The 107,675-nt window shown below is 38.3% G+C and overlaps 3 protein-coding genes across 3 annotated transcripts; all 3 read left to right on the top strand.

Annotated features, from left to right (window-relative positions):
• The first annotated feature begins 19,298 nt into the window (after positions 1–19,298).
• On the top strand, positions 19,299–64,150 carry LOC145768179 (dnaJ homolog subfamily C member 13-like). Its single transcript, XM_082579655.1, has 54 exons — positions 19,299–19,416; positions 19,668–19,743; positions 21,217–21,366; positions 26,031–26,129; positions 28,038–28,127; positions 29,282–29,332; positions 30,380–30,586; positions 30,800–30,895; positions 31,392–31,550; positions 31,831–31,982; positions 32,258–32,352; positions 32,692–32,797; positions 33,253–33,352; positions 33,851–33,958; positions 34,107–34,262; positions 34,639–34,746; positions 35,545–35,691; positions 35,883–35,978; positions 36,146–36,199; positions 36,586–36,746; positions 37,218–37,263; positions 37,346–37,453; positions 37,802–37,902; positions 37,973–38,132; positions 38,937–38,999; positions 39,858–40,067; positions 40,597–40,799; positions 41,141–41,225; positions 41,583–41,682; positions 42,509–42,609; positions 42,803–42,954; positions 43,620–43,821; positions 44,370–44,485; positions 44,595–44,673; positions 45,142–45,277; positions 45,792–45,976; positions 46,375–46,566; positions 47,070–47,249; positions 47,555–47,713; positions 48,179–48,292; positions 52,295–52,411; positions 52,995–53,048; positions 54,347–54,509; positions 55,198–55,289; positions 55,550–55,724; positions 56,039–56,151; positions 57,905–58,074; positions 58,548–58,644; positions 58,915–59,037; positions 59,619–59,798; positions 60,300–60,443; positions 61,004–61,147; positions 61,469–61,568; positions 62,365–64,150. Exons 1-54 carry the CDS (start codon positions 19,346–19,348, stop codon positions 62,445–62,447), a joined length of 6,729 nt encoding a protein of 2,242 aa, XP_082435781.1. The 5' UTR covers positions 19,299–19,345; the 3' UTR covers positions 62,448–64,150.
• A 1,560-nt stretch (positions 64,151–65,710) lies between these two features.
• LOC145768181 (peroxisomal bifunctional enzyme-like) lies at positions 65,711–79,011 on the top strand. Its single transcript, XM_082579657.1, has 15 exons — positions 65,711–65,845; positions 66,966–67,070; positions 67,434–67,534; positions 68,450–68,577; positions 70,671–70,837; positions 71,109–71,271; positions 72,270–72,425; positions 72,971–73,137; positions 73,767–73,928; positions 74,640–74,768; positions 75,253–75,354; positions 76,004–76,140; positions 76,437–76,623; positions 76,906–77,065; positions 77,709–79,011. Exons 1-15 carry the CDS (start codon positions 65,717–65,719, stop codon positions 77,873–77,875), a joined length of 2,160 nt encoding a protein of 719 aa, XP_082435783.1. The 5' UTR covers positions 65,711–65,716; the 3' UTR covers positions 77,876–79,011.
• Positions 79,012–79,035: 24 nt separating this feature from the next.
• On the top strand, positions 79,036–92,279 carry LOC145768180 (peroxisomal bifunctional enzyme-like). Its single transcript, XM_082579656.1, has 15 exons — positions 79,036–79,206; positions 79,532–79,636; positions 79,910–80,010; positions 80,563–80,690; positions 81,141–81,304; positions 81,530–81,692; positions 82,235–82,408; positions 82,729–82,898; positions 83,721–83,882; positions 84,381–84,509; positions 84,806–84,907; positions 84,995–85,140; positions 86,443–86,635; positions 87,039–87,198; positions 91,355–92,279. The coding sequence occupies exons 1-15, from the start codon at positions 79,078–79,080 to the stop codon at positions 91,525–91,527; spliced, it is 2,199 nt and encodes a 732-aa protein (XP_082435782.1). The 5' UTR covers positions 79,036–79,077; the 3' UTR covers positions 91,528–92,279.
• Positions 92,280–107,675: the final 15,396 nt, after the last annotated feature.

The following is a 107,675-nucleotide window of genomic DNA, read 5'->3' as shown; positions in this document are numbered from 1 at the left end:
CTGATGTTAGTTATCATTTTTCGACTCTCATCCTTTAATTTTGAGATTCAAGGATTAAGCGCTCATGTAATAATAATGTTATGGTTTTATTTATTGTCGCTCTACAACAGCTAAGGTCTGTTAGCGACAGGGCTCATTTTTAATTTCTATCAGGTTTACGATGTTATCACATTATTACCCGACTCATTCTCACTGCGCTATGCAGGATAGAACACAATCGGTACCGTTTTTAAAGTCTTTGGTTTGACCCGACCTGGAATCGATCTCAGATCTACCAGCACCAGAGCCGAAGGCGAAACCACTCGGCCACTGAGCTGGTTGAGCGCTCATGTGTAGTTCTTTCCAGTTATCCCGCTATTTAACTGTAGCCTATTAAAAATTGTTGCTGTTGGTACGTCAAGATGATCCTTGGGGTAATTGAGAACAGTGAGGCGCTGTTTTCCACAAGCTTGTTTGTCTTTGATCTTTCCACAAAAAGCAGTGACATGATCGAAAAAAGCTTGTTTTTCGCTTGGTGATGTTTTTCAAGAGGGTTCTGATTTGATTGGTTTGAGATTGCACGTCTTCATTTGTTTTGTGGCTGATCCTGACGTAGGCTACGATATTCGTTGCATTTAAAAAAAAAAAAAGAAAACATTTCAGCGGCTTTTAAATATTTCTGTGTTTCTTTGCTTAACGTCCAGGTTTCACATCCATGCAGCAAAATAGGTAACATTGGCCAACGTCCCGTTAATACACGTCTACTTGTTGCGAACTGCAAATTTTTGTTTTGAAGAATGTAGCCTATGTAGGCTAATGTTTTGGAAAACCTGTTTCGCTTGAGCAATTCTTTTTTTAATCTCTTTTTTGCATTTACCATCATTTATAACGGAATTTACAACAGTTCACTTATTTAATTGGTTTGTTTGAAATCAGTACCCAGCCAGCAAGCCCATATGGGCCCCATATACTATTTTAATGGGCTTGTGGGCATGTGGGTTTTATGTGGGTTTTTTTGTTTTTGCCATATGCGCCCAATATGGGCTTTCTTGCAGAATGTGTTGCTAAATGACAAGGTGGAATATAAAACTTCCAATCTTCAAATGCGTGATCATATAAATGCATTTTAAGAAATTTAGCCACATAAAATTATTGATCATGGGCTAAGCATGAAATATTGATGGGCTTCCCACTTTGTTTATGGGCAGACCATGGGCTGCCCACTTTGTTTATGGGCAGACCATGGGCTGCCCACATTTTTTATGGGCAGAACATGGGCAGCCCACATTTTTTATGGGCAGATTATGGGCTACCCACATTTTTCATGGGCAGGCCATGGGCTGCCCACATTTTTTATGGGCAGACCATGGGCTGCCCACATTTTTTATGGGCAGACCATGGGCTACCCACATTTTTCATGAGCAGGCCATGGGCTGCCCACATTTTTTATGCGCAGACCATGCACTGCCCACATTTTTTATGGGCAGACCATGGGCTACCCACACAATGATTCAAAGGTTTGTGGGCAACCCATACTAATATGATATACACCTCGATCAGCATTTGTCTAGACTTTGAGATTTTTTAGTTGTCTCAAACGACTTTTGTTGATCTTTTAAACAAACACAAAATGAAATTGAACAAGCAAAATTACTGGAGGCACCTTGCTATGCATTGCGCAAAGCTCACTGCTTGCAGTTGGAGCACTTTGGCAAGGTTAGCAGTAGTACTATTTTTTGTGCTTACGTACCACAAATAGGAAAATGTCACATGGAGCTATATACCTACTCGTGCGTTGTTGATCAAAATAAACATCGTGTGCACTGTCTGCAGTTGACGTTCTTGGCTTACGCCGATTGAGCACTTTACTGGGGGCAATTGCATTTGCATTGCGCAAAGTTCACTGCTTGCAGTTTGGCATCTGTCTGCAGTTATATACCTGATATACATATGGGCAGCCTGTATTAGATTTATGTTTTACATATGGGCAGCCCATATTAGATTTGTGGGTTGAGTGTGAGCAACCCATAAATGAATATGGGCAGCCTATATGGGGGCAATGTGATGCCCGCGGACACAATGTGTATGGGCCCCATATGGGCATCTCACATGGGGCCCGTACATCAGCCCATATGGGTCCCCATGTGGGGCCCATATAGGCTTGCTGGCTGGGTAGCTATATTGCAAGTTAGAGCACAGTTAGTTTTCTTGGTAACAATCATGCTTTCAGTCTTTTTAGTGTTGAAAGTCATGCCAAAATTTTTACAAATCGTTAGTAGAAATATTGCATTGCATGTTCTTTTATCAGGAACAAAACCATCAAGCTGTTCCGAAATTTCAGAATGATTTTTTCTTTCGTTCTGAGTAAAATTACTTTTAAAATTTCTTTCGTAACATGACTCATGTGGCTGACGGTGCAAAAGTTTTCGCATTCATTGGTTCCTGGTTTCTTGGGAAGAGTAATAAAAACTGATTGTCGTAACTCTTCTGGATTTTCACCGCTGTTGTAGATCGAGTTAGCGAGTTTTTGGAGAAGATCACTAGGCTACCAAGATTTTTAAGAGCTTTTATTGTTTCGACTGCTCTGTTGTCGGGCCCGAGCTATTTGCCACTCTTGATATTGCTTATTGCGTTTCTGATTTCGCTTTTGGTTATGGTTAGTCCATGGACTTCTAAATACTAGAATCATTCTAGTATTTAGAAATCCATGGTTGGTCCAGTCAGAGGTTCTGAAAATCATAAAAGTTTCTGGTCTCTATCTTCATCGTTATAAGGTACCTATATAGCAATAAGGCCCTGCTGGTAATAATGCCCACTTGACGTATCTGCTAAATTTAAACAGCACAAAATTTCATTGTACCGTAGCTAATTGTTTTAGAAAGTTTGACTAAGGTAAAATCGATTGGTGATGTAGAGTTGACTGGTATATAGATACCGTGTGAATGTTTGGCACCTAGCAAACAAAATTAGTTTACGCTAGTGTATGCTCTAACGCTGACGCCGCCAACATTTTTTACAAGTTACGTTGACGCATACGGCGTATGGTTTTTCGAACGTTTGCGTTTACGCTGACGGCGTCAATATTTTTTGTATGCGCGTAGCCTATATTACTGCCAGCACTATATATTCCCACCAAGTATGAACCAAAATTATCTAAGCTGTTTATGAAATATGTGAACTGTGCAGTCAAAGTTAGGTGCATTGTAGCAATTATTCTTGCCAGCGACTTAGTATTTCTGTCTTTTCAAAAAGTAATTTGTTGTCTTTAGGCTACTCTGCATCCAACTGTGGCTGCAAATTTTTTCTTGTTGCTAATTTTTCTGAATTTTTGGTGACAACCAGATAAATTTACTGAGGGTCCTTCACACATGTTTTCAATTTTTTTACATTTCTTAATAAGAAACTCTTCTTTTGCTTCAATACATTTTAGTTTTATTAATTAATCACTTTTCTCAAATTCAGCTTTAATTGATTTGTTTTCTCTTTTTTTTTGAAGAGATCTAAAATCTGATCTGTCATCTATTCATTTGCTTTTTGTCTTTTGTAACGGACGCGGCAGTTAACACACGCGCTCATATGCAGCCGTCCATGCTGACGGCGACATTCCTGGGCAGAGCCGGGGTCAGAACTGGCGAGGAATGACCAGGACACGATAGTCTTCTTCACTGCCTTATTTATCGACTGGTTGGACAGAATAGTAGCCTACTTGACCACTAGAATCCTTTAAGGCTGCGTTATTTATTAGCTTGACTTCTAGCTTCAGACGAACAGAATCCGCACACATCAAAATGAGAACACCGAACCACTGACAATCCCACTACCAAAACACTAGCATGCTGGCGTATTACATTATAAACTCCATCACAACAAAAAGAAAATTCTACATATTACCTTTTACAAATTACATTCTAGAAGCCGCAGAAATCAACCAACCAGCTTGATTACAAATGGATAGTAGCCTGAATAGTCTTATTCAAATAATAATAATGTTATGGTTTTATTTATTGTCGCTCTACAACAACTAAGGTCTTTTAGCGACAGGGCTCATTTTTAATTTATATCAGGTTTACGATGTTATCACATTATTACCCGACTCATTCTCACTGCGCTATGCAGGATAGAACACAATCGGTACCGTTTTTAAAGTCTTCGGTTTGACCCGACCTGGAATCGATCTCAGATCTACCAGCACCAGAGCCGAAGGCGAAACCACTCGTCCACTGAGCTGGTCTCTTATTCAAATAGAATAGGATCATAGTTGCAGTTTCTTAAAAAGAACTCTAGCTTTAATTGGAGAGGCGCATCCACAGGCATTGCCAATTCTACATGCGACCATCTAACGTAATATAAGGGTAGATTTACGTGTCGATGAATTACAGTGGGACTGCGATTCAGGCACAATGCAAAAATTGATTACAAGACTGCATTTCTAGAGCACGCGGTATTTGTTAATTGGAAAGGAATGTTCTAGAATTCGACATGACGTCATGGAAATGACGCGCACTACGTCAGAGAAAATGCTTCTCGGGCGCCACATCTTTCCATCTTACGTGTTTTTCAAGGGACACATTGATTGCTTCCTTTGTAGTCTAAAGCATTTTTTTCAGTGGAATAATCATTTATACGGCAACTTTTTCAGCCAAATTTAACTGCACTTCTTGCTGACTTCTTGTTGTAGTTAAAACTTGATAGCCTAGTCGGTTGTTGATAGCTTTCATAATCGTATTTTCTTTTGGTCGATCCTTTAGCTCATTTTTTTTAGTTTTATGGTACTCTTATCTTTGCAACTACTCGGTTGTAATTTTACGTTATGAGTTTACAATAGTAGGGACAATGTTTTACGTTATAAGTTTTGTCAAAAATTTATGTTGAACTGTGTAGGGCTACATTTTAAATAAAATGTCGAAAAAAGCTGTAAATTTACAAAGCGGCAAGAAAAATCCAAGTGAAATCGAACGAAACGGAAAATCATTGCGGATGCTGAAGTGCAGGATGGTAGATTTGCGCCTTTCCGATGAAAACTTTAACATGGTTATAGATTTAAGACACAAAATGAGGAGCAATTAAAAAAATACTGTAGGTAACGAAAAGGAGACAATAAAATAAACACTTTTTTAAATGTTAACTTCTCTTTTCATTCTCTTGTTTTCGCAAAACATGTTAGAGCAATTTTCCTTCCTGTCATCTTTTTTTTTGTTAAATCCGAGACCATGTTAAAGCTTTCATCTGTCTTGCTGCTGAGCCTCCAGCCGACGGAAAAACCTAGAACATCACACAACTAAGGCGAAAAAGAAAATTGAATTGAGTCATGTCTTTGTCATGAGTTACCAAGGGGGGTAGGGGGACTTATATACCAGTCCCAGGTATACAAGCCCCCTACCCCCCTTGGTAACTCATGACAAAGACAGGACTCAATGGACATGGCTCTTTCGCCTTAGTTGTGTGATGTTCTATGCGTTACCCCAGCCGGCAGTCACCAAACAAAACTCGGACTGAAAGTAAAATCCATTTTTTCCCTGGTTCCCCATTCCAGTCCAGCATTACAGACCACCGTCATTCTGGCAGAATAATTTTTCCTCTTTCCGCCTAAAAAAGATATCCGTGAATAAGTGCGAGGCATAAAGTGCGACATGACATACCTTCGAAATATCTTAAATAAAACTATATTCCGCAACATATGCCACTTAAATTTTGCATGCATCGGATTCAGTATTAAATTACCTTTCCAGGGATGTGCATTAATAGGTGGGCATTTGGGAGGAACGTCCAGCAGAACGGTTCAAAGGTGGAGGATATTTTTACGATATTCAAGAAAATAATACGATTTTACATAAAAAATACCTCTCCAAACATCTTCAAATAAAACTATATTCCGCAACATATGCCACTTAAATTTTGCATGCATCGGATTCAGTATTAAATTACCTTTCCAGGGATGTGCATCACTAGGTGGGCATTTGGGAGGAACGTCCAGCAGAACGGTTCAAAGATGGAGGATATTTTTACAATATTCAAGAAAATAATACGACTTTTTGCATAAAAACCACCTCTCCAAACATCTTCAAATAAAACTATATTCCGCAACATATGCCACTTAAATTTTGCATGCATCGGATTCAGTATTAAATTACCTTTCCAGGGATGTGCATCAATAGGTGGGCATTTGGGAGGAACGTCCAGCAGAACGGTTCAAAGATGGGGGATAGTTTCACGATATTCAAGAAAATAATAATACGACTTTTTGCATAAAAAACACATCTCCAAACATCTTCGAATAAAACTATATTTCGCAAAACATGCCACTTAAATTTTGCATGCATCAGATTCAGTATTAAATTACCTTTCCAGGGATGTGCATCAATAGGTGGGCATTTGGGAGGAACGTCCAGCAGAACGGTTCAAAGATGGGAGATATTTTCACGACATTCAAGAAAATAATACGACTTTTTGCATAATAAACACATCTCCAAACATCTTCGAATAAAACTATATTCCGCAACATATGCTACTTAAATTTTGCATGCATCGGATTCAGTATTAAATTACCTTTCCAGGGATGTGCATCAATAGGTGGGAATTTGGGAGGAACGTCCAGCAGAACGGTTTAAAAATGGAGGATATTTTTACGATATTCAAGAAAATAATACGATTTTACATAAAAAACACATCTCCAAACATCTTCGAATAAAATTATATTCCGCAACATATGCCACTTAAATTTTGCATGCATCGGATTCAGTATTAAATTACCTTTCCAGGGATGTGCATCAATAGGTGGGCATTTGGGAGGAACGTCCAGCAGAACGGTTCAAAAATGGAAGATACATTTACGATATTCAAGAAAATAATACGATTTTGCATAAAAAACACATCTCCAAACATCTTCAAATAATACTATATTTCACAACACGAGCGACTTAAATTTTGCATGCATCAGATTCAGTATTAAATTACCTTTCCAAGGATGTGCATCAATAGGTGGGCATTTGGGAGGAACGTCCAGCAGAACGGTTCAAAAATGGAAGATACAATTACGATATTCAAGAAAATAATACGATTTTGCATAAAAAACACATCTCCAAACATCTTCGAATAAAACTATATTCCGCAACACGTGCCACTTAAATTTTGCATGCATCGGATTCAGTATTAAATTACCTTTCCAGGGATGTGCATCAATAGGTGGGCATTTGGGAGGAACGTCCAGCAGAACGGTTCAAAAATGGAAGATACATTTACGACAATCAAGAAAATAATACGACTTTTTGCATAAAGAATACCTCTCCAAACATCTTCGAATAAAATTATATTTCGCAACATATGCCACTTAAATTTTGCATGCATCGGATTCAGTATTAAATTACCTTTCCAGGGATGTGCATCAATAGGTGGGCATTTGGGAGGAACGTCCAGCAGAACGGTTCAAAGATGGAGGATTTTTTTACGATATTCAAGAAAATAATACGATTTTGCATAAAAAATACCTCTCCAAACATCTTCGATTAAAACTATATTCCGCAACATATGCCACTTAAATTTTGCATGCATCGGATTTAGTATTAAATTACCTTTCCAGGGATGTGCATCAATAGGTGGGCATTTGGGAGGAACGTCCAGCAGAACGGTTCAAAGATGGAGGATATTTTTACGATATTCAAGAAAATAATACGATTTTACATAAAAAATACCTCTCCAAACATCTTCGAATAAAACTATATTCCGCAACATATGCCACTTAAATTTTGCATGCATCGGATTTAGTATTAAATTACCTTTCCAGGGATGTGCATCAATAGGTGGGCATTTGGGAGGAACGTCCAGCAGAACGGTTCAAAAATGCACATTTACGACATTCAAGAAAATAATACAACTTTTTGCATAAAGAATACCTCTCCAAACATCTTCGAATAAAACTATATTCCGCAACATATGCCACTTAAATTTTGCATGCATCGGATTCAGTATTAAATTACCTTTCCAGGGATTTGCATCAATAGGTGGGCATTTGGGAGGAACGTCCAGCAGAACGGTTCAAAGATGGAGGATTTTTTTGCGACAATCAAGAAAATAATACGATTTTACATAAAAAATACCTCTCCAAACATCTTCGATTAAAACTATATTCCGCAACATATGCCACTTAAATTTTGCATGCATCAGATTTAGTATTAAATTACCTTTCCAGGGATGTGCATCAATAGGTGGGCATTTGGGAGGAACGTACAGCAGAACGGTTCAAAAATGAAGGATATTTTTACGATATTCAAGAAAATAATACGATTTTACATAAAAAATACCTCTCCAAACATCTTCGAATAAAACTATATTCCGCAACATATGCCACTTAAATTTTGCATGCATCGGATTTAGTATTAAATTACCTTTCCAGGGATGTGCATCAATAGGTGGGCATTTGGGAGGAACGTCCAGCAGAACGGTTCAAAGATGGAGGATATATTTACGATATTCAAGAAAATAATCCAACTTTTTGCATAAAAAACACATCTCCAAACATCTTCGAATAAAACTATATTCCGCAACATATGCCACTTAAATTTTGCATGCATCGGATTCAGTATTAAATTACCTTTCCAGGGATTTGCATCAATAGGTGGGCATTTGGGAGGAACGTCCAGCAGAACGGTTCAAAAATGGAAGATGTATTTACGATATTCAAGAAAATAATACGATTTTGCATAAAAAACACATCTCCAAACATCTTCGAATAAAACTATATTCCGCAACACGTGCCACTTAAATTTTGCATGCATCGGATTCAGTATTAAATTACCTTTCCAGGGATGTGCATCAATAGGTGGGCATTTGGGAGGAACGTCCAGCAGAACGGTTCAAAAATGGAAGATACATTTACGATATTCAAGAAAATAATACGATTTTGCATAAAAAACACATCTCCAAACATCTTCGAATAAAATTATATTCCGCAACACGTGCCACTTAAATTTTGCATGCATCGGATTCAGTATTAAATTACCTTTCCAGGGATGTGCATCAATAGGTGGGCATTTGGGAGGAACGTCCAGCAGAACGGTTCAAAAATGGAAGATACATTTATTATATTCAAGAAAATAATACGATTGTGCATAAAAAACACATCTCCAAACATCTTCAAATAAAACTATATTCCGCAACACGTGCCACTTAAATTTTGCATGCATCGGATTCAGTATTAAATTACCTTCCCAGGGATGTGCATCAATAGGTGGGCATTTGGGAGGAACGTCCAGCAGAACGGTTCAAAAATGGAAGATACAATTACGATATTCAAGAAAATAATACGATTTTGCATAAAAAACACATCTCCAAACATCTTCGAATAAAACTATATTCCGCAACACGTGTCTTAATTTTTTTTAGTCGTGCAAGGTGAATTGGTATGATTAATGTGGGTCTGGGGGCAAAAATAACACCATGTGAAAGAACAGGCGCGGACATAGAAAAACTTATCGCGGCCGAAGTTTGAACACCCCAGGCCTAAGTTGTTGTAAAAACTGCAAATGAGAGCGATATAGGATCATTAGTAGAAACTACACTTGCATACAACCTCGCCAACATCAAGTTTAATGCAAATCCTGACACAACTATGGTTGTCGTCATTGTTCTGTCAAAGATTCACTCCGGGCAGGTAGAATAGGGCTACTGGCGATAGGTCCTGCCTCAACAAAAAACCTAACGACCGCATGAGGTTGCCTCAATGGCGCGGTAGGAAAACCTTGTACATCACATCGATAATATATTTTTATTCGAGATGTATTGCATGGAGAGGTGTCAATTATGCAAAATCGTATTATTTTCTTGAATATCGTAAATATATCTTCCTTTTTTGAACCGTTCTGCTGGACGTTCCTCCCAAATGCCCACCTATTGATGCACATCCCTGGAAAGGTAATTTAATACTGAATCCGATGCATGCAAAATTTAAGTGGCACGTGTTGCGGAATATAGTTTTATTCGAAGATGTTTGGAGATGTGTTTTTTATGCAAAATCGTATTATTTTCTTGAATATCGTAAATATATCCTCCATCTTTGAACCGTTCTGCTGGACGTTCCTCCCAAATGCCCACCTATTGATGCACATCCCTGGGAAGATAATTTAATACTGAATCCGATGCATGCAAAATTTGAGTGGCACGTGTTGCGGAATATAGTTTTATTCGAAGATGTTTGGAGATGTGTTTTTATGCAAAAATCGTATTATTTTCTTGAATATCGTAAATATATCCTCAATTTTTGAACCGTTCTGCTGTACGTTCCTCCCAAATGCCCACCTATTGATGCACATCCCTGGAAAGGTAATTTAATACTGAATCCGATGCATGCAAAATTTAAGTGGCACGTGTTGCGGAATATAGTTTTATTCGAAGATGTTTGGAGATGTGTTTTTTATGTAAAATCGTATTATTTTCTTGAATATCGTAAATGTATCTTCCATTTTTGAACCGTTCTGCTGGACGTTCCTCCCAAATGCCCACCTATTGATGCACATCTCTGGAAAGGTAATTTAATACTGAATCCGATGCATGCAAAATTTAAGTGGCACGTGTTGCGGAATAAAATTTTAGTTAAGATTTTGCGAAAGTATGTCATGTCGCAGTGTATGCCTCGCACTTATTCACGGATAACTTTTTTAGGCGGAAAGCGGAAAAACTATTCTGCCAGAATGACGGTGGTCAAGTCCAGTTGGTTTTGTTGCCGACCATCTCAGCGAGAACAATAAGCGTCAACACAGCGAAGGTCGAGAAAAGGGTAGAAGCGGCAAAAGGCAAACGTGCTTGAGGTACCGTGTGAATGATTAAGTTACCTGTATGTTTCAATAGGCTTACCTAGACCAGTGGTTCTCAAACTTTTCAGGCTTACAGCATCTTACAGCTAAGAGAAAAAGATTTTGTGGCATCCAAGCCTGTACTAAGCTATGTGCGACCACCCTGGTCATGGCAGTCAATAAGTTGTTAAATGGCCTCTGAAACTATCGTGCCAGAAGGCCATGTTTTATTGCCGGCTTTCACAAGCCACAATGGCCTCTTCCTCCTCCTGTGAATGTGGTGCCGAGGAACAGACTGCAGACCACATCATCAATGACTGTTCCATCTTCAAGCCACCTAACGGAGTGGAAGGTCTGTGTGTCAGGGATAATGAAACCAAAGACTGGCTGCTCTTTAGCAGCCTTCCAGTGTAATCCGGGTACATTGTGAATCTGGGGTGGTAAAAAGATAGACCCTCAGCCCCAGAGGCTCACACGACGACGACAAGCCAAGATTCTTCCACTCTGTATTTTAAACTTTCTTCTCTCTTGCATTTGTAACATTTTTTACAAACCGGGCAGAGTGTCTCACATGCCAATGAGAAATATTGCTGATAAAAGTTTCGCAAAAAGTCTGAGTCTTCACCTATAAAAGCTCGAAGACTACTGGTAGGTGCAAGCATACTTTGAAAGCTGTGCATTTACGGTACGGTAAGTAGGGTACCGTACCGTAGGCTGCAACTGCTAATATGTTTCAGTGCCTGATTTGCGTTGTTTTTATCAGGCTATAATTAATAAATTAACCCTTTCTGCCCTAATAGGACATATACGCCCTGTTTCGTTTAAATGGATGTCACAGGAACGCTTTACCAGCTACAGTTTAATTAGAAATTGATTTCAGTAATTATGCCTTCTTCAATCTCGCAACCACATGGACTTGACATAGTGAGACTGAAGATATCGTAACAAAATCGACTTCTAGTGATTGAAATGAGGTGGCCTACTGTAGGACGTAGGTAAACTATTGCTTGCGTAATTAACAAAGGCATCTTATGCCAGTGAAACTAACATAGGGTTTAGGACTGTTTGAAATGATTTGTGTTAGTCAAAACAATATTTTTCACATAGCATTTTATGACATTTGATTAGTGTTTGCTTCACAGTAAGTAGGCTATAGTTTTTGTAATTCAAACTTTTTCAATGACGCTTGTTTCACATATGGCTGCATTATGCTGTTCATCATGCCCTTGTTTTGTCATGTCATTTATGTCAAGTAACTTTCATTAATTTGTATATATGTTGTGGCATTATGCACTAGCATTTGTTTGTTTTTAAGTGTGGTTATAACTTGCCACTCGGGCATGAGATTTCCCTTTTTCCTTTACTGGTTCTTCAACAACAAATAAGAGCTGGCTTAATATAGGCCCTAGTCTCGAAATTTTTCATTTTCTGCATGAACTTATATGGAATCTCCGTAGAACCACTCATGGTTCGACACAGTTCTGAAGTACTTTTTTTGGTAGTGATTTTAGTTGAAAGAGTTTCATTTTATAATTGTGTTTTTTTGCTACGTTCAGCTGTCTTTTGTTCTGCATTTTTAATTGTACTTTATGCTGTCATAACAAGCACTAACTAAAATTATCTAGGTAATAGGTATATACTATTAATGCTTTATTCTACAGTACTTTTTCTCAATTGAGGTTGTTTTCAATGCTTTTTCAATTATATGCAATAAAGTTCAATTGTCTTTTTTAACAGTAGCATAGTTACAACATTCATCTGATAAAAACGTTTCAGTAATCAGTATTCTCAGTTCAATTGTGTTGGAACCTAACAATTAATTCCGGTTTTTAAGGAATCTATTTTATTAATGTATACACGGCATATCTTTAAATTTTTGTTTTGTTTTTCATTATTGCCAGAATCTTGTGTTTGTGGTGCATGCATCACTTTATGTATTCATCCTCGAGTAATGTGGAGATCATAGCTTTAGCGACAATGTTGCTTTAGAGCAAGGGTGGGCAACTGGGTACCCTACAGCCTGTACTCGACTCGCGTGCAGATTTTGTGTTGCCCGCGACAACATTCAAAACTTGAAGTAAAGTTCTCCTTATTGAATAAGCATCGTTACAGCCGCCTTTGCATTATCACTATTTTATTTGATCCGCACATGTAAATTGGTTACCCAATGCCCATCAAAGCCTTTCAGTGTCTGTTACCTCAGAGGTTACTAGTAATGATTTCAAATATGGTAACTATTAATGAGTAACAAAATTTATACCCTAAAAAGATTGAGACAAAAAATAGTACAATGCTGAAGTTGCTGATCAAAGTTTTTCTTAAACAGGCCTCGAAACAACTTTTTTTTTTCGGCGGCCAAACGTGTCCGACTGAAGCAAGCTGTTCGGCGGCCAATCACAAGCACATGGCGGCCATCGGAACTTTGACACGCATCAACATACAGTCTTCAAAATTAGCGCATTTTTACTTCGGCAGAAACGAAAAATATACTAGAGTAGTCTATCACGACCGCACTGTTTGATTTGTTATGATGTAATAATACCAAAAGTAGCGATAAAGCGAGCAACAAGATACGCACATCGCACGCTGTTACAGTAATTCACGTTAAATAACTCATGGGGAGAAAGTAAGTTAATTTTGGGTTGATTCAACGTTCGAGTCAGCACAAATCGATTTAATTTTCCCGGCGGGTTGTATTGCGTAACAACAATGCCCAATAAGAAAGTTACGTTTGTTTTACATTAATTCGACATCCAGCAACATTGAATTATCATAAAATAACGTCAATTGCTCAACCAGGTACCGCCAACAAATTAATAGCTCCCTGCGAGAAGATTGCCTCGATTTACGTATACACTAACATAATTTCGGCACAATTGGGATACTGCGAACAACACAAAGTCTGTTTGATGAAGAACTAGCTGTCAGAATCGGAATCATCAGATGCTGTATCGGAGGATGAGGTTGTCGCGTCATCACTGGAATCAGACACATCAAGAGGCTCATCACTTGGCTGTAAATCTACACCGTCTATGGCTTTGCCGTTCGCAATGAAGCGTCCACGTTTTGCGGCTTTCGGGCTTTGATACTAATCCACGCGCCTCTTTCTTTTTCATAGAGATCCATCAGCGTGTTGACTAAGGAACATATCTATGGCTGTGCAATAACGACTGGGAGGAATGTCTAACCCTAACCTTACAAGCGCTCGTGTGGCCTCAGCATTTTTATTGCCGACGCTAATGCGCCATTTGCCGACGCAAATTTTGAAGACTGAATATATCGCATCAATAAAGTGTATTGTGATGTCACTTGCAGTCTGCTTATGTCAGACATCAGCTGCTTGGTCAATCAATAATGTTAACAATTCAAGCATAGACAGGGTGTATTGTGATTTATCGGGTGCTTTGACTGCTTTCTAATCCTTTGTGATTATAAGTGGCAAAGTACTTTATTCACAAGGCCGCTTGCGTAAAATTTTCTCAGAACTTCATGGCGGACAAATGCGGCCGACGGAAGGGCGAGACTCGGCGGACAAAATGTCGGTTTTTGAAAGTTAATCCTTCAGTTTCGAGGCCTGTTAAACTTTATAATAACCTGCGCAAGCCATGCAACAAATATGATGTGCAAGTGTTCACAGTTTGATTGGTATCGTAGTTGCTGGTTTCAGTTTTTTTTTTTCGGCAGAGTTGTGATAGTCTTGTTCAAGAGTTGCAAGGATATGCAATAGGGTGGCTCTTAATTTTGAAAGTTGGAAATGTTTCGCTCTCACCCTCTGAGTTGGATCCAATCACTGAAAAAACCCACCATGCCAAATTTTAGGCCATTTTGATAATGTTTAGAGGTAGTCCTCGCATAGGCCTACTCAAAGTTTAGGTCACTAGCAGGGCCATTCCATGTCAATTTGAACACACAGTCAAGAAATTCAACCTCTCCGATTTCCCTTAAATTTACATACCTTTCACTATCCTATATGATGAACAACTACAAAATTTGAGGAAATTTTATTGAGAAACACGAGAGTTATGAAGCATTTAGTTTGGGGGGGTCTGCCGAGGGGGCACAATTTTTTATTTTTGGCTATTTTTGAGGCCCTATTACTGCTAAACTAAATTAGGTAACAACCCAAATTTTTTACAGGTGATAGAACTTCTGCCAAATATTGAAAGCATAACATCGTTCACACTGTCACACTAAAAGGTTATAGACATCCAAAGTTGGCCATTTCCAGCTCTCGACTACAATTTTCCAAAATTTTGAAACCTTGCCAATACCCTATTTTTGATTGGTTTTGGCTGAAATTTGGTAGAAATATTGTTTACAGGATTCTCTATGAACTGAGAAAATTTCGGTACCGGTACAAAATATTAAAGGGGTTGGGAGGTATTTAATGTAAAACATGGGGCAAAATGAAAAAAAGCACAAAGTGGGGTCCCTTTAAAATCTAGGTTACCCATTACCCCAGTGAAAATTTGCACTGAAATGTTTTTTCAATATTTGGAAGAAGTAATCACTTGTAAAAAGTTTAGGTTGTTAAACTAATTTAGTTTAGCAGTAAGTTACTAGGGCCTCAATCATGGCACTAGCCTGGAAAGATCGCTCATACGCCATCATCATCATCACCGACTGTTGACAAAAGATGAAGAGCAGCTGCAGTTTCTATTGCAAGTGGTTACTGAGCATCGACACATCTTTCCAGATGCACGTAAAGAAACTCTCATCCAGCCCAAACAATGAACAGAGCAGCATCTGTTAACTTTGATACGCTCATACTACCACTGATACATTTCTATATTAACGTTCATATGCAATGAGCAAACGAATTAACTTTGAGCAGATTATGCCCATTGTGGAGTCCCTTTTGCAACAACTTTGTTGGACTGTTTATTTGTATCATTTATGTTTCATTTTTTTAAATTAATTTTAAACCGAGGTTTTGAGCATCATAAGTTAGTGTGAAATAAGTCGTTTTAAACTTATAATGTAAGATGACATTGAAATGATGAAGACATGATATTACTGATAAAACAATGCTTATAAGTTTGCTTATGTTGGAAATGGGCTTTTTTTGCTGAAATTTGATAGCCGTTTATCTTTATCTGCAATTAAACCTGAACACGATTTTACAAAAGCTACACCCCTCTGGACTACCTGTAAAGATCAATCAAAATGCTTCAAATTTTGGCTGCAGTATTTTTATACCAATTGTATCCAATTGACACCCTGAGAGCTGCAAAAAACTCAGTTTAAATTTTCACCTCCATATAAGAGCCACCCTAATATGCAATTGTATTTAACAAGATTCAAAATTGAGCAGCTGACTGTCAAACTTGACATTTTTGACATGTAAGTTTTTTTCAAAATTGTGGTTTTAGACTTGGTTTCAGGTGAAGATTTGTTGTAATTGAATGTGATTAGTAAAGCCATCACCAAACATTGAAATATCTGATATTTGTTTGCGACTCTGGACTGAGGGGCTCTCACTTCCCATACTAGGTACCGTACATTGCTGGTACTGTACACTGTACAGGGTTGTCGGTATTTTACCCGACCCAAGAAAACCGGGTGTTTTTTTTCAAAACACCCACTTATAAAAACCAAAAAAAACATAAAAAACCCAGAGCATCATATTTGTCCAATTTTTATCAGAAATTTGAAAAAAATGAACCAAAGTACTACAATGCACTTAAAACAAACTTCAAATTAGGACTAAAGGATGTGATTGTGAAGGAAATTTTCAAGGATAAATTGAAAACACAGTGGATATTTCTGTACACAAAAATCAAGTAATGCCACTTTGTACTACCGGTACACTAAAACTCATTTATGCAAGTAGGCCTCATACTTAAACAGCCCTAGTGCATTATTTTGTTGAGTTATGCCAGCATGTACTGTGAGTGAGAGGCACTTCATTGGTAAAAAGTAGTATTTGAGGTGAAATAAGCATGAATCTACATTTTTTGCATCTTATGTAAATAAAACCCAAAAAAACCCGGGTTTTTTTAAAAAAAAAACCATGCGGGTTGGGCTTTTTTAAAAAAACCCGGGTTTTTCTCAACCCTGGTACTGTACCCTACATTCCAGGTGATGCGAATTGCACAGTTATGGCTATGTATTGCACATGGGAAAAAGTTTTTCTGGTGGCAAAAAGTGAAGGCATTGTCCATAATATGCACTACTAGGTAAAAAAAGCTTTCTGTGTGACACCATGTTAACATTCCTGTATGTGCATTGTGCAATGTGCATGTGCATAAACCTGCAATCAAGCTTTACTTCTGATTTTATTCCATGGAGAGAATATTTATTCAAGCTCATATGTTACATGTTATTCATCCATTGCAGTTGTTAGCAGGATTGCTCTTATTTATTGTGTGACATCAACCAATGTCAAAACTACACAGAAAACATGATGTAGTCCAACCAGACATTAACAATTGAAATTTTGAGTCTGCTAATGATTAACTAGGCTAATGCTTACTGAGTTAAGTGTAGCAGTTATTCTGTGGTACAGGGACTATTTATTTGAGCTCTGGCTAAAATTTGACAACTGTGCAGTTGTAGGAAAATATCATTAAAGCTTATTAAAAATATAATAATACTGTTTACAACCTACATGATTGTAAGCAACAAATTGTTTATTTATGCTCAGCATTAGCCTACCACAACAAGTGCACTATCTTTATTTGCCACATTGTCATTTACATATTGCTTTCGACTCGCGTAGGATACTGGTTCATACTAATGATGGTTTACAAGCATCATTGATCCTTCTAGAGTACATTTTGTCAACCAGACCAGAGTGACTTCTTCTAGTGGTTGGTTCAGGAAATAATTGCCTATTGAGCATATGGCAAAGCACACAACCATTTTGCTGAAGACAACTACATGTGGGAAATGAAAATATTGTGTAAAATTGCCAAAAAAATATTGTTAACACAGGTCAACACAAATTTTGGTGAAACAAAGATAAGAAGGGTTTTGGGGAGTTTTCAAGGTGGGAAATCCAAAATTGAGGTCTGATTTTCTGCATCAAATCTTTTTCTGCCACCATTGCACAACCCTTTAGCTGCCACACTTTTTTGATGCATTTTTCAGAATTTACCTTGAGCAAGGTTATGATTTTGAACTGCTGTATTTTGAGAACGGTAACTGCAAGAAAAAAAATTATAACATGAAAGTTGTTGCATTTTCAATCAGTCTTTTACAATATGTTTACAAATTCTGTGTATTTTTTTTTTAAAAAATGCCTTAAATGATTAAAATTTCTGACAAACTACAAAAATGTTGTGTTTTTTTTTACTTTTTTTGTTTCCGTTTAGATTATCTGAAAAAAAAAACAACTTCAAACCGCGGTAAACGGCACCGCTAGACGTCAGGCAAGTGTCAAGGTTTCCACGCAGCGTTGTCACGGTAATGTTTATGCTTTATGCGAAGAAAGAGCCTGATAAACTTCACTTTGCACCAAAAATAAAAATTCTCTGTAAATAATTGAAAATTGCAGAAAAAGTTACGAGCCTAGTAATTTTTTTTCAACTTTTAGACAATACAAGTCTTCCTCTTCTAAAAAAGTAAGACCCATGCAGTTTGGCAAACAAAGACCAGAGTTATGGTGATTGCAAAAAGTGTGTAATTTTTTAGGGCTTGGGCTCTTTAAAGTGCCAATGGCAGTTAAAGGGTTAAACTCGTACCATACTACAGATTGGACCAGTTTAAAATTAAATACATTTAGAGTTTTTAGCCTTTCACATTGATTCTGGTGGTTTTGACTATGAAAAATTCAAAAATGACAACCATTTTACTCTCAGATGATGAAATACCCTGCCTCAAGAGCCTTAAATATTTCTTGCTAAAATCACCCATTTTTGACCTGTTAAATTATTACCCTGGTGGTAGAACTTTATATTTCAACAGAAAACACTTTTATCTAATGTCCTTCTGATAACTTACCACTCACCAGTGCAACATCAATTTCTGGATGTTGGCATGAATTTGGGAAGTGGAGAAGGAGTTAAAGGCCAGCACTTTCACTATTGGCGAAAAGGCACTTTGCTTATTTCCAGCAACCTATACTCTTCTTTTGAAATTTCTCAATGGGTCTAGTGACTAGTTTAACAGAAAAATTCCTGAAATATAATCTCTGGTATTTTTTTGTTTTATTTCTTTCATTTCGGAAATGGGTACTATGGTCATACTCTGGCTCTCTGGGCATATGTTGCATGCCTCTGATTTATAACTAATGCAAGGACAAAGACGTTCATTTTAAATGGTATGTTTAGTTAAACTATTTAACCATATATTAAGAAAACTAGTTCTAATAGCCGCTTATAAGGAAATAAGCATTTATACAAATGACTGTGAAATGATTTGACATGATTTACAATACGCATGATTTGAAAGATGCAACATTCTCCATAGCAAAACAATTGCTAGGAAAGTGCCTAAGACTCCAACTTGTTGGTGGGCAAGCAACATGTGATCTAACTACTAGTCTTGATGCATTAACTGAGTTTTTTATGTTATGCAATGCTTTTACTTTTTAGATGACTGTAGTGTATAAAGTGTTTAGTTATTAGCTTTCCATTAGAATGTCTCAAATAATTGCTGATAATAGAGATGTGGCATGCTTCTACACAACAAAGCACTCTTGGAGAGGAAAGTATGTTTATATTGTTTAATACCTGTCATATACAGTATATGTGGGTGTCAAGTATCTTGCAATTCTCCTATCCTGGTAATTGTACAAAAATGATGCAAGTTTGTACATGTGTACATTGTCATACTGGTGAATCAACAAGTGGAAAATTGACTGATAGAACATTCAGTAATATTATACCGGTAATGTAATATTGTATTATGGTTATATTTATCAATTCTTGACTGGCATTTCTGCAATATTTTTTGCTTCAGGTACAAGAGACTTTTTGCAATCGGCACAAAAGGTATAACAACTTACAACCCAAATACACTGGAGGTCACTAATCAGGTAATTATGATTGTTGCTGTTTTATCCGATTCAAATTGGGATGTCGCCAATTGTCGTGTTGTTGTGTAAGTAATGTCGGAATGACCCGTTTCGGTGAGTCCGATTCGGTGAGTCTGATCCCTTAACGGGGGATTTTTTCAATTTTGTTTTAAAATTATCGGGTACCGTAGCCTAATTATCATTGCCGTTTTAGGGTTAGGAGTTAGGGTTAGGGGTTAGAGGTTAGGAACTCACCGAATCAGACTCACCGAATCGGACTCACCGAATCGGACTCACCGAATAGTAGCAGACCCAAGTAATGTACAGCATACAGGCCTCGAAATTCGTTTTTGTTGACGGCGGACAAACGTGTCCGGTCTGAGCAGCTATCTCGGCGGACAAATTAAGTCTCACGGCGGACACACCAGTTTTAGCGTCGATCGTCATGCTTAATCACTTTATCTTGATAATTCTTCACCATTTGGGAACTATAGCTACGGTTTAGAAGGGTTGTTAAAATTGCAGTGAAGTCACTCTGAAAGGCTTTTATCAGACCAACGACTTGCGCTTGAAGAGTCAAAGCGCCCTGTAGCTGCTTAATACGCCGCATAACTGATTAACTTCCACCGAACGAGGTCGTGTGGCTTCTTGCGTCACAATGCTCTGGGGCCTGGGCACGAATCGGAAAACTTCTACACTAACGCTACTATTTTCTGCTGTGCAAAGTTTCACTAGGCTTTTTATTTAGGTTTATTTTTGCGTGTCATGTGAGCGAAAGTGAATTTTCCCTAGGCCTTTTCTTTCTTACTGTAATATCAAAGCTTAAAAAATTTTGTAACCAACCTTGCCTTATCAATATTACTCGGAGATCAAAGCCAGAGATTGTGACGTAAGACGTGAACAAAGTTACGCGTGAATAGTGTAGAAGTACCGTACTCCCATCGATTCTTGGCGAAGAATTCACCTTTGTTACGCTGATTCAATGTCATCAATCGTTGAAGCAACGTAAAAATCGAAAGTTTTCCTGATTGAATGGAAACTAAGGGTTACGATACAATATTCACATTTTCTAGATGCGTGCTAGAATGCGAGGGAAATTATATTCTCGCACCAATTGTTCGTGGTATGCAATGACGATTTGTATCGCTAGTTCCTGTGTTCTTTCTCGGCGGACAAATATGACCGATCTAGATGGTACTTCCCGCGGACATCACATGCTGTGACGGCGGACATGACCGCCGTGTCCGCCGTGAATTTCGAGGCCTGAGCATATCAGTTGTTTCAATTTAACTGTGTTATTTTATATAATATTTTTTTACCTAGAGCTTATGCATAAATGGACTCATATCATGCAGCTTCAAAAATGTGAACATTAACTTCAAGGCATTCTTCTTTATATATACAGTATGATATTGTTGACATATTTCACATTTTCTTTATAACTTTTCCTTTGCCTTGTTGAGAATGTATAATTGTATATATGATTGTTTTCAGTGGACGTATAATGATTTTGCTGGGATTATTGCCGACACAAAGTCAAAGAACAACAATGAATTTATAATTTCACTGCGGAAACCTGGAAAGAAGAATGACACAATGCGGTTTTCAAGTGACCACAGGGATGATGTCATCACTGAAACCTTGGTTGGTGGGCGGTGGCATTTCTTCACTGGGTTTATTCCTGTGATTGATTTTAAAATGCATAGGCTAGGGCCTAGCTTCTGAAAGGTTGCCCAGTACCGGATCTGGTGCATTTTAGCTGATTTTTCGCCAATACAGTACCGGTATGTAAGTTTATTTGTGGTCAAAATCAAAACTCCAAGTAAGCTCTCGGGTCTTGTCCTTTGAAGCTTAGAGGTTTTAGAGTAGTCGCAGCATGTTTTATCTCGTCTGGAACTACTTACTAGAGATAGGGGTCAGAAGTTCCAGCTGAAATTTGTCCTCGTTTAGTGGTATAGCAATTGTTTCAGTATATGTTTCGATTTTCCTTGATACAATTTCCAAATAGTACTTTCATAATCAGAATAGTAGTACTCACCAAATAGTAAGTTACACTTTCATAATCACAAGAAAAGTTTACATATAATTTTTGAATTGTTTAGCGTATTATTATGCATCATACAATTGTATTGTTTCTTATGGTTACTTGTTTTGTTTATTTGAAATGGTACACTGGTAACATTAATATCATTCAGTATTCAGCAACATAATTTAACCAAGTTTGCTTATTGTGTAAGTGCTTTGCATCCATTAAAATCGAGATCGAGAATGATTACTTATATATAATATATATATTAGGGTGCGGCTGATGCCCCGACCTGAATCAAAACACCCTAACTTTTTTTTATAGGTGACACTTGATACAAAAACAATATTTATGAAGTTTAAGACCAATCTATAAATGTTTAGGGGGTCCAGATTTGAATTGAAAATTGAGAAATTGGGTACTTATTTGCCATAATCGGGTAGTTTTACACTGCTACATAGTCCTTCATTTATCATGGTAAATTCTGTATTTAAGGTCATCCATTATTATGTTCCATACTATTTTTTAACAAGTAAGGTTTTGCAAGCAGACAGCCAAACTGAGAAGTACGTAATGTGACAACCTATTGCAAAATATGCTTGATGTATTTGCTGGAGAATGCAAGTATTAAATAGTAGAACAACATAGTCTGTGTATTAACCAGTACAACACACAACTTTTATTAAATGTGAGTGACTGAAATCTTCCTGGTCACTACTTGTCAGCTTTACCTTGAGAATCGCTAAAAGTGGAAACATGCCTATGTGATGTCATAATACCTTCAAAATGACTTCCACTGTTTAGCTCAGTCAAATACCTCCAGTTTCAGTCTAGTAAGTGCAGATCATTTCTAGGGCATTGTTCCCAAGTTCAGAAAAAGTTAAATGTAAGGAGTCGTTGCAGAGTCAGACTTAAATTATTGGTTGAACTAGAGCACTTCTCCTATATCAAGACAAAGCTCCTAACCATTTTAATTGTGATAACTTAGGAATGGTGAATTACCTTAGACATTTAGTATGCTATGTGGTGAAATATTCATAGAATCATATTTATCAATTGCAGAATACAGTCCAGAATCAATACGTGTAGTTTGTATTCAGTTGATAGGCTATTTAATCGAAAAAAGTTTGCTAGGCTACTGGTATGTCTTCTCATGCACAACATGACCCTCGGTATGTTCTACTCGCTACGGTTACCACAAAAGCAGATCAAGGTATCAAACGTAGCAAGTTACCAACCTACAAGCAAGTGATATTCAAATTAATTCAAAAATTTTTTTCAGGAAGGCAGGTAATTACAGTAAAGTTGAACAAGTTTTTACGTTTTACTTGTGAGCTAACGTTTCTACAGTTGCAAAGAAAAAAATGTCAGAAAAAATAATTTCTTTTTACAAGCAAGAATTTCAAATGAAGATTAAGAGAGACAAAGGCAAACCACTAAAATATATACAGGAATTTCAGAAAAAGCTTAGCAAAACCTTTCCTTTCTGGCCACGCAATGTAATGAAAAAAATAGCAATGAAGAAGACATGCTATTCCTTATCAGTATGCATTATACAAGACAACCGGGAAGCAAGTATAGCTGGAAAAGATAGAGTGGTAGAAGCAAAAGTTAAAAAGATCAGTACCAGGCGACAACAGCAAGGGGTCCACGTCTTGTAGGCGCAGACAGTGAGGCGCCGGTCAAATAGGCGCGCACACTGTGGCGTCAGGACATTTAGGTGCGGAGCACTGTGGCGCCCGTTCATTTAGGTGCTATTTCTAGTAAAGTCTGCAGATTTTATCAGCTTGGAAGGTAAGGCAATGCTTTTCACACAAAATGTTGTATTGAACAGAAAAATATGTTGTTTTGTTAATGTGCGTGTGGAGGTGAGGTGCGAGACAGCGCTCTACTACTCTTGATATAAGCACATCTCCACAGGACATTTGCTATGCATCCTGAACACAGGTTGCAGCCAGATGGAACCTTACTTAATCTGTTATCTTTCGCAATTACTTCTAGGGATGGATTGGTCGTGTGGCGAGTACGTATGAGACAACGCTATACCACATGAATACATTTCTATAGGGTATCTGAAGCCTGGCTACAAGTTGCAAGCATAATGGTGCGACTTTGCTCGTTATTAAACCTAGTCGGGTTTTGACGGAAAATTAAGTTACTCTTCACGTCTCAAGCCTACCACCCGCTTAAATATAGGCTACGGTATATTTTTTACTGATGCTTAGTGTAGTTATTATTTGGCTCACTAAAAGTGAACTCAATCATGTTCGGAAATTGAAACCTGGACTAACAACAAATAAATGCCGCCCACGCGCATTAAAATACAATATATTTTTCTGTTCAATATAACATTTTGTGCGAAAAGCATTGACGGTTTAAGCAGCTTCACTCACGGAAGCCATGACATATTTTTCTGTTCAATACAAAATTTTATGTGAAAAGTATTGCCCTACCTGCCAAGCTGATACAATCTGCTGAGTTTACTAGGAATAGCACCTAAATGAACGGGCGCCACAATGCTCCGCACCTAAATATCCAGACGCCACAGTGTGCGCGCCTATTTGACCGGCGTCTAACTGTCTGCGCCTAAAAGACTTGCTCCCACAGCAAGATAGATGAGTAGCAAAGGAGGAGACCCGAGTTGATGGAATAAATAATGCTATTGATTTAGAAGCTGAGGATGACGTGGACAACGAGCCATGCACAATGTGCATTGCACATCTTCAATGATTTGTGAGATAGAGGAAAAACGCTCTCATGAAAGAAGATCAAAAACAGGAACAGCCATGTTCTTTCCTCATGACATAATGAAATCTCCAGGATTAGTTTCTGCAGAAACAGCATTACACCAACTGCCTTATCTCTTACTCTCCATTTTATGGTTCAAGGCTGTTCTGGAGATGCTTTAAAGCTAAATCTCCATCCATCTCAGTCACCCAGATACAGAGTTGAAACAGCGCAACATATTTCAGAAAAAATTCTCTCCGCGTGGTCACCACCTGCTGTTGGTGCTTTACATTGGGATGGAATACTTCTGGAGACTTTAACCAGCAAGTAAAAGCAAGATGAAAGGCTCCGAGTTTTGATATCTGGCATCGGTGGCATTAAATTGTTGCGTGTTCCAGTAATTATTTTAACCCATTCAAGAGAAACAGCTGGAGTACTTGTGTCCAAAGTTACTATGCAGTTGCTTGAAGATTAGCATTGCAAAGATTTTGTTACATCTCTTGTTTTTGACACAACAAGCTGTAATACAGGGCATTAAAACTGGTGCTTGTATACAACTTCAAGAAGATATAGGTCGCCCCTTACTTTAGGCTGCATGTAGGCGCCATGTGGGTGAAGTAATTCTTTTTAAGGTGAAAACCTGTGGTGAAATGATATGCAATTATGTATCATAGAGTACTGAAACACAAATGTTAGAATGTCACTTCGTAATATCTAAATTTTAACTCAAAAGCAACAAAGGAGTGCTTATATTAAATTAAATTATGGTTAAAGCCTACACAGCGCTGTGGTAAATGGCATTAAAAGTATAAAACACTGATTTTCTAGTGTCAGTTATGGTTTGTTCTGAACAGAGTATTCATTCAAAGAATTTGCAATCCAAAGACACCATTTTTGAAAGTTTTTGCAAAGTATGCTTCACAAATTTTGCCTAAACTTAGAAAGTTTGCCAAAATTCTGCAAAAATTTCAGAAATTCCATTGCACGAAGTATGTAAAATTACCCCTAAATTGACACACTGGTCTAAGTGAAATCTAAGCTGCAGTTTACAGCATAAAAACTATAATTTGCAATAATTTACAAAAATTAGCTGGTATCACATGAACAATGAACATATAAAAATCACTCAAATTTTTTTTTAAACATAAATCGCTCAATTTAATGTCAAAATTGAAATTTGGGAAAATTGATAATCCTATAAAAGTTTGATTGCAATCTGGACCCCCTAGACTTTATTTAATTTTGCTGAAACTTCATATTTAAGCTTTGTACACCAAGCCTCACTTCCAAAACAAAGTTAGGGTTGCTACAATCAAGTTTTAAATTTTACGGGGCATCAGCCGCACCCTAATATATATCCATCTTTTCGACCTTTAATCGGTTATAATGTTAAAGTGTGTTTCCTCACAGCAGCTTAAATGACTTGACAAATAGTATTGATGCTTGTTTTTATTTCAAAACTTTTCGTTTACGAGTGAGAGAAAAGTTTCTTTTTGCTTTGACGTTGGTTCAGTTTCAACTCGTTATGCACTAATCTTCACTTTGTTTTCGACAGAGATATTGCAATCAATTTTCTGAAAATTACCACAAAACTTCCCGATTCAACGCCAGAAAGCATCATTGGAGCGACTCTAATGTTCCTGTTTTGTTGGAGGTAAACTATTTTGCAGCTTTTTTTACCTTGGTCAAGTTATACATGGGATACAAAAGTTTTAAAAATTAGCCTACAAATGTAAATTTCTAACTATCACTATCAGATATCGATGCTGTTAGTCATTAAGCTGTTTTGTTTTTCAGCAGTTAATTTAAAAATTGTTGCTAGTTGCTAACTACTAATTAGTAAAGAAGAAACAAGACTTAAGCAATGGAAACAACAATTCGAAAATGACCCATCATGCACTGATATGAAGGTCCCACCATCAGAGTCCCTCCCCCCAGGAGCAAACGCTTCTTGGGCAAAGTGGAAAACATTAAATCGACTCCGAACCGGTGTTGGACGTACTAAGTCTGCAATGATGGAGTGGGGCTACAGCACGGGCCCAGTTACATGTATCTGTTGCACCCAGCCCCAAACAGCGGACCACCTTGTTTGCCCTCGGCTTACCACCCGGTGCAGTAGGTGGGACCTGTCAGTGTATAACTCCGTTGCGGAAGAATGTGTCAATCTGTGGTGTATCAACAAACTTTAGAATACACGATAGAAGAAGAATTAGCAATTATTATATTCTCGGTGTGGCCTGTAAAACTGACCTACCTCAGCTGCTTGCTTGGTTTGGGTGTGATGTATCAATTGCATTTGCATTTCAATCAATGGATTACACTGGTCTACAAAAAAAGAATTTTTTTTTGCTCCATGAACTTTGAAGACTGATTTAGAGTAATTTTGGGGTGCTGAATCTGAATCTGACCTCAGATTTATCCTATCACGTCAGGTTTGTGAAATATGATAACAACAAATTGTTACTTTTGTCAAAAGTGAAAGATTTGGCGTTGCTTTTACCACCAACTTATGCAGTGCTGTAACGAAAGGTTAGTGTTAGACAGGCCTAAATATGGTTACTGAACAAGCATTGCCATAGGCCTGCTTAAATCTTTGTGGTTTCATGCAAAACATTGACGGGGGAGGGGGTCAGTTACACTTATAGCCTCCCTTTTAGCTTGTTATTACTGCCTTGTTAATAATGTTACTTGGAAAACAAATTGGTATCAAAATTATAATTGGTAGGTGTATTTCAGCTGCTTATGCACCACATGGCCTGGATTTCTGGATTTTGCACAATGTGTATGTGCAATAAACGCAACGTCAAATCTTCCACTTTTGACAAAAGTAACAATATGCTGTTATCATATCTCACAAACCTGACGTGATAGCATAAATCTGAGGTCAGATTCGGATTCAGCACCCCAAAATTATTCTAAATCAGTTTTCAAAGTTTATAAAGCAAAAATTGTGTAGACCAGTGTTATAAATCTATTGTATTTTGTAATGCCTCGCATACCAAGTTTCAATTCCTTACAGAATATTGTAGTTTCAGGCGTTGTTGTGTGTCCCGTATTTACGTTTTAATTCAGTTAAATAAAAAGAACTGTTATCAATTTCACTATGACTACATACATGCCACACGTGCTTTCCCAATCATGACGAACAGAAGTTGTCATGCTGTAGTTGCTGCTTTAGTTTGCGACAGAAGGGGAAATCCGATTTCCGCTCCACAATTGTTATTGAAGAACTTTTCTGGTATGAGTAATGACCATTAAATCGCAGCTTTGAAGATTGAAGGAATTAGCATTTTGATAACCTGAGATGTGTGTTATGACGGACGGAATCATCATATCTTCCAGCACTGCTGGATTCCAGAAAACTATAGTATATACATCATTCTTTTATTTCCAGACCGAAGAAGTGTCTTGTTGAAGTAGTAATTTTTAGAAGCATTTTAATTTTACCACCAAGTTAAATAGGATTTTTTCACTGAGAATTTTTTGGAGCCGCGACCTCTGATCTTGTCCAAGGCTGGCGATAGATACATCGACGTTGTGTTCGTAATCTTTATTTGTTTAGGTCGGAGCAGGAGCATTACACCAGCTCAATTCTTCGGCTACTTCAGTACTTTCGTCGTACGATTACAAGAACATAGAAGGCTTCACTGAGGTACGTATTGTTTTGGATTCATAAACAGCAAAATTAAGGAATAACTCATGCGGTTTTTTCAATTACGGTAGCAAGTTTTTTCTATTAGGTTTAGACCTTGATCTTTTTGTGGAGGAGTTTTAGACCTTGATCTTTTTGTGGAGAAGTTGTTGTTTCTAATTGTTGTTTAGGACTCACCACGATAAAGTAGACAACTTGAGTCTTAGACATTGACCATGGCATTTTTGATTCCGAAATGTATTTGGACAACTTGTGTAGTTTGTCTTATGTTAAGTGCAAAATTCTCCCGTAGTTTTTGGCACCTAATAACATATATGCATGGCGTTATGCTTACATTTTTTTTACCAGCACACATCTCAGCACCAGCCAACAGTTGTTATTTCTTTATACACTAGCCCCCACTTTTTAAACCTACGGTTAATAGGCCCACCCGCTAATTAAGACCAATTTGGTCAGGTCCGGAATTACCCCCATTTACTCTTGTAATGGAAAAAAAAACATTTTATAAGCCCAAAACCCCGTTTAATAAACCCAAAACCCAGATTAATAAGGCTAATTTTTGACTACATTTGCTTGAATTAAAAAGTCACAGTTTACTATTTTTTGTCTTGTTTTCGACAATTTTACGATTTACGACGCTGCTTAGTCGGTTTTTAATAACTGTTGCTGACACAACTTGCAAAAAATGTAATTTTCTGAAGGAACCTATTGCTGTGTACAGTGAACAGATTTACCAACTTTTAGCCATAGTAGTATCGGCCATAGTCAATTATAAGCATAGGAATGATAGAAACTCGTCTCCTGCTTAATAGGTCCAGCCGCTTATTAAGCCTAAAGTTGTCCGGTCCTGAGGTGGGCTTGATAAGCGGGAACTACTTGTAATTTGTACTCGATTTATGCTCGATAAGATTCCGGTATTAAACTTTCAAAGAGATTTTAAAAACGCTTAGTCCACATTAGACTATTCAAAATGCAACTTTTTACTGTGTAAAAACGTTTCTCAGTTGTCATGTCTTGGCACTTGAAGTCTGTTTATAAAATATCGCCGACGAAGTACATGTAGTTGGCTTGTGATGGTAGCTTGTAACGTTCCAGATTTTGACGTTAAAATAAAGCCGCTTGCAAATTTAACTTGCAACTTCCTCCATCTTTAGGTAACTGGATTTCCTGGTGGTGTTGCTGTCATTTACACCTTTAGTCGCTTGGTATGTTGTTCAATGTTCATTCTTATGTATGCTTCCTTCTTAAGCAGCTCATAGATAAACAGCGGTAATATGATTCAGGCTCAGGCACCAGATTGAGACCCCTGTGCTGTTGCATTACAATTTTGAAATCTAGTAGGCTACTGCTCTATTAGAAACTTTTAATTCACTTGTGTACAGCTACCTATTGTACTTGTACTGCAGAGTGTGTTCAATACGTTGCTGAAAAATAGTATTTTTGACTTTGCTTTGTTTTTGAACAAGAAACAGTGTTTATTTTAATCCTAGACGCAGGCCTGATCAGCAAGGTTGACAGCTTTTAAAGTTTCCGCTTGTAGTTAAAGTGCTGTTGTTCGTAACTGTCCTATTGACAAACTTCCACTTACTGGAGACCCTTGAAGTGCTTTTGCTCAACTGCACAAGACTTGAATCAAATCGCTTCATTTCATTTGATGCTTCGTTTACTGAGAATTGACTTACTGTGTTCACGACAGGTGTAACGAAGTTTGTGATCATCCAACTGTATCGTAGTTTATCTTAGTAAACTACCTTATTTTAGCTCTTTTTGTTGCATATACATGTGATTGTGATATGCATATTATATATGGACTGTAGAGAGGGGAGGAGAAAATTACAAAAAAAGAGAAAAGGTTGTGTTTCAATTTCTAATCCACTATCTCGTAGTACATGTTTGGTAACGAAGCTTACCTTTTATTATGGTAATTAAGCCACTTTGCTGGGCGGTTACTGTTGCGCTCAACTTGTAGTTGTGTATGCAAATTCTAGCTTCATCTGTTCTGTTCTGTTCAGCTAAAATAAAACTTTAAAACAGAGAAAGCTTCCTGACTCTTACTTACACTTTAAAGCGCCGCTGTCTGTAAGCTATTGTATTTACCACGAGCCACTGATTGGAGAACAGTCTCGAGTTGCTGTGTTCAACTGCGCAGTGAGCGTTGAGCCACACTTGCTAGACTTCACCATGTTTTATGCCAACAACGTATGCATTGATTTTACCATCGAGGCAGACGTTCACATTATCTTTGTCTTCAGCATCTCTTTTCGTGTTCACAACCGAACGATCTCATAAAGGCTTGCGTGGATGCTGCTTCCAGAAACCTTGGCATTGCCTTGAAGAAACGAAAACAGGCCATCACATTTGAACAATGCTTGAATTATCGCTTCGGGGATTTCACCGCCGACGACCACATAACTTCTATAACGGAATTTCAAGTTCAGAAAATAACCCATCGAGCTCCGGTAAATTAAATATATCGAAACACTTTTTCTATTTCTGTCAGCAAACGTTAAATCAATGTAATATAAATTGATAATTGGATGCTTGAAGCGTGGAGTCCGTTTATGGATGGCAAAACGCAATAGAGTGGCTACTGGCTAAGCTTAGTTATTTTAACTTGTTTTTGTGTTTGCCGTAGGCCTACATGTTTTCATACAAGGACATGTTTTTTATAGGAACCTGTGCGACGAATTCTGTGCCTTAGCGAGTCGTGCATATTAGAAAGAGATCCATCCACTTATTCAATTGTTACATTGCGTCCTTTGTCTGAAGTGAGTGCAAGACTGGAAGTTAAAAAGTATTACCGTCAAGTAACACTACCTAATTAGAATAATACGCTCTTGTATTTTTTAGTCAAACTAGCATAAGATTTTGTGACCAATTACGCAGTTTGTAATCTTTGAAACATTTGCATATGATGTGTAATTTGTGTATACTGTATTTTATAGTATAATACAGCAAAAAACTGGCATAAAAAGTTAAACGCTACTCTGACCTGCTTGTGGGAACATCTATTAGGCGCAAACTTAATTAAATAGAATAATACGTCTTTGCACGTCTTGAGTAAATAGAATAATACGTCTTTGCACATGACAGCAGTTTGTAAATGAAACTAAAGCAGCAATTAAAAGGTTAATATTTTTTACGAATCGTATCTAACTTCAATCGAAGTTTTTAACAAACTTCTGTTGACAATGAAGTTTTTATCCTGAACGCATTGTTTGGTTGCTGTAAATATTAATTGCAAATTTGAATGTTATTCTTCAGATATTTCTCTTGGTCAGAAGTCCGACTAACCCTCAGTTGTTCATTGTTGAATATTGTCGAGGACAGAGCAGGCAATATTTGTCAACCGATCGTGATTCGTTGCTGGCAACCCTGCTCGACGGTGTCCGAGCATCCGGGAACCGAGACGTTTGCATCAAGGTCGGTTCTTGTGGACGATTGTTCTTGTAAACGTCAAAAAATATTGTGTTGCGTTGTGTTCTTTTCGCAGACTTGCAGAGCTTCTCTGAGGTGCGAAGCTTTATTTTGCTTTCAAAATTTCGTAGCATGTTTGTTGTTGTCTTAATTTTGAGTTTTTCTTTAGAAGAGGAAATTAAGATTTGGATATCTTACTAAAAGGTCGTATAAGAAACACTGACTGATGGTTTCTTTACCCTTGTAATTTGTGATGAAACTTATACTTCTGTAATTACTTGAGCAGATGAGACCGACAGATTTAGGACTCCGGATAGGTGCACAATACATCCCTGTGGAGGAGGATGTTGAGAGCATGCACTTGAAATTCCTCATGCAACCTCCCACAGGCAATTTCTATGATGCAATATGCCGCTTCAACAGTTGCATCCAGTACAGGTAACCTTGTTGCCGGATATTGGAAATAACTTGCTCGCTTGTAAAAGTAACAAAATTTGTACATTGTAGTGCGGTTGGAATGGAGATGCATCGGCTTTGAATGATCTCTCGCTTTTACATCTAAAGGTTGAACTGAAATTTTGTGCATTTGCCTCATATTTCAAATTTCCTAGTTTTAGAAGTGGAAGTACTTTAGTTGAGGTGATCTTGCACGTTTTTTAACAGCGCATGTAACCCTATGATTTAATCACTTTTTTTAAATGTTTGTATTTCAGCGGACTGCAATGGTCCGTCAAACAAGACGGATTTTTTACGGAAAACAAAGAAAAAATGATCAATGGAGCTCTTACTGCTCTTATTGAAAAGCAAGGTAAATCATTGAGCCGTATTGAAAATCTTCTAAGGATAATTAGTGTCTTTATGGCTTTAAGCTATGTTCGTGATGTTCGATGATTTATTTGAGGTTTCATGAATGGTGTCAATGTTCATTGTTCAACTATGAGAGCCAACAAATCAACAAAAAATCTTGATATTCAAACCCTAATCTCTTGATCTTTCTGTGTTCTTGTCTACAGAGCCAATCCTATATCAAAAATTCTGTAAACTAAAAAGAGGACTGAGACGTTTTTGTTGTCAAAATTTGTGCCTATTTTTTCTTCGAATCGTTGGCTCCATGGCGACATTTGGTTTACTCTTACTTCTGATTCAGGTGATCAAGCCACAATACCTGAAGTTGAACTTCAAGAACAGTTTCATGCTCTTCGAAGACTCGTTGCTTCCAAAGCTGGCTTCATTGCATTCACACAACTACCAAAGTATGTTTCTTCATTTTTTTTCGCATTCCTATCAATGGCTTGCCATTATTTTAGAAATAAGGTTTGATTTGAAACTTTTTAAACACTGACGCTTATGACCGAAAGAGTTTATATCAGAATGTTGCATGGCTTGTTTAGATGCAGTTGATCATTTTTGTTACGAGAGATTATTATCTGATATAGCCGTTTCTTCAATCAAATTCGGACTTTTGATAGCATAAAATGCAGTATGTCAAAACCCCAGTCATGCAGAGCAGCATCATATTATAGAAGCAGTCGATGAAAGCCCTGTTTTTGCTCTATATTATGTGGATATATCATTATATTACTAATAACCATTACACTACTATCCAATAACGGTAAAGTTTTGCTTGCTTGTTTATTTAGGCTTCCAGTTTTACAGCTGTGTGCTGAAAGTGATTCTCTTCAAACGTGTTGCCTATTTTGTTTTTCAGAATGCGCGAAAGTTTAGGATTGAAAGTGATCAAAGCCTTACAGAGGGACAGTGATGCAGTGACGCATGCCGCGTTGGACATGCTCGTCACCCTGCTCTGTGTAAGTTGCTGGCTGTGAAAAACTTGTTATTATGTGGCCAGGCTTTGCATGACATTGAAACTTTGGAAGCCAATTTTCATGCTCATTTTAAGCTTGTCATTGAGTGCCTTGTTTAAGACAGCCATGTGTTCATGACGGGGATCGAACCTAGACCGTTTAGATTTTTGGCCAGATACCTCACCATTCAGTCACGTTGCTAACATTCATCAAGTTGAAAAAGTATTATTGGAATATACAGAGCTACTTTAAAAAAATTTAAATTTTTATTTATGTATCATTTGTTAGTTTCATTGGAAGCGAAACTTGTATGTTTTTGTATAAAGTGTTTAGAACTTCAGCTAGCGACAGTATTTCTCGTAGGAGAGGTGTGAATTGTACATGCAAAGATTTGCTTACTCAAAGTAGCGGCCGATATTATTTGAAGTTATATCTTTGTCCGATTGATGTGGAAATGCTTTTACAAAGACACTTAGTTTAAAGTTTTTATCTTCGCCGCAGCCTATGCATGACAACTACGACCTGCGACAAGAGCAACTGAATAAAGGATCCTTGCTTTCTTCAAAGACGTTTCTAGAAGCTTTGCTGAAGAAGTTTGAAGAGCGTGTGGTAAGGATGACGTCATGTTTACATTGTCATCGCAAATGTGCAATCTGCAAAGCTAGAACTGTTTACTGAATGTTTTCCGTACAGAATGAAATTTTTATAAATGCGTTTTTATTTTGTTCTGTAAATATTTTTTTAATCTTTGTTTTAGATGAAGGGTCATGGAGCTTTGGTGATAAGCGCCATGTTGGATTTTCTTACATTTTCTCTCTGTGCCCCGCACAGCGAGACAACTGAAGGAAAGTGCTTTGATCAACTGCTCCAGCTAGTGGCTGATATGGGGCGGTGCATATTCCGCCTTTTTCAGGTTTGAATGTTTTGTTTTATACGCTTTTCGGACTTTTAAAACATTATCGAAAATCTAACATCTTCAATTAACGAGTATTTCAAGTATCAAGCATTTCATTTATCCAAAAACTATGTTTTAACGTGTTTAAAATTCACCTTCAAGCAGCAAACCCATGAGAAAGTTAAAGTGACATGACTGTCTTTTATCCCCAGGAAAACTTTTTTTGCTAATTTTTGTTCTGTTAAAGTTTTGCAGCTTTAGCTGCTTTGGTAGCATGAGCTCGTAATTAGTTTAAATAATTTCATCTTAGTGTTCTTTATCAATAAAAAAATAAAAGACAATTTTAAGCAGTATGATATAAAAAAAAGTAATATAAAAGAAAATTTCTTTTCAGCATCCTTCCATGGCGATCGTTAAAGGCGCTGGTCTGGTCATGAAAGCCATCATCGAAGAGGGAGACTCAGAAACTGCTGCCCGCATGCAAGAGCTTGCTTTGGCAGAGGTGAGCTTTAAATCGTTAATTCCAGTGAAACTTAACGGTATTGTGTGTCCTCTGGGATACCGCAGCGGATGCGCTCGCTTTTCAATCATGCAATCCTGCTTCGACTCCCGGCTTAAGCTGGTTGTTGAAAAACACCGTTTATCTCTACCTAATATGTAATAAATTGGGTGGGCGTAGTTGCTGAAGGAAAGGAGGCCCAGAGAAAAAAAAGTGGTCACCCTACTTTTGTTAGGGCCGAAAGCTTAATATGATGAGAACCTTATCTTCTCATCCTCCGATGCTTGGATTCAAATATGAGACTCACCTTTACCTTTTATGTCCTCTTCCAGACCTAAGGCTTCTCGAAAACTTGATGTATTTACTGCAACACTTGTTAAATACTGAAAAGTTTAGATGTTCATCAGGATTATTATCTTTCTAGCAGTAGTTGCAACGTTGAATGAATGACTGAATACGAAAATAAAAGCAGAAACATGCAAGTTGTTTGCTTCACTGACTTTTTTTTAAACTTGTTTTAACACTTGTTGGATGATTAGAAAAAGCCAGTAGTTTGACATATTGGTTACGGTATGAAATCAGTCAAAAGGATAAAAAATTGCTATTTTAACATGATTCATAGAGCTTCGGTAGAGAGTTTGTTTTGTTGAACCATAGGCATACGTATGCCTATGGTTTAACATGATTCACTTCAAAGAAAATCCTATTTCAATAGAAAAAAAAACAAGTTAAAAAGCAATAATTAAAATCAATATATTTTTTTGTTTTTGCTCGCATTACGGTTTAAACATTACCACACAGGGTGCCCTGCCTCGCCACCTACACACTTCCATGTTCACCGCATCGGTAGACACGCGCATGCTGACCAATCGGCAGTTGAGCCAACACCTGATCGGCTTGTGGGTGACAGGCCACCCTCCAGCTATGTCGCTACTGAGAAGAATACTGGTGAACTTCCTTTCCTGTTCTTTTTATAATTAGTTTATCGCAAAGTTCTTGCCTGACACGGAAATACTGAAGCTCCGCATTCAGTATTTCCACGATGTTGAAAATTTTTGTATGTTGGAAAACTGTTTTTGATATTGTTTGATTTTGTATTGTGCATCACGAGCTTTAATGAGCAGCTTAAATACTTACAGCCTGCCGGTCTGTTGATATATTTGGAGTCCGAAGATGAAGTTCCGGAAAACGAGCGCGATCTTCTGCATATTCGCGATAATTTAAAATCAGCCATTGTGAGTATTATAATATAATAAGATATACATTAGCCATTAAGCGTTGTCATTTTTACATCCTTTCAACATTGTCAGACGTTGAAGCGATATAAAACCGGCGGCCTTTGTCTTGAAAGTCGTTGAAGACTTTTTTAAAGGCGTTAATTACAGTTCGGTCTTTTACGCAGGACCAAACAAAAAATCAAACGAAATGGAAGCAACTGGACAAGCAAATGAAGCAGGTACGTCTGTAAACGTTGAATCAAGTTTGGAGTCAGCGCCTGTGTTAAACAGTTTATTGCTCTATTGGCGTAACGTTGATCTTTCACAAGAGTATAACTTGCAATAAGCTGTAAATAATCTTGCTTGGCACCGTCTTGCCAGCGTGGTGTTGGTGGCTCAGTGTGCTATGACCGCTGACTGCCAACATGCATCCTAGCTCTAGTTTATTTAAGTTATTTTGTTGTGAACAATCCTTTCAAAATATATTTCCTTTTGTCAATGCAGCAAGGGCTATGTTCTAGTCATGTAGTAAATTGGTCAGTATTTGTAGTTCTTGGCAGCATGTCTCAAGGACGCGTGTGCTGTGGCTGTGATTTTCATTCAACGATGTTTCCACAATACACAGGTTGAACGTGTGGTCAAGAAGCAAGCTAGTCAACTCATGGTACACTGGAGAGACAAAATGGGTCTCAAGCAAATTGAACAAAACCAACAAAAACCAATAGTATTGAGAAAACGACGCCAGCAGATCAAAAGCGAAGCAAATTGGTCTCTGTTTTACTACCAGTGAGTGTCATGAACACATCACATTGGAGGTCGCGGTTTACTTTTGGTATACCGTAAACTAAAATCGTGATAGTTTTGACTTTTGAAAAATTTGTTTTTGCTTTGATATAAACACAAAATGTAGTTCGAATAATATAATAATCATTCGCTATCTCTGCTTGCAGCAGATTGCGCATCAACATGGGTTACTTGACTGGGTTCCATGTGATTTTATAAGCCGTACTGCTTCCATGCTGGCTCAAGGCAGATTGGAAGAGAGTGATATGTCACCTGATTATAACCCGATTTATCCTCACTGCGTTATGCAAGAAAGGACACAATCGGTACCCGAATACAATCGAATAATATATTAGGCATTAATTCATCACCAGCATGTTTCTGTTGAGTGACACATGTTGACAAACATAACAAATTTAATGCAAAACATCAGAAATAGAATATTTAACATCTTGAAACTGTAATTTTTTTCAGGTTTGGTTTGGACCATTCGAAGCCCAACCTACTCTGGAATCACAAGGTACGCCTGTTGTAATTTTGATGTGATCTCTGCTATTCCTTTTATTTTTGCCAAGTTTTCACGTATTTTTTTTTTACTGCAGACAAGAGAGGAGTTGAGAGACGCATTAGAAAACGAAATGAGAGCGTTCCAGCTCGACAAAGATCTTGGCCATAAAACAGAAATTTCATGGAATTACACGGAATTTGAGGTAATGACTTTCCAGCCGCAGAAAATCAAGGTCGTTGTAACCGAAAGCAAAACTTTCAGACGTTATTAGCCAATTGTTTTTTTGCTTGCCAAGAAGTTAGAGCGCCCAAGCAACACTCGAAAGAACGTCGGTTTGACATCTATCGAGGGCACAGCTGTGAAGCGTCTGAGAGAGATGCAAGCTTTTCCTCTCACAAGTGCTATCTGTTTGAAAATAGACAATTTTCCGTTTGCCACACTTACGTAAGGCTTGCGTACGTAAAATGCACATCAGGTGTGAATCACTTTCCGTTAAACGTACCTTACGCAGGACGTAACGTGCGTAACAATCTAATTATTTTCCACTCAGTTGCAATACGAATGCTTGTCAGAAGAGATTAAGATTGGAGATTACTATCTACGGTTGCTTCTGGAGGAAGAATTCGAGGATAGCCTCTATATAAAACGACCGTATGTATTGCTTTCATTTGTGTCTCACTTCAACATTATTCCGGATTTTTCATTTGGTTCCCTTCCACAGGTATGAATTCTATAACGACCTCTACCACCGATTCCTTCTGACACCGAAGACGGCGATGAAATGCATGTGCTTGCAAGCCATGACAATCGTCTATGGCAAGTACTGGGAAACCATCGGACCTTTTCACGACACAAGATACATCATTGGGATGCTTGAAAGGGTACTATCATATGCAAAAACTGCTGGCTTAACATTGTACGTCTGCTTTGTGTACGTTGAACGTGGTGTTGTAGTTAGATCAACACTCTTAATCTATCAAATACGATAACGATTAACGATATTAGTATAAGAAAAAAAACGTCATATGTGTGTAGCAGGTTTGTGTGGTTTTCACAATTTTCCTTCCCAACAACCCTTACCCCTGCTACATGTGTCTGATGTCACTCTCAGAATGATCGTATTGGCTCTGTGCTACTCCACGGCAGAATATGCAACATGCATGCCCTGCTAGAAAAAGGTCCTGTCTCTCAACGAAACTCAACTCGGCACTCAACCATTTTTGTCGCCTTATTACTAAATGTCTGAACCCCACACATACCAACAAACTTTACTGCTTGCTGGTATTGCACCACAACATATAAGAAGAGATGTTAACACTCAAGCTGACAGGCTAAAACAAGCATGTGATAAAAGACACCTTCTCTATGGAAAAACTGCTATACAGAGCAGGTTGAAACAAGAAAAAGTTTCCTGACACAGGTTTAGCCACTAATCTCAACAAAAAAAGAACAGCAGACCATCTTTTTGTCTGTCCTCTGGTTACCACCCAATGCAGCAAGTGGAACCTTTTAATATACATTACAACTCTGTCGCACAAGAATGTGTCGATCTGTGGTGTATCAACCAAATTTAGAAGACTCGATGGAAGATCTATAATCACAATGGGCGTGTGTTTATTGTTTGATGTATTTTTCGCTAACTTTGACTGCAGTTATTTTGTCAATGTCATTTTTCAATCTTTCAGTGCTCGGATCGCATGGAAAGAGATCGCCTTGTTCTTTTTGTCGAAAAGCTCATCAAGTTAAAGGTGGGTTCGGTAGCATTAGTCGACAAAGATTACCTGTCAACATATTATAATCTGAATGTGACTAAACTAAATACGTTGCTTTTACCAATAAAAGAGCTACATATATTGTTCATTGTATTTCGGGATTCTACTTGTAATTGTCTTCTACTGTTTTTGGCGTTTCAATTTTCTGCACACTCATGTTTAGCTACTTTCAACCGAAGTGTTACATTTGCATTGTCGATTGGCTGGATTGCTTTCTAACCAAGAAAGGGAAACTAAAATTACTTTTATTTTTTAAAGAAACTGAAGTCTTAAGCTTAGTAGTGAAGTTGCAAGAACAGGTGGACTGGAAAAAAGTGTCCTTTGTGTCTGTCTCCAAGCGTGCCATGAAGTGCATTGCCAAGGCACACTCCTGTCTTATCATCTTATCATCCTTTCAAGCATCTCTCAACACTTCAGCGCCTCGGGTTTGACAGTAACTTCCAGTTAACGAAGAATCGATCGTATATTGAAACCATCAGCGACTTCTACAGTAGAAGATTCTGTGATCTCACATGCTCTGTTAAGACCAAGCACAAAGGAGATGAAATATTAAGTTTAAACTGTCGGCTGTATAATCGAGTGGTGAGAGCCATGGCACGGCACTCGAAAGCTTGCCGGTTCGACACCGCTCAAGATCATGCGTCTGTTTCTGTGGCAAAATACTTAAAGGCATGTCTAAAGGTGGACACGAAGATTGGCTTCCTTGCCTTCCCGTTCACTTAATCTAAATCTTCGACTATTGGGTTTAAGACCATTCGAAGTGGTGTAAGACCATGTAAGCCTGGATACAAAACAAAAAGTTTAAACTTTATATATTCACGTTTATTGCAACAGAGCAACGCTAAAGAGATTCTCGATGCCAATGGTGTGAAGGTGATGATAGATTTCCTCAGCCTCGCCCACCTCCACACCAGCAGAGCCCACGTCCCCACGCAACGTAACGTCATCGAAGCTACCCCTGAGATGATGTCTGGGGCTGGGGAGAAAGAATGGTACTTTGGCAATAAGGAAAAGGAACGTCTTGGGCCATTTAGCTTTCAAGAAGTAAGTTTGAGTACATGTAAGCATTTGTTACATCACTTAGTTAGGTTTAAACGATTTGCAGCAAATTGTTGTAAATGTATAACGAGCATGACATTTGACCTTTTTTAATGCTGGATGAATGTTTTAATTAGTCTTTTGAAATATTGAAATAATGTCAAGCTCTATGCGGCGGTGCTTGTATTTCGATGTTGTTTCATCACGTTCAGCCACCACTTAATCAACGATGTATCGTGAAATATTGATATACGTTTTTGCAATTTCATCATTATCTTTTTTTTTTATATCCCTTGAGCGTCCTATTTGACGCAATTTGCGAATCACAAGGACAATAAATCAATAGTAAGATTGGTGTGTATCGTACAGCATTGAGCTTCACATGCATTGTCTTTGGAATTGTTATCAGGCGTAATTGTACTTTTATGTGAGGTTTGAATCGTTTCCAAGCTCCCACAAGTGATGGGTTTATTTAAGCAGCACGTCGTTGGTTGTGAGGAGAATCCATGTTTAAACTATGCTCACCTTTTTCAAGATGAAAGATTTTTGGGAGGATGGGACTCTTACCGTCAAGAGCCGATGCTGGGCTCAGGGCATGGATGGATGGCGGCCTCTTCATCTTGTGACTCAGCTCAAGTGGTGTGTCATGGCATCCGGACAGGCTGTGATGAATGAGACTGATCTTGCCATCACCATTCTCAACATCCTCATCTCCATCTGCAGGGATTACCCGAGCAGGTAGACGATAAAGAAATTACATTTTCTGACTCAAGCATACGCTTCATATTATTCAATAACAATGAACCAACTTATTGAAGATAATGCCAGCACTGAATAGATCCCATTTTGGCTAATTTATATTATTTTGTGTTCTTGTGGCTATTTAAGTTTAGCACTTTTCCATTGTCCATTTTATAGCTATGACCCGGTCCCTATTCAAATAACGGTGAATACTAGGGTAAGGTGGTAACTCAACCACACCCGGGTGTGCATGCTTGCATGCGATTAAAATTAATTATTACTGGTTCTCTTTACATAACGTCAAGTGTAGATGCCTATCGAAGTACTTTTGTCTCCAGGGACGCTAACAACTCCGTCATTCGGCCTCTTCCAAGAATCAGACGTTTACTCGGCGAGTCCATTTGCTTTCCTCATTGTGTTCAGGTGAGTTGCATGTGACATTATATCATTTTTGTCCACTGTATGACCTATATCACAGTCGTAAGCGAACGAAAAACCTTTTTGCAAAGCTAAAAGCTTTCTTGTGAAAAGAGTACATACCATTGTTTCGTATCATTTGTGTACACGAGTTGGTAAAAATGACAAGAAAATAATTCCCTGTTGTCATTTACTTGCGATTTCATTATTTGGGAAAATTAATAAAATGTTTAAACCGGCTTCTAGCACTTTAATCCGTGTATCTGTTTAAAACTTTCATGTAGTAAGGTAAATTGAAATTGCATGTAATAAATCAAGGATTATTTTGAAACAGGATAAAATTTTAATTCTTTTTTAATTCAGCTCCTCCTGACTTTTGACCCGATCCTGGTGGAAAAAATATCAATCCTTGCTCTTCACGTCATGGAGGATAATCCTGTTCTTTCCAGAGCCTACTTGACAGGTATGGTGATGATGTGTTGTATTGTATAAAAGTAGTCCTTTCTTTAATTTAGAATTTGTATCTGCATCTTTACAAAGAAGACAACTCGTAGTGTTTTTAAAATACTAATAGGACTTTCTTGCCTGTGGCAAAATCCAAAAAATTCTAATTATCTGCTCTCATATGTTAACAGAAGGTAAAGTATCTCGCCATATCAAAATGATGTCAAAACAAAGGTTAAAAAAAGGTTAAAGAAATTTGTAGGTCTTAATTAAACAGCGCTCTGCAAGGGCAACTTTCAGTCTTTCCAAACGAGTAGGTGGAATAGTTGATTGACAGTAACAAGCTGATCATGAGAGAGATTGCCATGCTTGTGCTTTCGAAGGGGAGCCGAAATTAAGTAATTAAACAATTGCTCAATTTATGTCAAAAATGTGTATTTTATTGATAGCACAAACGAATTTATTTTCACACGAATCAGTTTAATTATAAACAGCGAAAAATCGATTGAACTGACTCGCGTGAAGATAAATTCGTTTGTATTGCAAGACATGTACCGAGTCGTTCATATCAAGCATTGTTGTGGGTTTGACACCTGGCAGAAGATATTTCATTTTCTTGTTGGTCGTTTTGAGATAAATTTTAAAATTCACTTTTCTCTTTACGAATTGCGTGTACGGTAGCTACGATAGCTTTGTAAATTCAAGCAGCCAAAAGCATTGTCTATGTGGTTGATTTATTGTGTTGTCTACTGTTGTGAATGGCTTGCCACGTAACTACCGTCCTTGCGAGTTGTGAAGGAATTTCTATGACGAGCTGCTGCTAAAGGAAACTGCTTTTTTTCTAGGTGTGTTTTTCTTCATTCTTATGTACACCGGATCAAACGTCTTGCCCATAGTCAAATTCCTGCAATATCTTCATCTCAAACAGGCATTCAAGTCGGAACAGGTTAGAATCAGTTTGATTGCGTTTCAAATCAAAACCTAAGTGCTATCTTGTATTTGGTCTACACTTATTAAGCTGAACTGTTATCGTACAAAGATAGAGGCAGCAAATTTTAACGTCAGTTAAACGTCTTTTAACCATCAACTGCATCGTTGTATACAAATGAATACCGTATAACGAGTGTTAACTTTGACAGCACACGTCCGACATTTTGAATCGCAGTATCCTTGGAGCCATTCTACCGGAAGCCATGATCCATTATCTTGAAAACTATGGAGCGAGCAAATTTTCCGAGATATTTCTCGGTGAATTTGACACCCCAGAGGCCATATGGAACAACGAAATGAGGTACTCATTTTCATGAACGTTTTAAGTTACTCCTTGCAATATCTTGCTTCCTTTCCATTTTCATTGCCGTGCTGCATTATAGTGATTACTAGTGTTCCCTCTAAGGTGCGCAATTACGCAGTCACTCTAGGTCATTTGCGCACTTTCAACGCAATAAATTAAAAAAAAGTTCATTCGCCACTTTGCAAACGCACCTTTAAAATCATAATGCGCACAAAACATTACTTTGCACAGTGTAAATTTTCTTGGAGGGAACATTGGTGATTACTCACTTTTTATCACGGACATGGTAACGATACAAATAAAACGTCATAAGCTTCAAAAGTTTACTTGAATTGCTGCAGCATTTGCATATACGATTTTACAATATGAAGGATTGAAGGGTGATCAAACCAAGCGTAGACAAATATTTATTGAAATTTGTTACATTTGTAAAATTTATTAATTTCTTACACTTTGGATAGAGCTGAGCGGTGTTTTTTTCAACAGCAAACTTTTTCAACAACTAAGCCTGGTGTCGAACCAGGATCGTATAATTTGAAAGAGAGCCCTTCATTCGCTAAGCCATCACAATAATTAACATATACGACGGAGAATTTATTAAAAATAGTACAAAAAGTTTGCATAAAAGTTATATTTGTTAAAAACTTGTCAATTTCTTTCAGGCGATACATGATCGAGAAACTGGCCGTCCACATCGCCGACTTTTCTCCCCGTCTCACCAGCAACATCCGCGCTTTGTACCAATACGTGCCCATCCCGTCGATCACATACCCTCAACTAGAGGACGAGATGTTTTGCAATATCTACTACTTGCGTCATTTGTGCGATGAGGTCAAGTTTCCAGAATGGCCAATCAAGAAACCGGTAAAATAACGTTGTTTTTTCGTTGTGTGTTTTTTTGAAATGTTGTCCTCGAAGAAGTTTGCCACTGAACGGGAGTTGTCACACTAAAATCGGTTTCATTCTTTCCGTGAAAGGATCGTTTTATAATTTTAGTGTCGCCATTGCCTGCACGGTGTCTTGATCGGAAAACAGTATGAGTTTGACTGAGCTTTTTAAAAAGGTTTTTAAGTTAAAAATGGATATATTAACATACTAACTTAAAGTAACAATTCTACCTTTTCCGAACTATTCCGAAAGCATCCGAATTGTTTCAAAATGATGCGCGTGGCTGCGTCATGCATTAGGTATCCAACATGTCCAATTATCCATATTGTTCAAGGATGTCACCAATATCCATCAGTGATCGTTTCTAAATTGCAAACCAAGCTGCTTTTAAATTGCAACTTATAAAAACCGAGATTACTCAGCCACAAAGGCCTTATAAAACCTTCTAATCGGAGCGACTTAAGACAGGAAACGTTTTTCGTACATCCAATGATCGGCTGTTAAAACCGGTTTGCTCTTGCTAGGTCGAGTTTCTAAAGGATGTGCTTGAAACCTGGAAGAAGGAAGTCGAGAAGAAGGCTCCGAGGATGTCTTACGATGAAGCGTATGACGTACTGAGGTTGCCCAAAGAAAAAGCACCGTGAGCTATTTCGTTGATATCGTTTATGTAAACAAAGAACTTTGCACATCTGAACTATTTTCTGTTTTTTCGTTCCTGATTTTCTCTACATTATTCACGATATTTTCAGGTTTCAAGAAGGCCAAATCCGAAAGGCTTATTTCCGCATGGCGCAAAAGTACCATCCTGACAAGAATCCTGAAGGAAGGGTAGGTTCATCTACTACAATCTCACAGTTGATATAAAGCTAAGCCGTAAAATACACTCCAAGCTTCGTCGTCTCTCACAGTCATATTTTTTGTTGTTGAGCGTGAAGTTTCAGCACAACTAGCATAATTTCAATAGCAAAAGAATATTCCATATGCCTATTACTGAGCAGATAGTTGATTAGTGGTATTTTTATATGGCCTTGTGCACAGGAAAAGATAGTTTATTGTGCAGGCCAGTGAGTGCAAAAGTAATTGCCAACGTTAGAAAGCATCAACCATGCTACGTAGTTTTTTGTTTTTTTGTTAAATACTTCTACTTCAGTCAAACACTGCTCTTTGCTCTTAATAAAAAAAATCAAATTTTGTTCGACTTAGTTCTTGTTATTCATGTATCTTTTCAGAAACATCGTTGATATTCTAAGATGCTTCTTTTCTGTCAACTCTTACCAAAACAATTCCATATTTCAGGACATTTTCGAGATGGTTAACAAGGCTTACGAATTCCTCTGCAGCAAGAAGAAACGTATCATCGATGGACCTGATCCTCGCAACGTGCTCCTTGTGCTCAAGACCCAGAGCATCTTGTTCAGGAGATACAAAGAAGGTACAGATTGCGACTCTATTATTATCGATATGAATGGGGTCAGGAATTAGTTGTTTCTGCTCCACGCCTTTCTTTCGATTTTATTTTGTATTTTTGCAAACACTGGTTTAAAGGTAAAAAATCTCTGCCATTTCGGCAGTTTTGAAACTAAGATTGATAAGATTAACAACGCACAAGAAACAGCAAAAGGCTTCTCAATCTGTATGTTTTTGATTGAGTCGACTGTCTCCCGCATGGTGCGTTTTTTTCTCAATTCAGTACGAATCGAACTTTAGAAGGATGAATTAAATATTTTTTCTTGAGCATATGCTTGCAAGTGCCCTGTCAAGTGTCAATCTGTCGTGTTAATTTTTGCTTATCAAAAACGTTTCTACAACGTTAATTCATACAAAATGTATGCAAAGTTGAGCTGTTATTGCTAAACCGGTACCGACAGGTATCACGATTAAGTATCGTGAGAGGTTTTTACTTCCGACGAAAACTCTATGTAACTTAACGTCTCTTGCACGTTCAGAGCTTTCCCCGTACAAGTACGCCGGCTACCCAGCTCTCATCAAGACAATCGTCATGGAAAAGGATGACGTTGAGTTGTTCAGAAAGCCCGAGCCACTCCTTGCAGAAGCAACGGAACTTGCTTACCATACTGTCAATTGCTCGGCTCTTAATGCTGAGGAGCTACGACGTGAAGATGGTATTGAAGTGAGTGGTTTCGTAGGTGATTTTTTAGATGCTAAATGCCTAGAATCGTTTCTGGCTGTATTTAAACAATGTCATATTGTGTACCTCAGCAGTTTCAACCTTTTTTCTTTCCCCTTACCCTATTCCAACTTTCAAAGATAAATCCTTTAAAAACTGTTTCCGGATTATAGTTTAAGTGTTAGGCATTTATCATGCAACGTATCGTTTCTGCTTCTCATGTCTCAAGAGGGTAAATTTAATCCGGTTTGAGAACCTTTGGTATTGACTCGCATTCAGAAATTCTAATCTACTTAAAAATTACTTGAGTTAAAGAAAAAACCGTTTCTGTGTTATATGTTGGTTGCTGTGTAACCCACTGTTTTGTCAGCTCTTTTATTCTTTCACACAATGTTGTCTAGATTTTACAATCAGCTTTTGCTCGCTGCGTGTCCATGCTGTCACAGTCGTCAAAGCAGGACGACTTGGCCGTGAAGGTGTGTGGCCACGTGTGCCGATGCTACGCAGTGTCAGCACAATTTGAAGAGTGCCGTGAAAAGTTCATGAACGACTCCACGATCATACAGGACGTGTGCCGCATGCTATATTACAAAGTGAGTAGCAATACAGTCACAATGATAGTAATCTATGTAAAAGGCAAGGTGGTTTCACCCAAGCTCTTATGAAACATGTTCATTGTTCATCCGTATTTCACTTCTCAACTATAGGGAATCAAATGATCACTAAGATATGAAATTAAGCCACAACAGAATATTGAACATTGTTTGCGAAAGCGACAATCACAAAGGTCTTTCGAACGTTTTCGGATTCTAGCTAGCCCTCATCATGAAATCTACTGAGGACATGAAATATTTAAATGAAAGTTGCGAGCTTCGTTTTTGCTGCACTAAAACCGCAAACAATCCTTGTAAACATAAATAACTTGAATGACTTTTTGTTTTAAACTGGATACACTTTATTGATTGTTCAAGTTGCTGCTCTGCAATTTTTACCCACCCCAGAGCACATTTGCACTTCGAAGTTTAACATCTTTTGAAACGTAACGAGTCAGTTAAGTGTTAGTTTTGCATTGCGTAACATCGTTTTAACGTCGCAGAATCTTCCCCAACTATGCATCGTTGCCGCCGAATGTGTCAGTGCCTTCGCCATAGACATGGCTCTTCAAACCCAGCTCTTCAAAACCGGTGTCTTGTGGCATTTATTGATCTTCCTCTTCAATTATGACTTCACACTGGAGGAAGGAGGAGTCGAAAAAAGTGAAAAGTCCAACCAACAGGTCGTTCATCGTAACTTCACTTCAAATAAAACAAATGATTTTTTTAAATTCACAAAACAGGAGCAATGAGAGTGATAGAATTTTTTGATTTTCCAAGAAATCTATTCGGCTTTTGGCTGCAACTTTTTAAAGTATTTTATTTTTTTTTCTATATTGCAACTAAGCAATAAGCTAACCGCCCACAGAGTGTGAAAACTGATTTGAAATTCGGTGCCAATGGGGTGCAACGTGCAAGTCGTCCTCTTCACAGCGCAAGCCAACGTTGATCAGCTATGTTCAATTGATTTTCTCTGTTGAATTTACAGGAAGTGAGTAACCGTCTCGCTCGGCTTAGTATCAGCGCCCTGGCCTGTTTGGGGGGCTACATGATGCCCGACAGCATCAACCCCCTCATCCACAAGTCCATCAGGGCTCTCATAACCCCGTATCTCACCAAGCAGTTGGGCCAAGGAAAATACGATGAGGTAAAGTTGGACTTTGGAAATCTGTAACTTTTGCAAAAAAAAAGTAATTTGAAACTTAGCAACACACGACCTAATAGTTTTTCTTGATAAATGTTCATATTTTTTTTAAATAAATGTTAAATGTTTAGCTTGTGACGTCCATAATAAAATCAATAGTATTATTGCTACTTAAAATTGTGCAATGCTGAGCAGAACAATTCAAGTTAATGTAATCACCATCAAAAAGTAATCCTGTTTTATTTAAAAATTATGATTTTATTTAAAGTAAACCTTTTTTATTTCAAGGTTCTGTTTGAACACGCATCTTCTGAAGGTCTCACTTTAGGATAAAAAATTTCACGGTTTCTTAGATATTGGTGGTTTCAAAATTACAAAAGTTAATGATAAATCTTTATTTTATGAACATTGAACACACTTCAATTTTGTTTCAAGTCATTTGGTAACTATTCCCATCTTAATGTGCAGGTCTTGAAGACTTTGAACAGCAACACAGAGAATCCTTATCTCATGTGGGATAATGGAACTCGATTTGAATTGGTCAAATACCTTGAAGACCAACAGACCAAAGTCGTCACCACTGTAAGTTGAATTGATACGAAACCAACCTCTAGCACAAGAAGCTGTTGTGAATGAAACGCATTGTCCCTAGTCCTTAGGGTGATTCAAAAAAAACTTTTTTCTAAATTTGATCAGTTTGGTTGTTTAGACCTGTGCATTTTGGACACGAAAAACACCTCGTCAAGTCTCAGGTCAATCGGTCGACATTTGACGCCCTAGAAGTGGACCCCTTTTTTGCCCGGGGCTCGAAAAGGGTATTTTTGCTGTATCTCGGTTGCCAATTGAGGTAGAAGGCTGGGACTAGGTTTAAAATGACCGGAATACATAACTTCCTATCTAACTTTAAGAGGAACATAGGGTCTATCTAGCTCATTTTCTTCATAAATCCCCTAAAACCGTTTTTTAGGTCCTTCGAAGGGGCAAAAATGGTCAAAATTCATGAAACCAGCGCACTTAGAGAGAACTTTGGTGATGTTTGGAATTTTGGTTGAAAGCCAAATAGAAATTCATTGCTAAAAGGAATGTTTTGATAGCATATGTTCCCTCTCACATGTATATATAGAAAAAGGGCATTGATAACACACAAATTATACAACTGTTAGGTACTGGTAAAACGTATTTAAATAAGAGATATGAGAAAATGAAACGTTTAAAAAAAATCAAGATTAGCAGTTTCATGTGTTCAGTTTATCAAGATGGTGTTTGCTCAGTATAAGGACGTTCACCATTTAAAGTCTTTCAAGAACTTTTTACTAGTAGTGTTAGCTTTTTTTGATGTCAAGGACTGTTTAGCTGCTTTTCTGACTTGACAACGATAAGCATACGTAAGTTTGATAGCTTCGTTGATACCAGCTTCGCTTTTAGGGGCAGATTGTCTCAGTTCAATGTCAGTCACCATACCAAGAACTCTTTCAACAACATCATTTGTGCAGGGTATGTTCTGGAGAAGGCTTTGGAATAAAGCAAACTCTTCCATTTCACTCCACAATCTTGGATTGCTCCATGTCAAGCACTCAAATTGTGGCAAAACTTTAAATAATTCAAAAGAGTCACTTCCAATGAGATCAGGGAGTCGAGTAGACTTTTTTAACACAGGCATCTGCACCAAACCTTTCCCAATGACAGCACGTTTAGAACTTGACCTGTATGATTGTAATTTTTTCCACATTTGTACTTTAGTTTCAATGGAACTCGATCACTCGCAAATGCTAAAACAACATGACGCTCTGTAAGGTACCATAAATGTGAGTTTAGCTTGTTCTGTGCAGCAACAGACATATCATAGAAGAGATTAGGATAGGTGGATATTTCTCCTTTGGATGCATGTATAACTTCATTAATACCATTCCAAATTTCCAAATCGTTGACTGCTGCATCAAAGGTATTTGGTGATTTAAACCAGTACTTGACATAAAAGATGGTCAAAAATGAAGCAAGTGAATATATATTGTCAAGGTAACTGCAATGTGTAAAGCCTGTTACCTGAGATAATTGACATCTAAAAAGAGCAATTTGTATGGTGTAGATGACCTTGGCCATCCAACGTGCATGGTGGAATGCACCAGGAGCTTTGAAAGTGAAGTTGTACTCCTGAGGAAAAGCACCACCTAGGAACAGAACAGATAACTCAGCCAGTTTTCTGTAGTCCTCACGAATATTATTGCTATCTTCAAGCCATTTGTAAAGAAAATCGAGCACTGTCTCTTTGATACCATACAGTTTTCTGCTTTTTGAAGTAAATATATCATAATTTGCTGTAACAATTTCGTTCCAGACTTCCGCAAAGTTTTTGAATACTGCTTCGTAGGGAGATTCAGTATCACCATAAACAACAGTAGCTGCTCCACCGCATACCAACTCCATTACATGGTGTCGACATGCCATTTGTAAAATACTATGTCCTATATGATTTTGAAGTTGAACAGTAATTCCAGTTTTATATCCAGTGTTCACTGCAGTAGTGTCAAACACGACACCCAGAATGCGCTCTTTACAAAAACCAACTGTTTCCAATGACTCAATCACTTGTTCAGTTTCTTTTGTTGATCCACCATGGCCTGTAATGTTGATAACATCCACCAGCACTTCTTCATCATCATTCAAGCAATGTAGTACTACAGCAAGAACTGGCTTGTTTTTCCCAGTGTGAGTCTTCTTCTTGATTGTTTTGCCATCCCAGTGGAGCATCCAAACAGCTTTTTCATTTTGCAACAATTCAGTATTATCGTCATTTATATGCAATACTTTTTCTTTTCGAGCATGTTTTTTGTATCGAAGAATAGTTGATTGTGACAATGCAACATCATCAATATCTCCACCTGAAGCTTGAACTAAACATGCTGTGTATTTCAGTTGTTGTCGAGTACTGATACCATCAATTTCAGCTTGTAAACTTGCCCTTTTCAATGCTTCTTTACCAAAAGTCACTGTTGCAGTCTTCTTTTTTGCTACTGGAACATAATCATCAAATTTATCACATGATGAGATAGATGCTTCATATTCAGAGGAAAAGATAGCATTGAAAACTTCTGGTGGGCTAGATGAAGTTGAAGCAACATCAGTTTGGCTATTGACAAATCTTAGTCTTTTAGAGTTTCTTTCATCTCGTTGTTTCTTAGCAGATGCAAGAGCCTTATCTTGAGGTCCAATACCTCCATACCTATCATTGCCCACAAGTACATGCATATCCATCAAGTATTTCAAGTCAGTTTGAAACTTTTGTTTAGCAGACAAGTCTTGGTTTTGCACAGCAGATTCACTGAGATACTTCTCATATGTGATCGGTACAACACGAAAAGTCATTTCACAATCTTTGATGAAATCATTCTGCTTCTTATTGATAGAGTCTGTCATCTTCTTAGTTCTATTAACAATTTTATTGTGATCTTGGGTGAGTTGTTTCCACCTTTTATCAATATTCAAAATGTCAAGGACCAGTTCATGCTCTCTCTTACATTTGTACCCTGCTCGAATCCACCATTTTTGTACTTCCACCACAGTTTCCTTTGCTGAATCCTTTAAAGAAGACTGCCTACTTGTCTCAAGTTGGTGATGTTTGTGACGAGAGCGGCAGTTAAACAAGACATCTTCAACTGTTAGAGGTAGTGATCCAACATATGAAAAATCAGTGGCATTTAGACATCGATCGAATGGCCATAAGCGGGTTTCTGTTCTTGTTTTCATTGCCATCAGATTTTCAGGTTTTAGAAATCAAACACTTCAAGTTAATTACTACTTTCAAATTAATATACAGCCTGAGCAAATGAAAACAAATATATTTAAAGTTTATTGAAGTTATAATTAAGTATAAACATGGCAATAGGGGGTTGGTTTGTATCACGTCGTAGTGAATTTGGCTAAAAAATCAGTTTATTAAGGTTTATGAGGAAAATAAGCTAGATAGACCCTATGTTCCTCTTAAAGTTAAATAGGAACTCATGTATTCTGGTCATTTTAAGCCTAGTCCCAGCCTTCTACCTCAAGTGGCAACCGAGATACAGCAAAAATACCCTTTTCGAGCCCCGGGCAAAAAAGGGGTCCACTTCTAGGGCGTCAAATGTCGACCGATTGACCTGAGACTTGACGAGGTGTTTTTCGTGTCCAAAATGCACAGGTCTAAACAACCAAACTGATCAAATTTAGAAAAAAGTTTTTTTTGAATCACCCTACTAGTCCTATGACCTTGGTTCGAAATTTGGTCACACCCGTAGTCCGAAAACGGCATGCATATCTCCTTAGGGTGTGATAAACTGAAGACAAAAATGGACAGCAGAAAAGTGCTTCTTCTTTCCGCGACTCAAGTATTTAAGTATAGGAGGACCTTTCTTTCAGAAAAAAAGTAAAGTAAACAATTATTGTGAATTGTGTATCAATGATCGGCAGTCATGTTTTAACTGGGCATGGTTTTAAAATGTAACACAATTTTTTGTTGTGTAATATTTTTTATGTGTTGTTTTGAAAAAAGGAAGCAAGCATGCCAACGTGTCATTTCAGGTCGAATGTTTAAGCTATTGATCTTTTCAGGGAGAGTGTGACCCCTCATTTGGTGCTGAATTTGTGTTCAGCCTCCACAGCAAAGAACTGATCGTCGGCGAAATATTCGTTCGAATCTACAACGAGCAGCCTACGTTCCCAATTGAGGTCAGAAATCTGTGTTGACGCATTATTTAAGAACTTTAAAATTTTTTAACCATTTTTATCTACTGAAGTCTCCATTTCGTTAAGAAACGTGTTTTAATAATTGAAGTTACGTTTATCATCTATGTAGCACACAGAGGACGGGGCAAACAGCTTTGTTTCAAACGTGACCAGAATTCCAGGTTGGGTTAGGATTAGGCGAGCACTGCTCATGAACCATCGCCAACAACACGTCTTAGAATGCATAGAAAGTAGAACCGTCGAAGAAATCTCGTTTGCAACTTCTATAATTCTTCTTTAAATACTTACGGAATCGAGCGAATCCTATAGCCCATTAACAACTGAACAATACTTTTTTCGTTAGTTGAAGTCAGTAGCAATCATTGCTGTATTTTTGAAGGGTGTAATAGTAAGGGATTCTGAAGCCTAAACTATATTTACTAAGCGCTTTGTTCTCTTTTCAGATCATTTTTTGGGCCTTTTGCTGACAGTCGTGGTAAACTTAACTGCAGCATTGAGCCTACAGGAAATACACTTTATCAAGTTTTAATGAATTATAGCCAATCTTTGCCACATTTTGTTGCAGGATCCACATCATTTTGCCAACAAGCTGATCGATTATCTGGGCTCGCAAGCCGAGGTACTTTCATTGAATTGGTATTTATTTTGTCTATGATCTACTCTGCCGTGATTTGAGTATGGCTTAATACTTTGCGCTCTGCTTTAACTTCCTAGCAAGTGAATTTATAACAATCAGAATAATATTCTTGCAATCCACTGATTTTCGTGTAGTCTTGGTCGTTTGATCATAGTTGAGAGTGGTTGAAGATGTGGTTTTGTAATTGACAATGCATTGTTGCGGAATAAGTTGTTTGCTATTGCGATGACAATAGTGGATTAATCTCAATTGCATTCTAAGTGCCATGCATTATTTTACGGTTGTGAATTTGATTAATCGTTTCTATCAAGAAGCGCTAAACATAGCTAGCAATTTAGACTTTTTTGCATTGGCTCAACGTTTGCCGACGTAAAAAAGACGGATTTTGACATACAGATGATCGATAATAAGAAAATCAGGTGGACTTATAAACTGCTCAGACACCAAAACCACACTGAATAATTTTAAATACAAAGCAGTGTGCCCTTGTCAAAAAAAAAACAAACTAACCAACTGCATCAGAAGACAACCGTTTTAAATAATATCATTCAACCTGTTTGCTATGTTATCCATCATCTGTACATGGCATATGGAAATTCAGCAATTACAAATCAATGGAAACGAAATGTGGTTTTTTGATGTGCGGTCTTCTACAATCTTAAATGTCAGATACAATACTCCCCGCTTCATAAGAAAATTTTCCATATCCAATTTTCGACAGATATTTCCCGTTTTATGGGACCACCCGCTTAATCCGACCAACTTGGCTCTGTTCTGTTGTGGTCCGATTACGCGGTTTGATTGTAATCGTAGACCGTCATCTTGATTAAAGCAACAATCGATTTAAACAGATCATCTCACATCTTATTAATGTCATTGTTATGTTTGTTTTGATCAAAAAGAAAAATTTAAAAAATGACGTCACAACTGAAAATTTAATTTTTGCTGTTACAATTGAGCAGTGGGCGCTTACAAAAGACGTAATTCCGACATATCTCGCCAGTCCAGAACACGAAATCCCGATTTCATTCAACATTTTCATTTTTAACTGCAACGTAACACAACAGTGTTTCCATTTAATTAATTGCCATTATTTTGATTTGTTTCATGTACTCACCAATGACCGTGGAAACTCCTCTTTCATTGGTTTGTCGTGTCATTTACTCATAATTCTTGTTTTTTGTAACTAATTTTTTGTCATGCTTACTAAATTTACTAATTGCAATACTAAAATCTAAATCCTGATACAATTTTTGCTACTGATTGCGTGTGGTGTGTAGTACGTTTTTAGTCTCATAGCAATGGGCGCGCAACAACAAAAAGCCAAACCCTCACTGAATGACTTGCAGAACGTAAACAGCACACCCACGATTTCCACCAAGAACATGGACAACTGCCGTGCGGCCCTGAAAGCTTTGTCGAATTGCATTAAGCAAAATGCCGGTAAGAATAAAAAGTAACTTCCACTCAAGCCAATCTTCTTTCTGCTCATTAAGGTATCTAATATTCTATTGTCCAATCAGCGTGATGAATTTAAAACGTAGGTGTGTGGTACAAGTAGCACTTTTGAACCCTGGGCAGTCGCCATGGATTGTTACACCATGGGTCTCGGGGAACACTGGTCTTGATCACACACCAAACTAACAAGTGGGTCCACGTCCCACCTCATGGGCAACAACTTCGACTGGTTGGCTAAAACTTGTTAGAAATCCTGCTGCCTTGCAGGAAATACTTTTTAAGTAAAGGCTAGGCCCATCGCCAATAACTGTGGTTAGCGTCAGAAAGGGCATCCGGCTGGAAAATCTGTGCTCCAAAATATTATTGAAATGATGATATGGACAGCTTCGTTTTATGCAAATAAATGAATTAATTCAGTTTTCACTATTTCAACCGTCATTGTTTTTAGTCGTTTATAATCTGTAGAGTAAGATTTTGGTCTAAACAAAATATTACGTTAAAAATTTAGCGATTCTTTCAAGTACAATTAGCGCCCCATGATCGGGCCCTGGTTAATGGGACCGGCGACTCAATTGAACCAATAGGACTGATAGGTTGTGCTCACAATAAAAGTTTAAATTCTTCAGCTGCCCTGCACACAAATCACGATTAACCTGTCTTCACTTTCGTTCAGGAACGGAGGTGGTTTGCATTGGTCACTTCAAGCTTCTGTTTTCTCTGCTTCGTGTTGATAATGCTGCAGACATGCAACTGATGGCGCTTGAAGTAGGTTATCTCTTAGCTTGGAACTGAATCGTTTCTAACTGACCCAGTTACTCAACATGATATCTGGTGTTGACAAATTTGTTATTATCTTACGATAGCTTGTCTCACCAAGACTGGCTTTACAACTCAAGCCATCATGAAAGTGCGTTAAAATGTCCACCACTACTTTTTTCAAATCAAAATTACGTTTCACGGTCAAACCTTAATATCTTTATTTTTTTATTGAGAAAAATCTTTTTTTGATTGGGAATTTTCTTCAGGTTTTATCAAACGTGACAAGCAACAAGTTATGCGTTGAAAACATCGCTGATTCCCGCGTGGCCACTTTGCTTCTGCTGACCTTCGATGTTCTGCCTGCCGGGTGCGCCTTGGTGCTGGAGACGTTGCATGCTTTAGCCTCGAATGGAAAAATCGTCAAAGAGCTTCTATTGCAAGGTTAGCCGATCATTGTGAATGTTCTCAGTTCAACTAGATGGTTTTATGGTCAAGAAACGGCAAAGGGTGATAGGTCAACATGGAATATAAGCATTCAGTGTTGAGCTGAATAGCACTTCAAAGAGATATCTTAGTAACATCGTACCAGGGTTCTTATCACGGCCGCACAGCCTGCTTGGCATACTTTCTATTGGTTTACAAAAAGGATATAAACTTCTGCAATATTTCATTAAGCCCACTATCTTCGCTTATCAGTTGAAGATTTGTTATATAAAATTCACTATATTTACCACTTTTCATTCAAACCGCTCCAGGTGGTCTACTGTATCTGCTCAATTTATTTTGCAATTCGGCTAGTCCCGAGGTGAGACAACAGACCGCGGAGTTGTTCGCTAAGTTGGCCTCTGACAAGCTCAACGGACCCAAGGTGGGTTTTGACTTATAATAATGTTTGTTTTTATATAGTGTCCATCGCAGAATACATTACTCCTCAGCGCTTTACACAGCAGACAGTGTCAATGCAGCCGTATAGAGGCACAACTGAGTACATTGTTACCCGAATCCATTCCATTGCTCAGTGCCAAGCAAGAATTAGATTCAGTACCATTTTTAAAAAGTCTTTGGGTATGACCCGACAGAGTATCGACCCCATGCCTACCGATTCAGAGGCGGGCGCACTAACCACTAAGTCACCGAACCGGACTTGTAGCAACTCATGACCAGAAACAGTGTTTGTTCTCTACTAAACAACTTTTGGAAGAAATTTTGTTTTGCATTTTTCCAAAATAAACTAAAAACGGCTTTCAGGATATAAGGAAAGTGCAAAGTCAACATAAGTCGTTGGTTCGAATCCTGCCTGGGTCGTTGTTTGTTCTTTGTAGATTTCCTCTCGTTTTCACAGGTTATAGGCGAATTCTTCGTAAACAATTCTTCGTAAAGCAATTCTTCGTAAGCAATTCTTCGTAAAACAATTGTTCGTAAACAGTTGTTGGTGAAATGAAATCCGTAAAAGAATTTTTCGTAAAGCATTTCTTCGTATACATCAAATCTCCATTGCATGCACGAATAAATGCTTTGGGAAGAATTGTTTTACAAAGAATTAACTTTACGAAGAATTGTTTTACGAAAAATTGCTTACGAAGAACTGTTTACGAAGAAAACGTCGGACACCGTTTTCACATACTCTGTAAAACAAGAACCCACTTTGAAACGACATGCATTTCCATTGTCACAATCAATATGCTTAGCTCGGTCGGCAGGCTACATTTTGGTTCTGAATAGGTGAACTATTTTATTGTGTAATTCTGTTGTGGTGTTTCGACGGTTACTGACCGATAGTACCCTTTAGTTACGCAATCTTTTATTGTGAAATCTGCTTCTAGAAGTTTGTGTGTACGTGACAGTATGGAAGCTTCTCTGCCTTGTTGACAAGAAGAATGAGTTCTTATGATGTAATATTACCGTAGTCTCTGGAAGCTTCTTGTCCAAGCAACCTGTTACAAATAGCCGCCTGATTTGATTTATTTTTAGTTATTATTAGAGTTGTGTATTATAGGGAATAGAAGTTATATGAAAAGTATTTTGAAGACGATTGTAGATGTAGAATTCCAGCCGATTTTGAATAGATTGTCAAAGTGGAAGTTATTGGCAATTGTAAAGTATTCGTTGCAAGTAATTGTATCGATCCTCTATCATCTTGTGTATATATATTTTGAAATCGACGAAGACGTTTGCTGTTCAAAATTTGATTTCTTTACGTGCTGAAAGTGGTGAACCATTCGTCGGTTCAAGCATTTCATCTATCATCTCACTAGTAGAACTATTCGTCCATTTATCTGACTGTTTAACGTTTGATATCCCAATAAACTACGTCAGCAATCTTTCGAAGGTCTCTTCACGTGTAAGAACTAGAAACAATTGTGACACCCATCCATTTACATGCAAATGTTGGTTTAGTGGATAAGGTCGTATTTATGGTTTGATACCCTAGCTTAGCTAGATGTTGAAAAATGCTGTGTTTATTCCCATGGAAAAATAATATAGCTTCATTAATTCCTGCCAAAAGCGTTCCAATGTCGAGTCAAGTTTTTATGAGCTTTCTTTGAGCCATTGCAAACACAGTTCCCATGTTTTCAAATTCTATTTTAAATTTCAAATTTTTCGATATTTTTTGTACCTAGGTGAGGATTTTCTTGAACAAATTCCTACCGGTCATCTTCATGGATGCGATGAGAGACTCCCCGGAGGCGGCTGTGCACATGTTCGAGGGAACGCACGAAAATCCTGAGCTAATCTGGAACGACGAGTCCCGGAAGAAAGTCAGCCGAACTGTGAAGAGGATGACTGCCGAGTAAGTTGATCGCGTTATAGTCCTCACGCCATTTCGAAGTTGAAACTCGCTACAAACTAGTTCTAAAACTATTGCATTGCTTTAATCAATCTAATGTCGCTCTCCATTTTGCTTCCGAAAAGAATCTTTGGAAGCAATAATGCTTAATCTAATGTGATTTGAAAATTTCCCAAAACTTTCTTGTGTATGTAAATGAAGCGTAAACTTGCTGGTTTCACTGTGTTAAGCTTTTAGTTGTTTGTTAGTTTAAGTTTCAGGGTGGCAAGAAGCCGATCTAAGTGTCTGTTTTCAAGCATGAAGTGAATCACGCTTTCAGTTTACGTAAACCTGAAAACATTCTTAGCTTAGACCAGGCACTTTTACTGGTGTTGGTTGTTTTTGAAATCGAAAGTTGTGCGTTTTCTTAAACTTTGTACTGTTTGCAGATCAAAATGTTTGTCCGCGGTAAATTAATTTTCCCTATTGTTGTACAGACTCCGACAAAAGCATTGTTCCAACCCCGACTTCACATGGTCCATTCCCAAAAACTTTGCAACGGTGTATGCGGATAGTGACGGTGATGAAATCACGGTAATAAGCACCTTTTTCTGATCTTGATAATTAGTTTTACCTAAAAACGTACGTTAAAATAACGTTAATGGTTCACTGTTATGTTATATCTGCGGCAAGGTTTTTTGTTAAGACAAGTTAAGTGAGAATATTTTTATACTTGTTATCGACAGCAAATTAGTTATTTTTTACATCGATTTACGTCTGCTGACGTTGGATCAATGTGGAAAATGACCGATCTGCTGCTAAGAACCGCATACACCGTATCTCAAAACAATCTTTTCATGACAGGTCGGAGGCGTCTACCTGCGCTTGTTTATTGCTCAGCCTGGCTGGGTATTGCGCAATCCTAGGGAATTCACTGTCGAAATCATGAACAAAATATCAAAGCTGGTTACGACTCCTAATCCCAATGTAAGTCCCTTTACGTTAGCTTCGACATATCGAAGAAAGTTTTATAAAAAGGATAATTAAGTTGATTAAGTCAGCATTTGTGTTTTCAACACAGCCTTGTGGTTTTGTTGGACAATTGGTTCAAAACTTGGCGCATAATTTTGTTCCTGGCAAGATTCTATGAATCTACCGATTCGTTGCAACAACGACTTTTCGTCCCGGTACCACACTGGCCACCACTGTGATCTTGAACGCTTCATGAAATTTTATGTGTTTTTCAAGAATGTTGTAGACTCATCTATGCACAACTTTAAGCCTCACTTGTGTATTTGTATGTGTCGGATCATTTTCTTTGCCATTGTGTAAGTAATCGTCGTGACATATGGTGTTCTACACTATCAACTTTTGGGTTCTTTGATAACATCTCATCTTAGAAACCCTATTGATGCCGAACTAACATTCCATAAAATACATGCGGTAACAGAAAATAACTTTAAAATTTTACAGTTTTTAACTTGTTTTATTGCCTTTTTCCTGCTTATATAAAACATCGGTACCGTTATTTATCTTGGCTAACTGTCAAAACAACCAACTCACGACAGGGAGAAGAACTGGAAATGGTCACCCAAGCGGCTTGCTGCTTGTTCACGACCCAGCCACTGCTCGCCGAGCATCTTCCCGCACTTGGTCATCTTCCTGTGCTCTTCAAGGGCATGACCACTAAGAACGACGCCATCCATAAATCCTGCATATCTGTTCTTCATGTCATATCAAACAACGAGGTAAGGAGCAAAACAACATTTTACAACGTCATTTTGCATTGTGATACTGTATTGACGGTGCTGTGAAATGACGCAGCGGATAAGGTGTTTGCTTTCATATCATGCGATTTTGGTTTGAGGGTGGGTGAATTGTTGGACGAGGTTGCCGATGGAAAGGGCGGCCGAGATAAAAGAACTATTCTTGTTAGTTCCGAAGTTTAGTTTGATGAGAACCTGAGGTGTTCTGATAATTCAACTGTTCTATAAATTCTCATAACTTAAAAGACTAATCAGAGAATCGTTAGTTGGTTTTTCAGATTGGCCCATATGGTTTTTAAGACTATATTGGAAAAATAAAATTGTATTCAAATAATCCCATCTACTAAATCAGTACTTTGTTACATCGATTTAATGTCTGCAAATATTGAATCGATGTAAAAAAAAGGACTGGTTTGTTGGCTGGTGTTGCACTCGAAGTAAGAGTGTCTCCTGTTCTCAATCTCAACCACATGTCAATTCCAGTCTTGCATTCATAACTTTGCTGCCATTGATTGTATCGGACCACTGATGCACGCCATGAAGTCTCGACCGGACCAGGTGGACCGGGCATGCGAGGCACTGCATAACATCTTCTCGAAAGACCAAAGCTCTCAAATAATGCAGCAGGTTTGTTGAAACAGTTTGATTTGCGCCATGGTAAACAAATTTGATCTATTATTACGTCTGCTTATCATTGTCAATTGTTGAAATGATACAAAAAGGCCAACTCTTGCTTGCTGAGGCAATGTTGCACTTCCCCAAACGAATGATGTTCTACAATTTAAACCAATATCTTTTCATAAGCAATTCACTCTTTTTGTTGCATAATAAATTTCATTGGTGAGAATATTATTTTGAATTGTCTTAAAGAAACTGTAGTTCATCGGGTGAATTATTTGACGTGCATTAAAATATTTCATACAACATTTTACGGGAAAAGTTTTTAGATGATTTCAGTGAAATAAGAACACGAGAATATTGTGAAAACCATGTACTTGAACACTATAAATGTCAATCTTTTTCCTTTGGTGACTTCCCTTTCAGTTGTTTGTGGTAAATTCAAAAGAGATGTATTTACGGCTAAATTGTTTCAAAATCACCGACAAATAATAATTACATCTTCTGCACTTAGGTCTTGAATCTAATCAATCAGTTTCGTTAACATGCTCAATTGCCCATCTATACAGGTGATGAAGACAGGTTTCATCGCATATCTGCTCAATCTTCTTGAAGGAAACAATCTAAAAGGAGTGAAGAACGCTCCTTCGGTCAAAGCACAAATTGTTAAAGCTCTCAAGGCGATGCTGCGCAGTATGGAGTATGGTGAACAGGTAGTGCATGACTTCAGTCATTCACTCTTATTTGAGATTTTCACTACGGAACAACTGGTTGAATCTGTTGTGATTTTTCTGGTTTGTCTTTAAAATATGAAAACAAAAACAAGTGTTTCTAATATGATTTTTTTTCCAACCGCGAAAAACCTTCGTACCTGAAAAAGTCATTTCGAATTACAAGCACTTTTTAATTTGGCGTTATAATCTCCCTGTCTTCAGCTTTACACAACATACGTGTTGGACTACTTGAACTGTGCTCTGTCATTCACAAATGTTTTTGTTTAATCTATAAAGCTCTTCTTATATTCACTTTAATAGATCCAAAAAGAACTTGACGCCTCTTCGGTGTGGTCTGCCTACAAGGACCAGATGCATGACCTCTTCATATCCGAAGCACCTGTGGCCGGCTACTTAACTGGTAAGTGTTTTGAGAGGCTGGGTCGATATATTTGTAATATCGGTTGCTCTCGCGTGTGAAAGCTTCGTGAAAATATCGACTTAATATTACGGTTGTGTTTATGTTTATTTATAGTCGTGTAAAGAACTGCTTACGAAATGGGCTCGATTAATTGACACTTAAAATCCGGGTTAATACCTAAATACCGGAAAGAGAGCTTTACGTAGAAGTAAAATGATCGAAGCTTTTGGTCATGTGTTTTCTTCGAATACCAAAGCCAGTTCTTACTAGCAGATGCCAGTTTTGAAGACCGATGACAGCAATCTAGTATCATCTTCAGAACAGTTGTATCTTAATAAGGCTTCGCTGACACTACCTGCTTTGTGAAGCGCTGACAACATTGCATATCTGCAATGGATACAGCGCTATGTAAAAGCGGATGCTATTGCATAGTTTTTGCCGATACAAAAATGAGCAACAAGCAAAAGGTGTTGCAGTGCTGACCCTAGACAGCAAACCAGTCGTTTGTTACATTGAATCAATGTAAAACATTTAGGAAACTGCCAGTAGAGGAGCTACGACGGCTTCTTTGTTCTTCCATTACGCCAAGCGGGTTTCTAACAGCAACAGTGTTTTTATTTCAACAGCTTATTACCATTGTTTTATGACTCAGAAACCATTGAAGTGTAATATTAGCAGTGTCTTTTTTCACTGTTCATCACAATTATGAACGAGGTTAAAAAACTGTAAACTGCCCTTGGCAATATTACCTCACCTATCGTTTGGGAACAATCTTGTCAATAAATTTATTGTTTAGGTGGTCCAAGCGTAGCTGGATACCTGACCGCTGCTCCAACGGACAAACAAATGCCCCAATCTCCCCCTCCAGTGGCAGACTGAGGAGTCCATCCTTGCAATCATTTGATCCAGCTCTAATGAGTTGTTCCCGTTGTCGACCAAGGAGTCGTTTAAATTATCTTTCAACTATATATCAATGTTGCGTAATGGCTTTATAACAATTAATCATCTACTGCCTCTCTTGAAAGAGCTTTTTGTGGTTTCATCCCTTTTCCCACCCAACAGATTGGCGAGCGAAATTCAGTGCCGTCTATTTATTCCATTCCTTGAATGATTTTTCAAGTTTTCTTCGATTAAATTTTTATATTTTACTGCGTTTTTCTTAATTGTTGTTCAGTTCTTGAGTATAGAAAAAAATTTCCTCGCCGTAACCATGTTGCTAAGACACGACAATTGCTGACCGCATTCTGTGAAACCCAAGTTAGTTTACAATAAGAGGCAATTGTTTGATTGCACAATGCACATATATCACGTGACAAAATTCTAGATTCTCACTTCCCCGACAATCTCATTTTAAATGATATCAGTCTTGATGCTAACCGGACACACCGACACCGCAATCGTGTTTTTAGATCTGCAGTACGTTTAACATCGCTATTTGTTGAATACGTGTAACAACAACTGGTTTTTACACTTTCTTTAACGGAAATGTGTAACTTTTTGGACTAACTGACACTGCTGGGTAACTAAAGTGAGCGTAGCATTTGTTCACTTTGTAAGAAAAACGTTCATAACAGAATAACGAGTACGGTAGCAAAGGGAGCCAGAACGATCTACGTACTAACGTCAACTGCTGCCAATTTGAAATAGTCAGCATTTTACTTTGGTTGACTTTGTGGTTAGTGTTTTGTGGAAGGATTCACAAACATAGTATGCAGCTGGCCTACCGCAAGCATCTCGGACTGAATGTTTGATCATTCTCTAGTCGTGTGTATTCGTTCATTATCAAGTCATTTCCGTGTTTGACTTGAAGTGTTTTAGTCGAAAGTTTGAATGAAATTACCTGAAGAGATGACCAGCAACCCCTTTCGTCTTTACTACCGTTGCGTTTAAAACTTGGGAAATATATTGAAGTAAAGTTGTTTTGTTCGAGTAGAAATTGTTTAATTTAACTAAGAATATAGATAAATGCTAAGAAAATGAAGAAAACAACACACTGCATTTATTTAATATGTATCCTAACTATCTGGTTCTAACGCAAAAAAGTGATATTGAAATAACCTTTAATTTATATCAGTGCCAATCGACTTTAAATTTAAGTGCACATTGGTGTATTAGATAGCATATCTAATCTACCTAACCTCTTACACTTGTGCATTGATTATTTTGTTGCTTGATTGTCACATCGCTTATTGTGTTATTTCTATGCTTCCCGTTGATTTCAAATATATCACCAAATATTCGAAATTTCACGCTATTTCACATCGATGACCTTTACTATTTTACCGACGTTTGATCCATATAAAAAGGCGTTTTGTAATCTGTCAAATCCCTGGCGTGTATCGCAAATCATATTCCCAGCTAGCTCATCAACGTAAAAGGGAGATGATTTGTGAACTGGGTTCTTATCATCTTGATGCATTGGCACTAATTTGTATCATTATGGCTCAAATCACCTCACATTTATTTAGGTATGACTTGAGGCACTCATGGGACTATTTCCGGGCTTCTGCATTATGTGCAATGCTCACGTTTTCAATCAAACTTCATTGAAAATATGTGTAATAAAAATTAAAGCCATTGAGTTTTTTTGCTTGTAAAGCCGCTTTAGAAGACAAGTTTTATTAGTCGGATATTTTTTTCATAAGATTAGCCTGCGAAAATTATCACTGCTAAGAGATATTTGCTAAGGCAGTAGGCTAATAACTATATTTTTCGGCAGCCGATTGTAGCAAGAATGGACAGCTAGACACGCGTTTCGCCCATTGGGTTAATTTCGTCAGCATCGTACCGCTAATACATGCCACAGACTATCGACTGCTGCCTTTACCAGTCAATTGAATTCTTTCCGCTGTTAGAAAGAAAACCAGCCAGTGCAGTGTAGGATAGGCTGCCACATTCTTAAATCTATAAATTTGTGGTAAACAGCTTCTAAAAGCTACCTGTCTGATCGCTCATTTGCAAGTTCCTCTGAAGTAAACATCATGTTTGTTTCAAACACCTGTTTCAATTGCATTTAAAAGGTTTGCATTAATTTTACGAATAGCCTAAGGACGGTCTGTGCAGGCCCGGATTTAGGGGGGGGCAGTTGCCCCGGGCCCCCCCGACTTTTGAAGGGCCCCTCTATGTGGTTAAAATGTGATTTTGTGTTATTTTTTTCCCTTTTGGCCTTTAAAGTTTCTGCAAAATGCTGTGCAGTACTGGACTGATGCTACTGTAGACGTAGAGATGGCTTTTCGCGCCGTAGGCGCAAAAATTTTTTTGCACGGGGGCCCCCCGATCTAAAAGTGCCCCGGGCCCCCCATCAGCTAAATCCGGCCCTGGGTCTGTGGCTCAGAAGAGATGACAATTCAGCTAAGGCGCTGTCAACTTCTACAAGCGTTGCTTACGTTGAACTGCTAATTCAAGTTTGTTCTTCACATGTAACATTTTATCGTCTTCGTTAAAATTGTTAAGAGTACGGGCAGCCTAATTTACTTTCTATTGGAAGTTCAACAATTTTGTTGCTGTGCAACATCAAACTGCAGAAAGCTGAACCATATTCTCTTTTTGGTCTTTTTCTAACTGATGTGATTCGGCAAAAGCTTCCCTGATTGACTGTCTGTGGGGTCTCAAACCGCAGAGATGGTTCTGTTGATTGACTAACACCTTTGCTTACGAAGCTAGGTGTTTGTGTGTTTTCAAGGGAAACTATGCTTCTTCTAAGCTTACAGGATTAGCCTAAGCTTCCAAAAAGGCTTTCTCATTTCGATAAAAAGACTCCGACAACTAATCATAGTTATTTTTTTCATACGTCATTCCTTTCTCCAAATAGGGACTTTTTCTGCATCGCAAAAAAAAAAAAAGATCTGTTTTGTTCAGGAGTCAGGTCAGCATTAGGCAATTGGAGAGCACATCTAAAGTAAAAGACGGTGGTAGGCCTACTAACCCCCACACCCACTTGATTTCAATGATTTTTTTTTGGCTCAGGTTGGTTAAACTTAAATTGTTCAATGACGTCGCTTGTTTATTTTGCTGAACTGTTCAAACATTTGATCACTGCTGCAGTTAATATGTGACTATTTGGATATGTCAGTAACAATATAAGTTCTTGAGGTTACAGGAATTGTTGCATTGTATGAAATTTTCAGAACAAGTGTGGTTTGTGTATTATGGCTTCATATGAAATTAGGAACAATATTGGAGTTATTTTTATAAACCATCCACCTGTTAATTCCTTAAATGATGCAGTTCGTCAAGGTATCATTAGTTGTTTGAAAGATTTGGAAACTGACTCAACAGTAAGTGGCCATACAAAAACAAAGTGTACATGATATTATCATTATTACGCTCATAATTTATGACTAAAAGCTAGCCTCGATAATGTGTTATATTGGTGATTATGCTACCATATAACTTAGACATTATTTATTTTGAAATTTTGTTCATTCATACATGGAATTATTATCAGACTTTGGCATACTGAAGCTAATTCCCATCAGTGGAAGAAGATTTAGATAAAGTCTTCTGAAAGGAAAGGAGCCAATCTTTGTGTCAATCTTTAAGCATGTCATTTAGTGTTTTGCCAAGATTTATATCAATAGTAGACCATTAGACAGATATAATAATTGGTAGCAACTTGACTGGATTGAATTGCATAATTCTAATTTCATTCACTTTAAAATCTGTCAATGATATTTAAGAATAATCTCTTTATCAAAGCTATATAATACTAATTATCAATTGTGTTAAATTGACATTATTTCAAACTTCGTGCAAGTGCCTTCACTTCAGCCATGCAGCTGTCAAGAACTATGGTAATTAATAAAGCTAAGTTATAGCTCTTCGATTTGGGATTGTACTTGGAGGAGCTGCTGCGATAGGGTCTTCATGTGTGCATAATTGTGTGAATGATTTACAATTACTGGTGTTCCTAGATAGAATGGAGATCCTGCAGATTTTCTTGCACCAATACTGTTCCCTGGGAATGATACATGAGCCCCAGTATGTGCTCAGTTAACTGTGATGCATCAGGACACCAGGAACACTGGAAAAAATTAAGAATTCAGCATCTACCTAGTTTATTCGAGACCACATTGTTTACAATACTTATATACATGCGTTTCATTTATATACAAAAACTTGTTGAAGAGTGAATTTAAATAAGTTACAGTATTGGAAAAGGGAGCTGGTGTGCAAGTGTCTGCCCTGGTAAAAATACCATGACGTCATAGACAGAAATCGGCCAAGACGCATGGGTTGAAATGTGTGAACATTGAACAGTAAAGCAAAGGTAAAGTAGTTTCATCCTGTATGTTTGATTGATTCCTGTCTATGACGTCATGGTACAATACTTTATTACCTGATCGGAGACTTGTACACCAGCTCCTGGAAAAGTATTAAACTTTGTGTTGCATTTAGGTGAAAGCTATTGTGCTGTGTGGAAAAGGATTTGCATTTTCTGTTGGAGCTGATATCAATGAATTTTCCAAAGGCAGTACCAACACATTTCTGACTCTTGTTGAGGTATATACAAGTAAAATGGATTATTGCCGTGCTAAAATTGATTATATTCATATTTCTTATATTATTATAATATATCTTTCACAGTGGTATACTATACTAAATGCAGTGTATTTTGCTTGCTGACAATAATATGAACTTACATACTCTAAGTCTACCTGTGGTGTATACTGAATCGTGACTTGCATCATTGCTTGCTAGCAGCCTTTTGTTTTTGTTAAACATAAACTTTGTTCTCATCGAATATATTTGTGCTTGGCACATCAAAAAGTATGGTTCTAATACTGTACCGGTATCATCAGTTAAATTAATTATATTGAAAACTCAAATATAAATTTTGGACAAGCCATTTTTTCATATTTTTAGGTTGTAAGCACAATTGAAAATTGTACCAAACCAGTGATAGCCGCCATTCATGGCTTTGCTCTTGGTGGTGGCTTAGAACTTGCTCTAGGATGCCATTATAGGTATGATAGCATGCTTTCGTTGTGAAGTATTATATATATATAATTCATTATGTTCATTGGTTTTCAGAGTTTTTTTTTGTCTGAGAAAACCTCACTGGGAACTTAACCTTCTCAAGTTCACATATTGTAACATTGTAGACTTTTTAGAAGTTTTGGTTTGTTTGTGTATACCTGGTTGCTGAGATTAATGTGAAGGTTCTGCTTGATAAATCATACTTGTTTCTAGATTGTTTCATCTACTACTAGTTGCCACTGATTGGAGATTGGAGAAATGAATTTGATTTATGATATTGTCACAAATGCACCATACCCACAAGAAAATAATATTGTAGATTTCAAAGTTGAAAGTTGAAATGCACTTATAAATTGTTTTTGAGCTACTGGAATCGGTGATAGTTCGTTGCAAGATTCATATTTATAATCCCTTTGATATGCTGTATTGCCCATTTTTCTCATGTACCAGCTAGTGTGCAACCATGTATGTTTTCTAATTTAGCAGTGAAGTCTCATTGCAAGATTAAACTTGTAATGTAATTTTAAACAACTTGTTTGTAACTCACATGCACTTTTGGTGGAATAAACTTGAAGTAAAGATTATCTCTTGACTTGAAAACTTTGGAGGCATTTCAGGGTGTTTCTGACACTGTTAAGCTACGGTATGTCAAACTTCCTTTGTTGGCTGCATGGCCAAGTTGTCTGCAAGACTTTCATAAGGACGTTGGTTCGACACTGCTCCAGAGCATGCCGCTTTGTGTTGGCAAAGACACTTGACGGCATGCCCAAATAAGGGGAGCAACTGACTCAAAGACTATGTGTTATCGCAGTGTACGGTAGGCTTTGTTGTCGCAATGGGTGTAAAATTAAGCATGATTATTATTATTAATGTCAGCCGGCTTATTACAACCTTTACTCCAGAGTTGCTTCGCCAAGTGCCAAGTTTGGCTTTCCAGAAGTAAAACTTGGAATACTTCCCGGTGCTGGTGGAACCCAACGCTTTCCTCGGCTTGTCGGATTAGATGTAGCATATCAATGGATTGTTTATGGTCAGTTATAGATACTATTTATTGCCGCATTGTAAATCAATTGACATCTGCCTTAAACATTAGATATCAATGCTTTTTGAAATACGATGTAAACTCAAGTAGAGGTTACAAATACATTATGTCACCTTGGATTGCTTGTTAAATTTCTAAACTTCTCTAGGTGTACCGTACCAAGTTTAGCTACATGCTTGTTTTGTTAGTATATATATATAGTTACACAATTATTGCTTGACTTTGTGTGTTGATGGATTAACTAATTTCACAAAGTAGCTTCCTTACACCAAACTTGCATTATATGTACATTTTTCACAATGTAAATGATAGATTGCAAAACTGGTGCAATGTAATTTTTTGAAAGCTAGGTGCTATTTCTTAAATTTCTTGTTAAAATTGAGAGGTATAGCGACTGTTGTATTTGTTTTCACAAAAAATATTATTAACAATAGCTTTAATAAGTAATTTGTAAAACATGCATAAAAAGCTGATGTAGGAAAAGTCACCGTTTTATCATGGAGAGTCTCACAATACTCGATCCATCACCATGCGATGTGGTACTCCGGAGAATTAAAAACAATAACTCAGTAGCTTGGCAAACCGAAAACCGAACTTTTTTTCTATTGTTTTTAAGTAGTTCACCAAGTAAACAAAAGTCGTTGTTCTAAGTGTTACAAGAGAATTCATAGAAAAAAATATGCGCATCCACTGTGGTAACATGGCGAAGCTATTTGCGCTGCTTTCATAGTGCAATAGCAGACCAGTTTCACAGGAAGCAGGGAATCATCATCAAGCCAGCTGCTTCCTTGATGCAAGAGATGTGTCTTAATTGAACAGGGAAACCATGGAATTCGTTTCTATTGTTCACACTAATTCACTTTATTTTTGCGTGTTCTTGTCATTTTTTACGTATTAAAGGTAGCGGTTAAGTTGATGATAGTCTGTGGTCTTTTCGATGCCGATTTTTTACTTAGAATACTGCTTGGTGTTTTGTACGCCTAAGTAGGCTACTTCACAGACGTTGGCGCTGCAATACCGGATAATTTCTTGTGTTTGTGAGCTATATAGGCTACAACAAGATGTTGAGAATGATAACCAATTTTACTTTTCAAGTTTTATCACTCCGCCCGACTGACTTTAGTTTATTCGAACAGGTTATATTTTTTTGTTGAACAGTGAAATGGCACACTACACTTCATCTCTGCTGCGTATACTCAATTGGCAAATTTGCACCATTTATGACGTACCTGCCCTATACGAATTGCAAACTCACGCCACGTTTTCACAGAGCAAGTAACTTTTCAAACCGTGTTCAACAAATACAGTACATCCGTACAGAGCATTTCTATTGCTAAGATATCACTGCCAGTCAACCTTTACCAGTAACGTTGGCTATGAAAGCATCCATAAGTTTATTTCAGTTTTGAAAAAAATAAACTAAAGTGCAAACTGTTTTTCGTATCCAGGCTTACACCCAGTGGTTGAAGATTTAGTATAAGTGGACGGGAAAACAAGGAAGCCAATCTTCATGTCCACCTTTAGGCATGCTTTTAAGTGTCCTGCCAAAGACACAGCTGCATGCTCTTGAGCGGTGTCGAACCGGCGCCATTTCGATTGCCGTTCCAGGGCTCTCACCACTCGGCTATGCAGCCGACAAATTCAAACTAACTTTGTACTTTGTCTAAAACTATTCGGTATATTCAGATTTCTTTCAAAAAATTTTCAATTTTTTTTTCTCAAATTCTAACTGCATAATTTCTAAGAAGGTGTACTACAATTGCTTTTTTAAGTGTGATATATTGATTTTAAAAGAGTGAATAATTTAATATCTTTAATACCAAAATTTTGTTTGTGGATTTTCAGTGTTTTTAGTTGCTCTTCATCATCATCAGGTTCCTTCCTCTCATCGAGGCTTGGAAGCAATGAAACGCAAAGTATTTTTGTTTTGAGATATTTTAATTATTTTATTTTAATTGCTGTTTTATAGTCAAATTCTGTCCAGTCTAGGAGAAAAGTGTTTTTGATAACTCTTGTCCAGCGAATTTTAGATAAATCTTTGTGGAATAAATTTTATGCAGTTTCGATTTTGGTTATTTCAGGTAGACAGCATTCCGCTCAAGATGCCGCTGCTGTTGGCTTGGTTGACATGGTATTCCCTAAAAATCGTGACGTTGTTCAATGCGCAGTTGAGTTCGCACAAAGTGTTGCTGAAATCAGCGTAGTCAATCGTAGAGTTTCAAAGCTTCCAGTAAGAGATGCCGCTCAGGTATGTATCTCTATTGTTTTTCTATGAATCAAAGGGGCTTCACTATGTTGCTAATTTAGACAATAACTGCAATTTTTCGCTTTGCAACTTACGGTTTATCTTATTTTACAATTTTTAGTTTAAATCTATATATTGTAGCTTACTTAATGCCGTGTCGTTGCTGGGTTTCAACTGCTTATCTGTATAACATTGTTACTTCTCTACCAAAACTTTATTTTTTTATATAGACGAAGACATGACAAGGTTGTTTTTTCTACAGTTTATTCTTTAGGTTGACAACTTGGTCGCAAAATACATTGCCGAGATAGAAGCCAAGTCTCGAGGTGAAATCGCGCCCCGCGCTTGTGTCCAAACAACCAGTGCAGCTGCTGTCATGTCGTTTGATGACGGGATGAAAAACGAACGAACAGCGTTCAACCTGTTAGTTTCTTCTGGTAAGAAATAATTTGAAATGCACTTGAACATAGTTGTAGTGTTTTTGTTATATGGGCATATTTTAAACAACAGATTTGGTGTATGCATGGCCTACTTAGGTTACTATAACTGAAACGTGCGTAGTATTAGAATAGTACATATTCATGGTAGAATTGCTAGGTTCTTGGTTTATTGCATTGTTTGGTTTATGTCATTCAATTCCATCAATTTGTTGCCAATCATATATTCTTAGCAGATCTTTTAGTAGAGGTTTCGTATTTTATTGACATTAATATTGATCGTTCTGCTGCTTGTCCACTCACTTTTATAAAATAACACTGGTCTACAAAAAAAGAATTTTTTTTTTGCTTCATGAACTTTGAAGACTGATTTAGAGTAATTTTGGGGTGCTGAATCCGAATCTGACCTCAGATTTATCCTATCACGTAAGGTTTGTGAAATATGATAACAACAAATTGTTACTTTCGTCAAAAGTGGAAGATTTGGCGTTGCGTTTACCACCAACATATGTAGTGCTGTAACGAAAGGTTAGTGTTAGACAGGCCAAAACAGCCTAAATATGGTTACTGAACAAGCATTGTCATAGGCTTGCTTAAATCTTTGTGGTTTCATGCAAAACATTGACCGGGGGAGGGGGTCAGTTACACTTATAGCCTCCCTTTTAGCTTGTTATTATTGCCTTGTTAATAATGTTGCTTAGAAAACAAATTGGTATCAAAATTATAATTGGTAGGTGTATTTCAGCTACTTATGCACCACATGGCTTGGATTTCTGGATCTTGCACAATGTGTATGTGCAATAAACGCAACGTCAAATCTTCCACTTTTGACAAAAGTAACAATATGCTGTTATCATATCTCACAAACCTGACGTGATAGCATAAATCCGACGTCAGATTCGGATTCCGCACCCCAAAATTACTCTAAATCAGTTTTCAAAGTTCATAGAGCAAAAATCGTGTAGACCAGTGTAATCAGTTATAACATTTTCTTCCAGGCCAGGCCAAAGCGTCGCAGTATGCTTTCTTCGGTGAAAGAATGGCCGCTAAATGGCAGGGATCAGGCAGTGCTGCCCCTATGAAAGTCAACAAAGCTGCGGTTATAGGACTGGGGACAATGGGAAGCGGAATTGCTATATCTCTTTCTACTTTAGGTGAGAAAGTTGCTGTGGGATGATGCGACGCACGCAGATGGCAATCGTCTGTTGGAGTGCGTAAAGAAACAGAGAGAAAGAGCCACGCTCAAATAGTCTTAAAGGCTTGATTGTTGGCCGTTACTGCAGTTACAGCTAATGAAGTGACATATTGCTACTGTTGGGTTGTACTGTAATGCTGTAAAACACAAATAATTTAACAGAAGCTGATAAAACGGCCTTGTGGTTGCATTTAAATTATGTGGTAAATATGCATTCCTTATTGAGTGCTTGCAGTAGGCTACTATACTCCATTTACTGGGTCAATTTAAACTTGCCATGGTAAGAAGAAGGCTATTAAGCCAAAAGTTTAAGAACGATTAGTAACTAAAAATCGGCTATGAGTAACGAGCAGCATTTTGTAAAAGTTTTTGAGCAAGTTTTTATATGTTGTTATTTTTTTTTTAAACTTACTGCAAATTGTCTGCTGTAAGGATTTGTTGGTGACTGCTCAACGCACAAACGTACTGGTTGATCATTTTGAATGATTTATATTGTTGTAACAGGCATACCTGTGTATGTTCTTGAGTCCGACGAGAAACGGCTGAAAACTGCTGTTACTTCAGTTTTGAAAACGATACAACGCATGAGGCTGAGAAAAGAAATGAGTGAAAATCAATCCAAGTCTATGCAATCTTCTTTGATACCAACGAGTAATTATAGCGATTTGCAGGTGCGGTGCAAAGATTTCTTTGTTAATGTTGCATAGTTAATTAGTTAAAAACCAAATGGTGTTGCAGAATGCAATACCGCCTTAAAGTCAATATAGCTCGATATAGGGCATTTGCATTGTAATTTTCCAATATATTATTGAAATTATGTGTTAAAATTGCTGATTCCAATCTGCTAGGTATATGGCTTAGTTTTGCTTCACGAGTAAAACCTCACCAACTTGAATGGTAATCGAATTAGTTGACGGAATTATGCAATCCAATACTTCTGGAGTTGTGCATAGAGCATATTAATGCCAATTATGTGATAGATAGCACTGCAACACAGATAAGCATTGGGCATTATGAAAGTTTATTGGAATGAGATGATTATGTTAAAATAATATGAAGGGAATGTTTAGCAGTGTTGAAAAGCAATTCCGTATGTTCATCACCAGGACTTCTGATGTGCCATTCTGGTTGTAGCCTACTACTTGTCATGCATTTAAAACATTTAAAAAAATAAAGCTTGTATTTTCTTCTTCAGTAACAGTGGCATAACGGTGCCCAGACAGCGAAATTAGCCATTTTTACATTGAATCAACGTAAAAATGGCTGATTTTGCTGTCTGGATAACTTACCGACACTTTAGGATGTCGATCTCGTAATTGAAGCTGTGTTTGAATCAATGGAACTCAAGAAGGAAATTTTCAAAAAACTCGACAAATTCTGCAAGCCCTCTGCTATCCTTGCCAGTAACACAAGCGCTCTGGACATCGATGCAATTGCTCGTGCAACTCGAAGACCAGGACAGGTTCTGTGGGATTTTTTTTTCCAATAAAAGTTGTAGCTACTCTTTAAGTACTTTTGGGTGCTTTTAAAAATGCACAGTACGCACAGTTTAATCTCAGTGAACATTGTACATTTGTACAAATGTACAGATTATGCAGAATTGAAAAGGGATATGTGATGTTCACTACCAGCACTAAGGCTCTGAGTTTGAATCATATGATTTTCAAAATGTTTTTTTACGAGTCATGCTTGATATATCACAACCAATTACAGAGCTCGTTTTTAATAACGCTTGTCAAATGTGTAGTGATATCCTGCTATTTCTAGCTAACATATTTAACCAACCATTTGGTCACATGCTTAGTGAGTAAATACCTGCTAATGAAGAAGAAATTACATTAAATATAGTTATTTACTGTCTAAAACGTCATTCTGAAGAAGTAATTATGTGTTCGATTGACCTTTGACTCATCAAAAATCTAAAGGAAATAACAATGATTTTCATTTCTGTACAGAGCTGAGTGTTGAAAGAGTGAATTTAGGTGAGGGCAATAGTAACACGAATTGCATCTTTATAATATATAGCTACGTTTAAAATTAAAACTATGTGTTTTGTGCCTGCTGAAAGCAACGCATCTTTGAAAATTGATATCGATACATTGCTATATTAAGGTGCACATTATCATTATTGTGTGATTGTAATCATCACTTTAATAATAGTGATGCCCTGTAGGTCGTAGGAATGCATTTCTTTGCTCCCGCTCACCGCATGAAGTTGCTGGAAAACGTCAGAGGATCATTGGTGTCGCCACGAACGGTAGCAACGGCAATGGACATGGGAAAGCGACTGAAGAAAGTTACGGTACAAAATTATGCTACTCTTTCATCATCAAAGTAGCCTACAGCAGTGATTTCATATTTTTATACCCACCCAAAAGTCAACATTTTATTAACATTTAGGTCATTTACTGCTCAAGTTGCTTGATCTTGCAGTTATTTAGTTTATGAAGTCGGGTGCTTAACCAACTGAGCTATCGGGGCGAGCATCATATAAGTTACAAGTCAGTTGCCGATAATCCACACTGACGATCCACAAATGCGATTGATCTAGATTTCATGCAAGTGATTCTGTGTCATGTAGTGAATGCTCAAGTAGACTTAATAATGCAATAGATCGCGTTTCGCTTTTAGCAGCATGCATAATGACGAATGCACATAACTAGGCGACTGTGTTCCGATAGCTGGTGCAAACCGCTACTACCACAGCGAATCAGTAGCATCAGGCTAAAACAGGTCGTTGGCATCTACAATTGTGAAGCAAACTTGATTACATGTCAACGTCAAAGGTTTTGGTTGGAAACTGCCGAGGATTCGCCGCCAATCGCATGTATGATCATTACATGGCAGTGAGTGAATTTCTACTCGAAGAAGGCGCCTATCCCGAGCAGGTAAATCATTTTTTATCGTCAATTAGAATTAAAAAGCCGAAGCTTAATTAGCCGAATGGTATGAACAAATGGCTGACGATCGGAGGGTTCTCTGTTCGACTCTCAGCGAGAGCAGGCTGGTGTTGTTTTTGAAAAATACATAAAGGTGTGCTTGAGACGGATACGAACATCGACCACCTTACATGTCTTCCATTTACTTGGCAAAACTCTACGCCACGGCGCATTATTCTGGACACTTAGAAGATAGAACTGTATGTATCAGGCACTGCTACATAACTAGATGTACTTTGTTAAAAATCTACTTTTAAACGCGGTGAGTTTTGTCATCTGCTTGCACTTGTCTTTCATTGTAAGAAACTTTGCTCGGTGCTCTCATACATTGCTTGTTTGCCTTTTGCTTTCTCATCCATTTCATTCAAATTTTTGCACAAAAATATATTTACATTCATGTTGAGTGAAATGTCGAAAGGTTGATAACGGCAAGCTTCTCTCTATTTTGTTTCAAAGAAGAAGCCTGATCTGGTAATCCTCCCAAAACATCAGGGTTGACAAGTTGCTTGCGGCAACTCCTCCACTTCTCTTTGTCGTTGGCATCTTCAATGCAAAGCTTCAAGAAATAGGCATTTATTATTTGTTTTTTGTAATCCAGGTGGATGCGGCGTTGAAACAATTTGGGTTCGTCATGGGTCGGTTTCAAGTGGCGGATTTAACCGGACATGACGTATTGTACAAGGTTAAACAGGGAAACAATGCAGCCCCGAAACTTGGCAGTCAAGTTCGAACTTGGTATATGTAGAAACTAAAAAACATATCTGCTGTTTGGTCTTTAAAAACTGGTTTTGTTATGTATTTTATCTCAATCGATTAACATAACATATGGCCGAACGATGAGCAGTGCGCAAAGGGCTATCCGACCTTTTAGTAGTGTACTGCCAGTGCTATCTTTGCCTGCCCATCACAATGGACGTTTGTAGTAGTAGTAGTAGTCCAGTTTTAATCCGGTGATGTCCCCGTTACCGAGGGTGGCCGGCAAGTCATAATATCAATAATAGTCATAATATCAATCAATTCAATCGTTGCAGGAACGGAAAGCGCTACTGCCCCATCGCTGATGTTTTGTTCGAGCGTGGTCGTTACGGCCTGAAGACTGACGGCAGAGGATGGTTCAAATACGTCAACAATCAACCTTTTGTTGACCAGGAAATCACTGACGTAATTGACGCTCACCGTCAACGTCACAACATAAAGCCGAGGAAGATTCAATCAGAGGTATACCTTTGCTGATGTCACATGCGATAAATTGACAAATTTCGAGTGGAAACGCCAAAAATGTTCAAACCAATAATGCAAACATAATAATAAAGATGTTTTGGCCATTTGGGCCGAAAACTATGTTCAGCGAGGGCTACAATCATCAAAACCAAACCTTTAAAGTAACGTTGTTTTTTTCTTCCGTTTTTCAAAACTCTCCACGATATCCAGAATGGCAGGAACCTCGTATCCACAACGCTTTTTATTTATTTGTTGTTGTTTTTTGTTTTTTCCTTTCAGGAAATACTTGAGCGAATGTTGTATTGTATGGTAAACGAGGGCTTTAAGATCCTTGAAGAGGGAATTGCAACACATCCGACTGTGTTGGACACTATTTGGTTGAACGGGTATGCATGGCCCAAACACACCGGCGGTCCCATGTACTACGCTAATACTATTGGTGAGTTCAGTTTTAAAGTTACTTTCTCGAAAACGAAATCCTATTGAAGAAAAGATTTATGTTCTTGTTAATGGTCATTTTGGCATTCTAGCATAAGCTGTGAACCACTGACGCAAGAACCCTTTCACTAAGGTTGGCAGTGTGGTGTTTTCGTGGAATGGATAGCCGTCTTTTGAAGTGTGCTGCTCAACTGCGCCTTTAAAAAGTTAAACCACCGTCGCTTTGTTTCTTCGTTTTTTAGTTTTCACAGTCAAATGTTTATTGATTAAATTGTAGCTTTCGATAGGGAAACACATAGTAAGGATTGCATTAACTTCACTGAAATCGATGCCACATCTGGTTTTAGTGGGCTGGAAATATTTTATAAGACAAAAGTAGGGCCTCAGTGAGAAAGGGTATGAATCACTCAGTGCACTACCGCTTTTTGAACACTGGCCTACTTCAAAGCAACAACTGTGCAAAGTGCGAAAGCATGGATTTGAGAAGCCAGTTTGTTGAACTGAGGTAACTGAGGCATAATATTGTTGTCATTGCAAATGTCGAACGATTTTATCGGTGAATCTACGAGGCAGGTTGTTCTGTCGTGCGAAAACGTAAAAGTTCAATTTGTCACGGTGTGACTTGGCAACTTATTTCTTTCCAGGATTGCCACGCGTCTTGGAAGTGATTGAGAGAGAATGGGCCAACTCCGATTTTACAGAAGAACGTTGGCGTCCCAGCAATATGCTGATTAATTTGGTAAAACACGGAAATCCTAATATTATGGACTGGATGGATTTGCAAAGAAAAGCCAACAAAAGTTCTTTATAGTGTTTTTAAAATTTACTCAAAGCTAGCGTCTAAGACTATCGTATTGTTATGCTTTGCGTCAAGGGAAAGGTCAAGTGTCACAGCATTGATTCAGTGCAATGTTTTTAATTTAGCTTAATTTGTTACTTATCCTGCAATCGTGCGGACTGACTGCAATTTTAGATAGCTTATATAATTATGCCGTTTGTGTACGCGAAAGGCTTATCGTATTTCATTGTAGTATTACATTACTGACTACTCACTGTATGGTGAATCTGTCATAAAAAAATCTACTGTTTATGAACTTATTGGCGGCATGGTTAGATTCGTTGATTCATTATCATGTGCTTAAAAAAGTATTATTGTTCTGCCCCATTTCTTTCATAAAAGTGCATAACTAAACCGTCTTACAACGGTTTCTGGAAGATAATAGTAGCACTCGCACGACTCTGACAAATACTTACTGATTGTACAATACATAGTACAAAGCATACAGTATGTCCAAATCATTTCGAGGATTGCTATTACTCGTTTTTCGTTCGTGATGAGCTGACCATGAGCTTCATAAGCCTGATATGCTGGTGCTCACCATCGCTATGCGGTTATTTTGCTCGTCAACGACAAGTGTTTGGTTCTGAACAAGAAATTGAAATGTCTTACTTATACAATGTGTTGTTATTTTGAAGCAGTGGTCTCGCGTGTTGTTGCTTTGAACTGTGTCACAAAACTTGAACGTAAAGTGTAGTTTTTTTCGTAACTCTATGTAAATTTTAGGACAGGCTGTAGCAAACGAGGATAATAAAGCTTTGACCAGCATTGCCACACCATGTGCCTTGTTTGGTGCGTCATACGTGTGGCACTCAAGGATGGCATAATGAGTTTGTTCTTCTACTGAAAATATCGTTTATGCATATTTTATATTTCTATGCAAAATGTTGATGGCTGCTGTTGGAATTTTATACAAATACAATTGGCAAAGTGGTCAAGCAAAAGGTTAATGACTCGATCAAGTAATTCTTGCTCCCGAAATTATGAGTGATACTATATACGAAAACTTTCCCAGCATCGTGTATTTTTCATAGCTTTGACTTTATCATTTTACTCTCATCTAATATGAATTTTAATTCCTTGTTAAACGCCTTTTTCTTTTGTGTGTAGGAATCTTTAGAGACTATTAGTTTTGTGTGCACTGTAATCGCGCAGCTGGTGATTAAAAAGTCACGATGGCAGAATATAGTGTCGAAGGCGATGTGGCTCTGATATTACTGAAGAATCCTCCTCTTAATGCGTTGAGTACGGCCATGAGAAAAGGGGTTGTCAATGGCATAAAGGCTGCTGAAAGCAACCCCACAGTAAGTGTTGTAAACTGCACTAAATATATTTATCAGGCCTACCATTAATTGAAAAACTTGCATGTAGCTAGCCTACTATGTTTTTACTCCAATGCTACTGAAACGGCTGTTTCAGTTTTCTATATGTCATGAAGTTTGTTCTATTTAAGACAACATACGAAATAAAAAGTCATGAAATAAAACGTCGAAAACTTTTTCCCTTATAGTTTCGTCTGCAAAAATTGAACTAATCAAAAATGACTACCTTGAACGTTATCAAATGTGTTTTCAATGCTGTTTAACATACATTACTTCGTGATATTACTTGATGCCTATAACCTTGAAGGTTGCCACTGTGATAATATCTGGATCTGGAAAGAGCTTCTGCGCTGGAGCTGACATAACTGAATTTCAAACACGACAGGCTGGCGTGAAGCCAACAAACTTGGATGTAAGTCAAAACAAGGGCGAATGCGGGAAAGAAGTGTCAGCTAGCTGTTTATTAATTAATATGTTTGCAAATCATCATTAGCTACCACGCTTGTTATTTTTTTAGTTGAAATCAAACAACTCGATTTTTTCCAAGATTAAATTTTTTGTTCAGTTTTTTTCTTATGGGTGGATAGTGGATATGCAACATTTTGTATAAACAAATTGTATGACAAAAAGCACAACAATGTGCCGCTTATAAAAAGCCCTACATAGCAAGCATCACTACTTCCAGGTTGTGGAAATCATTGAGAACTGTACCAAGCCAGTGATTGCTGCAATTGATGGTTATGCACTTGGCGGAGGATTAGAAATGGCTATGGGCTGTCATTACAGGTAATTTGAGCTTAACTGTTTCTTGTATGCTTGGGAAATGTCTTTACCCATTTGTTAACAAACTTGTGAGATGGTATAAGCTATGTTCTGAAACTAGACAAGCATTTGTTAAAAGAAGATTCTAGGCTATCTGTATCTTGTATAGTTGTAAAAGATTTCAACGACAAACGTAAGCTCACTCTCTAAACTGACAATTTATGAAATTATCCCATTCATTTGATGTCGCTGAATTGAGGGTACTCTTTTACCGCGTTGTTCAGCACCATCGTATTTTTAATCTTGAACCAATATCACCATATCCTCTTCCACGTTTATCCAGCCATAAGGCCCCAAATTAGCAGCAAAAATGTCAGTGTCTTGTAATTGCATTTAGCGATGATACCGTAATTGATTTTGATTATCCTCTTTTGATGGCTATAGGTTTTGACATTATTTTATCAGGTAATATTATTTGTAGGCCTATTGTAATATAATCGTGAAAAGTGAATAGAGTTTCTAGAAGGGAATTCATATTTTGCAAAACGCACTATTTTTGATGTTTGTGTGACGCAGAATTGCCACAATAACATCCACGGTAGGTCTCCCTGAAGTTAAACTTGGGATTCTTCCAGGAGCCGGAGGAACACAGCGTCTCCCTAGGCTGATAGGGTTAGACAAAGCCATGGAGTGGATTGTCTCCGGTAAGCTATCATGAAGTTCCTCAAAACTTTTTTGTTTTGCGTAAGTGCATGTTTGCAAGTGCAAGCAAGCAAGAAAGTGCATGTTTCAAGTTTTTAGCAACTTGTTTTTCTGATCTCAATCTAAACAAGTGTTGCTAGTCGGACCCTGATGCAAATGACTGCAGATGTATATTAACGTTGAAAATGTCATTCTTTAAACTGATTCATCTTAGCTTTAGCCTACTGCCTACTTGGTGTTCGAAGTTTGAACCACCGATTCAGGTATGTACGCCAAGGTTAAGCCACATCATGGATTAAAAACACAAAAAATTGTGCTATATCATACTTGCATTTACTATGAAAGCGAATAAGTTTTATAACTATGGCACTGAAATTATTAAAACTGCTGCTTCAACGCTGACTTGTTGCGATTTTGCACGGAAAGTATGTTTATAATCGATGTGTTTGCAGGTGGTCATCACTCAACCCCTATCGCAACTGGCCTCGGTCTTCTGGACCGCATGTACCCGTCCGGTAGCGACATAGTGAAGTGCGCACGACAATATTCACGTAGCATTGGAAGCAATTTGCAAGGTCGTATTGTTTCTAAACTCCCTGTCAGAGACGGGGCAAAGGTAGGCTGGACAAAATACAGTAGTACTAATACGCAAAGAAATTTCTTATAGCAGAACAACATCATTTAAATATTTTTCTTTGGCCGGAGGGAGGTATTAAAACGCATGAACTGTGTTTTCCAAACTGTTTTTCTTAATGAGATGAACGCTACAGGCTTAAGTTTTTTGATTTTACTTTTTTCGGACAAAATTAACGATTTATTTTCAAGTTTAATTTTTTTCCAGGCAGATGAAATCTTCAACAAGCACAAGCAAACGTTAGCTGTCAAGTCCCGCGGTGCGCTCGCTCCTGCTGTGGCATTGCAAGTCACGAAATATGCAGCGGAAATGCCATACAAAGACGGCATTGAGCGAGAACAGACGAGTGTAGCCTTTCTTTTTTCTACAAGTAACATCAACTAGAACACATATGCATTTTATTAATAATGTGTTGACTGCTTCCTTAAATTGTGTTTGAAAAAATATTTAGACAAATATACTGTAGTACCCAAGTAGCCTACATGTTAATCTGCAATCGATTTCAGTCTTCAGTTCTAAAAGCTTGTGCACGGTGTGTAGGCCATCTACTTTCGTAGGCCACACTCGACGAGACATTACCCCAGCTAGCAAAACTTGGATTTTTTACGTCTGGCGACGTTGAAACGATGTGGAAGCGGAAACTTGTGGTGGCTGAAATAAGGCGATAAGGATAATATCTTGAATAATGAGAGAAATTAATAGTAACTCAACATTGTTGTGTCACCCTGGTAACTTCTGCTCTGGGTTATTAAATGGTTAGACCCTCCTTACATTGACACAAATAACCTTCCAGTGACAAAGAATAGGTTACTTAGTGTCTTTTCCAGGTTTTTGATATTTTATTGTTGAAATTCCGTATAAAAAAATATTCAATAATGTTCTACTTTTATTCCAATATCTTACTTTCTTCAGGTCAATCAAGAGCAATGATTTACGCGTTTTTTGCGGAAAGAATGGCTCAGAAATGGCATCTTCAAGACGCAAGAGTAGACAGCTCTAATGCGATTCCGGTTAATGTGAAGAAAATAGCTGTGATTGGTTTAGGAACCATGGGGAGAGGAATCGTCATATCTTTGCTTAGAGCAGGTCACTGTGCAATTGACAATTGTGTAGTCGTATGTGTTACATGAATTAATTAGTTTTGGAGTAGTTGATTGTGAAGTGAGAAGCCTTTTTAATAACCTGTCCATTTCCATTAACTTCATTAAACGTTCATTGTTTAACCCTAACCAGCCTCTCAGCTGGCAAAATTCGTTCCTTTTGCATTGCAGCCGTTGGATCAATGTAAAGAGCGGATTTTGCAACTGTCAGTAATGTGTTTCAACGTGGTTTGTTTTGCTGTTGTGCTTCATCAAGTTGTCAATTTTTGGAAAATTTTGTTGCAAAGCATACTTTCTTTTATTCAGGTATTCCCCAAGTTTACGCCTTGGAAGTGAATACGAAAGCTTTGTCTGCTGCGGTGTCTTTCATAAAATTAACGATTCAGAAGGATCTCAAAAAAGGAGTGATTGATAATGCTCAGAGGAACCGCATGGTTGCGTCGTTAATACCTGTTGTAGATTACGCAAGTTTGCAAGTAAGCTGTGCAACTGCTCGTTATAAAAGGTAACCACTTTAACATGACAAAATTCTGCCACAGCCGTTGAAACCTCGAACCAATCAACCAATCATAAGCTACGTTTTCCGTGACGTGAAAAAGGGCGAAAAGGAGATGATACAAAGCAAATCAACTGAAGGATTGTCAGCTGGTTGGCTTAGGGCTAGAAAGTAGTCATTTCCATGGCATGGGTTCGATTACCACCTCTACCATTAGGCTACTCTCTTTTCTTTTGTAACTGCCAAATAAGCTCAAAACAAGGATTTACTCTCTGGCTGAGTGCTAGAAGGGTCACAATTGGACGGTAGCCTCTTATAACATGTTCTGATTGGTTGGCGGTGTCATTGGGGTCTGGCAGAATTTCTTCATGTTAAAATGGCTTCCTTTATAGAATCCCTGTTACCAGCTAAAATTAAACGCCTGTCAACAAAGATTTTTTTTAACACAACATCATGGCACAGTTTCTACTACAAAAATTTTTCAACGCTGTGAATTCATTGCTACAATCTGCTGCCAAGAAACATATTTATACTTGCATGTTATATGGTAATGAAAATGTTCTGTGTTTCCTGAAATTGATGCTAATATTTCAATGTTTCATTGCTACTACATTGGTTTGCCTTGATAATTATTTATACAGTCTTCATTTCGTGATCTTTCCACAGATTTCATGTTTTTACCGAACCTTAACAATAGGCTATATTCCTTTGTGCTATTGCTTTTTAAGAACAATTAGTCTATGTCTGCTTAATGAAAATTCATCTACTACCACTAAGCCACAGTTTCTATTTTGCATTTCAGGACGTTGACCTTGTTATCGAAGCAGTGTTTGAGGCTATGGACTTGAAGAAAGACATCTTCAAGAAGTTGGATGTGGTTTGTAAGCCTTCCGCTATTTTGGCTTCAAACACCAGCGCACTGGACATCGATGAAATGGCTTCGGTGACAAACAGACCTAGTCAGGTAGTGCATGAAAATCTTTTTTTTTTCAAGATCTTCGGTCTGATTTAATGACATCATTCTCATTATCGCGGTTTTAAAAAGGATTATTTGTATTCAAAAAGAAAATAGGAGTATTTAAAAAGAAAAAGACGCACAACCATTAAAATGATATTGGTTTGATATCACGATAACATTTTGTTCCATGTAACTTCAAAGTTAAAGTGGAATTGGGAAGGCACGGAAGCCAGTCTTTGTAACAACTTTCAAGCGTGTCACTCAGTATCTTGTACAGACACAGCCATAATGCCACATGTTTTCAATAGGCGTTAAACCGATTTTCTTTCGAGCTTCGAGCACGCAGTGAACAATACTCGGCCACGCAATTGATGCGAAATGACCAAAATGTCTGAAAATTTTATTATTTTTGTTCGCTTAAATGTCAATCAATAACATTTCTCATCCAATAGCTACCGATGGGCGTTCTGCAGTTCTACATTTATATTCAGTAAATTTCTTCAGGTAGTTGGAATGCATTTCTTTGCTCCAGCTCACGTTATGAAGTTGCTGGAGAACATTCGCGGGGAAAAATCTTCTCTTCGGACCATAGCAACTGCAATGGAGTTGGGAAAGAAAATGAAAAAAATTACGGTGCAGTGCTTTTGCCATATATGTTTTTGTGATAGTAATATGTACAGTGTACACAGTATTATGGTTTCGGTATCCTGGAAAGATCCGCATAGCTCAATAAGGGAAATATTTGTCTACTTCTGTAGAAAAACAAAAAAAATATTTTTTTCACGTTTGTATTGATAGAGCCTCTGAATAGTAGTTTGAAGTTAAGCCAGAGTACGTGTCTTGTCTATCACTGTCTACGGTCTATTCTTGCTACACTAGTCTGACGAAAATGTTTTCTGGTTAAAATAAACTTGAATATTTATACGCAGGTGCTTGTAGGCAATTGCCGCGGATTTGTTGGTAACCGAATGTTTCATAACTACGTTTCTGAGAGTGACTTTCTGTTGGAAGAAGGATCTTACCCGGAACAGGTGAGCTTGTCATTTCATAGCTTTGTTTATTGGCCGAGTGGTAAGAGGGCTTGTAGGAAATTTTAGTGCATCTTTTTACATGACTAGGTTGACAAAGTCTTGAGAGACTTCGGCTTTGCAATGGGCAGGTTTCAAGTCGGAGATCTTTCTGGTAACGATATTGGCTACAAAAATCGAATTGGGCTTGGAATAACCAACAAGCAACAGCCAGTAGGAACCTCGGAAAGAGAGCGGTATGTTAATTGTTGCTAGACTTGGCTAACCAGGGGCGTAGCCAGCACAAAATATCAGGGGGTCAAATGATTATTTTTGCACATGTGATTGAGCCCGGCAACGAGTCACCGTACGTGGAGCACCCACGGGGAAGTTCTGGAGGTCTCCCTAAAAAATTTTGAAAAAAAAACAAACTTAAAATTGCGCATTCTGAGGATGCTTTTAGCCTAAATCAGTAATAAAACTTTGTCAAATGATTTTATAACAGTATGTGAAGTTTTTATTTAAAATATTTCGGTGAGGGGGAGGCAATTTCCCCTATCCCCCCATGATTACGCTAACTGTGTATTTTTGACTACTGTTGTTAATTTAACATACAAGCGGTCTTAAACTTTTTTCTTTTCTCCTTATTTACATATGACATATGACATGCCAGTTGGTCGATGAGAGAGACCATAGACCAACTGGCAAGGGCAAATGGAGTAAGATGGTATGTACATGTGATAAGGAGGGAGGAAGGAAGTTTTCTTAGAAAGGCACTAGATCTAAAGGTGGATGGGAAGAGGAAACGCGGTCGTCCAAGAAGAACGTGGAAACAACAAGTGAAGGATGAATTTAAAAAAGTCGGACTGAAGGAGGAAGATGCAAGGGACAGGGTGAAATGGAGAAAAGGGATTAAAACAATTGCTGCGCGGAAACAATCGGCCACCCCCACTAGTGGGGAACAAACCGACGATGGATTATGATGATGATGATGATGACCTAACCATGTAGATTTAACTTCCATGGGGAGCCTATCGGCTAGAAACTAACACTATCTCGAATATTTTTCCTTCACGTCCATTTTTTTATCTGAGTTTAATAAGTTATTCTCAATTCTTTTTACAACTGTAACTTCTTGATTCTATTGTAGAACTATAACTTCTTGATAACATTTGGTATATTTTTTTTTCAATGAACCAGTTGGTTTATTTTCGGCACAATTTCTAGCTTATAAGTTTGATTATATGCAATGGCAACGCCGTGGTTGTGGTAAACATAGCCTACAACAGAGCTTACACGCAGCCTTGAATTCATTATATCTCTCTTCCATTTTACTTCAAAGAAGCCTGGTCTTCATACCGAAACATCATGGTCGACCAGTTGTCTGCAGTGAATCCTCCATTTCTCTGTATCATTGGCATCTTAAATTTTTGATTTTTTTTGTCAGCTCACCTTTGGATACATTGTATTAAACAAATATAACTGATGTACTTTCATTCCTGTAGTTGCAAATAAACACAGTTGCAATAAGCAAACCAACTCCAACACAATGTCTCTAGATACGGGATGCGCTACTGCACCTTATCCGATCTGTTGGTGGAATCGGGTCGGTTGGGTTACAAGTCAGATGGCAAAGGATGGTTTAAGTACGTCGGAAAGCAGAAGGAACGTACTGTGGATCCTGACGTGACAAAGATGATCGATGACTACCGGAAAAGAAATAGAGTTGCCGCTCGAAAAATTGAAAAGCAGGTGAAATGTGATTCATTGCACAATAGACTGACGAACAAGTTATGTGGTTAACAAAGAAGGTTTTGGTTGAATTTATGCCACTAGTCCAGTTATTTAGATGGCAATGTAAAGGTTGAGTTGTTGTTAAAGTATGGTTGGATGTAAACCGTCCCAGGCGTTGGCGCCATTGAATGGAACAGGTCAAACACAAGTTTAAAAGTTGTTTCTATCGGATCGTATTTCTGTGTGACCATGATCCAACATATTATCGCCTGCAAGAAGATCAATCTATCTTTGCAGAAAAATTGACGTTGTTTCGTAGCTTTGAGTGATGGTGAAAGTGGTTATATGTCTTTGGCGAAAATTGCATTAAACTTAATAAGAAACTAATTTGTAAGTAACTTTAACGCTATTCTGACAACAGGAAATTCTTGAGAGGATGCTGTACCCGGTCATCAATGAAGGCTTCAAGATACTGGACGAAGGAATTGCTGCCAATCCTTCAATCATAGACCTGGTTCTCATACATGGCTACGCATGGCCTCGCCACACTGGTGGGCCTATGTTTTATGCACACACCGTTGGTAAGCACAATACTTTTATACCAGTTTTATGTAATACTGTAGTGTCAAGCTGTAGGGAAATTACTATCTTGATATCTCAAGATGCATTTCTCCACATTCAGTAAGAAGAAAGGTTGATTTTTGCATAATTTTCAGTAGACAGCTAATGGTTGCGATTTCCATAGAGGTATCAATAACTGTACACAATGGCCAGTGAAAACTGTTGCTTTTGAAAAGATTCAGATTTTTTAGCTGTACGGTTGTCAGTGACCAAGCTAGATCGCAATGTGATATTTTGATTTGAAACTTATTCAATGCTCATAGGCCAGGGCTACTCAAGTACTCAACTGGCGGACCGCGGTCCGAATCCGGACCTTCTGGGTGTTGAAGGTGGACCTCGGGCTTCTGGAAGAATAACTTCATTGCCACATTTTAGGGCCTCTTAAAATAGATTTCCATTAGGGAAAAGCAATCTTTTGTGATTATCCAAGGAGCTGGGGGCTTCGCCCCCAGACCCCCCAACGCTTTGCCGTCTTCTCTGATGTGCGATCCACACAGCTACACTATAAAGAAGCACAATACATTTTTTCCTTTTTCATTTCTTTGTTTGTGTCAGACTAAAATCCAAGTCGTGTTACATACTACCTGAAAAGTGTTTCGGTGCTCGTACTGGTTGTTGAATGTTCGTGGTTGCATGTGAAATATTCACCGGACCGCAAAAATATTCAACTTGTCAAAATGGACTTTTGCTAAAATTAGTTGAGTAGCCCTGTCATAGGCTATTGCTTTCGGTGGGATGGCGCAGCGGATAAGACGCAGTTGGATTTCCAACAATACAAACCTGGTTTGACACCCGGCTAAAGCTGGTTGTTGACAAACACCGCTCACCTCTACCCAGGGTGTAATAAATTGGGTGGGCGTAGTTGCTGAAGGAAAAGCGACTGAGAGAGATGAACTGGCCACCCTCCTCTCCTTAGTGCCAAAGGCTTAGTGTAATGAAAAACTTATCTCCTCATTTCCTCAACCTCGGTTATCTGAGTATGGATAATGGATATTAGGGCGGGTCACGAAATCACTTTTTTTTGATATCCACCTGCCTCATACGGATTTTGATAGATAGACACCTAGAACTGTTGTATACAAAATTTCAGCTCATTTGAACAATGGTTTGGGATGAGGAAATCGCGTTTAATTTTTGCCGAAAATCGCAAAATTGGGTAAAAATGCGAAATTTTAGATTATGTTCAATCTATATTTTTCCAGTAAAATTCGTTTACTGTGGCCTTATACTTATTTTTTAGACAGGTATGGACTTACTGAAGTAAGTTAGAGCTGCAGAGATTTCATTCTAATATTTATTGTAGTAGTATTAAAAATTAAATTTTTGCCGAAAATCGCAAAATTGGGTAAAAATGCGAACTTTTGGATTGCCTTTAATCTATACTTTTAAAGTAAAGCATGACTTTAAATTATTATTTATGGAAGATATGGACTCACTGCAGATAGTTATAGCTGCAGGAGACTGCATTTTATTATTTATTGCGGCAGTATTAAAAATTGAATTTTTGCCGAAAATGTCAAAAACAGTAAACTTTGGAGTGTCAAGTGTTGGCTGTCATTGTTAGTGACATACAATCCTGTTTGATTCAGATGATGCATGGAGTTTTCGGGAGTCAATTGGGAAAGAATCATTTCCTCTCCTTCTAAATCCAAAAACGGTTTTGCTTGCTTCTGTAACAATCTTAATAGCCCTTTCAATTGACTGGGTGTGATTCGCAATTTTACCAAACAGTAATGGAACCTTTCTGATTTTTTCCAACTGAAATGATCCAAGCTCCGTTGTTAAAACTGGTTCCGTTGGATTTTCCCAGTTTATCATTTCGGTATAATCCTCCGCTTTAAAATTGAGTGTTGGTACATTGAACTGTCTCACACTGTCATCTCCAAATCTATTTTGACCACGTATCTTTCTTATAGTATCAACCGCTTTTCCTCGTATGCATTTCTTTGCATATAAAGTTTTACAATGTTTTGAGTTTTTTCTGGAAGCAGTTTAACTCTTTGCAGTGATTCAAATATATGGCACGGAGCATCTTTGCAGTGATTCAAATATATGGCACGGAGCATCTTTGTAGAGTGGCTGACATTTGATCCTAAACCACAATGGAGCATAATTTGTTACAACGAAGTTAACTAAGTGTAGAAGATTCCCACTAGATTTTTCATTCAAATTGTGTTGACTTATATACAAACGACAAACCCTGGATGCAAGTGTAAGCCAGCGAGCATGATTTAGTGGCCCAATTTTTGATTTAATATGTGTTAAAACATGTCCCGCTGTAATGGTGTGTGTGATCTCGCATAAATATTTTTGGTTGCATGATAAATCTTTAACAACATCGCCAGGTAATTCTAGAAGTGGAAGCCCAGCATCATCAGTTATTGGGGTGAAGTTATTATTGATGGACTAATCTTCAACATTTTTACAAAGACAACCAATAGGTCCTTTGAATGATTCATTTCCAGTGGTTGGCCCGTCCAAATCAATTAACAAGTTTCGAAATGGCAGTTCGTTTGTGTGTAACTCACAAATCAACCATACTAATCTGTGACCTAATTCTTTTTCAACAAGAGCAATTACTCCACCGAATCTTCCTGTGTTCAGTGTTCACATTAGTTGAATCACAACCAATAAAATGCATACATCGTGTCATATTCTTATTTTTGATCACATCATATATGCAATTAGCTACATCTTGACTGCGTCCACTGTCTGGAGTCACATGTGTTAGAAACTCTCCACCAGGCTGTTTTACGATCGTATAATGTTCTCTTCTTACGAGATGGTGTCCACCAGTTTCATGCCTTTTCTCCATTGTTAGATCTTTTCTCCCATCAAAAAAAAATAAGCCCTGATGTAAAACATATTACAATGGACTTACAGCTGATTGAACATTTTTGTTTCTTATTGCTTCTTTATCTCTTCTAATTTTGTTGTGATCAATTATTAATCGTGTGTCATCTTTCGTGACCACGCCCAAATCAACAAGGAGCGTAGTACAGATGGCTGCTGTGGCGCGATTCGAAATGCCAAATCTCTCCGATTCGATCACGGTAGTCCTTAAAATGTTTTGATGCCGGTCCGTTACAAATCTCTTTTTTTCTTCACTCTGTGATGTTGTTGGAAAATCTGCTTCATATTCTGATTCTGAATTCACAACTGATGCCAAACTTGATGAGTCAGAAAAACTATCAATAACCTCGTTATTATATGTCTGGTTGATTGACGTGATCCTTCCACAGCTTTAGAATATTTTTTTTTTGTAGATGTGATGTTTCAGCACGGTGAATATTCTGTATCTGATAGCTGCTAGGTCTATCAGAATTTCTTAGTCTATATTTCATGTGGAATTACTTAATAATTAGATATTAATAAATCTGAAAAATGCAAAATCAAGATTAGTGAATAGTGATGGTCTACGATCATTAAAGCAGTAGATTTTCGACAAAAATTCAATGTCAATACTACTGCAATAAATAATAAAATGTAATCTCTGCAGCTACAACTATCTTCAGTAATCCTATAACTGTCGTATAAAATAAGTATAAGACCACAGCAAACGCATTTCGCTTGAAAAATATAGATTGAACATAATTCAAAATTTTGCGTTTTTTGCAATTTTCGGAAAAATTCAATGTTTAATACTACTACAATAAACTATAAAATGCAATCTCTGCAGCTCTAACTTACTTCAGCAAGTCCATAACTGTCTAAAAAATAAGTATAAGGCCACAGCAAATAAATTTCACTTGAAAAATATAGATTGAACATAATCTAAAATTTCGCATTTTTACCCAATTTTGCGATTTTCGGCAAAAATTAAACGCGATTTCCTCATCCCAAACCATTGTTCAAATGAGCTGAAATTTTGTATACAACAGTTTTAGGTGTCTATCTATCAAAATCCGTATGAGGCAGGTGGATATCAAAAAAAAGTGATTTCGTGACCCGCCCTAATGGATATGCTTAGCTACGTTGCATTAGCCTACAACTAACCGCAACGCAAGGTGCTAATTAACATTTCCTGAAATGACATCTGCTTTTGTAAAATCTGTGCATGATAGCATACACCAATAAAAAATAAAGCGCATAAAAGTTTCAAAATCGATTTTTTAGGTCTTCCTCGAATTTTAAATGTTATTGAGCGTCACTGGAAGGCAGCAGGGTCAACCGAGCCCCACTGGGAGCCAAGTCAAATGTTGGTGAAGTTGGTCAGAGAGCATGGAAATCCCCCTATCGCGGATTGGATGCGTCTTGGAAAATCTTCTTCACTGCAAAGTCCTTTATAATTTTGAAGATTGTTTCTACACCATGACTTGTTCTGCATTTGTTGCAATATTTTAAATTGTTAATTCCTTTCGTGTTACATCGACCTTATGCAAAATTTAAACTGCGTCAAATTGCAGTCAAATTTGTTATTTTAACTACATTGTGTAATTATTTCGATTGTTGTAGGCTGGTATGTGATTACCATAGGCTAGCATTGTTAGGTTGTGCATAAACTACGTCGTTTAGTGAAATTGAAACCCCAAATTTTTGTCTTCAGACTGTAGGCTTGCGCCAAATTTTCCTAAACATAAGTTTGACTACCATTTGGTTATTTGAAATTTACACTTCAGTGATAGGCTTATAGCCTAAGTATTGTCGCCTACAATGAATTTGTCGAGATGACTTTGAATTCGCGCTTAAAGATGTTTTCGTCACCTTCCTGCTTTTAAAAAAGGCTTGTAAATTGAACTTTCTGGTGGAATGCATGTGTGCTTTGACATAGAAAGTGAACTGCCAAAGTTTCTTTTGTTATTGAGTTTCGCGTTTGCTTGGACTCTAAGCTGATCTTTCATATTATGCAAGCTATGAGCATCAAACTAGGCCTGCCTTTGATGCTACTAACAATTCAAATTGTTATAGCCAGTGGCGGCTCGTCATAAGGGACTGCGGACTGCAGCCCCCCTAACATTTTTGTGCATATGTGAATTATATTACATATAGATAGTTTTGCCATGTTTTTTTTAATTTATTTCGCTTGAAGAATTAAAAAACTTTTAATATTAATTTTTTTTTGTAAAAAAAAAAAATTTGTATTACAAAAATTAATTGGCAACTCTGGGTCTGCAAATTTTGCAGGTCCGGTGTTGCTTGTTCTTTTTTTATGACGTAGGTTTTTCAGAAAAAAGTTTTCTAGCACCACTGAACAAGCGCTGCAGTGACTGCAAATAGAACAGACCCTGCTCAGGGATTCCAAATTTGGTTCTCATAAATCTTTTGGGTAAGTGTGTGGAAGCTATCGGTGATTAGGTGAAGGGATCGTAGGTTACTTTACTTGATCTCTGTGTTTTGAGAAGTCACTGAGACAGACAGACAGACTAGTTTTGATGTGAAGAAAAGCCAATTACTGTAATTATTGGTGCTCTTTCACAATTCGCCCTCTGGATGAAGACGTCATGAAACGTCACACAGGTTGGAATGGACTATTATAAAGGTGGAAGTACGGGGTGGAAATGCACTGAAAAACGCCTGAAGGAAATTGTCTCCCATTTATTCATTTGTTGTTCAATTTCAACAAATTTGCTATCGTTGGAAAGCACAAGCATAGATCTAACCAACTAAGTTAATACCAAGTACCATAATAGTACTAGCTCCATCTGGTGGCCTCCTAAACTTGACCAAATTCAAGCCATTATCAAAAGTTTACTTTAAATGATAAAAACATTAAACGACAGCCAATTAAAAGAACATGTTACTGTGTTACTAACCCTAACTCAGTGCATTTATAACTCAGTCCGGTACAGGTTTATAATTATTTATAGGCTACTAATGTGAGGTACAAGTAGCACCTTGAACCCTGGGCAGTCGCCATGGATTGTTACACCATGGGTCTCGGGGAACACTGGTCTTGATCACACACCAAACTAACAAGTGGGTCCACGTCCCACCTCATGGGCAACAACCTCGACTGGTTGGCTAAAACTTGTTAGAAATCCTGCTGCCTTGCAGAAAATACTTTTTAAGTAAAGGCTAGGCCCACCGCCAATAACTGTGGTTAGCGTCAGGAAGGGCATCCGGCTGGAAAATCTATGCTCCAAAATATTATTTAAATGCAGCAAAAGCTAAAAATGGCCCCTAGTCCCCAGCAGCCCTTAGATGGGCAAGGGGTGGGAAGAATCTCTGGGTTCCCAGAAAACAAAAAACATTGAAAAAAGATTATGGTGTTAGAATCGGATGCTGGAATGTGGGAAGTTTGTGTGGTAAAGGAACTGAAATATGTGAAGAACTAAAAAAAAGGAGGGTGGATATCAGTGACGTATATTCAGGGTGTTCAAGGTGTGCACTGCACACCCCAAGAAATCCAGAAAAAAAGAAAATTTCCATCGGTTGTCGATGTTCTTTACTTTCATGATATTCTAACATCTTGCTGCATGCTGATTGCTTTCTTTTCAATTGCAAAACTCGTCCCCTTCTAATTTTAATATTCCAACGTTTGAGGTCATTGCCTTTAATTTTTTTCGGTCATTACCTTTAAGCTGGGTGTGCATTGACAGCTTGGCGAGTGCTATTTAAAATAAACAATTAAGAAAAATGACGTCACAAGGCAGCGAAAACAGCAATGGTTTTGTCTGAACACCTTTGCGCGTCATTGGGGGAATCCCAGGCAATAGCAAGTTTTAGCTTGTTGGATTAGAGTTTGAAGTGATCAGCGTTGGAAACAACTTTTGCTAGAACTGAAGCAAAAGCAAGCTTTATTGCACAAACAAGAAGAATCGAATTATGCTATAGATGAATTTTCCTTCTGTAGTCGAAGTGTTAAACATTTTCGTTTTTACTAATAAGTAATACGGCGGATAAAAGTACAGCCGACCAACATAGCAATCGACTTTCTTTTCTTGTTTATTATCGAGTTGCTTTGCTATTGTTTTAACCAGTGGCGTAGCCAAGGGGGGGTTTTGGGGGTTACAACCCCCCCCTTCGGCACGCGTGTGACGTCACGATATTGAGAATGATGCTTTCAGTCTAAAAAAAAATTGCCCAATTTTAAACAAAACTGCATTAAAAGAGCGAGTTTTGCCAATACCAAACATTCAAACATCTCAGCCAGGAATTAGCAACAAGAAAACATAGAGAGTTAGCTTTATTTCCGAAAAATGCCGAAGAAAACATGATCTTATCCTTTTGCTATGCCACCGGACAGCACCATTTTGCAGGAATATTCATACCCACATTTTTGTTGAAAATGCTCCCAGAATGCACCAAATTCAAAGTAATTTTTCAAAATTTTCTGGGGGAGGTCCCCCAGACCCCCCGCCGCTGGGTCGTCAAAACCCCCCCTTTCAAAATTCCTGGCTACGCTACTGGTTTTAACTTTCCCCTGTTTGTTTTTAATTCGCTTGTAGGCTACATTTCTCAAGGTGTTGCGACCGTTCCTAATCCTTGCATGAAGTAAATCATTTCCATCTCGAGCACGCTTGAACTTTCGCGTTTTTTCAGACTCCTGCTGTGTTATGGCAAGTAATATTGTTCGTTTTGATGGTCGGAAATAAAAAGTGAACTGAAGTATGTGACTTTAGAAATGCAACTTAATGTTTGATATTATTAAATCTTTCATTCAATGCGCTGTCAAATAAATATCTATTTTGTATTCTTCTCCATTCCGACAACATTATTTTTGTCAGTTCTGTTCATGTTCAGAATTTGTGCTGAAAATGCTCTCTGAACGCACCAAATTCAATGTTAATTTTAAAAATTTTCTGGGGGAGGCCCCCCAGACCCCCCGCTGTTGCTTTGCCGTCACTGAACACCCTGTCAAAGTGGTCACGGTACGCCACTGGTGGATATATGTTGCCTAGAGGAAGTAAGATGGAGGGGACAGTCAGCGCGGTTTTTAGGTGCCAATGGGAGGAGATATAAGTTATGGTGGTCAGGAAATAACACAGGAATCGGTGGTGTTGGTTTCTTGGTAAAAGAGGAATTATGTGAGAAAGTAATAGAAGTTAGAAGAAGGAGTGACAGAGTGATGACAATGGTACTTGCTTTTGAAGAGGAGGTAGTGAGGCTAATCTGTGCATATGCACCTCAAAGTGGTAGGGATTACTTAGAAAAGGAAAGTTTTTATGATGTTTTGGCAGAGGAATGGGATTTACGGAGTTCAAAAGAGTTGGTGTTTGGATTAGGAGATTTTAATGGACATGTTGGAAAACAAGCAAATGGGTTCGAGAGCATTCGGGGAGAGAAACATGGAAGGAAGAATGCTACTTGAATTTTGTGATGAAAGGAAACTTTGTATTGCCAACACATGGTTTAAAAAGAAAGAGAAAAGGAAGGTGACTTACAACTCAGGAGGACATGAGTCGGAAATTGATTTTATTGTGGTTGGGCAGGAACAGAGAAAGTACTTGAAGAATGTGAAAGTAATTCCGTGGGAGTTGCAGCATAGACTAGCAGTAGGAGACTTAAATATGAAAAAAGTGAAGAAAATTGTGAAGAAAGAACGAGTTTTTGTGAGAAATGTGTGGAAACTGGAGAAAAAGAAACGAGAATTAAGTTTGTGAAAAGAGCAAAAGAGCTGATAAACATGAGTGCGCAGGACTTGTGGGCTTCATTTCAGAAAGGTGTCCTAGCAGCATGTGATAAAGTATGTGGGAAAAAGAAAGTGAGGAGGGATCGTGGAGACACATGGTGGTGGGATGAAGAGGTGAAGCATGCGATTTCACAGAAAAGAGATGCATACAAGCAGTGGCGCAAAAATGGGTCAGAAGAGAATAAAAAAAAGTATAAGAGTATGAAAAAGAAGGCAAAGAGGGTTGTTGCAAGAGCTATGAAGAATGGTGCTGAGGAGGAACTTAATAAAATGGGGGAAAGCCAAAACAAAGTATTCAGACTCATAAAGCAAATGAAAAAGGATGGAAAAGATATTGTAGGGGGAAGATGTATAAGGAGTGGAGATGGGAAGTTGCATTTCAGCCCGGAAAGCAGAGGAGAAGTGTGGAAGGAACATATGGAAAATGTTATGAATAAGGAGAATGTATGGGATCATATGACAGAGGTTGATCTGGTGGAGGGTCCAGTGGGAAAGGTTACTCGTGATGAAGTGGTGGAGGCAATGGGGCAAATGAAACTGCATAAAGCAGCCGGTCCATCAGAAGTGAGCGTAGAGATGATAAAAGCAAGTGGAGAGTTGGGAATTGAAGTAATGCTACAACTTAGCCAAAGGGTATTAGATGGAGAGGGAATGCCGGAGGAGTGGAAGCATAGTACTGTTGTTCCACTGTTCAAGAGAAAAGGGGATGTGAGAAGTTGCAGTGCATATTAGGGCGTGTCAATTATAGCAATAAATTTTTTATTGTATTTTTTTTTAGATGCTGGGGTCTAAAAACTTGTGTATGCTTGTAGTAAGATAGAATATGCAATTTTTTCAATAAATTTTAGTTGTTTAGCTTGGTAAATTAACAAAAAATTAAAATATTCTCAAAAAAACAATTTTTTTCAATTTATTTTAAGTTGATTCTTTCCCAGTTTAAAGTATTCTTCGTCACTTTATTCTGTATTATATTTTTTGACATAAGCAACAATTATTTGTTCAATTTTTGTTTTTTCAAGTAAGAAAAACAAGTTTGTTTAGAAGAAATCTTGAAAATTTAGTGAAAAAATGCCTAAACCACCTATATTTGCCAAAAATTGTCTATATTTTTCAAACTTTGCACATAACAGGTAACAAGTTACACTTTGCAAAATTGTCTGAAATGCTGTTCACAAATACAAAAATAGTTTTAAAAAGTTGCTGGCATTGTCATTTGAGCTAAATCCTGTTTCGATTCATTTTTACTCATAATTCGTCGACTCGCTTGTTGAACTCTAACAAAGCTATCTCTCTTTTCGTGGGTGTAAACTCGGCTTGCAGCTTCTGTCACCATCTTTACACATCTTTCTACAGCTTGGCCGTAGCAGGGCCATTCAGGGACTTTCATTGGCGTATCAACAAACTTTTTGATATTTTCCAATGGTAGCATAACAGTTAAAGGAGGCTCATAGACTTCTGTTGACCAATCGATCAATTCAATCAAAGAAGTTGCATTAATGTTAATTGTGGGAGTCTTTCTAGGACGAACAGAGTCATCACCTAAACTGGATACTCTGTCACCGCCTCTTATTGCTGTTATTTTTTCCAGACCTTTTTTCCTCTCTTCCATATCTTCTGAGCACAACATAGTTTGAATTATCATCTCGCTAAATGCATACCACGCTGATCGTTTGATTGTCGGCAAAACTGCTTGTATGACAGATTTGTTTTGCTGTCGAAGTAGACGAAGCTGAAACAAAATATGCCGTGGTCCTTCAATCCAATTGTGCTTGACTTTAATTTGAAACCAACAAGGGTAATAGACACCAACAATATATTCAACAATCAATTTCAAATTTTTGAGAGTTTTTCCTTTTAGATTGTGCTTCGAAACTCATATTCGACAAAATCTGTTTGCTGTGGTCAACCATCTACCATGATTGACAGGGCCAATGTGTAAGAGAGCCAAATCCGAGGGAAGATTTCCAGTTTTGATTGCCTGTGTCATCCTGTAACCATATGCTTGGTCAGTCGAAAGATTATCTACAACACTATCTTCAAGTTGAATAAGTGCTTCTCCAATAGATATCTTGGAAAAGGATTGATGTATTTCCAAGTCAGTTGCTTTCTCCAGCATTTTCCCAAGGTTTCCAGCTCATTTGTTATTAGATAAAGTTTTTCCATCCAAGCAGGTTATTAAATGCCGGAGTGGCAATTCGTTTGTGTGAAGTGCACAAACTAACCAGTTTAGTTTTCGACCAAGCTTAACTTCAACCCAGTGCATTGAACCCCCCTCCCAACCAGTATTGACATTTGTAGAGTCACCACCAACTGCTTGCAGGGTTTTGTCACTTCCAGTCTCCTTCAAAAAATTAACCAGATGATCAGCAATAACTTCGGCACGTTTTTTTGTAGAACTTTTTACTGGGGTAAAATGGCAGACATAGTTTCCACCAGGCTCAATGCATACCGTATAATGCTCTTTGATCATACTGGGAAATTGTCGATTCGAGTTGTCGGCATGCAACATAATCTTTGTTATATCTTGTCTACCATCATAAAAAATGCATTCAATTGAGCGAACCGCCGATGCGTCATGAGGTGTCCGGCTCATGAAATCGGATACTCTTTCTTGAGCCCTTTTGATTTTAGTATGATCCACAACAAAAGTGTGATCATTCCCAGTAATTAACCATTTCAATATCGTAGCTTGGATCTTTTTCAACGCATGCATCACTTTGAAAGTCTTCTGTGCTACTTTCATCACTGGAGATTGTGGTTTCAATCTTCATTTCTTGCTATCTGCTAAACTTAAATAGATTATTTTTATCCTCTTCTTGCCGTTTTAGTTTTTTTATTAGTCTGCTATGCTCCGGATAATCTGGTAAGCCAATTTGATATAGTCCCAAAGATCCATTTTTTTCTCTTTGACTTTTGATAAATACAAGTTCTTTGACAGGGATTTTCACATCTTTGTTACACTTGCAGTCAGGCGCGGATTTATGGGGGGGGCCCAGGGGGCCCGGGCCCCCCCCGAAATGTTGCGAGGAATTATTGTTGAAATTCTATGTATCCGCATCAAATCGTTTGATATGCGTCTACACAACTGATATTAGTCCCACGGCAGACTTAACTTATCTGGGAGGGGGGGGGGGGGGTAATTTTTTGTTATTATTATGGTTAAAATCATCCATCGATCAGACTCCTTTATTCCGTTATACAACTGTAAATGCATTTTAATAGCAACATTTGTTGGAGCTGACTCAGCTGAAACCAATGCTGAACCAAATGACGTCAGTTGAAACAATCTGAAACCTTGAATGGCTGTTTTATAGTTTTTAGCCTTCATTATAATTTCAATCAATTGCCGTCTATGCTTGCAAACATACAAACATCCAATTGGTCATGGACACTGCATACAGGGTTTTAAACCAGATTTCAAGTTTACTTTGCATGCTTAGCAATTTTTATTCAAGCAAAATGTATTTTTCAAACATTCACAATTGATGAAATGGCTGTTTCTTTTAATGTATATTTTATTTTATGGCATATCGTATATGTCGTAGTATAGTGGCGTAGCCAAGGGGAGGGGGGGGGTTACAACCCCCTCCCCCTTTGGCACGCGTGTGACATCACGATATTGAGAATAATGCTTTCAGTCTCTGTTTCTCTAAAATAAAGTTTTCCTAATTTTAAACGAAACTGCATTAAAAGAGCGAGTTTTGCCAATACCAAACATTTAAATATCTCAGCCAGGAATTAGCAACAAGAAAACATAGAGACTTAGGTTTATTACCGAAAAATCCGAAGAAAACATGATCTTATCACCATTTTACAGGAATATTTATACCCACATTTTTGTTGAAAATGCTCCCAGAATGCACCAAATTCAAAGCAATTTTTCAAAATTTTCTGGGGGCTGCCCCCCAGACCCCCGCCGCTGGGTGTCGCATTTGGCGAAGACGCCGACGGGCTTCGCCCGCCGGCCGTAAAAACCCCCCCTTTCAAAATTCCTGGCTACGCTACTGTCGTAGTATCATTGTTAATATCTGTTTTATCTTTTTCTTTCTGTTTAATTGATTTTCAAATTTTCTGGCCCCCCCCGAAAAAAACTCCTAGATCCGCGCCTGCTTGCAGTGTATGTGAATTTTTTTTTGCAAATACCATTGACAGTGCACCCATAATCAGAGCATAACACAATTCGGCATTTGCAAGTAAGAATGTCAAACAGCTTGTCCAATTTGTTAATGAATGCTTCTTTCTGATGTAGTTTTCCTCTCCCTAAAGATATTTTTTTGGGTTGCTCCCAATTTTCTTGAATCTTCCGTGTAATGTTTATCCTAGAGTTTACTACTGGGGGTATGAAACAACAGTTAGCAAGCTTCCATTTGTCAATCACTTTTGAGTAGATATCTTTAGCAAGGCTTGTTGATGGATAGTTTCTAACATCTTCACTACACTCTTCTCTCAGCAGAATGCCACATCTCAACACATCACGTAGAGTAAGCAATCCAGATGGCCGCAGCTCTCCCAGTTCCAATCAGATTGTTCATATGTGGAAATGTACTACTCCTGGTTTTTCGCTTTAAATCCATATCAATCACCGTTTGAAATTACAGTAAATCAAATCACACAAAAGATTTTGATATCATAATTATCTCTATAATATTGTTAATCTGTAACATGATAAAATATAGTTTGGCATGTAGTTAACAGCTCTAGGCTGCTGCTGAGCTGAGTCGGAGTCTGCCTCACTTTTTGACCTAGTCTTGTTTTGCAACGATCCCTGGTCCATATCTCAAAGCTAAACCCTCAATTGCTAAGGCACCAGGGATCAGTTAACAGTAGATGTTAATCAGAAAATATATTTCGCACTTGCTAGTGCATCTTCAGTTCTGGTCTGAAGATGCGCTAGCAAGTGCGAAATATATTTTCTGATTAACATCTACTGTTAACTGATAGTTTGGCATGCGTTGAAATAAAAATTGTCATTCAGCAATAGTATTTACTGTTACAAAAGTTAGTTGATCAACAACTACCGGTACTAAGTTTAATTGATTCTAAGTTTAGTTTACTTACAGTAATTGAATTAAATCGAATTAACCTACTTTAATTGCAGTCATCGCAGGCAAAAGTTGCTGGTTAATGAGAATTTTTTTGCTAGCATTTCTGCACTTTATGATATCATAGCACTTCATTTGATATCTCACACCTCATTAGCAAGCTTCAAAAAGAAGCAAACTATGACGTCACAGAACCTACAAGTTGTAAATGATAATTTCTAGAGGTCGGTAAAATTTGAAAAATTGTCAAATATTTGAATTTTTAGGGAACGATTTACCAAGCAAGACGTCATTTATTTTTGAAAAAAAATATATTTAGCGAAGTTTCTAGTCCAACTACAAGTTTTTAACACCCGTCATTTTGAATTAAAAATTTTTGAGTAAATTGACACGCCCTAGTGCATATAGAGGTGTAAAACTACTAGAGCATGGAATGAAAATTGTGGAGCGAATACTAGAAAAGAGGTTGAGAACATTGGTGAAATTAAATGATATGCAGTTTGGATTTATGCCAGGAAAAGGTACAGTGGATGCTCTGTTTATATTGAGAAGAATGCAGGAGGAATACCGAGAGAAGCAGCGAAAACTATATATGTGTTTCGTCGACTTAGAAAAGGCATTTGACAGAGTACCAAGGAAAGTGATGGAGTGGGCAATGAGGAAAAGAGGTATACCGGAGGTATTAGTGAGAGCTGTGATGTCTATGTATGAGGATGCAAAAACAAAAGTGAGAGTTGGATCAAATTATTCAAACGAGTTTTTTGTGAAGGTTGGTGCACACCAAGGATCAGTTTTGTCACCTCTGATAGTTGCTATTGTGGTTGACGTTGTAACTGAAGGAGGGCTTATTGAGTGAAATTTTGTATGCAGACGACCTGGTCTTGACAAGTAATAGTATGGAGGGACTGGAGAGAAAGTTTGAGAAATGGAAAGAAGCATTTGAAACCAAGGGTATGAAGGTAAATCTTGAAAAAACAAAAGTTATGGTGAGTGGAGCAGAAGGAACAGTTGTTGAGAACAAAGTAGATCCCTGTGGAATATGTGGCAAGAAAGTGGTGAGAAATTCAATGCAATGCAAGGAATGTGGAAAGTGGGTACATGCAAGATGTGCTAATGTCAAGAGAGCCGCAACAAGATTGGCGAAGTGTTTTGTTTGTGGGAAATGCAGTAAAGGAAGGAATGAAGTGGAAGGCCATGATGATGAGTTCTGCCATGGCATCAAAACAGTGACAGACTTCTGTTATCTGGGTGATCGGATAAATGGAAGTGGTGGATGTGAAGCAGCGGTGACAACAAGGGCAAGATTGGGCTGGGCAAAGTTCAGGGAATGTGGGGAAATGTTGCATGGCAGAAAATTTTCACTAAGGATGAAAGGAAAAGTATATCGGAGCTGTGTGCGGCCTGCAATGCTATATGGTAGCGAGACATGGGTATTGAGAGAGAGTGAACTGGCAATCCTGAGAAGAACGGAAAGGTCAATGGTGAGAGCAATGTGTGGGGTGAAAACGAGAATGGAAAAAAGGACTGAAGAATTGTAGGATATGCTAGAGATGAGAGAGACCATAGACCAACTGGCAAGGGCAAATGGAGTAAGATGGTATGGACATGTGATAAGGAGGGAGGAAGGAAGTTTTCTTAGAAAGGCACTAGATCTAAAGGTGGATGGGAAGAGGAAACGCGGTCGTCCAAGAAGAACGTGGAAACAACAAGTGAAGGATGAATTTAAAAAAGTCGGACTGAAGGAGGAAGATGCAAGGGACAGGGTGAAATGGAGAAAAGGGATTAAAACTATTGCTGCGCGGAAACAATCGGCCACCCCCACTAGTGGGGAACAAACCGACGATGGATTATGATGATGATATCTTAGGTTAGCCATGGCCACCTAAAGATACGCCCTGATTTGTCACATTTTGCAGAAATTTCCAGGTTTTTCTAACTTTGGGCGAACGTTTAAATAAATTTTTCTAAAAATTAGATTTTTACGCTTTCTTTATTCGTTTCCCTAAGTGACACAATAGGTTTTAACATCCTCACATGTTGAAAAACAAAGAAAATTTGATTTCGAAGATTTTAGTCAGACTGTTAATTTTCAATAACAGTCTGATTTTGCGTTTTTCAACTTACTTTTTCTCATTTGCAACTGTTTCCCAAAGGCAACAAAAAAGTTTTTTGTCGTTAGGAAACCGCAAAAAGTAAAAACATCTCAAAAAATGTCAGTCAAGCACTAGTAGCTGTAATAAAAATCTGCAAAATGTGACAAATCAGGCCGCATCTCCAGGTGGCCATGGGTTACAGCCTACTGGTTGATGCCCCCCCATGTTTTGAGACTACGAGCTGCCACTGGTTATAGCCTACATGTAGCCTATCCTATGTTGGCTATGCTTTAGCAGAGTTGCCTTTTTTCTTCACGTAGACTAATTTGAGACAGATCGCACGATCGAATCTTGAAAGATTCCCAATCCCATTAGGTTGATTAGTGTTTAGATCCCCGTCCGAAAACCAGCTGGGACATGGCCTCTCTAGACTTGCCTCATCAAGGCGTAACCGTTTGCTCACTGGTGTTGGACGTGTAGCGGACGCTGCTTTCAGCATATCCACCCATACACAGCCATCAGTGGGATGGCAACATTCCTGGGCGAAGTCGGCAAGGAATGATAGGACACGAGGTCGACTACGCTGCTGTATTGTTGCTAATTCAAACTCAGAAGATCGATGCTTGCTCACAACGTAATTGTTTATAGGTTTTAATCTTCGATCCAGCAACACAGAAAGTAAAGGAAAACACCAGAATCATTAAAGCTCCACCACCAACAACTGGATACGAAATGTTGTCGCTGCTACATTATTAACAATAAACTGATCCAAACGTCATCCTGGCAGTGCCAAAAAATATAGAAACAGTAGCAACAACGAAACTGATATATTGCTTTAGAATTACCAAGACTGATTTCTTGATACTGGTTTTAAGTTCTGATTTTAGATATTGCATTCAACTGATTTTCATATTGAAAGAAACGACTTTTCATATTGAACAAAAACTCAACAAACTGATTCCATATTAAACCAACTCTGATTTTTCATATCGCAAAACTGAACAAACTCTGATAACTCTGATTTTTCATAGCGCAAAACTTAACACACTCTGATTTAAAATCATGAGCTAAACTTCTTTAAGAAGGTTCTAGTGTGGGATTGCGAGTTTTACATGCGATCACACAACGCGACACGACTGCAAATCTACATAACGATGAACCAAGGTAGGAATTCGGCATAGTGAAGTTGATTACTGAAGTTGCATTCCCGATTACTGGATTGAATTCCCGAGACGTGCAGTTATGCGCTCAAGGCGGAGCCTTCTGGACAAATCTAGTGACGTGTACATGTGACGTCAGAGACGACAGAGCTCTCTAGCGCTACAGACACCCCCGCAAGAAGGAAAACGGGGTGGCCGTTTGACTTCTGATGAGACGTTTGCAGCATGAAATGAAACAGGCGAGGCACAAAATGCGTATTACAACATTGACACACGGTGAACAACAAGACGGGGTCGGATCCCCTCCGCACGGCGCGAGCGCTAACAGTTCCTCTGATTCCGGGGAGCGGCTGGTCGGCTCTCGATTGGTTGAAGCAGAGGTCTCGTGCGGCGGACATCCGGCTACGATGATTTCTAATTAACACAAAAAAATGTGGGAAGTTACAATAACAAACACAATCTAATCACTACGGTTTTCACTAATCAATCACAGGTGAACACTGACGATGCAGATAATGTTTATATGCAGTACACGAAGTTTAAGTTGTGAAAATTGATGAAGCATGCCAGAGGGCACAGAGCGCACTCTCTCTACGACACGGAGGGGCAGTCCGGACAACGGCCGTGCGAAGCAGTCGCACAAACTGCCACACACCGCGACGCGAGAGCAAAGCGTCATGACAGCAGGATGGGTATTCTAACCAAACGGGGAAGGTGAAAAAACGGACACACGTTTAAATGAGACCAGACCAGGACTGTAGTGCCAGCAGACAACCAGGGGAAGCGACGAGGCTTGAAGTACCTAGCCTCACGATAACCTGCAAACATAGGAACTGAAAGATGGATAGACTGAAAGCATGCTAGCTATGCGAAGCGACTGAGCGGGGAACCGGTCCAACAGAGCAGGAAGCGGTGGACAGATGAATGCGAGCAGCTGTGACGAAACAAGGCCAAAAAGGCAGAAAGCGACGGGCAAGCTAGTCGCAAGCAGCATGTCGACTTATATCTATGATACCGCCTTAACAAGCAATTCCCGACAACAGTGGCTACAAGGATAACAAGGCGCTACGTGAACAACCGACTCCTACGGATGACCAATGGTCAGACAAGGATTATAACAAGGTAAAGGAAGTGTACTGTGTCGCACGCCTGTATGAGGGAAACGCAGCTCCTAAAGACACAACTCCTAAAGCTCCTAAAGACAACTACAGAGCAGGGAACTGCTAAACGAGGGAGTGATTAACTGAGGAAATGTATGCAGTTTAAAGTCTTACCCAGGACTAAGGAGTGGTTGAGAGCTACCGTAATTCATTAGATGACTGTATGCAAGAGCGATGACTAGCTAACTAAGGAAAGGTGGAATGGATGGATGGATGGAGTTTTACGTCGTGTCCAGGACGACGACTGCTGTAATTAATACAATAACAAGAACGGCACCTAGCTGATGAAAGTGCACTAACGTTGGTTCTACGATTAAACAACTCTTTTTTGCCACAGTGAGGATAGTTGTAAATTGCGTCGTGGATCCCACGTCGAACCAACGAAAGCGTTTGGTCGTCAGGTTGGCCAACAGTGCACCAACGTTGGGTCTACGATTAACCAAGTATTTTTTTTGCCACAGTGAGGATAGTTGTAAATTGCGTCATGGATTCCACGTCGAACCGACTAAAGCGTTTGGTCGTAGGTGGCAAATGGTCGGGAAAGGGTTGGCCAACAGTGCATCAACGTTGGGTCTACGATTAGCCAAGCCTTTGTTCGCCACAGTGAGGATAGTTGTAAATTGCGTCGTGGATTCCACGTCGAACCGACGAAAGCGTTTGGTCGTCAGGTTGGTCGCAGGTGGCAAATGGTCGGGAAAGGGTTGGCCAACAGTGCATCAACGTTGGGTTTACGATTAGCCAAGCCTTTGTTCGCCACAATGAGGATAGTTGTAAATTGCGTCGTGGATCCCACGTCGAACCAACGAAAGCGGTTGGTCGCAGGTGGCAAATGGTTGGGAAAGGGTTGGCCAACAGTGTGCCACCGTGGGATCGACGTTTAACCAACCGATTTTTGTGACTGACGATTCGCCCAAGGTGGCCCGCTGGCCAAATTTGTTACGCGCCAACGTCGGAAACCAACGGAGGGCCCACGGGACGTTTCCGATGGTCTAACGTTGGACCAACGACACGTTGTTGTGCGGGTAGCATTACAAAGACCCATGCTTAATTTACAAAATTCGAAGCCGCCAATGGGCGTAACGATGGCCGTTTTTGGAATGTCCCGTTCGGCCACACGGATTTGATGGTAAGACTTGAACAAATCCAGACTAGAGAAGATGGTAGAGCCATGCAACGCGTCGACGAAGTCATGCAAAAAGGGTAGCGGATAAGTGTCGCGCCGGGTCTGACGGTTGAGATTTCTATAGTCCCCCGTGATGCGGTGGCGACCTGTGTCCCTTTTTGGGACCATGTAAACAGGGGAGGCCCAGGGAGAATTGGAAGGACGAATGACACCCAGATCTAAGAGGTGCTGTATCTCCTCGCGCAGATGTATTAACTTTTCGGGCGATAACCTGCGCACGCGCGACGCTGTGGGAGGACCAGAAGTGAGAATATGATGACACGTTTCATGTTTAGACGGACGATGATAGTTTTCCAGAGCAAAAACCTTCGGAAACTCGACGTTTAAGAATGCTTAGGCGCCTAGCTCGGCAACATTGGAGTCCTTGCCTTTCGGTCCGCTAGAGGGTGCGGTGTGTCGCACATGATTAGCATAGTTATCACGATTCGGCATAATCAGGCGCCTATTAGGAATGTCAATGGACAGGCCAAAATGCAACAAAAAGTCTATGCCTGTTATGGGTACAGGAAGATCAGCGAGCTTAAAAGTCCATTCAAATTCGACGGGTAGGCCAAGTGAGAGCCGCTTGCGCACGCTGCCGAACACCCGAATGGGCAAGCCGTTCACAGCGGTAAGAACACTAGAGGGTTTAGCACGATTAAAGGAACGGCAAGGAAGTATACTTAGGCTACTACCTTACCGGTGTCAATAAGAAACCTTATTGACTACCACCCTTACCGGTATTGACTACCACCCTTACCGGTAAGAAACCTTATTGACTACCACCCTTACCGGTGTCAATAAGAAAAGTCATATTTGTGTGTGGGTCGTAGAGCCGAAGCATCGCGGCGGAGTTTAAGTTGATAGTCCCCACTTCGCCCGCTCTGCTGAAGTGGGACTCGATACGTTTTTTTGCTCCTTCCCAGTTGCAAGGAGGGGCGCAGCGACGGGCCCTAGGACCAAACCTATCGTGATAGAAACAGAGTGAGGGGCGACCTCGAAGATTGTCACGTGAGGGCGTGGGCCTCCGAGCGGCGAGAAAGGGGGACGCCCGACATTCAGGCGTCCTGAAACTCCCAGAAATCTCACTACCGGAAGAGTTCATCCTGCGATCGAATGACTGTACAGACTCAGACAATGCGGAGACACGCCTATCCAAAGATTGATTAATGTCTGCCTGCGAGGAAAGACTGCGTGAACCCTGTACAACGGCATCATCGCCGCTTGAAATTTTAGCTATTTCATCCG

Source organism: Aplidium turbinatum, chromosome 4 (genome assembly GCF_918807975.1).
Source record: "Aplidium turbinatum chromosome 4, kaAplTurb1.1, whole genome shotgun sequence".
NCBI classification, from domain to species: Eukaryota; Metazoa; Chordata; class Ascidiacea; order Aplousobranchia; family Polyclinidae; genus Aplidium; species Aplidium turbinatum.
The sequence above is the reverse complement of the archived record's forward strand: the minus strand, read 5'-3'. Positions and strand labels throughout refer to the sequence as shown.

What these genes read in the sequence shown, in the direction of transcription:
- LOC145768180 (XM_082579656.1), top strand. Translation starts at nt 79,078, where the DNA reads ATGGCAGAATATAGTGTCGAAGGCGATGTGGCTCTGATATTACTGAAG. An exon ending in CTGTCAGAGACGGGGCAAAG is followed by an intron (nt 81,305 to 81,529) that starts GTAGGCTGGACA and finishes ATTTTTTTCCAG; the next exon opens with GCAGATGAAATCTTCAACAA. An exon ending in AAGGATCTTACCCGGAACAG is followed by an intron (nt 84,908 to 84,994) that starts GTGAGCTTGTCA and finishes TTACATGACTAG; the next exon opens with GTTGACAAAGTCTTGAGAGA.
- LOC145768181 (XM_082579657.1), top strand. Translation starts at nt 65,717, where the DNA reads ATGGCTTCATATGAAATTAGGAACAATATTGGAGTTATTTTTATAAAC. An exon ending in CATTTCTGACTCTTGTTGAG is followed by an intron (nt 67,071 to 67,433) that starts GTATATACAAGT and finishes TCATATTTTTAG; the next exon opens with GTTGTAAGCACAATTGAAAA. An exon ending in TATATCTCTTTCTACTTTAG is followed by an intron (nt 72,426 to 72,970) that starts GTGAGAAAGTTG and finishes TTGTTGTAACAG; the next exon opens with GCATACCTGTGTATGTTCTT.
- LOC145768179 (XM_082579655.1), top strand. Translation starts at nt 19,346, where the DNA reads ATGTCTCAAATAATTGCTGATAATAGAGATGTGGCATGCTTCTACACA. An exon ending in AAGCACTCTTGGAGAGGAAA is followed by an intron (nt 19,417 to 19,667) that starts GTATGTTTATAT and finishes TTTTTGCTTCAG; the next exon opens with GTACAAGAGACTTTTTGCAA. An exon ending in ACAAGAATCCTGAAGGAAGG is followed by an intron (nt 44,674 to 45,141) that starts GTAGGTTCATCT and finishes TCCATATTTCAG; the next exon opens with GACATTTTCGAGATGGTTAA.